Source organism: Triticum urartu, chromosome 7A, assembly GCF_056163025.1.
Source record: "Triticum urartu cultivar PI428250 chromosome 7A, HENAU_Tu73, whole genome shotgun sequence".
NCBI lineage: Eukaryota > Viridiplantae > Streptophyta > Magnoliopsida > Poales > Poaceae > Triticum > Triticum urartu.
The window spans coordinates 24,987,768-25,115,126 of record NC_141879.1 but is presented as its reverse complement, the minus strand read 5'-3'; the positions used below and the strand labels follow the sequence as shown (position 1 = coordinate 25,115,126).

General features: G+C 45.4%; 5 protein-coding genes and 1 pseudogene across 7 annotated transcripts; 2 read left to right on the top strand and 4 right to left on the bottom strand.

The window, feature by feature from the left end:
- Positions 1–6,389: 6,389 nt before the first annotated feature.
- On the top strand, positions 6,390–9,084 carry LOC147957184 (uncharacterized). Its single transcript, XM_087536137.1, has one exon. It carries the CDS (start codon positions 6,512–6,514, stop codon positions 8,945–8,947), a length of 2,436 nt encoding a protein of 811 aa, XP_087392263.1. The 5' UTR covers positions 6,390–6,511; the 3' UTR covers positions 8,948–9,084.
- Positions 9,085–31,706: 22,622 nt separating this feature from the next.
- On the bottom strand, positions 31,707–55,687 carry LOC147957183 (uncharacterized). The gene is made up of 3 exons (XM_087531605.1): positions 55,576–55,687; positions 55,469–55,475; positions 31,707–32,316 (listed from the first exon to the last, which is right to left on the bottom strand). The coding sequence occupies exons 1-3, from the start codon at positions 55,685–55,687 to the stop codon at positions 31,707–31,709; spliced, it is 729 nt and encodes a 242-aa protein (XP_087387731.1).
- Positions 55,688–70,402: 14,715 nt separating this feature from the next.
- On the top strand, positions 70,403–71,846 carry LOC147957182 (uncharacterized; annotated as a pseudogene).
- Positions 71,847–83,468: 11,622 nt separating this feature from the next.
- Positions 83,469–91,525, bottom strand: LOC147957181 (putative F-box protein At5g55150). 3 transcript variants are annotated; one of them, XM_087537431.1, is made up of 2 exons: positions 91,250–91,525; positions 83,469–84,395 (listed from the first exon to the last, which is right to left on the bottom strand). In XM_087537431.1, the coding sequence occupies exons 1-2, from the start codon at positions 91,523–91,525 to the stop codon at positions 83,469–83,471; spliced, it is 1,203 nt and encodes a 400-aa protein (XP_087393557.1). The 3 variants fall into 3 exon arrangements, with proteins under 3 accessions (XP_087393557.1, XP_087393558.1, XP_087393559.1); XM_087537432.1 differs by having other exon boundaries at positions 83,469–84,379; positions 91,246–91,501; XM_087537433.1 differs by having other exon boundaries at positions 91,262–91,501.
- Positions 91,526–95,732: 4,207 nt separating this feature from the next.
- On the bottom strand, positions 95,733–97,661 carry LOC147957180 (uncharacterized). The gene has a single exon (XM_087537434.1). The coding sequence runs from the start codon at positions 97,178–97,180 to the stop codon at positions 96,068–96,070; it is 1,113 nt and encodes a 370-aa protein (XP_087393560.1). The 5' UTR covers positions 97,181–97,661; the 3' UTR covers positions 95,733–96,067.
- Positions 97,662–102,320: 4,659 nt separating this feature from the next.
- On the bottom strand, positions 102,321–103,430 carry LOC147957179 (uncharacterized). The gene has a single exon (XM_087531604.1). It carries the CDS (start codon positions 103,428–103,430, stop codon positions 102,321–102,323), a length of 1,110 nt encoding a protein of 369 aa, XP_087387730.1.
- Between the last annotated feature and the right edge of the window lie 23,929 nt (positions 103,431–127,359).

The following is a 127,359-nucleotide window of genomic DNA, read 5'->3' as shown; positions in this document are numbered from 1 at the left end:
CTCCTTGAAGACGACATAAAGATGAATGATTGATTGCTAATATGTCTTACAATAGTTGCCAGATGTGCTACACCTATTACAAGTATGACTAACTTGGAGAGAATGGCCGTGATGATGAAGGTGGCGGCGGCTATGAAGGTGAGATGGGAAATGGCATCAATTAGGGTTGGAAGATGGGTTATGGTTCTCCGTTTTCGCAAATGGTGCTCTCCCCATTGAGATTATGGTGTCGGCCTCTTTGTAGAAGATGGTCAGGTGGACGCCTTGGTGCTGACGGCGTGCGATTTGCTCGTACCGTGCACTATCTTACACTATGGATTGCTCTGTGCGCCTCCTATTGACTTGCCTCTTCCACCAAACTTTGAATTTCCATGCATAAGATGATATTCTTCCATATTTATGCCCTTTCGGTAGAAGACTCCCGCCGACAGGTTTGATCAATATTTATGCCCTTTTTCTTGTGGAAACACATTAAACAAAGGAGCGTGTGACTTCTCGCATTCTTTAGTCATTAGTAACAACGTCGGACTGGTTCTCTCAGAAATTCTGAAATTATTCGGTTTAAACAACGGTATGATGAACGTAAAAACATCGGTAATCCCCAGGCAGCCTCATTGTCTTTCTTGGCGACGATCCGTGACCTTCTCTCAGTGCGAGCCTTATGCGGCGATGACGCGGACAAACGGGTATCCTCTGAGGCTCTCCCTGATGTGGTGACGACACAGATAGGCGACACAAGTTTACGTCGGATGCATCGCCACCACTGCATGCCAGCCGGAGTGGCAGAGAAGGCACCTGACTATTGGATCCATGACGAGCCAGCTCCAACAAGGGAGCTCGTGTATCCTCCCGAGACCGGCGAAGCGCAAGCCAGATGCAATCTCCTCCTCATCAAAGTGTTGGAAATATACCCTAGAGTCATAATATTGTATTATTATATTTCCATATTCATAATTAAGAGTTTATAGTCTATGCTATAACTGTTATGATCCTTGAGCGTGTGATTCAATGGAAAACTCATATGCACATGTGAAACGGTAAACGGTAAATAAGATTCCTAGTTTCGCCTCTAAGACTGGCTCAATTGTTGTTGGTGATCATGTTTTCAAGATCTTAGGATATCGTTAAGTGTGATGATAGTCCTAAAACAACATTTAGAGTATGATGTTAGAAGAACAATCATATTGAATTGACCCAAACTTTTTTGTATACTTTGAGATAATATCGTCAGAAGTCAATTGTGTTGGGGAACGTAGTAATTTCAAAAAAATTCCTATGCACACGCAAGATCATGGTGATTCATAGCAACGAGAGGGGAGAGTGTTGTCTACGTACCATCGTAGACCGTAAACGGAAGCGTTATATCAACGCGGTTGATGTAGTTAACGAGCGCTCCTTCGGGAGCCTCTCAACGATCAGGGCCACTTGGCGCGCTCTCAGCCATTCGCCACGTGTCGCGCTCTGGACGCTCCCTCCGGATTTTTTTTTCGCACGCGTTTTTGGTTTTTTAAATGGTTTTTTTCTGGTTTTTTCGACGTTTTGGTTTTTCCCCGGTCTTCCTTAGCATTTCGATGAAAAACAAAATTTACGCGAAAAAAACGCGTTTTCTTTTTCTTTTCTTTTGCGAGAGTCACGGTTTTTTTCGCGAGAGGCGCGGTTGTGCTTTAGTGAGAGTCACGGCCGTGCCTTTCAGAAACGAAAAAAAAACACGTTTTCTGTTTTTTTTCTTTCGTGAGAGTCACGGTTTTGCTTCCGCGAGAGGCACAGTTGTGCTTTTGCGAGAGTCACGGCCGTGCCTCTCGGAAAGGGAAAAACAAAACGCGTTTTCTATTTTTTTTGTGAGAGTCACGGTTTTGCTTCCGCGAGAGGCACGGTTGTGCTTTCGCGAGAGTCACGGCCGTGCCTCTCAGAAAGGAAAAAAAAACGCGTTTTCTGTTTTTTTTCTTTTGCGAGAGCCATGGTTTTGCTTTCGCGAGAGGCACGGTTGTGCTTTCGCGAGAGTCATGGCCGTGCCTCTCGGAAAGGGAAAAACAAAACGCGTTTTCTGTTTTTTTTCCCTTCCACGAGAGTCATGGTTTTGATTCCACGAGAGGCACGAGTGTGATTTCGCGAGAGGCACAGGCGTGCCCCTTTCGGAAAGGAAAAAAACCGTGCTTCCGGTTTCGGTTTTTTCGCCCGGCTTTTTTCGTCCGGTTTTTTCGTGAAAAAAAAAGTTCGTCAAAACCTATCAACATGGGATCTAGTTTTGAAGATCTCGACGCCGGGAATCCAATGGTGAAAACGGTTCAAGATTTAGACGCATGGTTTAAAAGATAAAACGTTTTGAAAAAATGGATCTACGAAAAAAGGGAAAACTCTTAGGTTGCGACAAGTGACGCGCTGCATGTGCACCACTTGTCGCGACCTGAGAAAGTAGAGTGTTCTTTGCAACGTGTACTTCTTAATTAGTAATTTTGGAGTGTCGTGTATCTTCACATCATGGCAGCAGAGCAGCCTAGTATGCCCGAAATTGCCAAACTCGCAAACAAACTCCGATCCTCCATCGCGCACCTGCACCTCGTACACCACATGACACTATTTGTCATGCTTCTCTGGATGGTACCGCTTTCACAAGTTATTTTACGCCTTCAATCTTGTATCGCCCTGCCTAACAATTCTCCAAACTTCTCAAACATGGCACGCATGTAAATCTCGCTCACATGCTCCTCCAGTGGTGTGGTCATCCTTACTACCGGTGTGGTCTGCAAAAAAAATTAAAAAATTACGCAAGACAAAATAATTAGGACACAATACTTGTGGTTAGCACGGTGCTTACTATTTTGCTCCTTCGTTCTTCATTTTTTTTGTTTGCATCCTTGTCGTGCAGTAGCTTCATGTACCCACGGACAAATTAGTGCATCACACAGCTTGCTGGGACGTACATTTTACTTGACCTTGAAATATGGTTTTGCCCTTTTTTTCCGAACCTCTAAAATCTATGTCAGGTATGGATGCTTCCGTCCAGCGTATCTGTCAGGTCGTTCCAAGCCCTCTCGAATTCGTCTATTATCAACATGTGTTTCACAATCTTGTGAAAGTCTGCCCTGAAGTACTCCTTTTTCGTCTACAATGGCCTCAGATTCTTCTTCGTTTCCTACCGAATGTGCCATTTGCACCAGCTGTGAGTGTTGTCCAGCATCACGCTCTTGATAGCTAACTGCATTGCACGACATTGATCTATACATCGAGTAACATGGTCCATCAGTTACGCACCAAACAGGTCCTACAGAAACAGAAAACACAACACAAGAAATCCAATCCTCTCCCAACACGAACTGTGCATCAAAACACCGAAAAATCATGCCCCTTTTATTTACTACCATGTCATATCTGCAACATCCTTGCACATACACAGATCAACATATGCACTACGTACGGAGAACTGACCTCTGAGTCCGCCCTGGTGCCTGTACGGTGGAGCACAACCCCATGTTCTCGGATTCCCCTGGTTGCCGACGGCATGGGGAACCTGCGAAGGAAACCCACATGACCAGGGGTTCACGACATGCGCGGGGGACATGAAAAATCAGTGAAGTAAGCTCAAAGCGGAGTCACTCACATGTCCATCGGATCTGATAAGAACTCGAAACAATTAGCCATTCCCAGCGCCGCCTCCATGCCTGCGTCATGGTAGCAACTCTCATGTCTGGTTGGACGCATCCATGGTTCTTTTCTTTTTCTAGGACGGTAGGCGGCACGGCGTGCAGGCCCCATCATGTACCACTGGTACACTTTGCGACCGTTAGAGCATCTCCAGACGCGCCCCCAACAGCCCCCCCCCTCCCCCGCCTTTTTTCGGCGCCGGCGTTCAAAAAAGGCCTAGTCGTGCCCCCAGGAGACCATTTTTCGCCGGTTAGGCCCAAAACTGGCGTCGGCGGACCCAGGCCGAACCTGGCGCGCTAGGGGAGCACGCGGCGACGGGGCAATCGTTTTTGGCGCGAAAAAATGGCGGGCCCGCCGAGTCAGCGACCCCCGTGCCTCGTCGTCCTCACATCGCCTCGGTTTCCCGCGGGAAACCAATGGAAAGGCTGCCGCCGGTCAGCCTTTCATTGATTCCTCATGGGCGGCGCGTTGAGGCGACGCGCACCCTCCTGCCACGCGTACACACGACGCTGCCCCCCCCCCCCCCCCGACCGCTATATAAAGCAGCACCTCCCTCGCCGGTGGACACACCCGCCCGCAGCCCCTCTCTCTCCCCATGCACAGCCGCCGCCGCCGAGCTCTCTTTCCTCTCCCTCCCCGTTCACAGCCGCCGCAGACGACGGGTGGAAGGTTCCCCGGCGATGGGGCGGCGGCCAATGGCTTCGGTCGCCGCTCTCTGCACGAGTGGGAAGCCCATCTCATGCATGAAGCCAACTACCCGGCACCTCCCGACATGCGCGCGCCGGGGCGGTGGAGACTCAGAGCCGGCGGCGTCCTCGTCTCCCCGCTGGCTGACGTCACGCGCCACGGCTACTACCGCAACGAGATCGAGCGCGTGCGCGGGCGTCTCTGTCAGAGGAGCAGTGGGCCGTCCCGGAGTACGCCGCCGGCAACAACGAGGCGTCGGTGGCGTACTTCGAACGCCGACAGGCGGGGCGGCTGGCCTCCACCAACAACGCGCCGGTGGTGCCGGGGAGCAAAAAACAACGACGACCACCGCCTGTGGTGGGGCGTCCCCCGGCCGCACGCTCTACGCTGTCCTCGAGTACCTCGAGGGCGGCAACGATCCGCCGTTGACTTACCCGGCCGCCCCAGTCCCCCGCTGGAGTGGCGGTCAATGGATGCCGAGGAGGACCGGCTCCTATTCCTCCTCCTCCCGATCCTCCGGGTCGCCGGCGGTCTTCAGCGTCAAGGCCGAGCCCGTGGAAACGCCGCTTGGCCAGCGCACCCGCAGCACCGGCATTGCCATCAACGAGGGCGGGCGTGCCGCCTCCTCGGCTCCTCCCCGCCTCGTTAAGCCGAAGACGGAGCCGGGGCTCGACACGACGCGGCCATGAAGTGGGCGAGGGAAGATTGGGCGTAGCTGGAGATGGAGCGCCAGTGTCGCACCCTGGCGGAGATTGCCGCGCACCGCTGTAGGCGCGACGAAGGGGGTGTCATCGTGCTTAAAGACAACGACGAGGACGCGCCGCCACCGGCCAACCCTGTCCGCCTGGGCGACCCCGGGCAGGGGTCCAGCAGCGTGAAGAAGGAGAAGGACGACGGCGGCGGCGGCGCCGACGGCGACTACGCCGCGTTCAGCGAGTTCTTCGGCCTGTAGTCGCGGCAGTGTGTTTTTTTAGTAAATTTTATGTTTTCTATGTAAAAAAACTGTGGAATGCTCGAAGTTTATGTCCTGTTTGTCAAATTTTAGCCGATTTTTTTTCAAAAAGTTTAAAAAAGGGTGTCTGGGGCGACCCTAGGGGCAGCGGCTGGGAACTCGATCGTCCCCAAGCCGATTTTTTGCGCCTGGTCGCCCCTAGGCGGCAATTTTTGAGCCCCCTGGGGGGCAACGGCTGGCGATGCTCTTACACTTGCGGTGACGGAGACGTCGTTCTCACATCTGGCCCCACTTGATTTGTGTCATCGCTCCCGCATACAGCCCTGGCCGGCGCCACACCGCTCCGCCTGTGCCTACGTGCCACATAGCTTGAGCACATGCGCCCGTCCACCAAATTGCTGTTCTCGATGCGAGTTAGGGTAAATTTAGATGACCAAACAAAGTGCAGAATGTAAACTAAAGACTGCATACTCTTGAACAGACTTTATTTTGACAGGCTCTCTAAAAACACAAAAAGCATGTAGTTTAAGGGCCTGTTCGGTTATCCACCGGCTCCACGAAATTTCAGGGATCTGCGGAGCATCTATTTTGCAGCTCCGCTAATTTTAGCCTACAGCTCCGTCGGCTCCGCGAGTGGAGTCTGGAGTGGGGGAACTCCGAGCACTTCCTAATTAAGGTTTGTGGATCCGCCCAAGGCCGAACATATATAAAGAGAAAATAGGTCCGGGTGGAGACGCTCTCAGATTACCACCCAAGGCCTGAGACAAGAGCCGTGGCAAAAGACCACCGACCAGATTTCTCTAAAAAAAAAGACCACCGACCAGAGACCGACTGGCACATGCAACGGAAAAAGAAACAGCGCGAGGCGGAGGACCCCGGCCCTGGGAATGCTCACTTTTTCCCTCGAAAGTAAAGAAAAAAGGAGAATGCTCACTTTTGACCTGAAACATCATTAACAAGCCACCACCTGCACCACAGACCCCACCCGTACGTCGTGGGTCGCATCTCGGTCGGAGTAAAGCAAAACGCGCTTGACGAGCTCAAACAGATGAGGCAAATGCACCCTCCAATCGACTGTCGACGATCGAGAACGGACCTGCTGCCCGAGAGGCCCGGCAAATTAAAGGCCTCCCTCCCTATAGCTAGTCCCTATCCACCAGGATTGGAGGACTCCATTCCAATCCTCACACCAAGGGCGTTCACTGAGTGAGTGAGAGTGAGAGAGAGAGGATGAGCTCCTGGAAGGCTCTGGCCAGAGCAATCCTGCACACCTTGTCGAGGTTGTTTATGCCGGACGATGTTACTCGCATGGCCAGTGTGCAGCTGTGGGTGCTGCTGACGACGGTGCTACTGCTGTTGAGGTTCATCGCCGACTTCTTCGGGCCATGGTTTGGGAAGCCGGACAGGATGTTTATCGTCCTGACATTGGAGGTGCTGAGCCAGAACTTGGTGATGTACACCATGGGACAGATGCAGCTATCGGGTGCGAGGGTGAACGACTACTTCCAGGTGTGGGCGGTTTTGCTGGTCACCTTGCAGTACAGCGTCAAGATCGGGCGCCCCTACACCCGGTCCAAGCAGGTCCCATTGCTGGACCTCATGTCCTCCTTCTGGTCAGCCAATCTTCTCCGGGTGCAGACCTTTGAGCTCCTCAGGATCCCCCTCTGGTTGATCTGGTCGCTTAATGCAGTTCGCATCATCGTGCTCTTCGTCACCACAAGTAAAGGGGAGACTGAAAACCAAGAGAGCATGAGGCTGGTGAGCGACTACATGAGCTATGAGGACGATCTCCCTGGTGCAGCTGGTGATGAGCCGGAGGAATCAGAAATGACAGGGTGCAAGTACCTGGTGCATGGGGAACACCGGGTGCTCAAGGAAGTACAAGAGGGCCGGCGGGAGGGGAAAGGAAGACTATCTTCTTGCTTCAGAAGGGAAAGAATAATAATCGAGTCTGACAGGAGCTACAAGATTCAGTTGGATCCAGATGGTGTCCACAGGGATCAGCTGGTCACCGTGGAGAAGATATGGCGTGACACCAGCAAGAGCAGGTTATTGGGAGGCGCACGAACAGCAGACCCTGGCAACCAGTGCAAGGACCTGTGCCTCTCGTTCGCGCTGTACAAGCTGCTCCGCCGCCGGTTCTATGATCTCCCGGTGCATGAACTCACCAGGCCACATGGGAAAAGGAAGATCCGCAAGCTCGTCTTCGACTACATCCTCAAGGACGTCGAGAGGGCGTTCCGCATCACAGGGGTGGAGCTGTCCTTCCTCCGGGACCTCTTCTACAGCAAGCACGCCACCGTGTTCGCCGGTGGGCTCATGGTTCCATTCCAGAGCCTGCTGCTGTCGCTGTCCTTGGCCGCGGCGACGGGGTACATTTCGTATCCTGCCCGATACATACCCGAGAGGATGGATCCAGCAGACCGCAACAGGATCATACACGGCGTGTTCATCACACGCCTCATGGTCGGCATCATCGTCCTCAAGGAGCTCCTGGAGATTTTTCTCTATGTGCGGTCACGGTGGGCCAAGGTTTTGCTGTTGTGCAAGTACGTCCAGCATCAGTTCTTGCGGCGTCCGGTGATGGAGATGGCCGTGAAGTTCATGCTGTCTTTGGGCAGCAAAGACAAATCAAGTCAGAGGATACATCAGCAGAACCTTCTGGTTACGTTCGGTGTGCTGCCTCTGCTCAGATGGAGGATGCTATTCAAACGAGGGAAAGCTACTGGAAAAACCGCCCTGAAAGATTACACCAAGACTGCAATATTAGATTCGCTCAAGAAGTTGGAAAAGGAAGGACTAGCGCTGGATAACTACTTCTCAAACGCCTTCAAATCAAATGAGAGGGTGGTGAAGTGGCCAAGAAACCTCAAGGTAGACACCCACATCATACTGGTCTGGCATATCGCCACCAGCCTCTGTGAGATCAACTTCTTCAGCACGGTCAAGGAGCTCAAGGCTGTGCAGCAACCGCGGCCTTTTGTGGACGATCCAAATGGAAATAAACGGAAAAACTATGAATCTATGTGGTCTGACCAGTACGCAACTGCAGCCACCTTGTCCAACTATTGTACCTATCTGGTCAGGAAGGCACTGGTGCCGGATAACCCCATGGTTGCCGGAATGGTCCTTGACGAGGTAATCAAAGAAATTAACAAGGTTACTTCTCAATTCAGTAAAACTGGGCTTAGTAAGAAGAGCAGTCCAATGAAACTGGGAGATGTGTACAATAGCCTTATGAGGACAGTCCACAAGCGTTGCAAGAACACTGATCACTCTAGGAGATGGGGCTGGGGCCCAGACGAGGAACCAGTAAAACCAGAGGAAGGCGATCATGTGGAAGAAGAGGAAGGCGATGAAGACCTCCACATTGCGTGTTCCTTAACAAGGATGGGTGCAATGCTTGGGAAGCACTTGATAAAGGTGTATCAAGGCCACGCGGCAGACCTGTGGAGGGACCTGGCCAACTTCTGGACGGGGTTCCTCCTCCACTTGGCCGTGAACACCAGGGCAGCCACGCACCGGACACATCTCGCCGCCGACAATGAGCTCATCACACAACTGTGGGCACTGCTCTCGCACGCCGGCTTTCGTGGGAACGCCATCCACCGCGAGCAGGGCCCAGACCAGGAGGACGTGCCTGATATCAACCAGGTAGTCAACTAACCAATGAAATTTTCTTACTCGACTCATTGCACCACCCGCCAGTAGACTTGTCGTAATTCTTTTCCTTGTGTTTTTGGGTGTTTGTTCGGACTGCCATTATTTATCTTTTAATTTATGTGTGTCTACTTCAGATTGAAAATCCAGCACCGTGTATCAACAAAGTTGTAATCATTATATATTAGTCGAAAAAATCCGCATTCCTCAAATTACCACTGAACCGTTTATTTTTTTTGCGGGGTTTCTCTCTTTCTACCTATATGTACTAGCTAGCTTGCATAACAAGGCCGCGGGGTTTGTGTTCCTCGATGTCACTAGTGGATATCCAAATGAGTCAAATGACAATGCATGGTACTGTGCAGAAAATATGTCTTGTGTTGTGGGACCTCTTTTTGAGTACATTGTCAACTTTTCTCCAACAGTACTGGCACTACCTGCTAGTAAAAAATCCAAAAAATTCATACATATTCGTATCCAAATGTTAGTGTTGGAGGTGTCCAAGATCAGCTAGCTTAAGTTAGATCCATAGAGAGGAAATGATTACCACAATTACCTTGATCTAAAGATCTTCCCATCTTCTATCCTTCTTTCTTCCTTCTTTTTCTATTAGCTTCTGAGCTCTGTACATCGAAAAAGCGTTTGCCCGCTTTAAGTTTCGAGCACCGCTTGGATCCTTGAGCCATCATCCACAGTCAGGAAACCGGAGCAGATAACGGAGCCAACTTGAGAGAGAGAATAGTAGACAGAGGAGCCATGTCATCACCAACACCTGGAAGCCAAGCACCACTCTGTGAACCAGCTCCATCGCCAAGACCCCTGCCCCCTCGCCTTGAATCATAGGGCGCCGCATCGTCAAACGATGAAGAAACTCACCTAGAGCCTAGAAGGAAACAAATGACAAAAACGCAAGGAAAAGGCCTCCAAACACAACTTCTCGCAGAGGTAGCTCGCCAAAAGAGTACCATCACAGCAACGGGACCATCAGTGCAAAGAAAAGAAGCTACTGCCAGCAACCACACCCTAACCAACGGCAAGTAGGGACCATGCTCACACGATAGAGCCTCCAAGGAAGGAACGACGCCATAGTGCTCACATCGTCCTGTCTAACATGTCGGACTAAGGGTTTTTACCCCGAGCCCAAGGTGAAGGAGACAACCCGAAGGTGCCGCCTCCAAGGAGGGGAACGACGCTCACGAGCATCTACGTCACTGGCACCGACAACGTCGTGCAAAGCTTTCTCTTTGGAACGAACCTCCTACCACTTACAGTCCACTACTGGGAAGAAGGTTAGCGATGAAGACGAAATCCCCAAGATGTGCAAGGAGTTGCCTACATGTCAGCTCCTACTCAAGGATGCCTCCCATGTGGGTTATTTCGCCGCCCACATGGCAAAGATAGACCATCAACACCTGCATGGCCGCACCTTCCACAAAGGCACCACCATGCCCACCTTAGAAATTCACCGTGTCGAAGCCCGACAAGCCAACCTAGCCTGCCATCCATAGAGAACTGGACCACGGATGCACAGCCCGCCAGCCCCACAGTGTTGTTGTGTGTTTGTTTTTCTACAATGAATTGTCAATTTATGATGATATCTATATATGGATTTCTTTTGGATTCTTTTAAGTTCTTTGGTGGATGATTTATAGACATATATGCACTCCAATGTATTAGTCTTACACTGACTATGTATGATGAATGATCTCCAAGAGGGAGTTATGTATGTTAGTTGGGTTTCACCTTGCAAGTAATCTATCTCAATGAAAGAAAGAGAAAAAAAATATTGTATTGTGTTACTGTCACTAAGAATAGAAAGATAGTTTGTCGAGTGTGTTTTTCCTACACTTGGTTTAAGAGGGTCTCCGATGAGAGGCTGGCGAAAAACACTCAGCAAAGAACTGGGCAGTCGCATGTTTAAATTTTTGGATAAAAACTCATACACATTTTTTTCTAGCCTCCCCTCTCATCATCTCTGCCACCTCCCCCTTCCTATTTGCAAGGTAGACCCCAATACTAGGCATCGCGAGCTTAACTACCATTATATTGTACCTATCTAGTAATGCACACTATGGAGGTGTATGACACAAGATGTGTCAATGGTTTGAGTAGCTATCTAGCTGTGGACACGCGAGAGCAACAGGAAAGTCACCGAGAGTAGTCACAGAGGAGAGAACCATAGGATCAACAAGACAAAAGCTGCGGGCCATCGAGGAACCATGCCCGGCAACCGCAAATGAGAAAATGACTGGGTGCCCATGGCAGCCTTCGCGCCACTACTGCTAGGAAGGGACCACAATCCCCAACCGCCGGATCATAGATGTCGCACCACAAAAAAGATAGTTGCACATGCCATCGCCAAGGAATACCATCCAACAAGAATGCGGAGGAACCAAGCACTTCCCACCACGCCAACACCGTGGTCCCTCAGAACCTGACACTGTCCAAAGCTCCCGACTTTATCAACCATACTCGAATCCGAAAACATCCCCAAATAACACCTCGAAGGACGTCACAACGCGCAACGTGATGTTGCCGCCCAATCCGAGACTGATTTTAGGCTTTAGCCCGGGAGAGTGGAAGGTTTTGGAGATAAAGGGACCATGACCGTGCCTCCGAGGAGAGAGATAATGCATGAGAGCGATGCATCTTCCCCGCTGGACCAGCTGGCCTAGATCGAGTTTCCCCCGATCCCGGTCTACACCACCATCCACCCGACAGGCCAAGATTCGGTGGCAAATGGCTGCTATCAACAAGACCAATGGGGGCACTGAATGAAGAGGAGGGAGCACACACCTAAAGATCTAGCGAAGAAGGGAAACTCAAGGCCAATTCGGGCGACCCGCCACACAAGTCGGGGCTGCCACCTTAGGTCTCGATTCCACCGCAGGGGTGAAACGATGAGAGCCTTGCCGCCACCGTCACTAGCGCCCACGTGGGGCTTCCTCAATTCTATGGTTATATTTACCTTCAATAAGTAGTCATGTGAAGTTGGTTTTCGTTCAATATTTTGAGTATATGTTATGTTGTTCTGCCTCTAGTGGTGTAGTTTGAACGTTGACTGCATGACAGTTCACCATGTTCGGACCTAGGGGAAAGCATTGTGGGATTAGTTCGTAGATGTTGGGTTGAGGTAGTGACGGAAACCTAAACCTCAGTTTATAAGTTGTTTCGTAAGGGGGTACTTTGGATCCTTTGGTTTAATGCTATGGTTAGATTCATCATAATTCTTCTCTTGTATTTGCGGATGCTTGCATGGAGAGGATAATCATAAGTAGGATGTATGTTCAAGTAAAAAACAACACCTTAGGTCCGGTCCACCCACAGAACAACTTATCAAAGCAATGCATGCAAGTCAATGAATCATGGTGAAAGTAACTAGAGGAAATTCACGCGTGTCCTCGAGAATGCTTTAATCACTATAAGAAGAAGTACTTCCGGCTTGTCCTTGACAATATTAAGGACTGGGTCACCTTGCTACTTTGGTTACTCGTTACTGGCTACAGATTATTTTTACTATCAAACTATCTGCCACAACTATCTTACAACACTTGCAAAGAATACATTGCTGAAAACCGCTTATTAATTCCTTCTGCTTCTCGTTGGGTTCGACACTCTCTCTTACAACAAGGACAACAATTGATCCCATATACTTGTGGGCATTAGCCGATTTCTTCTTGAAGACGTCGTCATGGTGCTCCTCTCTGTGTCTAGGTTCTGGGTGAAAACCTTTGTCCATTCTGAACTCGACAAGGGGGGCCAATGGATGATATAAAATATTGGAGGGGGGCAAACAGCAGTATTAGTAGCATTTTGTGCTAATAATATATCTAATATAGGAGTGATTTGAGACAAATAAATTTCATCACGTGGGGAGCCATCGCCCTAGCCCCCCCCCCTTCCTCCGTCACCGACGTAGATCTTAGTAACATGTACTCCTCCGTTCCCAAATATAAGTCTTTCTAGAGATTCCAACAAGTGACTATATATGGAGCAAAAGGAGTGAATCAACACTCTAAAATATGTCTACATACATCTGTATGTTGTAATCCATTTGGAATGTCTAAAAAGACTTATATTTAGGAACGGAGGGAGTAATCTAAATGCATGTCTAGCTATATTAGCTTCCCTATTACAATATTCAAGCATAGCTTTGTTAAAGTCTATCATAAGCGTGTTGCAGGCCGCCGATTAAGATGCCGAGAAGCCGCCATCATTCATAATTTCTACAACCCAATTGGTTTCGATGATGAATTTGTTACAGCCGATTTACTTGGCAAGTTCAAACCCCTCCCTGAGAGCATCAGCTTCGGCCATTGTTGCATTCACCACATGAGCCAGATACCTTTGTGCCCCTCCTAACAATTTCCCATTTTAATCATGGATCACCACCCCGGCCCGTTGCGCGTGTTCCTCAGTCTTCATGGAATGAACCATCCGCGTTGATCTTTAGGACACCCTCTGTGGGTCTAACCCAGCCTTCCGGAAGCTTTGCATTCGGTTTGTGACTAGCGACTTGGATTTTTTTAGCTAACACTCTGATCGACAAACCTTTGGACATGAGTTTGGATAGTCTCACCATGCACAGCCTGGCTCCTTTCCCACCAAGCATATACTCTGTCAGAATTAATCCGGCTAAGTCCAGCTCTCCAAGCTCCGGTACAGTGCCGCCACTCCTGATTATATCTTCTAGCACTACCGTGTTATTAGTTAGAGATAAGGAGAGATACAGAAAGATTTGGTTTAAATCAATAATTACTTTTCTTGTACTTCAATCTCTTCCCACATTGTACTTTATCTATATACAAATATCTTCTACAACATGTTTTAACGTGTCTGAATATATTCGTATATAGATAAATTTATGACAACCATTTTGGGACGCAGGGAGTAGTAGTATATGCTTGATATCTTCGCATCCGTTATAACAAAGGGGGCAGCTCCCATCATTACCAACATGGCGATTCGCCAAAACTGCATGACCTGGGTGTTCACCAGGAAGACCCCTCCATTTAAAGATTTTAATTTTGGTTGATACCTGCAGCTTTAACAAACATGATCGACAAGCCATCAGCTTTAACAAGCACCAAGCATCACTAAAAAAGTGTCTCGAAAACTAAAGTGCAGCAGAGGAGAACCTGTTGCATCGGGCATATCCATGCATGCCAGGATGCAGAAAATGTCTAAAGCAAAGCAAATAAACATGAATAAATATGCTGGGGCCACCCAGCTTTATGTACATGTTTGGACCAAGGAAAGAAAAAAGAAGAGCAATCGTCCTGCTCTGGGTTAGTACCAAGCAACATGCTGAGCCTTTAATGATGCAAAGAGGAAACATGCATGCATACATGCCATGGAAATGGCATCTCTTCTATTGCTGAGAAAGCTTATTCTTCAATATGACAAGGTATCAACTTAAACATACGCCAAGAATCACTCAAGAAGCGTATCACACACTAAAGTACAGTAGCGCGAACCTTTTTCATCCTCCAGTCTTGCAGAATAGGGCTAGGAAGATACATCTACCGCACACCCTTGAACCAAACTATGTGCGATGCATGCATAAGAAGTGGTAGAAAAATAAACTCATGTCCCCGAGCCCACCGCCGCCAAGGTGGAAGAAGGCTGTAGCAAAGGCCGTGAACACTGCCGGCATTGGCAACAAAGCATAGAATTTCATTGGATTAGTGATATGTAGTACTTCCATTATGTTTAAATTCAGCATCATCTATCTATTATATATAAAAAAAGTGGTTGACAGGTTAACGAAACAAAAGATAAATAAGCTAGAAATTACCACAATAATTAGAAACATCTGGTCGTTGATTTGGTGGACCCATAACTTAACAGACGTAATTAATGGATTAGATCTAAGAGTGCTTTATCTCAAAGAGAGAGAGAAAACTGCAGCTATCCATAGGAAAGCATGTACATGCGGCTCTATCCTAAAATAAGAATTACGTGCAGTTCTGAGATTTAAAAAATATTAGCATTACCTTACGTGCATTCATAGGAGGACTTTCTTCAGGAAAAAAATAAAACCTACATGGTGACGTGCATGGAAAGGACTTCTCTTAAAAAGAACAAATCTACATGCATCCATGACGTGGGCATATTGCTTTCTATATGTGTACATGCATACATGCTTATATGGATGCATAAAGAAAAAATATAGTACATGCACTGCCGCTAGACAGGAACATGGACTTTTTTTTGTATTCATAAGTTTACAATCGGCCAGTACAAGATTAGAAATAAAATCCGGACCACATTGCAACCAACAAGCGGTGCTACGGGTCGTACGAGCATAAATGGCGAGACAGTGTGCTACCCTATTTTGGACTAATGCCCCTCTATATGCTACATGCATTTTTACTTAGATATATGGACACATGAAAAAAAATTGCAGTAACTTGATCAAGTCCGATGGTCATGTTGTTACGCTATAGTTCCTCCGAATATATTTCCTATTGAGCGCTCCAGCGTCTATTCCACCAATGTGGAGCGAAGCGGCCAAACGAATATCTAATTGGTAAATTTATCCACCATTGCAACATAATGGGAATATTCCGCCTTTGACTCTTACCCATTATGTATTCTAGCTTCTAGGCCACACATGTCATGTTACATCCATGGACGGATAGATCAATCATCCATGCATATATTTATGTTAGTATCATCTATGCGCCAAGCAAGTTTGAGAAATAATTCTTACATACTTTCTCCGATCAGAAGTAGTGATGATTCATACCCCGGGTATTTTGTGGATCGTCTAAATCTGCAAACCTGCATCCAACATATGTATGCTCCCATTAAACCTCAAGCATAATCAACTTAATCTTTTGTATGTGTGAATACGATATATATATTAAGAGAACATTAAGGACCCAAAAAAAGAAAAATACTTTAAAAAATCCGAACATCTAACCATTAATTTCTGAAGATAATTTCCATTAATAAATCTTGAACAACCAATGTAAAAAATCCTATCCACCGTCACATTCAAACTTCATAATATGCCCAAGACGAAAGATAAATAAGCTAGAAATTATCACAATAATTAGAAACATCTGGTCGTTGATTTGGTAGACCCATAACTTAAAAGACATAATTAAGGGATTAGATCTATAAGAGTGCTTTATCTCAAAGAGAAAAAAAACTGCAGCTATCCGTGGGCATACTGCTTTCTATATGCGTACATGCATACAGGCTTATATGGATGCATAAAGAAATAATATAGCACATGCACTGCCGCTAGACAGGAACGTGGACTATTTTATTGGTAAATAGGGAGATTTATTTAATGTCCACAAGTTTACAATCGTCCAGTACAAGATTAGAAATAGAATCCGGACCACGTTGCAACCAGCAAGTGGTTCTACAGGCCGTACGAGCATAAATGGCCAGACAGTGTGCTGCCCTATTTTGGACTAATGCCCCTCTATATGCTACATGCATTCTTACTTAGATATGTGGACACATGAAAAAAAATTGCAGTAACTTGATAAAGTCCGATGGTCATGTTGTTACGCTATAGTTCCTCCGAATATATTTCCTATCGAGCGCTCGAGTGTCTCTTCCACCAATGTGCAGCGAAGCGGCCAAACGAAGATCTAATTGGTAAATTTATACACCATTGAAATATAATGGGAATATTCTGTCTTTGACTCTATCCCATTATATATTCTAGGACACATATGTCATGTTACATGCATGGTCGGATGGATCAATCATCCATGCATATATTTATGTTAGTATCATCTATGCGCCAAGCAAGTTTGAGAAATAATTCTTACATACTTTCTCCGATCAGAAGTAGTGATGATCCATACCCCGGGTATGTTGTGGATCGTCTAAATTAATCCGCAAACCTTTTAGTGCATCCACCATATGTATGCTCCCATTAAACCTCAAGCAATAATCTACTTAATCTTTTGTATGTGTGAATATGATATATATTAAGAGAACATTAAGGGCCCAAAAGAAAGAAAAATACTTAAAAAAATCCCAACATGTAACCTTTAATTTCTACATATAATGTCTAATATTAAATCTTGAACAACCAATGTCAAAAATCCTATCCACCGCCACCTTCAGACTGCGTAATATGCCCAATCAAGAAAAATGCCCAAAACAAGTCGTAGCACCAAGTATAAAAACAACACACCAATGTCTCTTCCATATCCCCTGCGCCAGCCAGCCATCCTCCCTATGGTTTTGCGGCAGCTTGCCCGGGCGGTGGGGCCACAAGTGAGATCAATCGAGCCTCTCCTCTAGCCGATCATGTGTCTTCACCGTAATACCATAGTTCTCTCCCCTGTGCCATTCCTTTGCTGTTGCCATCCTTTGTACATATACACCGGAATCTAGCCGACCTAACATTGCTTCTGCTTACCGCCCATCAAATAAAAAATCTAAGACGACAATTTTAATGGATATGTATAATACTTAAATACACTCTAACTTTATATACGAAACTGAAAAACACTTACAGTAAATAATCATTAAATTACAATTAATATGACAATTAGGCACATCGATAGCAAACATACATATGCTTACACAAAAACAACGAGAAATATTTAATAAAGGAAAATAACAAATCAACATGACAAAATGCATGAATAATAACACAAATATAATGTATGTGATAATAAAGAATGTTAGTACGGCATGAATAATTAGCATGTAAATGATAAATGAATAACACATATATCTATATATCAATAAAAAAACATGCCTAAGAGAAAACTATGTTCGCAAAAATATTAAATTTGAAATGTTATCACATTTTGTTTCAGTTTTTTAAGACAAATCAAATAATATGCTCTCATCATTGAACTTTCTAAAACTCTAGCCCGCGCATTGAGCGGGCCACTTTGCTAGTTACAATGAAAACCACTTTATATCTCCAAAAACCACCCAAGGGGCACATTTATTCCAGTTTGTATAAGTTCAGTGTTAAAATAATCTGATTTTAGCATTTAGGGGATAAGGATCCATTAGGATGATTTTAGGGGCCGACGCGCACATGGTGCCCCGACTGGGCTAGCCCATCAGCAGGCCATGCACGCAGTACTGTACGGGTGTCAACTATCCATGTTTTGTACTGCAGCACGGTTTTCTGTATTGTGGTTGTCCGGTTACTATAGAGGTCCAGTCTACTGTAACATTCCGTCTACTATACCGAACCGGACACAAAAAATCACCGTTTTTTTTGTTTTTTCTTGTTTTGAACATGTTTGAAATCCCATAATATTTTTTGAACAAGCAAGCATTCTTTTGAATTTGCGAACAAAATTTTAAAACTGGAACATTTTTCGAAAATTTGAACTTTTTTTAAATTCCTGAATATTTTTCAATTCAACAAACTTTTGAATTTTCAGACAAGTTTCGAAAAGGGAAATATTTTCTGAAAACACTGAATATTTTTTGCATTTATTAACAAAATTTAACACAGGAACAATTTGTGATAGTTCTGACCAAAAAGCACGAACATCTTTTGAAATTAGCGAACATTTTCGAAATTTATGAAAAACTATTGGAAATATGGAAGAATTTTCTTAAAATTCTGAACTTTTTATGAAATTTCGAAACATTTTTTTGCCATTATGAACAAAATATTTTAATTCTGGAACATTTTTTGAATAACTGAACATAAACACGAAAAATGCAAACATTTTTTGAAAACAAGAAGAATTTTGAATGTTCGTGCCAATTTGAAGTTATTGAAGAATTTATACAACTAAAAACAAAAAGAAAAAACAGAAAAAAGAACATAAAAGGAGTGAAAATCCGGTTCAGAAACCTTCTTCTCAAAAACAGGTTAACGGTCCTGTAGCCTGATCAGAAGGGCGCTAATATGTCTCGCCTACAGAGAGACGAGAGGAAGTATAGCACAAGGCGAGCCCCATCACACCGCTGACCACAGGCCACGGGCCTTATTTTCTTCTCTTTTTGTATTATTTTATTTTACTTATATTTCCAGATATTCTATATTACAAAAAATAATTTACATAAAGATTTGACAAAATGTTAATGAAACATTTAGAAATGTTAAATTTGTATAATAAAATGTTTATCATGTATACAAAAATAGACAACATGAAATGTGTATAGAAAAAATATTGACCATGTATTTAAAAAATATTATTCCAAGCATTTTAAAAAATTGAACAAGTGTTTGAAAAATGTGAAACTTGTATTTGAAAAATGTTAAATGTGTTTATAAAAAATGGACCATGTATCTAAAAAATGTTAAACTTGTATTTGTAAAATGTTAAATGTGTATAGAGAAAATCTTGACCATAAACAAATACTGTTAAACTTGTGTTTAAAATATTTTATATGTGTATAGAGAAAATGTTGACCATGTATTAAAAGAATGGTAAATTTGTCTTCGAAAACTGCTAAATGTGTATAGCAAAAATGTTGATCTTGTATTAAAAATTAATTTTGTCTTCAAAAATGTTAAATGTGTATAAAGAAAATGTTGATCATGTATTCAAAGAATGTTACACCTGTCTTTGAAAAATGTCAAATGTGTATGAAAAAAAGTTGAGCATGTAGTCACAAAGTATTAAACTTCTCTTTGAAAAATGTTAAATGTCTATAGAGAAAATATTGACAATTTATTAAAAAAATAAACTTATATTTGTAAATTGTTAAATGTATATAGGAAAAATGTTGACCATTTATTAAGACAATGTTAAACTTGTCTTTGAAAAATGTTCAACCCCTATAGAAAATATGTTGACCATGTATTTAAAAAATGTTAAACTTGTATCTAAAAATGTTAATCAAGCATGTGAAGAAAAATGTTACATGTGTATAGGAAAATACTTGACCATTAATTCTAAAAAATGTTAATTTGCTATTGAAATGACAATCAAGCATATGAAAAATTGCATGAATGTGTATACTAAAATGCTGAACATGTATTCAATAAATATTAATCTTGTGTTAGAAAAATGTATTAACTACATACCCAACATGTGTATAGAATAACAATTACACAGAGAGAAATTAAAAGAAAACCAATGAAAAATGACAAAAAGACGTGAAAAAAACCGAGGAAAGATAAAGAAAAGAAAAAAAATCTAGTGAATGGTCTTGCACACGCTCGCTGTATGGTGAATGGGCGGGCCCAATTCATATCGCTAGTGTGTGATTCAACAACAATAATTGCAGAATGCGACCAAAGGATGGTGTGAGCCAAACAAACTTGGGCCTACAACATCAGCGTAGTAGTCGCGCTTTGGAGTAGCACCGCCGCTCGCCGATGACTAGTAGGCGGCGCGGATCCGAAGCCACTGGTAAAGACGAGGCCCGGCCCTCTATGTTGTGGTACATCACGGTAGCGTGTACGGACTACACAATGTGTAGAGCAACATTGGCTAGCCCAAACTGAAATGTCTCCACACGGCTCAGGCGTCGCTCCTCCATGCCAAGAGAGAGACGACTAGCATCGCTACTCGCCGACGACTAGTAGGCGGCATGGATCCAGAGCCACCGGTAGAGACAAGGAACGACCCTCTGTCCTGTGGTACATCACCACAGCGCGTACAGGCTATACAATGTGTAGAGCATCATTGAATGAATGAATAATTCAATCAACAAAGTTGAGCAAGAAGATGCAAAACTTATGATCTCCTCCATTGTCGCCCGCAATGGCCACCTTGCCTCCAGCCAAGCAACCGTCTCACAAAACTTGATGACGATAGTTTGGATGGTGTATCATCTATACGATAACAACCCCATATTGCGTCGTTGGATGATGTGCATGTCGTATGGTGCAATGTGCTTTTGCGCGTGAAACAAATCATGCTATGACGGAGGACTCCGGTGGGCAAGGAATGGCGGCCGCCATACCTTGATTTGGTGGAATGAAAATTTTATACGTACGCATCTACTTCCATCGCTGGATATCCTCGTTTTTTTAGAAGCCGTTGGATATCCTGACTGCCATGCAACACTGGGAAATGTCGCTACGAGAGCGAGAGGCCGTTCGTTGATAACTGGGCCCCGCAGACGTAGCCCACGAACAAACCGATCATCCCAGACCCCCACGAAGCCAGGACATGATGCACGAACCAGCCATATCGTTGACACAAAAACTACACTCGCACGCAGCAACAATCCTAGAAAGCACGACGGTGAGGCGGATGACGGGACGAACGGATGGCCGACAACGGCCGTGGGCTAGGCGTTGTCGTCGAGTAAGCTTGTGCAAAAACAATAACTTAAGAGTTCATCACACCTTATTTTATTTTTCGTCCTCCGCCTCTGGAATCATGCATGTGCTGCCAGAAGAGCCTCTTTTATGCATGTCTATCCGCAGACACGGCCACGCGTCGCACAACAACTCATCTTCCATACTCGAGCACCCCGCCATCCTTTGTACTTTAAAAAACGGCATGCCGTTCGAAGATCTCAATGGCATTTGATCAAACACCTGCCGATCGTGGTGTCTATCATGGACGTCCTCGACAGTGGAGGAGGAGTGTACTTGGCTACGAATGGGTCCTGGGTGGGCGACGCCGTCATAAAAGGCGAGTGGGCGTGTCAGTGCTGGTTGCAGAGGTCCGGGAATGCCTATGTGACAGCCGGGAGGTACATCGGAGGCGGCGGAGGAGGAGAGGATGCAAAGCAAGAGAAGAAGAGGCGGATTGGAAAAAATGAGACCGGAAGGGAGGATTCAGTGCGTCAGGGGTGTCGGAGTACTACGTGGCTCCTGTCTGGACTCCCGCAAAGCCGCGGCCACTTTGCTTCGAATTTGCGGGAAAAGTGCATTCAGACCGCTCACAGACCGATACAGGACCGTGATGGATGACAGAACATGTCTGAACCGGGCTATCAGACATAAGCAGGGCTGGTTTACGGGTCAGCGTTGAAGATTGTACAAAATGGTATGCCGTAGGTGATTCTGACGTAGCCGGTTCCAGTTGAAGCTTGAAGCTTATATTATTTTGAAGGGCTGTTTCAATCCTTATTTACAAATCAAAAGGGTAACTAAAGTCTCCTTTTGTTCTAGGGTAACTTGCAAGCTCGTGGGCAGCTCCATTGCTATCTCTTGCGACCTTATGGCAACTCCAACGCACAACCTCTACTGGTCCGGCTGTGTTCGTCTGGGGGTAAACGCACACAAAAGGCGGCCCAATGGGCGGGTGCAAACAGACGAACGTTCGTTTTCGTCCATTTTTGACCCATTCCCGACCCAACTTTGGGTCATGTTTGCGTTCCTACTCCCACTTATTCTTAAAAAATGATGTGAGTGGCTTATACTAATCAAATGTACAAGTAACTGACCCTTATCAAGCTTCCCACACATAGTGTTTTGATCTAAGATTGCAATTCTTCCATGTTTCCGCAGTAGCATATTGTTCCATGGAGCTAGGGTCCAAAATAGGAATCAACAAGTGTTTCCACGACTCTACCGCCCGGCCAATCCTGTTCCACTGAATCCCCTCCCTTTTTCATGGCCACATATCTTTATGGCTAAGGAGTGGATTCATAGTTCGGGGTTTCCTAGTCCCAGGTTTATTCGTAACCGGCTCCCTATCCAGGTCTTCCTCCTCAACAGCTATCTTTGTTTGATGGTGTTCGCTGCCAATGCAATAGTAAGAGAGTCCAATCTCTGAAATATAGCATTTGATCTCCTAAGTAGTAGTAGTAGAAGGCCGCCAACTCGACATCGTCATAACCAATTTCAACTAAACCTGCATGCTCACTGGTACTTTGAGCCAACCAACTCTTTTTCGATATTGTGAATTCCTTAACTTTTTACTGGCTTGCTTGTTTGTAAGCTCCACAGGCGTGCCAAAGAATGGAATCGAGTAAACTTAGGCCAACCGATAAGTCATCTTTGTGTAACTTCCCATATGCCTACTTCTAAGCTAAAGTAAGGAAATAGGGCGAGATAAGCAAGAATGAGCCGACCGAAGATGTAAGGTTTGTTTAGATGTAGTCTTTGCGCTTTTCAAGTTGCTTCTTGCGAAATCAACTAAGTTCGAAAAAGCCATGCCCAGGTTTCCGGGAGTTTAGATAAGATATGTCAGCTGTTGGAGGATCAAACTTATCCGGGGGATCCATATATTATGAGGGAGTATAGAGAGGGGGTCTAGAGATAGTATAGTCTGTAGTGAACCTATTCATTAAATGGACTTTTCCCTTACCTCTCATCAGCTTCCCTTTCCCTCGTCGGTGCAGTGCCATCTGGATGCCTCATAAATAAATCAAGCAGGCCGGCTAGTAAGCGATCCCGAGGGGCTATCTTCTCTCGCATGCTGGTGCCTTGCTTAACTCAAGTATAAAGTGAAATTAAAGCCAAAATCAAACAGACATGCATGGACGGGCGGGACGCACGACCTTTTTCCCCTGGCCCGCCCATCGGGGACACAACCCACTTTTCTCGTCCTCTGCCCTCCCTCTGCCCTCTGCCCCCCCATTGCTATCGCCACCCCGTTTGTACCCATGTTTTCCCCGGTCGCGTTGCCTTTTTGCAAGGTCGTCCGAACCACGACCACAACATGCCATAGCCGGCCCACGCCCACGTTACAGAGGAGCTTTTTGCCGGTGTTCATGGTTCTTTGTTGCCGGTGGGAGAGAAGGTACGCCCAACGACGCCGCCCATTGACCCCAACAACTTCCGGCAGGCACTGCATAGCCGCCGGGTGCCCACCCGCCAACAGCAACCTTTATTTGCTGCCGCGAGGGGAGCTCGACATGCTGTTTCCGTCCATGTCTCCACCACGACCGCAAGGTGTTTGACGCTTTGCTTACACGGTACCATGGATAGCGGGGATGAGTATTTCTTTCACAACTTCATCTGTTGATCGGATGATTCGTCCTCGGATGACGAAGAGCTTGTGGTGGTCGCATTGTTCATAGATGACCACATTGCTAGGCAGCAACCTCGGTTCAGGGGATCAATCCCAAGTCATGCTCCGGCCTTGAACTGCAATAGGGAGAGCGACCATGCCCTGCTCTATGCCAATTACTTTGAGAATGGTCCGCTCTACAAACCACATCAATTCTGTTGCCGATTCCGTATGGCAAGACATGTGTTCAATCGTATTCAGGAGGGAGTGGTAGCATATGACCCATACTTTGAGTGCACAGAGGATGCGCTTCTTGGCTTCTCTTCTAGAAATGCACTGCGACTATTCGCATGCTTGCATATGGAATTCCTGATGATCTTGTAGATGAGTACGTGCATATGAGTGAGTCCACATATCTCCTCTCAATGTATAGTTTCTGCAAGACCGTGGTGGCAGTGTTCGGCCCTGAGTAACCGAGAGAGCCAACTGTCGCTGATACAGAGAGGTTGTTGGCGATCAATGTTGAGATAGGCTTCCCGAGCATGCTTGGTAGTATAGATGGTATGCACTGGAAGTGGAAGAACTGTCCATTTGCTTGGCAGGGGCATGTGAAAGGTGCCACTGTCATACTAGAAGCGGTGGCTTCACAAGATCTATGGATATGGCATTCTTTCTTCAGCATGGCTGGTTCACACAATGATATCCACGTGCTTCAACGTTCTCCGGTGTTTGCAAGGCATGCAGAATGCCACTCCCCAAAAGTCAACTTTGTGACCAATGGCCACCATTACAACAAGGGATATTACCTAGCTGATGGTATCTATCCTCAGTGGTCAACTCTTGTGAAGACCATACCCAATCCGCAAGGAGAGAAAAGACAAATATTTGCCCAAATGCAGGAGAGTGCTAGGAAGGATGTGGAGCGTGCTTTTGATGTGCTTCAATCTCGATAGTTATCGTTCGAAACCCTACATTAACATGGAGCACTCGGAAGCTTTGGGAGGTGATGACTGCTTGTGTGATTATGCACAACATGATCGTGGAGGATGAGCATAGTGATAGCATCTACGACTAAGGGTTTGATTTTCAGGGTGAAAATGTTGAGCTTGAGCACCAACAATCTGCAACGTTTGAATAGTTTGTCCAATTTCATCGTGAAATGCGTGATTTACATACTCATATGCAGCTCCAAGATGATTTGGTTGAGCACATGTGAACCCACATGGCAACCAATAGATCTATCAGTTCAAGTTCTTTCCATGCAAAACAATTTCGATTGGGCTGTAAGACTATTTGATATTGTTTTTATTTAGATTGGGTTGTAAGACTATTTTAGATGTGGAACTATTTGATTATGAATTATTTGCTATGCTTGATTTTAGTTCAAGGAATGCATAGACCTCCTCCGAACGAGATGCGGCCGAAATTCGGCCGCGCGTTGAGCGTACGGCCGGTGCATCCAAAAATCCGGGCGGATGCCGCCCTATTGCCATCCCCAAACAGACAAAATTCGAATAAAACGAACATCCATTTGAAGTCGTGCGTTGGAGTTGCCCTTACATACACAGTCTGCACTCCGCAATTTATTTTGCATCGGTCTCTTCGTCTCGCTGCCACATAAGCCCCAGCCAGGTCTCTTATCTGAATTCTTTGACAGCACCTCCAACGCAGCCGTGTATACTCCGTTTCAACCACAATCTGCCTTAGAACACGGCCTTATCTTTCTGCACGTAGAAGAAAAATAGATCACACCATTATTGTCCCTTTCTGAAGCATCAGCACTTCGCTTCCAAGTAGCCTCAGCAAAAGAACATAAAGGAGGTCACCGCTAGCCCCGTGTCCCCCCCCCCTCCCGCGGGCGACCCAGGCGCCCAACCCTAGCCGCCGCCGAACCCAACCCCCACCTCCTTCCTCTCCTCCCGCCGCCGCCGGGCAAAGCCCGCGCGGTGCCGGCGACGGTGGGATCTCGTTGGACCTCGCCTAGAACAAGGGCCGCGGGGGGCTGCTTCTTCGGGCGCGGAGGCGGAGCTCGGCGGCCGGCGCGTCGGGTGGCGCGCGCTGGTGGTCGGTGCGGGGCGGCTCGGCCTGCTGTCCGGTGGCGGCACGTCACGGTGGAGCGCGCGGGCCGGTTGCGGCGCTGTGTTCTTCACGGAGGTGCTTGTTCTGGTCAGATTCGCGCCGGCTGATCTGAGGAGGCGGCCTCGCTGGGGCGGATGGCGCTCCTCCGGCGGCGGGGAGTGCTCGTCGGTGAGGTAGACCGGATCTCCTCGGCTGCGCGGGCAGCGAGGTCCCGGTGGGCGCTGGTCATGGCGCGGGGAGGCCCCGGGCTCCCCTCGTCAGATCGGAGGCGATCTGGTCTGCTCGTGTTGCATGACCTCCGGCCAGCCTGGATCTCCGGCGTGCACGCGCATGCTGATGTTGTGTCTGGTTCAGAGGTGGCGGCAGGGTGCTTGGCCGGGGGAAACCCTTGGCCGCCGGTGGCGGTCACGGCGTCGATGGCGTCTCGGACGCCATTCCCTCCTTGGTGGCGGCGCCGAGGCTAAACCTCTCCTGCCTCTCCCCTTCCCCTGCGCCCGGGTGAAAACCCTAGCCTCAGTGGCTAAGCGGCGGCGGCACCACAGTGTCGTCACCTTCTTGAAGGCGCCGACATGGGCATGGGGATGATGGATGTGCATGGCGAGCTTATTTGGTTCCTGGTGGCGGCCTGTCTGATCTACTGCGTCGCTGCTCCGGGCATGTCTCGTGACTGCGATGCTTATCTTCCAACCGTGTTTCTGATGGCGACCTTGCCCTTCCTCACTTTGTAATTGCTGTGGTGAAGGGTGCTGGTGACAGTGGCAGGAGCGCCCTCCTCTCGTCGCCCATGGGAGGCACGATCAAAGGTGTACAATTTCAATTTCTTATGTCATGTGTGTAGAATGGAATTCTATTGTTTTTGGCAACCTAGAAAATTCTTTGAAACTATAATGTCTGCACCACAAAGAATAAATCTTTTTACATTCAAATTAATATAAATCATGTGAGCACAAAATATAGTACAACATTTCAACGGAGAAAACAAATACTCCTTTTGAGGTAACTGCCCCCGCGTCGTTCCTTTGCGGGCGACTCGGGCGGCGAAACGCACCGCCGCCGCCTCCTCCCCTCGCCGTCGCCTGAGTACGCCGGCCGGAAATCCCGTCGTACCTCCGAGGATGGTGACGGCGAGGCGTCTCCACTGTTCGCTGGATCAGGATGGAGCGGGTTGCCAGTGCATGCGTGCACTTGGCGGCTCGTTTGCGGAGCGCGGGTGGATCTGGCTCGCTAGAGCCATGGATATGGCATGCAGCGGCGGATCTCGCTGCTTGACACGAGGTCCGGAAATATGGATCGGCAACCGCTTGTGCCCGTCCACACCAAGCCATCCACAGATTGTCGACTGCTCCTTGCGACTAGTGAAGGCAAGTGGCGAGTGCGGCATCTGGCTGGGATGGGGCATGCGTCGGGCTCTCTGCTAGGAGGTGGACCATGGCGGCGAGGTGCTGGACTTCCGCGTGGCGGTCACCGGCCGATGGCGCTATGGTCCATGGCGGTGGTGGTGTGATTTAGATCCGGTCGGCCAAGCGGGGTGATTGCAGATTGTGCTAAAGTGACCTCCTACGGCTCCACGACAGCATTGGTCATCGAAAGATCTTCAGGTGGAAGATCTAATGGTTGACTTCAGCAGTGAGGTGCAAATTATGGACGGTAACTTGACACAGAGGGTTGGATGTGTAGCGGCAACGGTCGCATCACATGTAGCTGCTGGGGTTGGGAAAAAGTGGTGGCGACAACACTTGAGTGGCTTCGATGGTGGTGCAAGTTGAGCATCTGGTCACGAGCTCGGGGGTGAAAGCTTTGGTCTGGCCCGAGTTGGTTAAACCTGGCAATGGCGATGTTTTTACGTCGTTACCTTGTTGAAGGCATTGCTCGGATAAGCTCGGATTATTCTTCAGGGTGAAAACCTAGATTCTGGCCTTGGTGGTTGGATCCGGTGGCGACGGCGCATGAGTGTCGCTCCCTTCTTGAAGGTGTTGCTGTTGAAGAACCTCGCCGTCAGTGTGGTGTTATGAGATGGTTGGTGCGGATATGATCATTGTTGTAATTTGTCGATCACAGATCTGATTGCCTTAGGTTTTCTTTTTTCCTCGTCTATGATTAGTTTTGGTCTTGAATGACTTTGCTAGTTGTCAGCGTGTTTTTTTATGCGTGTGATGGTGTTGGCTGTGTGCATCCTAACTATGCAGAGGCTGGGTGTGTGCTCTTTAGTTTTGTATCCTCTTGATGCTGTTTTTTGAGCCAATAAAATCAACCCTTTATCGAAAAATCGGTGCTAGAAAGAAAATTAGACCTTTTAACAACATCAGCTTAACAACAGCTAGCACATAAGCCAATCAACACAAGCAGAGAACAACTAATTGACGAGCGCTCCTTCGGAAGCCTCTTAACGATCACTTGTGATCGGCTGAGAGCGCGCACGCTCTCAGCCGCCGCCACGTGTAGCGCCCTGGGCGCTTCCTCCAGATTTTGTTTTTTTTTAATTACCCACACGCGTTATCGGCTTTTTAGATTGTTTTCTCCGGGGTTTTTTTTGAACTTTTTACAAAAAAATTAGAAATTTTTTTCTCGAGAAAAAACAGGTTCTTTTCTTCCTTGAGAGGTACGGTTTTGCTTTCATGAGAGGCATGGTTTTGCTTCTGTGGGTGCGCCTCTTAGAAACGGAAAAAAAGAACGCATTTCTCTTTTTTTTCATGAGAGGCATGGTTTTGCTTCTGCGAGAGGCACGGCTATGCCTCTCGAAACAAAAAAAACGTGTTTTCTCTTTTTTTTCGCGAGAGATACGGTTTTGCTTCTGCGAGAGGCATGATTTTGCTTCTCGAAAAAGAAAAAAACACATTTTATTTTCTTTCTTGAGAGGCACGGTTTTTCTTCTGCGAGAGAAATGTTTTGCTTTTGCGAGAGGCACGACCTGTGCCGCCCGTGCCTCTCGAAAATGAAAAAAAACATGCTTTAGCTTCCGGAAAGGGGAAAAAGTGCTCCCGATTCGGTTTTTCATCCAGTTTTTTTCCTGAAAAAAAAGTTAGTCAAAACCTACCAACATGGAATCTAATTTTGAAGATCTCGGCGCGAGAAATGCAACCGTGAAAATGGTTCGAGATCTAGACGCATGGTTTAAGAGATAAAACGTTTTGAATAAACAGATCTACAAAAAAGGGGAAAACTCTCAGGTTGCGACAAGTGACGCACATGCAACGCGCCACTTGTCACAACCTGGGAAGATGGGAGTGACTTTTGGAAGAAGTACTTCTCAATTAGTAATTTCGACACAAGCATACATTTCATTGTTATTACATATTTACATGCAATCATTATTTATTTTCTGCTGCTTTGGATGATTGGATTTGGATCAAACCATACATACACAGCAAAGCAATCTTCAATTCCCCTTATCGAAAGGACATGGCATGTTCTTAAGAGGCAAAATTCATCATAAAAGTTTGGTCGATCATCTTGTATTTATCCATTGAAAAGGGTTAACATGTACTCCCTCCCTATCTTAATAGTGTCAAAAAATGTCTTATATTATGTTACAGAGGTAGTGCTACATAAAAACACAAGCACATGGGGAAGATGCTTAACTTGTCAATTCTGGGCGCAGATTAGCAGCAAGTGGTCACATAATCTAATTGTGAGGATTAAGTAGCATACTGGGGCTTATTAGAACAAGCACCAATCCCTACTATTCCCTTCGTTCACTTTTGTAAGACCTTTTAAACATTTAAGACAACACCTAAAACAGTTCAGTTACAGCTGTCCTAAACGACTTACAAAAGTGAACTGAGGGAGTATTAGATTTTGTTTCTCAAACAAAATTTACACATTCCCCTATAAAAAAAATAGGCTTGGATTTTGATTCTAAAATAAAGTAGACTTGTGCTCGGCAGCCAAAAGTAATTCCATAGGAGATTCGCTTCATATAAGGGAGAGAACAAACACCATAGGTTCAGGTAGTGTGTTCTTTTGACCATGAAAAATGATCAAGACCAGTCATGGAGCTGACGATACAGAGGATGGTTCTTCTGATCCAAGTGTGTGATACAGCCAGCAAACATGTCGAAGATGAAGTGCCTACACAGGGAGCAACATATGCAATTATGCATGCATAACCGTGAATCCGATGCTGCCAGGCAGGGGGTATATTTTTGGTGCTCTTTACCTTTCTATTGCAGCCATGATGAAAGACACTGCAGTCTAACTTGTCAGCTCAAGCAGAGACAAGCACACCCCGCAGAGCTAAGCCTTTCAAACTCGAGCAAGTATTCCTCAACTGAAGAGCAAGTACATACAGAGATAAAAATCAACATATGCTTCAGTGGTACGTATACATGTATAGTTCTGGGGAGCAACCATTCAACCAACCACATTTGTTCCGTTATATCGGTTTGATAGTGGAACCAGGAACCCGGTTTTGAGTCATGAGAAAAATACATACAACAAACCAGGTGTTGTTTTCTGTACATGTATTCAGTTGAAAGTTCACCTGACGAAGGATCCCTTGCTCAAGCACTTTGCACTAGACTAAAGCAAGACTGCACTTGAAACTTGTGACTTCCAGGTTCCAGGCCAACAAGAAGGACCAGTGAGCAGTTAAACAGCAGAGCAGACACTGACCGATTTCGACCCCTACCTTACGTCTGCTTATAATTCTTACGGCAATGCTACACGTATAAACGATTTACAGGCTTTTATAGGATGGTTAATCTTGATTGGTCAATAGGTGAGCGGAGCGGCCCACCTCTTTGAAAATCAGGGAGGAGAGATTTGTGATTGGTTGTTAGATGGAAGGAGCGTGTAAAATCGTTTAAGTCTTTGTATGTCTAGCATTTTTGCCGCTCACCTATTGACCAATCAAGGTTAACCATCCTGTTAAAACCTGTAAATCGTTTGTACGTGTAGCATTGCCGGCTAGCAAAAATGCTAGACATACAAAGACTTACACGCTCCTTCCATCTAGCAACCAATCACAAACCTCTCCCCCCTGATTTTTAGGGGGGTGGGCCGCCCCGCTCACCTATTGACCAATCAAGGTTAACCATCCTGTAAAAGCCTGTAAATCGTTTGTACGTGTAGCATTGCCGGCTAGCAAAAATGCTAAACATACAAAGACTTACACGCTCCTTCCATCTAGCAACCAATCACAAACCTCTCCCCCCTGATTTTCAGGGGGATGGGCCGCCCCGCTCACCTATTGACCAATCAAGATTAACCATCCTATAAAAGCCTGTAAATCGTTTGTACGTGTAGCATTGCCGGCTAGCAAAAATGCTAGACATACAAAGACTTACACGCTCCTTCCATCTAGCAACCAATCACAACCCTCTTCCCCCCTGATTTTCAGGAGGGTGGGCCGCCCCGCTCACCTATTGACCAATCAAGGTTAACCATCCTGTAAAAGCCTGTAAATCGTTTATACGTGTAGCATTGCCGGCTAGCAAAAATGCTAGACATACAAAGACTTACACGCTTTTACACGCTCTCTGACGTGGATAAGTGCCTTACCGCCCGACCACCTAGCGGTACGCTGTCTAACCCTACCGCCAGTGGCTCTGGTGGTAAGGTGTGACAGGGTTTTGCCGTGCATGCCTTCTGTAACGAAATATGCAAGTTCCCTGGCGGTAGGTTGTCTGACCCTACCGCCAGGGTGCTTGGCGGTAGGGTCCTCTGTTTTGTTTTTCATGTTGGTTTGGTTGCTTGTTTTCAATTTAAATGTAACAACAATATCACAGCAAGTTTTACAAAAATGACAGCAATATATGAGCTCACATATTAATAAAGTTTCACATAGCAAATATCAAACAGTTTACACATAGATTCATAAGTAGGAAATAGCAAATAGCAAACTTGTCCACATAGTTTGACAACCCCAACTAAAACATAGATGCATATCCAATAGACATGTTTATAGGTTGGACCATCCTCCCCCCCTCAGATACTAGGCCTGGCCGTGGAGACAGATACGGCAGCGGATCCACCGGTTCAGGCGGAGGCGGAACGCTGGTCGGCATCCGCCCGTTCAAGCACTCCCACCTTGCCTTGCCAGCTAGAGTTTTCGCCTCCGCCCTTCCCCAGCTGATGATATCGAACGCCAATGCACTTGGGGGCGGCATCCTGGCTCTCTCCTCCGCATTGCTCTCGAAGTAGATCCTCCGGCCCAAATTGCGCAGCTCCCAGTTGGAGTGCTGCTTGGCAACTTCAATGGTCCGTTCCCGGCGTTCACGGCAGATAGTTGGATCTCCCTCCATCTCTGCAGTCACTCTCTTCAACTCCTTCACACTCTGCGCCCAACAATTCACATCGTCGACGATCCGTTCTGCCCTCTCGTACCACCGCACTGCCCTCGTCTCCTGTAGGAACTCGTCTGAAAAATCGGTCACCGGCAGCAGAAGCTCGGGGAAGGACTCGTACACGTACGGAAGTGGCAAGGCAGAAGGGTCGTGTTGGAGATGAATGGGCGATGGTTGCGCCACTGTTGCAGTCCTGAACATATGGATCAAATAAATAAAATACATATATCAAGATGTGTCAAATGCAAAACCATACCATATCAGACCAACCAAATCCACTACTTGCATCATATATTTTTTGTTTACTACAATATGCATCATATCAACATGCAGCATATCATAAAAAACAACATCATAAAACAACATATTCATATCATATCAACATGCATCATAAAACTACTATCAAGTGCTCCCACATGCTCCCACATGCATTACATCATAAATTTTTAAACAAAAAAAAGTATGAACTAGGGTTCATCTTCACACTAACATATGAACTATTGATTAGAGTTCATATTCAATACCACTACTTACTAAAGAACCAAGAACTACAACTATAATCAAGCTAAAACAATCTTAGGTGAAAAAATCCAATCTAAATTCAAAAACATGAGGGATTTCAAGCAAATAATGCGTCGAAACGGAAGCAAGTTTGCAAAAAACTAATTGGAGGGATTGGAGGAGCTTACGTTTCTCTTTTCGGGGCCATCTCGATCCGCAAAAATGGTCAACAAATGGCGAAGATCTGAGGGGGGAGTGGAGGAGATGAGAGAGAGAGAGGGGCGACTTGGGAAGAAGAACTGCTGACTGGGGGAGGGGGAAGGGCGGGGAGAAGGGAAGGGGCGCAGGGGTCTCGGGCGAAATAACTGCCCCGCACCCTACCGCCAGGGGCTCCAGCGGTAAGTTTACACAGCCTACCGCCAGGGTCCCCGGCGGTAGGGTGCGACGGAGGGGGACGGTGCCGTCTCCGCGCGCTGACGTGGATAAGTTTCCTACCGCCAGGGACCCTGGCGGTAGGCTGTGCAGCCCAACCGCCGGAGCCCCCGGCGGTAGGAAAAAGGGTCAAATCCCGAAATTTTATCAAACCGGGGTCAGATCCTGAAATTGTATGTCAAAAGGGTCAAAACACGAAATTTTGCCGCCTAAGTCAGAGAAACAAGGCTAGACAAGTCATGGTTCCCTCTCCCTCCTCCCAATTCAACAGTACTAGTACTACCCAATCACCCAAGGACACTTCAACATACCGATGTCCATGATAATCTTATTACAGATACATTTTCGGATTTATTTTTATAATCTTACAAATAGCATCAGAAAGTACCAAGAACATCTTTTTCAATACTGTACCAAGAAGCTTCAGTATTTCCTTTCTTACTACTTCTTTCATCTTAGGATTCAGCCGTCGTTGGTGATCACGAACTGGTTTGGCATCTTTCTCCAAATTTATTTTATGTTCACATAGAGTGGGACTAATGCCCTTAAGATCATCAAGAGTATAACCAATAGCAGCACGGTGCTTCTTCAGAGTTTTCAATAATCTCTCTTCTTCATGCTCTGAAAGGATAGCACTAATAATAACATGATATATCTTTTTCTCATCAAGATAAGCATATTTAAGAGTATCAGGTAACAGTTTAAGCTCAAACACGGGATCACCCTTGGGTGGAGGAGGATCCCCTAGGATTTCAACAGGCAAATTGTGTTTCAGGATATGTTCCTGTTTAAAGAATACTTCATCTATTTCCCTTCTTTCATTCATAAACATATCGTTTTCATGGTCTAGCAAATATTGTTCTAAAGGATCACTAGGAGGTACGGCAATAGAAGCAAGACCAATAATTTCAGCCTTACTAGGCAATTTCTCTTCACGGTGTTGTCTATGAAATTTAGAGAAATTAAACTCATGGGACATATTACCCAAACCAATAGTAACAACATCCTTTTCGCAGTCTATCTTAGCATTAACAGTGTTCAAGAAGGGTCTACCAGATATAATGGGGCAAAAGCTATCTTGGGGAGCCAAGAACAAGAAAATCAGCAGGATATTTAGTTTTCCCACACAAGACTTCAACATCTCTAATAATTCCAATGGACGATATGGTATCTCTATTGGCAAGCTTAATGGTGACATAAATTTCTTCTATCTCAGCAGGTGCAATATCATGCATAATTTCTTTGTATAAGTCATGAGGTATAGCACTAGCACTGGCACCCATATCACATAAGCCATGATAACAATGATCTCCTATTTTAACAGAAATAACAGGCATGCCTACCATGGGTCTATGTTTATCTTTAGCACAAGGTTTAGCAATTTTAGTAGTCTCTTCATGGAAATAAATAACATGCCCATAAATATTATCAGCCAAGAGATCTTTAACAATAGCAATATTAGGTTCAACTTTAACTTGCCCAGGAGGTGTATAGGTTCTAATATTGCTTTTACGAAACACAGTTGAAGCTTTAGCATGATCCTTTGTTCTAACAGGGAAATGTGGTTTCTCAACATAAGTAGTAGGAACAATAGGATCATTATAAGTGATAGTCTTTTCTTCAACTTTAATAGGTGCAGCTACTTTTACTTCTATGGGAGGATGATATTTAAACCACTTCTCCTTAGGGAGATCAACATGAGTAGCAAAAGATTCACAGAAAGAAGCTACTATCTCAGAATCAAGTCCATATTTCGTGCTAAATTTACGGAAAACATCGGTATCCATAAAAGATTTAACACGATCAAACATAGGTGTCATACCTGACTCCTTACCTTCGTCGAGATCCCAATCTTCAGAGTTGCGTTTAATTCTTTCCAATAAATCCCATTTGAATTCAATAGTCTTCATCATAAAAGAGCCAGCACAAGAAGTATTGAGCATGGTGCGATTGTTATCAGAAAGCCGAGCATAAATTTTTTGAATAATTATCTCTCTTGGGAGCTCATGATTGGGGCATGAATATAACATTGTTTTAACCCTCCCCCAAGATTGAGCGATGCTTTCTCCTTCACGAGGCCAGAAATTATATTTATAATTGCGATCACGATTAACAAGATGCATAGGATAAAACTTCTGATGAAATTCCAATTTCAATCGTTTGTAGTTCCATGATCCCATATCATCACATAGCCTATACCATGTCAAAGCATCTCCCTTCAAAGATAAAGGGAATACCTTCTTCTTAATAACATCATCGGGCACACCTACAAGCTTAAATAATCCACAAACTTCATCCACATAGATTAGGTGCTCATCAGGATGCATTGTTCCGTCTCCTACAAAAGGATTAGCCCGCAGTTTTTCCAACATACCCGAAGGAATTTCAAAGTAGACATTTTCATTTTCAGTAGGTTCAGTAGGTTGAGGAGCAACTATTTTCTCTACTGGTCGGGGTAAAGATACCCCGAACAAGCCCCTCAGAGGATTACTCTCCATAGTAACAAGTGACAGTAAATTTCAGCACACTATATAAATTTTTTTCCTTACCAAATTCCAACTACCAAAGGCGCTTCACTCCCCGGCAACGGCGCCAGAAAAGTGTCTTGATGACCCACAAGTATAGGGGATCTATCATAGTCCTTTCGATAAGTAAGAGTGTTGAACCCAACGAGGAGCAGAAGGAAATGATAAGCGGTTTTCAACAAGGTATTCTATGCACGCACTGAAATTATAGGTAACAGATAGTTTTGTGATAGGATAATTTGTAACGAGCAACAAGTAACAATAGTAAATAAAGTGCAGCAAGGTGGCCCAATCCTTTTTGTAGCAAAGGACAAGCCTGGACAAACTCTTATATAGAGAAAAGCGCTCCCGAGGACACATGGGAATTATCGTCAAGCTAGTTTTCATCACGTTCATATGATTCGCGTTCGGTACTTTTATAATTTGATATGTGGGTGGACCGGTGCTTGGGTGCTGTCCTTAGTTGAACAAGCACCCCACTTATGATTAGCCCCTATTGCAAGCATCCGCAACTACAAAAGAAGTATTAAGGTAAACCTAACCATAGCATGAAACATGTGGATCCAAATCAGCCCCTTACGAAGCAACGCATAAACTAGGGTTTAAGCTTCTGTTACTCTAGCAACCCATCACCTACTTATTACTTCCCAATGCCTTCCTCTAGGCCCAAATAATGGTGAAGTGTCATGTAGTCGACGTTAACATAACACCACTAGAGGATAGACAACATACATCTCATCAAAATATCGAACGAATACCAAATTCACATGACTACTAATAGCAAGACTTCTCCCCTGTCTTCAGAAACAAACGTAACCACTAGTAGAAAACAGGGCTATGGTCCAGGCCGGCTCAGCCCATTAGTCCCGGTTCAGTGTAGAACCGGGACTAATGTGGGCATTGGTCCCGGTTCGTGAGCCCAGGGGGCCGGACGTACCACGTGGGCCATTGGTCCCGGTTCGTCTGGACCTTTTGGTCCCGGTTGGTGGGACGAACCGGGACCAATGGGCCTCGCTCCTGGCCCACCACCATTGGTCCCGGTTGGTGGCCTGAACCGGGACCAAAGGCTCCCCTTTAGTCCCGGTTCTTGCCACAAACCGGGACCAATGAGGTGCCTATATATACCCTCGCCCGCGAGCAGAGCACTCCAGTGCTCTGTTTTTCTCTGGCCGGCGAGGGGAGGGGTTTGTGGTGCTCTAGCTCACCTCCTATGCACATGAGGTGTTCGATGGAATGCCCGAGCCACACTACTTAAACTTTCTCCTCTCGAAGCTCGACCTCCAAGCTCCATTTTCCTCGAGATTTGTCTAGATTTAGCGGTCCGTCACGCCCCGTCCCCGTCTTCACCGCCGTCGATCACCCGCGCTGATCTCATCACCGACACCACCGTGGTGAGCCTCTTGTTCTTATCTTCTTTCTGAAAGGAAAAATATTCTTACTTGTATGTTTAGATAGATACTTGTATCATTTTCTTACTTTTATTATTGCATCTTATATAGTGCGATGGTTTTGGTATCCGCCCCCGTCGGCCCTCGTCCTGTCTATGATTCGGATGTGGTATATATATTAATCTTTATAACTATTGGTTTATTTATTGTTTATGAAAATTATGCGGACCAACGTGACATATATTTTATTTATCTAGGATGTATGTGAACCGGAAATTCCAACCGACCCTATTGTCGAGAAGTTAAATTTAGTTGAAGAAGAAAACAATTTCTTGAAGGAAAAAATAAAAAAAATTGAGGAGGAGAAGATGATATTGGAGTTGCATGTTGCGGATGTCGTCGATGATCACAAGATCAAGATGGATGCAATGCGCTTGAAGATTAGAAAGATTAGAAAATATGCCATTCATACCGAGGCTTGGTATCATTATGTCGTTGGATCAATTGTTACCTTGGTTGCGATTATGATTGCCTTTGTTTTCGCATTAAAATGTTTTACATAGTTTCAATGTATGGTTTAATTAATTAGATGCTCTGGAGAGCTATATGTTGTTAGACGAGAACTATGTATGTACTTTGCTTTTAATGTGATGATGAACTTCTATTAATTTGGACACTTAATTATATATAATGCACGCAGATGAACCGGCAATGGATGTACGGTGACAGACACACCTCCGAGTACATTAAGGGCATGCATGAGTTTCTCGATGCGGCTGAGGCAAACAAGCAGAATGGTTTTATGTGTTGTCCATGCCCTGATTGTGGGAATACGAAGTCTTACTCTGACCGGAAAATCCTTCACACCCACCTGCTTTACAAGGGTTTCATGCCACACTATAATGTTTGGACGAGGCACGGAGAAATAGGGGTTATGATGGAAGACGACGAAGAAGAAGAGTACGATGACAACTACGTCCCCCCTGAATACCGTGATGCTGCAACGGGGGGAGCTGGTGAAGATCAAGAGGAACAAAACGATGTGCCCAATAATGCTGCAATGGGTGAAGTTGCTGAAGATCAAGAGGAACCAGACGATGTGCCCGATGATGATGATCTCCGCCGGGTCATTGTCGATGCAAGGACGCAATGCGAAAGTCAAAAGGAGAAGCTAAAGTTTGATCGCATGTTAGAGGATCACAAAAAAGGGTTGTACCCCAATTGCGAAGATGGCAACACAAAGCTCGGTACCGTACTGGAATTGCTGCAGTGGAAGGCAGAGAATGCTGTGCCTGACAAAGGATTTGAGAAGCTACTGAAAATATTGAAGAAGAAGCTTCCAAAGGATAATGAATTGCCCGACAGTACATACGCAGCAAAGAAGGTCGTATGCCCTCTAGGATTGGAGGTGGAGAAGATACATGCATGCCCTAATGACTGCATCCTATACCGTGGTGCATACAAGGATCTGAACGCATGCCCGGTATGCGGTGCATTGCGGTATAAGATCAGACGAGATGACCCTGGTGATGTTCACGGCGAGCCCCACAGGAAGAGGGTTCCTGCGAAGGTGATGTGGTATGCTCCTATAATACCATGGTTGAAACGTCTGTTCAGAAACGGGAAGCATGCCAAGTCGATGCGATGGCACAGTGAGGACCGTAAGAAAGACGGGAAGTTGAGAGCACCCGCTGACGGGTCGCAGTGGAGAAAAATCGTGAGAAAGTATTGGGATGAGTTTGCAAAGGACCCAAGGAACGTATGGTTTGCTTTAAGCGCGGATGGCATTAATCCTTTCGAGGAGCAGAGCAGCAATCACAGCACCTGGCCCGTGACTCTATGTATGTATAACCTTCCTCCTTGGATGTGCATGAAGAGGAAGTTCATTATGATGCCAGTTCTCATCCAAGGCCCTAAGCAACCCGGCAACGACATTGATGTGTACCTAAGGCCATTAGTTGAAGAAATTTTACAGCTGTGGAATGGAAACGGTGTACGTACGTGGGATGAGCACAGACAAGAGGAATTTAACCTAAAGGCGTTGCTGTTCGTGACCATCAACGATTGGCCCGCTCTCAGTAACCTTTCAGGACAGACAAACAAAGGATATCACGCATGCACACATTGTTTAGATGACACTGAAAGTATATACCTGGACAAATGCAGGAAGAATGTGTACCTGGGCCATCTTTCTGAAAGGAAAAATATTCTTACTTGTCTGTTTAGATAGATACTTGTATCATTTTCTTACATTTATTATTGCATCTTATATAGTGCGATGGTTTTGGTATCCGCCCCCGTCGGCCCTCGTCCTGTCTATGATTCGGATTTGGTATGTATATTATCTTCATAACTATTGGTTCATTTATTGTTTATGAAAATTAAGCCGACCAACGTGACATAGATTTTATTTATCTAGGATGTATGTGAATCGGAAATGCCAACTGACCCTATTGTCGAGAGGTTAAATTTAGTTGAAGAAGAAAACAATTTGTTGAAGGAAAAAATAAAAAAAATTGAGGAGGAGAAGATGATATTGGAGTTGCATGTTGCGGATGTCGTCGATGATCACAAGATCAAGATGGATGCAATGCGCTTGAAGATTAGAAAGATAAGAAAATATGCCATTCATACCGAGGCTTGGTATCATTATGCCGTTGGATCAATTGTTACCTTGGTTGCGATTATGATCGCATTTGTTTTCGCATTGAAATGTTTTACATAGTTTCAATGTATGGTTTAATTAATTAGATGCTCTGGAGAGCTATATGTTGTTAGATGAGAACTATGTATGCACTTTGGTTTTAATGTGATGATGAACTTCTATTAATTTGGACACTTAATTATATATAATGCACGCAGATGAACCGGCAATGGATGTACGGTGACAGACACACCCGCGAGTACATTAAGGGCGTGCATGAGTTTCTCGATGCGGCTGAGGCAAACAAGCAGAATGGTTTTATGTGTTGTCCATGCACTGAATGTGGGAATACGAGGTCTTACTCTAACCGGAAAATCCTTCACTCCCACCTGCTTTACAAGGGTTTCATGCCACACTATAATGTTTGGACGAGGCACGGAGAAATAGGGGTTATGATGGAAGACGGCGAAGAAGAAGAGTACGATGACAACTATGTGCCCCTGAATACGGTGATGCTGCAACGGGGGGAGCTGGTGAAGATCAAGAGGAACCAGATGATGTGCCCAATGATGCTGCCACGGGTGAAGCTGCTGAAGATAAAGAGGAACCAGACGATGTGCCCGATGATGATGATCTCCGCCGGGTCATTGTCGATGTAAGGACGCAATGCATTAGTCAAAAGGAGAAGCTGAAGTTCGATCGCATGTTAGAGGATCACAAAAAAGGGTTATACCCCAATTGCGAAGATGGCAACACAAAGCTCGGTACCGTACTGGAATTGCTGCAGTGGAAGACAGAGAATGCTATGGCTGACAAAGGATTTGAGAAGCTACTGAAAATATTGAAGAAGAAGCTTCCAAACGATAACGAATTGCCCGACAGTACATACGCAGCAAAGAAGGTCGTATGCCCTCTAGGATTGGAGGTGGAGAAGATACATGCATGCCCTAATGACTGCATCCTCTACCGCGGTGCCTACAAGGATCTGAATGAATGCCCGGTATGCGGTGCGTTGCGGTATAAGATCAAACGAGATGACCCTGGTGATGTTGACGGCGAGCCCCTCAGGAAGAGGGTTCCTGCGAAGGTGATGTGGTATGCTCCTATAATACCACGGTTGAAACGTCTGTTCAGAAACGAAGAGCATGCCAAGTTGATGCGATGGCACAATGAGAACCGAAAGAAAGATGGGAAGTTGAGAGCACCCGCTGACGGGTCGCAGTGGAGAAAAATCAAGACAAAGTACTGGGATGAGTTTGCAAAGGACCCAAGGAATGTATGGTTTGCTTTAAGCGCGGATGGCATTAATCCTTTCGGGGAGCAGAGCAGCAATCACAGCACCTGGCCCGTGACTCTATGTATGTATAACCTTCCTCCTTGGATGTGCATGAAGCGGAAGTTCATTATGATGCCAGTTCTCATCCAAGGCCCTAAGCAACCCGGCAACGAAATTGATGTGTACCTAAGGCCATTAGTTGAAGAAATTTTACAGCTGTGGAATGGAAACGGTGTACGTACGTGGGATGAGCACAGACAGGAGGAATTTAACCTTAAGGCGTTGCTGTTCGTGACCATCAACGATTGGCCCGCTCTCAGTAACCTTTCAGGACAGACAAACAAAGGATACCACGCATGCACGCACTGTTTAGATGACACTGAAAGTATATACCTGGACAAATGCAGGAAAAATGTGTACCTGGGCCATCGTCGATTTCTTCCGACCAACCATCAATGTCGAAAGAAAGGCAAGCATTTCAAAGGCGAGGCAGATCACCGGAAGAAGCCCGCCATGCGCACCGGTGATCACGTGCTTGCTATGGTCAATGATTTACACTACGTAATCTTTGGAAAGGGTCCCGGTGGACTAGCTGTTCCGAATGACGCTGAGGGACACGCACCCATGTGGAAGAAGAAATCTATATTTTGGGACCTACCCTACTGGAAAGACCTAGAGGTCCGCTCCTCAATCGACGTGATGCACGTGACGAAGAACCTTTGCCTGAACCTGCTAGGCTTCTTGGGCGTGTATGGGAAGACAAAAGATACACCTGAGGCACGAGAGGACCTGCAACGTTTGCACGAAAGAGACGGCATGCCTCCGAAGCAGTATAAAGGTCCTGCCAGCTACGCTCTTACGAAAGAAGAGAAAGAAATCTTCTTTGAATGCCTGCTCAGTATGAAGGTCACGACTGGCTTCTCGTCGAATATAAAGGGAATAATAAATATGCTAGAGAAAAAGTTTCAGAACCTAAAGTCTCATGACTGCCACGTGATTATGACGCAACTGCTTCCGGTTGCATTGAGGGGGCTTCTACCGGAAAACGTCCGATTAGCCATTGTGAAGCTATGTGCATTCCTCAATGCAATCTCTCAGAAGGTGATCGATCCAGAAATCGTACCAAGGCTAAGGAGTGATGTGGCGCAATGTCTTGTCAGTTTCGAGCTGGTGTTCCCACCATCCTTCTTCAATATCATGACGCACGTCCTAGTTCATCTAGTCGACGAGATTGTCATCCTGGGGCCCGTATTTCTACACAATATGTTCCCCTTTGAGAGGTTCATGGGAGTCCTAAAGAAATATGTCCGTAACCGCGCTAGGCCATAAGGAAGCATCTCCATGGGCCATCAAACAGAGGATGTTATCGGGTTTTGTGTTGACTTCATTCCTGGCCTTAACAAGATAGGTCTCCCTAAATCGCGGTATGAGGGGACACTGACTGGAAAAGGCACTCTTGGAAGAGACTCAATAATATGCAGGGACGGATATTCTTGGTCTCAAGCACACTACACAGTTCTACAGAACTCTACCTTGGTGACCCCGTATGTCGATGAACACAAGAACAGTCTGCGCTCCAAACACCCAGAGCAGTGCGACGACTGGATTACATGTGAACACATCACGACTTTCAGCAGTTGGTTGGAAACACGTCTCAGAGGTGACAACACTGTTTGTGATGAGTTGTACTTGTTGTCCAGGGGACCATCTTTGACTGTATTGACTTACAAAGGATACGAGATAAATGGGAATACATTTTACACGATCGCCCAAGATCAAAAGAGCACCAACCAAAACAGCGGTGTCCGCTTTGATGCAGCAACCGAGAGCGGAAAGGACACATATTATGGTTACATAGTGGACATATGGGAACTTGACTACGGACCTGATTTTAAGGTCCCTTTGTTTAAGTGCAAATGGGTCAATCTGTTAGGCGGCGGGATACAGGTAGACCCACAGTACGGAATGACAACAGTGGATCTGAAAAATCTTGGGTACACTGACGAACCGTTCGTCCTAGCCAATGATGTGGCACAGGTTATCTATGTGAAGGACATGTCTACCAAACCGAGAAAAAGAAAAGATAAGGAAGCGAATACATCATACGATGAGCCAAAGCGCCACATAGTTCTTTCAGGAAAAAGGGACATCCTGGGAGTGGACGGCAAGACAGACATGTCTGAAGATTATGAAAAGTTTCATGAAATTCCTCCCTTCAATGTCAAGGCTGACCCAACATCCTGATAAACAATGAAGATTATCCATGGTTACGGCGCAATAAGCAAATGACACAAGCAAAGAAAAAGTGAAGACTTTCTCCCGCAATAAGCAAATGCTATGTGGGTGAAATTATGATACCATCCCAACTTTCAACTTTTTCAGAGTTCATTTGAAATGCTTTCATGTCTTATGGTTCGAAACTTTGATACTTCGAAAGTGATTGTCCATTTTGTACACAAAGTGCATCAAGTTTTTGTCGTAACCCTCTCTACTTTTTGGAACATGCTATGTGGGTGAAATGATGATACCATGCCAACTTTCAACCTTTTCAGAGTTCATTTTGAAATGCTTTCCAATTTCAGAGTCATTTAGCTCAAAGAATGAATTAATAGCAAACAGAATGAACTACAAAACTTTTATGAAAATAAAAACAATCAATTAAAATATTATGTTATGATCAACTAAATAAAACTATAATATTCTTCAATAGCAAAAAGAATATAATTTGTGTGACCTAAAATCAAACTATAAGTATTTAATTGTAAGTATAAATAAAAAATAAATAGCAAAGAAGAAAAAAAATTCTAATTTTATAGTAATGTTATTCATAAACTAGTGATTCACACAAAATTTTAAAAATTCAAATTTAAACTATTTAAAATTTAAAACTAATGGCACTAACAGAAAGTTTATAATTTTTGTGACCTAAAAGCAAAAAGAAATCACTAAAAAACTGTAAGTATTTAGTTGTAAGTAGAAATAAAAAATAAATAGAAAAAAAATTCTAATTTTATAGTAAAGTTATTCATAAACTAGTGATTCACACAAATTTTTAAAAATTCAAATTTAAACTATTTAAAATTTAAAACTAATGGCACTAACAGAAAATTTATAATTTTTGTGACCTAAAAGCAAAAAGAAATCACTAAAAAACTGTAAGTATTTAGTTTTAAGTAGAAATAAAAAAATAAAAAACCAAAAAATATAGAAATAAAAAAGAAAAAACCAAAAAAATGCCACCTACTGGCCTGAATACGACTAGAAACCCTACATGGGCCAGGATTCAGGCCCGCAGAAGGCCCAATAGGCCCACAGGCAAAGCAATGTCAAATTAGGCCCATAGGCCTGCTATTCAGAGGAGTTCGAGAGGGAGGAGGCAGCAGAGCTTATAAACCAGTGCCGGGCGCTCTCAACTAGCGATGTGGGACTAAACTTATGGGCGCGGGCAGCACAAGGGCATTGGTCCCGGTTGGTGGCACCAACCGGGACTAAAGGGGTGAATTGGTCACGGTTCGTGGCACCAACCGCGACCAATGCCCCCCTTTAGTCCCGGTTGGTGCCACCAACCGGGACCAATGGGCTTCGCTTCCCGCCCTTTGGGCTGCCGAAAAGAGGCCATTGGTCCCGGTTCGTGGCAGAAACCGGGACTAATGCCCACCTTTAGTCCCGGTTGCTGCCACGAACCGGGACTAAAGCCTCTGCTATATAAGGCCACACTTTGCAATTTTTCATTCTCATCTTGCAGTTGCAGTTGCCGACGCCGCCAGGCTGCCCCGACGCCGCCCGCCCCCATCGTCGCCGTCGCCCGCGCCCATCGTCGCCGTCGCCCGCGACGCGCGCCGCCCCGGCCCGCCCCCGTCGCCGTCGCCCTCGTCCCTGCCCCCGTCGCCGCGCCCCCGTCGCCCCCGTCGCCGTCGCCCTCGTCCCTGCCCCCGTCGCCGCGCCGGCCGGCCCCTTGCCCGACGCCCGCCGCCCCGGCCTGCCGTTGCCGTCGCCCGCATCTCCTACCCCAAGCGCGCGCCCACTGCCCCGTCGCCATCCTCGCCGCCGACTCCGCGGTCCTCCTCTGGTCCGGCCGGCGCCCTAGATTTTTTTCATATATATATGCTTGTTTTTCATATATATATATATATGCTTGTTTTTTATATATATGTATACATATGTTCTCTGTGTATATATCTATGTTCATGTATATATGCAAAAGATTAGGATTAGAAGAGGGAGAAGAATATTAGGATTTTTTATATATATGTATACATATGTTCTCTGTGTGTATATATATATATCTAGCTATGTTATATATGCAAAAGATTAGGATTCGAAAAATTAGGATTTTTTCTGTTCATAGATTTTTTTGGGTGATATTAATTATTGTAAATATGAAAATGTTTGTATATTCATATGAACAAATGAATTAGAAGAGGGAGAAAAAGAGGGGGTCGAGGGTCGTCGAACATGAGAGGAGGAAGAGGATAAAAAATGAAGAGGAATAAGAAAAGAAAAAAGAGGAGAAGAAAGAATAGAGGAGAAGATCTTCTCCTCTATTCTTTCTTCTCCTCTTTTTTTCTTCTTCTTCCTCTTTTTTTTATCGGGAACGAGGGTCGTCGAGGGTCGCCGAGCGGTAGAGGAAGAAGAGGATAAAATAGAAGAGAAAGAAAAAAAAGAGAGGGGTCGACGGTCGCCTAGGGGTTGAGGGTCGAGAGGGGGTCTAGGGTCGCCGAGAGGGGAGAGGAAGACGAGGAGAAATAAATAAGAAGAAGAAAAAAGAAGAAAAAGAAGAGGAGAGGAAGAAAGGAATAGTGGAGAAGAAGAGAAAATAGAATATATTCTATTTTCTCTTCTTCTCCACTATTCCTTTCTTCTTCTCCTCTTTTTTTCTTCTTTTTTTTCTTCGACAAGTGGGGGGGGGGGTCGAGAACGTCGGACATTCATGAGAGAGGCGAGGAAGAAGGGGAAGAAGAGGGAGAAGAAGAGGAGAGAGGAAGAAGAGGAAGTCTTCTCCTCTATTCTTTCTTTTCTTCTTTTTTCTTCTTCTTCTTCTTCCTCTTTATTTTATCGGGAACGAGGGTCGTCGAGAGGTCGAGGAGCGGTAGAGGAGAAACCCTAAATAGAAAGTATCATCGGTGTGAGATACATGTACCGTCGGTGTCGGACACTACACCCACATCCCACAAGTGGCGCGGGCTTCGACGCCCACGTCACTTGTGGGACGTGGATGTAGTGTCCGACACCGAAGGCCACATGTATCTCACACCCACGAAACTTGCTAGCTATTTAGGGTTTCCTCTACCGAAAAGAAGAGGAGAAATAAATAAGAAGAAAACAGAAGAAAAAGAAGAGGAGAAGAAGAAAGGAATAGTGGAGAAGAAGAGAAAATAGATCTATTTTCTCTTTTCTCCACTATTCCTTTCCTCTTCTCCTCTTTTTTTCTTCTTTTCTTCTTCTTCTTCTTCTTCTTCTTATTAGCCGGAAGTAGAGAGAGGTTTCCTAGTGTCAAAGTATTGAAGAAATCCATGCCTTCATCGTTAGCCGGAAGTAACCAGGGCATGTTGGTACGAAGTTCTGCAAAGTTATTCTGGAATGGAGTCCCAGATAGAATAATCCGCTTTTTGGTACAAATTCAGCAAAGGCCTTCCAAATAGCGATATTCAGAAGGCTCTTGCTGAACTTTGTACCAAAAAGCGAATTATCCTATCTGGGACTCCGTTCCAGAACAACTTTGAAGAGCTTCGTACCATCATGCACATGTTACTTTCGCCTAATGATGAAGACATGGTTTTGTTGAATCCTTTGACACTAGGCAACCTCCCGACCCCTCGGCGATCCTCTCGAACATGAGAGGAAGAAGAGGGTCGTCTAGGGGTCGAGGGTTCCAGGGTCGTCGAGGGTTCGAGGGGTCGAGGATCGCCGAGGGGTCGAGAGAGGTTTCCTAGTGTCAAAGTATTGAAGAAATCCATGCCTTCATCATTAGCCGGAAGTAACCAGGGCATGTTGGTACGAAGTTCTGCAAAGTTGTTTTGGAATGGAGTCCCGGATAGAATAATCCGCCTTTTGGTACCAATTCAGCAAAGGCCTTCCAAATAGCGATATTCGGAAGGCTCTTGCTGAACTTTGTACCAAAAGGCGGATTATCCTATCTGGGAGTCCGTTCCAGAACAACTTTGAAGAGCTTCGTACCATCATGCACATGTTACTTTCGCCTAATGATGAAGACATGGTTTTGTTGAATCCTGAGACACTACGCAACCTCCCGACCCCTCGGCGATCCTATCGAACATGAGAGGAAGAAGAGGATAGAAAAAGAAGAGGAAGAAGAAAAAAAGAGGAGAAGAAAGAATAGAGGAGATCTTCTCCTCTATTCTTTCTTCTCCTCTTATTTTTCTTCTTCTTCCTCTTTTTTTATCGGGAACGAGGGTCGTCGAGGGACATAGATGTAGTGTCGTCATTGTCGATATATACCCCCTCCCGATAGCTTACTATGATTAGGTAGCTAGTTCTACGTTTGGCACTAATATATCCATCTATCATGTTTGAATAATAATTGCCATGTTGTAAATATTTGTAGAAACTATGGACACCGCCCTAGACGAAGCAACAAAAGAAGCGTTGTTGAGGGACATAATCGTAGAAGGAAGTGATGCCATCTCGTTGTTTCTCAACGAAACCGATGGTCTGGAAGGACAGGGTGAACAAGCTGGCTACGGTGACCTAATGCCGGTGCAAGAAGAAGAACATGAGGACGGCTCCGGTGACCCAATGCCGGTGCTAGAAGGAGACCGTGATGACGGCTCCGGTGACCGAACCGAGTCCGGCCAGGTATATATATTAGTTAAGCCTATGCTGACTAGCTGATTGATGCATTCATTGTTTTGGTATGTACACATATTAATTAAGTCTTTGTTCTTTTTTCTAGCCCTCCGAATCGAGCACAACTTCGGTAACGAGACGAGGCCCGAAGAAAAAGTTGAGCTCGGATGAAAAGTTTGAGATGATAGCAATCGCGCCCGACGGCCAACCTATTGAACCCCTCCGGACAAAGAGCGCATTTGTTGCTCAGTGCGGGGTTCTGGTTAGGGACAAGATCCCGATAAGCATCCAGCAATGGTTTAAGCCAGCTACAGAAGACCCTGAGGTGTCTTATGTCAATGATATGCAGAAAAATGATCTTTGGACTGAGCTGAAGTCAAATTTCACCCTACCGCCTGAGGATAATCCAGAGAACCCAGTTAAAGAGAAATTAATCAAGTCTTTTTCTCTGAAGAGGATGGCAGAACTATTCAGGAGGTGGAAGAAAGAGCTGAATAAGTTTGTCGAAAAAAATGAGACACCAGAATTCAAGGGCAGATATGAGAAGATCAGAGATCACTGGCCCGCATTTGTGGCCCACAAGACATCAGAAAAGAGTAACAAGATGTCGGCGACAAACAAGCAAAATGCTGCGAAGAAGAAGCTTCACCATCGCACGGGGTCAGGTGGCTACCTCGTAGCCCGGCCTAAGTGGTCCAAGAGTGAGAATGATCTGGTTCATAAAGGGATCGAACCAGAGACAAATAACTGGCCAGACCGTTGCCGGACTTGGTTCTTCGGGGCTGGCGGAACCCTGGACCCTGAAACAGGGAAGTGCATTTGGACGAACGATCAAATGGACATACCAGTTAGTAAGCTTAAGCAGTATATCGAAGCAGCACAGGAAGGGACGTTCTTTCCAGACAGAGAGAACGACGAGCTCACAATGGCCCTCGGGAATCCTGAGCACCCTGGACGGACACGAGGCACGCCAGGCTCCGTTCCGTGGAAGGTTGGGTTTCCGGACGCAGGCGGTTACAAATCCCATGAGAGGAGGAAAAAAGTGCAGCAGACCCAAATGCAGGCGCTGCAAGCAAGGGTGGACGCGATAGAGGAACGAGAAGCAAATCGCAGCAAACGTACTGCCGAAGCCTCCCCCGAAGCTACCCCGCCATCTCAGCGTAGAAGCAGTGTGGCTTTCACCGAGCTGCTTCAGCTAGAGCATGCCTTGATGGCTCCTGCCAGCTATCCCGTGGATGCTATCACGGAGTCTCAAAATTGCCACCTTATGACGCAATGGATGAATTTGAAGGTCAAGGCGGCTGTTGGCTCTGTTTATCCTACTGAACCCGGCGCAACTTTTCACTGCCGGCCGATTCCAGAAGGATATGCTAGGGTGATGGTGGATGAGATAACGGAGGGATTTGAGGACCTCCAGCTTGACCACCCTACCGGTGAAGGGGAGACTCGGCTGGGGTCTGCTCTGAAGACTCCATGCCTATGGCGGAAGGACCTCATCAACCTTCCGAACTGGACGCCACCGCCTCCTCCTCCTCGTCCTCCGGCGAGTCAGGGCACTCCGCCTCCACCGCCTCCTCCTCCTCCGGCGAGTGACGATCAGGGCCCTCGGCCGGCTCCTTCTCCGGCGCGCGGCGGCACTCCGCCTCCTTCTCCGCCTGCGCCGACGCGCCCGAGCAGCCCGCCTCCTCCTTCTCCGCCTCGTCAGCAAGGACGGAAGAGACCTGCCGCCGCTCCAGCTGCTCCGGCGCGTCGTAGTCCTTCTCCTCCGCCGCTTAAGCAAGTAAAGAAGACAACCGCTACGTCTGCTCGGTCGGCGTCTAGCAGTACAACCAGAGGCGGGAGGACATACAGATTCGGTCCTTCTCTGAAGACTCCAGAGAAGTTACCATACGAGAGGACCCAGGAGGAGAACGCCGAGATCGCGCGAGAAGAAGTGAAGAAATTCTTTGAAGGGGTGAAAGAAAAGAAACATCCACCTCCGGAGGAGAAGGTAGATCGGGTGAAAGTGAAGCGCACTCTGGCTGCCCTGACAAAACCACCGAAGTCTGATTCGCCGAAAGGAAACTATGACCGCATTATTGGAAAGGAATTTGCCGAAGCGGAGCGGTCGGGAAGTACTGTCAGTGATCAAAGGCTGAAACAACGACGAGCTGGGAAACAAATTGCCCAGCTCGGCGAACAAGCGAAGCAATCGTGCCCCCCGCTCAAGGTGCCTAGCCACAACGTCGATAATGATCCGAGGATGGTGCCCGGTTATAGCAATCCTGCAGATTACCTGCCCGACGAAGTACATTATGACCCCATGGACGTGCAGATACAAAGATACGAGTACGGGAAGCCTCTCGTCAAAGATTAAAGATCTCTATCAATGATGATGCGAAGATTGCATGATTGGTACTTGAAAATCTGCAGACTCTGGGGGGAGGAGTACTTTGTATGCGAGAGTTAAACCGGAGCATGACCTCGTTGGAATTGATCTGTTGCCTGTTCCATTTGAGGAGTTCTATCAGTTCTTCAATCAATTGGCCCTCGATAAAGCAACTGTCACCTGCTACTGTCTGTAAGTAGTACTACTTCTGTCATTAAGTTTCTCTATATAGCTTAGCTCTTTCATTGCATGTATTTATAATCATCCTCACTATATTATGCAGATTGAAGATCATCGAATTGAAGAAAAGACAAGTCGGTGATATTGGGTTCATTAACACAAATCTCATAGATGCAACTCAGGTTAAATTTCATGCCGCAGAAACCGAGGCCAGCATGCTAGAATCGTTGATAATAAATCAAAACAAAGATATAGTACTCTTTCCTTACAACTTCAAGTGAGTGTTACTGTCTTGTGCGTATTCGGTTTCCCTTATATATTAGTCAAGGTTATAGTAATGTAATTGATGAGTTATGCATGCGTGTGCAGTTTCCACTATATTCTCCTACATATTAAGCTTGAGCAGGGACTAGTAACCGTCTTAGACTCAAGACGAAAAGATCCCAAGGACTATGCAGACATGACTCAAATACTCGAGAAGTAAGTTAAATCAATCATTATCCACCATATCAGCAACTTTGTTCATTTCCTGATATATCAAGTAATTGTTTTCTTTGTCCGGCAGGGTTTGGAGAAAATTCACCAGAAAAGCTCCGGGACTGCCGAAGGAGCTGCAATTTAGACACCCGAAAGTAAGTACTAGCTATAGTAGCATTTTAAGCGCATCTACTAGTCATTCAAGCGCTAGTTTCATCAATACCATTCGGCATTCTTGCTTATCAGTTTGATTAACCTCTATTTCTTGTAAAGTGGTTGTGGCAGCAACAAGGGAATGATTTCTGTGGTTACTATGTTTGCGAGTCCATCCGCCACACGACCTGTGAGCGGGGCTACACTGACGAACAATATGAAGTACGTAAATAACGACATTCACAATTTTATTTTATTACCATCATTTGTGTTGAGTTTCATTCATTCATATATATATGTATTGACCCCCTTCTTTAAATTAGATGTTTCGGAAGCGGGATGAACTCCTAGCACCAGCTCGCATGCGAGGAATTCAAGAGGAATTGGCGGCATTCTTTCTTGACCACGTGATCCCTGAAGACGGAGAATTCTATGTTAACCCTGAGTCCGTATGATTATATTTGTAAGAGATAATTACTGTATATATGTAGCCGGTAGTGTCAGATAGATATACGAGAACTTGTTGTTCGACCAATCTCTCGGAGAAGGAGAGGTGGTCGATATCACTTCTCTCTGTATATATGCATATATGTTCATGACGATCTTCTGTTTCCTTCGTTTGCTTACTAGCTAGCTAGCGTGTCTAGTCCTCTCTATATACGTATGTATAGTACGTAGCGTCGACCAAGCACAGACATAATAGAGGACACTTCTCTCTATTAATTATAACTAGCTAACACAATATATGAAACACCTAAATTAACCCCCTAAAACCCCCAACCCCCCCCCCCCTTCAAAAAAAACAAAAACCCCAGCCACAGAAGTGCTGACGCGTGGATGCCTATTGGTCCCGGTTGGTGCCACCAACCGGGACCAAAGGCCCTCCACGTGGGCAGTGCGCAGAGCCCAGTCAGGAGACCCTTTGGTCCCGGTTGGTGGCACCAACCGGGACCAAAGGGTCTCCTGACTGGGCTCTGCGCACTGCCCACGTGGAGGGCCTTTAGTCCCGGTTCTGGATTGAACCGGGACTAAAGGGTGGAGGTATTAGTACCGACACTTTAGTCCCGGTTCCTGAACCGGGACTAAAGGCCCTTACGAACCGGGACTATAGGCCCTTTTTCTACAAGTGAACTACTCACAAAGCATATTCATGTTCATAATCATAGGAATATTAATATGCATAAAGGATCTGAACATATGACCTTCCACCAAATAAACCAACTAGCATCAACTACAAGGAGTAATCAACACTACTAGCAACCTACAGGTACCAATCCCAGACTTAGAGACAAGAATTGGATACAAGAGATGAACTAGGGTTTGAGAGGAGATGGTGCTGGTAAAGATGTTGATGGAGATTGCCCTCTCCCGATGAGAGGAGCGTTGGCAATGACGATGGCGATGATTTCCCCCTCCCGGAGGGAAGTGTCCCCAGCAGAACAGCTCTGCCGGAGCTCTAGATTGGTTCTGCCAAGGTTCCGCCTTGTGGCGGCGGAGTCTCGTCCCGAAAGCTTGCTTATGATTTTTCTTCGGACGAAAGACTTCATATAGCAGAAGATGGGCACCGGAGGGCCAACAGGGGGCCCATGAGGCAGGGGGGCGCGCCCCCCACCCTCGTGGCCAGGGTGTGGGCCCCCTTAGGCATTTCTTTCGCTCGGTATTTTTTATTATTTCCAAAAATAACTTTCTGGAGTTTCAGGACTTTTGGAGTTGTGCAGAATAGGTCTCTAATATTTGCTCCTTTTCCAGCCCAGAATTCCAGCTGCCGACATTCTCCCTCCTTATGTAAACCTTGTAAAATAAGAGAGAATAGGCACAAGTATTGTAACATAATGTGTAATAACAGCCCATAATGCAATAAATATCGATATAAAAGCATGATGCAAAATGGACGTATCATGTAACTTCAGTGTCCAAACTAATCTATTAATATGGAAAAATTATAGAAAAGCTCGAAATTTCAGACGGATGTAAATGAATAAATGGATCTTCAATAGCTATGCTAGTTGGTGTGATTCAAACTGATCATAATTGCATGTAAAATTGGATTAGGCATTCATTTCAAATCAGTTACAATTCATAAGAACCATGGATGATTGCCAAAGTGATGAATGCCAATCCATGAATGGGCAGACACTAACAACCCAGATCAGAGACTGGTGCAGCCTTCCTTACTAATTATATGGTACGGAATTACAACTTGCTTCAACCAATTCGCGTAGTACAGCTTTGTAAGACATAACCGAAGAACGAAGAATCAGTTTAGGTACGGAAGGTGGATGATTTGCTTCTCCTAGTTAGCGTAATACAGATTTCCAAATCTTACCCGAAGAAGGAAGAATAGGCTATTTAATCAGGTTCGACCGCGTTGAGAATGAAAGGGAAACTTCGAACAGATTCAGAAACCACTTTACTAACTCAAATGAAAGGGAAAAATGCATGATGGGGATGAGGTTCTTGAGCAGAATGGCACATAACAAATACACCACATTGTTTTTATGCATCAAACCTGACACTCACAAGTCACAAAATACCACTGCAATCATAATTCTAAAATGTAATAAAACTATGCTTAAAATATATTTTATGGTAAATCTAACTATGGTGTTCCAGTTGTATCAGTACAATTATATAGCTGGTGGAGCAAATACTATATCTTAAATTTGAAGCTGGAAAATAGAGGGGATGTTCGGACTCTCTCCACTCTCCAACTCCACGCCGGAGCGGAGCAAGATCTAGTTCTAATTTGAGGAGTGGCTGGAAGGCCGCTCCGCTGGCTCCGCTCCGTGGTGATTTGCCGAACAAGGCCAGAATATCATGATTGCCATGAGATCCGATAATGAAAGGTCAATTATCATAATCTTTTCATATATATGTACTAAGTGGTACTCAAGGTATGGTGTCACTGTGATAGCTCACATAAAATAATTTGATTAAATAGTTGCAAGCTAAAGAAGTTTAGACCATATTAAATAATTCAGTTAAACATTTACATGCAAAAGAGTTTCAACCCTTACCACTTAATCTTGTTTTATCGGCAGAGTTGGAACTCCATTCCTAAGTAAACAGAGACAACCGAGTTAAACATCCCAAAAATATATCACATCTTATCAATCTTGTGGATCTGAACTTTTGAAGCCAACTTTTGGACAATGAAACTTGCGTGCTGTAAAATCTACAGAAGAAAATTGAAACAAAGCAACAATAAATGATAGAAGAAAGAGAGGCATATACCAGAATCGAAGTAGATGGCACGTATTCTGTTTTTGGTAGTCCCTGACCAGAAATATTTTGTCCTCGCTTTATAGGCTATCTTCCCTTCGTTTCTGAAAGTCTTCGTAATAAGGAGAAGATGTGGCTGCCCTGCTCCTGCTAGAACCGTCGCCACTCCATGCTCTTCTTTGTAACAAGATGATACGAAAGATATATCACTTAGATTATTTTTGCTCAAAGCAGTTCCCATAATATATCAATGGCATCAACACTGCTACAGACATGAAGGTCTTAAACAACTACTTTCAGATCTACTGGAGCAAGGAAATTTTGAATAAGATACTTTATTCAGCTTCAGCGGATTTGAGGAGCAAAAATGGTCAATGAACAAAAGCTACAACAGGTGTTTCCCTCCTTTTAAGGGTTACCAGATAACAACAGGCAAATGTCACTGTCCTTTACAAAGCAAGCATGCCTATTTTTTCTAATGAAACTGATATGTATATATCTCTTAAGAAACTGCAGCAGCAGGTACAGATATGAAACATTGCATACCTCAAGAAAAGATGATGTTTCATGGAAGCCATCCGGTGAATCCCAAAACTATAAAGCTTTTAGTGGTAGAAGTTTTTCATCTTCGCAATAATGTTGACATCTTGCACAACTCCTTCTGAAGCAAAAATAAAAAAAAATGTGTGCCAAGCACCATAGCTAAGTCTTTATACAAGATAATTTTTTTACAATTCTATGCAGATTCTGCTACCAACAAGCCTTAAACATGTTGATGACTATTGCATCTCTCACGTCAATGTTTAGATTAACAGTTGGAACTGGATTAGTCCATAAAAACTCCCCCAAAGAATAACGAATGTTAAAATAGAACCTGACAAAGAGAAGAGTAACAACTAAGGTAAGGGATTAACATAGCAATGTAATATGGACAACCATCACCTCAAAATCAGATACCGGGATTCAGAAGTAAGCAAGAAAACGATCACCTCAAATTCAGATACCTGGTTTCAAAAGTAAGCAAGTATTAACAAAGGCACGAATATTGTCAGAGGAGAAATTGTGATCATATGACAATTGCGATCATATGACAATTGTGATAAATCATCACATTTATGGTTCAGATCAACAAAAATTCCAAATCACTTGATATTGGCTACCAACTCTCAGTTAACATGGCAGCAGCAGCAAACTATGGCACAGGAGAAATAATGGCCTCCAACATGTTCAGATCATGAAGAGAAAAGACTTTTTTTGCGGGAAGAGAAGAGAAAAGACTGCCTGAGCATGGGTCGAACAGAGAGAGGGAAGGGAAGGGCCTTCCATAGCGAGACATGGCTTGCACGCCCGCCATGGTGCTCCTCCGTCACACCCGCAGCCTGCAGAAACCAACCGCACAGATCAAATCAAAAAATCCAGAAGAAGAAGTTGAGGTGAGGGGAGGGGAGGCGAGGGGAGGAGGATGGAGGGCGTCAGTACCTTTGATGTCTACGTGTTGCAACCCGTCACCGACGTCGACGTCCACCACATCAGCAAGCACCGAGATAAGGTCGCCGCCGCCGCCGTCGTTGCCCCATCCGCAGCCATCCATGGGTGGGTGTTAGGCTAGGGTTTCATCCCATCCATCCATTGGTTGGGCCGGACCTCCATGGCTGACCTCGAGGTCCAGGTGGACGAGAGCGCGGTGGTGCCGCTGCCGATCTGGGCGCCCCCTCACCTTGTCGCGCAATATGGAGCCTTCTCTCTCATAGCCCCACACCTTGTCGCGCGGATCCAGGCTGAGAAGGTGAGGGGTTGGAGCAGCGGCGCTAGAGGAGGAGGAGGCCGGCGGCGGTGGGATTGAGGTGGCGGCGGGGTTAGGGTTGGGCAGAGGAAAGCGGCGGTGGGCCAGTCACAAGTGCATCGAGGGCACGAGGGTGCGAGCGTCTGGCTAATTTTCTTAGGTTTATTTTCGTAGATTTTTTTCAGAGCGAGTTTTTTTCGATCAATCGGAGGGTTTAGCACTGGACATAGTGGGAGCATACCGATTTTTATTTCCTGGTTCGAGGGCGGAGTGGGAAATCGAGGGGAAGCGGGAGGTGGGATCGAGGACGAAAAAAACCCGTCTCTGGTGGGACGAAAATTGACCGGCGGAGACTACCAACTGCTCCATTAGGAGTAGAGACTACTCCCTCCGTTCCTAAATATAAGTCTTTTTAGACATTTCAATATAAACTACATACAGATGTATATAGACATACTTTAGACTGTAGATTCACTCATTTCCCTGCTGTATGTAGTTCATATTGGAATCTTTAGAAAGACTTATAGTTAGGAACGGGGTACTACATGTTATCTGCCTCTTACCTCGGGCATCACGTCCGACGAATGAACGAGTCGATGCGACCAGCACCGTCGACCAGATTTTTTTTCCAATGCAAGGTAGGAGCTCTGTTCATTTCTTTAAGAAAGAAAAAGAAGGAAAACCTTATGTGTTAAACCCCACTTTCCTCGAAAGTCTTCCTTTGCTCCCGAGCTGAAATAAGCTCGGAATGAACAGTAAAATCCAAAAAAATAAAAAAAAAATCTGAAGGAAAACTTCGACAATTTTTTTGAGTGCTTGCAAAATTTCATCATGAAATGACATTCTTGGAAGAGATGGCAACAAACACAAAATCAACAACACTTCCACTTCGGTAAAAACCTTCTAAATACATCAACGGAGGAGATCTCTTCATACCCTTGCATGATAAGGGCATGTACAATGGTGCTATCTTAGTAGTGCCACGTAGGATCAATGATGAGGTGGAGGAGAGAGAACTCATAAGAAAAGGCTTGTCTTCTCTTATTTAAGAGAAGACAAGAGATGATCTCTTAGCACAATATGTCTCACCACGTTTTTAGGAATTGCTAGTTATTGAAGATAAAACTAAAAGATGACCCATTGTAGACTCTCTTTTTTGTTATCTCTAAATTACATACAAAACTTAAGATAAGACTATCTTATCAACCATTGTACATGCCCTAAAGGGTGGGATGGTCTTTCTTACAAATACGCCGCGCGCTCCAAAAATAAACACCGTCCAGGGGGAGTCCGCCATTGGCCGGCCCAGTAGTGATTGTGTACTGTAGCATGGGGTCGAAATCCAAAATACTCTTCCGCCTAGTACGCATCGAATCTAGGAGCTCCAGTGGTCGTGAGCACGTTGATAGCCACTGGAACAAAACAGTTTTAGTGACTGTTTTGCCTGACCCTACAAAAGCATGTTGTAGCGCGGTTTCACAACAGAAAGAATTGGCGTACGGTAGCAGATCAAACCAGAACAGTTTGACCGGGCCATACACTGTAGCAAGCGGATAGAGGGGGGTATTGTACCTAATGCATTTTTTCATTTTTTTAAATATTTTTTGAAACCAAGAACATTTTTAATAAAACAAAATGTTTTTCAAAATTTGAACTTTTTGGAAACGCGAACATTTTTCAAACATGTGAATCATTTTATTAAATTAAAACATTTTTCATTTAGTGAATATTTTTTTAGCATTGTGATTATTTTTCCGAAAGTGTGACATTTTTTTCGAAAAGACAGACAATTCACCAAAATTGTGAAACTTTTCTTGTAAATGTGAACAATTTCTTAAATTTACATACATTTTCTGAAAATGGCGAACATTTTTTGAAAATGGTGACATTTTTCATATTTGCGAGCATTATTTCAAAACACAAACAATTTTTTTTGTAATTTAAGAACATTTGTTGAAAACATTTCTTATTTTCTAGGGCCTAAGCATTTTTCGTTCTATATTTTTTTTATGCCCTTTTTCCCTTAATCATTTCCGTCCTTTTTGACACTTATTATTCTTTTTCAAACCTGTTAAAAAGTTGCAATTTTTTTTAGAGTATCAGCAAATTTTCTTCTTTCCAAATATTGTTGACAATTTTTAAAAATGCTCTGGAATTTTATAAAATGCTCCTGTTTTGAATTTTCTTTCACAAATTTAAGAAATGTTTGCATTTCATAAAAAGATGATAAATATTAAGTAAGTACGTGGTTTACAAGTTTTGTTCAAATTTTCGTCAATTTTTGGGAAATTGTTATCAATTTGGAAAACGTGTTTTAGTTTGTAAAATTTTCATACACAATCTCAAATTGTAAAATTGTTAAAAAATTGAGAAATGACAAAGACATAAGAAAGTGTTCATGTTGATTGATAATGACGGAAATTGCAATTAACAAATGCATTCAAATTAGGAAAAATAACTACATGCTCACACATGCACCCGTCTGGCCTAACGTGGCATACTCCTCTCAACTGATGTTATTTGGACCATGGATAAATGCTCTCAACTTCTTGAAGTAGCATATCACAGACATATGAGGTATACATGTCAGGTTTGAATGACTTCGAACACCGTTTGCACGTTGCAAGATGTCCGGCCATTTATCGGCCCCTTTTCACCGATAAAACTCTAGAAAATGCAAAATTTGTCTAAAATCTAAAAAACTTTGCATGATGCCTTGAATTGGTCAAGAAAGTTGGTGGAAAAAAATTGTGGCCATTTGACGGATGTCAAAAAATGACATGCTTTCAAACGGACCCTTTTAGCCTTTACCCGAACACTCTCAGTTGAATATGGTCTATTTTTGGAGATCCTTGAAATGATCTAAAATTTTCTAGAAGGTGGGAATGCCCATGGTAGGCATCCATGCCTGGTTTGAATAACTTTTGACACCTTAGACAAGTTGCGACACGTCCGGCCATTTATCGGCCACTTTTAAAAGAGAAAACTTCAAAAAATGCTAAATTAGTTAAAAATCAAAATAATTTGGCATGGTTTTCGATGCTAAAACTATCGGATCTCGTGTAGGGGGTTATAGACCAAAACCCGCCCGTCCGAAATCCCAATGTTCTGGATTCCATCTAGCATCTCGTTTAAAACTGAGAGATCTGTCGGGCGCATCTCTTGATAGTAGGTGAGCCTAATGTAACACCCCCAGTGTCATGCTATGGTGATCACTTGTTAATGTGCCATGACATCATGATCATCATAATTAAATTTGCATTAAGAAATAATTCAACAATTCAAATTTAAAGTGCTAAATTATATTCACAAACATGGTGGGAAAATAGTTCACCATTTAGTAAATATTCCAAAAAATATGGTAGGGGGAAAACAGCCTCACTTGTTTTCGAAAATGAGCCCTAGCATTGAAAACAGTGCCAAAACAATATTTTTAAGTGCTTTTCCTTTTTTATTGAAAGTCCAAATTAGTTTAAATGCCTCCCAAACTTTTTTGGCAGTGCCTAATTTTGCAAAGTGAATTATGGGATAGGTTCCATATTCTACAAAACCTATTTGCTATTTTATTAAATGCAAAACCGAATAAACAAAAGAAAACATTTTTTTAAAAGTATAAGAAAAAGATAATACGCCATGGGCTTTTGGCCCATCTGGCAAATGGGGCACCAGCCGGCCCATCTGACCATCTCCTGCTACCTCTGTTCATCAGGGGGGAGGGTTCGAATCCCTCTCTTTCCGCTCCCTTGGATCATTTGGGACTTTGCTAGTTCGGTAAATAAATAAAGAGTGTCCGACCGACGGAAAGGTGAGAAGAGCTGATCGAATTCGCAAAACTCCGTGGGCTCGGTTAGCGTGTACACGACACGGATCCACCGTGTGGCGGCCATTCGCCGTGCCCTCAAAGCTCCATAAAGCCGCCCCCGCGTCCTCGGTCGAACCCTAGCCACTCACTTCACCTCGCCCCTCTCTTGCTCGATCTCTTCCACCTCGAGCTCGAACCCAAGACTCTATGGCCGCGTCCTCGCAGCCTTCGGAGCCACCGGCCTCCCCTGAGCAAGCCGACGTGCCCCGAAGCCGCGCATCGACGCCCTCTTCCTCTCAACCAACGCACGTGAGCCCGGGAGTACCGGAACACCGCCTACACCATCGTCTTCAACCTTGGCACCGCCGGACGCCGTCACCGATTTCCCCCTGTTTTCCCTCCTTCCCGAAGCCGTAGGCCGCCACCCTCGTTGCGCCCGGAGTTCTTTATTCGTTGCACCGCGCCCGCTCGCTCCGTGCCCGCAGTTCGCCTCTGCCCGCTCTTGCCTCGCTCCGCACGCGTGTCCCACCGCTGCCGCCGCCCGTGTTGCTGCTGCTCACCCACGCGCTTCCCTCGCATGTCGCCGCTGCTCCCTGCTCTGTCTCTGCTGCTACTGCAGCCCCGCATCGCCACTGTCGCCCGCTGCCACCTGTTGTGGTGTGGCTTGCTACTGCTACCGCTAGCTGCCGCGGCTCCCCCACCCGCGCGCCCACACGCCCGCCGCCCGCACCACTTGCTCGCCCGGCCGCCCGTGGGAGCCCTTTGTGGCCGCGCGTAGGCCCTCTCAGTCTCGGCCGCACCCACGCCCCCCACCTCCGGCGTCGCCCGCCTGCATGCCGCCGTCGGCGGCCGCTACCGCGCTGTGGCTCCCCTTCGTCGTGGCCTCTCTGGCCACTGGCAACGCCCCGCCGGCTTAACCACTGACACGTGGGCCGGTGTGCCAGGTGTTTAGATTAGGGGCTAATTGTGATTAAAATAACATGAATAGTCCCAGGAAAGCGGGCCCCACATCACTAATTAACCGTTTGATTAAATTGTACTCTGTTAACTAACTGGCTCACTGGCAGTTGGCCCCACTCGACTAATTAACTTAATTCTTTTAATCAAACCCTGTTAAAACATGTCTCACTGACCATTGGACCATACTGGCCCATTTCACCAGTCGAACTGCTGACTGGATTTGACCCAGTCAATGATAGGTTGCCCCGCCGGTCGTGTGGACTGGTCAACATCGACCTTTGACCTGCTGACTCAGCACACACTGGGAACCCACTGTCAGTCTCACCCAGCACACTGCTGGTACACTTTTGGGTGTATCTAGGAATTTATATTTAATATTTTTTTTGAATTAATTAAATTCCAGAAATTTTAGAAATTCATAAACTTTGAAAAATCATAGAAAATAAACCGTAACTCGGATAAAAATAATTTATATATGAAAGTTGCTAAAAAATATATGACTATTCTGAATACGCAGTCCGGTCATCAGTCACATGCCCCTAGCATAGCGAATATGGATCCGTCCCCTCTGTTTCATCTGATCGAAAAATGCCAAACTCCGGCAAAACATTTCCGGTTGTTTCCCCCCATCACCTATATCACGTTGTAATGCGTTAGGTCACACCTAGCTTCGCATATTGCCATGGCATGCATCGTGATGCATCTGTTTGCATTGTATTTATTATTTCTTCCCCCTCTTCTCTCCGTTAGACCCGTCCTTCTCCACGGAGCTTCCAGGTAAGCAAAAACCCCTTGATCATTCCGATACCGCCTACTCCTTCTCCCTACTGCTTGCATTAGAGTAGTGTAGTTGTTACTTGTCGGTTTGATCCTATACTGCTGCATAGCCTGTCTTTGCTACTACAGTTGATACCTTTACCTGCAATCTTAATGCTTAGTATAGGTTGCTAGTATTCCATCAGTGGCCCTGCATTCTTGTCCGTATGCCATGCTATACTATCGGGCCGTGATCACTTCGGGTATATATATACTATACATATTATACATGATACATGTGGTGACTAAAGTTGGGTCAGCTCGTAGAGTACCCGCGAGTGATTCACGGACCGGGGGCTGAAAGGACATGTTTCACGATGGCCCTCTGAGTGGATCTTTGTGGCCGAGCAACAGGCGGTTTGAGACACCCAGCTGAGAGGTGGGCCTGGTCCTTGGTCGTTGTCCGTGGTTATTTCAAAATAACACGCTTAATGAGATTGGATATTTGATCTGAGTTGGTCGTTAGCCTATACGCACTAACCACCACACGGGAACAATTATGGGCACTCGGCGTCGTATGTATCAGCCGAAGCTCTTCAGACATCAGCGACTGAGTGACGCGTCTCGGGTTGGACTGGTTAAGCATGCTCTTGTATAAGGGAGCTAGGTCTACTCACCGGCCGCGTTCGCAACGTGTAGGAGTGCAAAGGGTGATGGGCCCAAGACCCCTGCGCGCTTAGGATGTAGACTGACATGCTGGCCTCTCTGTTGAGCCTAGGTAGGGCTACGACGTGTTGATCTTCCGAGGCCGAGCATGACCTAGGAAAGTGTGTCTGGCCAGAGTGACCGAGTGTGTTGAGCAAGGTAGTGCACCCCTGCAGGGAAGTTGATCTGTTCGAATAGCCGTGTCCACGGTAACAGGACGACTTGGAGTTGTTTTTGACCTCTTACAACTAGAACCGGAAAATTAATAAAACACACCCAGATGAGTTCCAGATACAACCTGGTGATCGCTCTCTCACAGGGTGACGAGGAGAGGATCGCCGAGTAGGGTTATGCTATACGTTGACACTTGTTACTATACCAGCTACTCTCTTCTACTGCTTCAAGGTGGAGGCCACCAGAAGCGTAGTCTTCGATAGGACTAGCTTCTCCCCTCTTATTCTGGCATTTTGCAGTTCAGTCCACAGATACTACCCCTTTATTGATATGGATGCATATGTAGTGTAGATCTGATCTCAATCTCGTGAGTAATTTGGATGAGTACTCGCGGTTGCTTTGCTTCCTCTTTTCCTGCTATACTCGGTTGCTATGATCAGATGTCGGAGCCCCGGAGCCTGCTTCCACCGCCGCCAATGACTACTACTACCCCGCGCCTACTACTACGTGGAGGCCGCTGACGACCAGGAGTAGTTAGGAGGCTCCTGTTGGGAACGTTGCATGAAACAAAAAATTTCCTACGCTCACCAAATCTAGGAATTGCATATCTTGCAAGTCAAATCATGTGACTGGTTTTCTCGCGAAGTCCCTACCAACTTCTATGTTCCAGAAATATGTTCATAGAATTGGTATGTGACAGCTTCTAATTTTGCAAGAATTAGGGGGTATCTTCCTGAATTGTTCCTGTTCAGTGCATCATATTACTCTTTTTCACTTCATGAGTTTACTATACATGTTCTCATAAAGATTTTTAATGAGGTAATATCAACTCAAGATTATATGTCATACTTTTCGTTTTCCTTACCGTGTTTTTTAGGAAAGTATATACGACATATTTATTGTCCTCTAAACTCTATAGTTCTCACATATTGAGTTAAGAGAGACAACAACTATTATATGTTGTAGCATTTTCTCCTTATTTTCGCACTGGGTTTGAAAGAGTTTTGAGAACATATCAAATACATATCTCCTCACATTTTTCCCACAGGAGTTTTGAAGGAGACTTAATCAATATGATGAATTATTATACTCCCTCCGTTCCTAAATATATGTCTTTTAAAGTTTTCAATATAGACTACATACGGATGCATATAGACATATTTTAGAGTGTGGATTTGCTCATTTTGGTCCGTATGTAGTTCATATTGAAATCTCTAAAAATACTTATATTTAGGAATGGAGGGAGTATCATGCGGTGATTAGAGGGAGTGTTAAAAATAAATAACCCTGGCGGTTATTACGGGATAATCCCCGCTCCCTACACATCACATGCGGTTCCAGGACTTCTGCAAACCGTCACGGCAGTTCCTGGAACAGCGCCTCTACGAGCGGTCGCGTCCCTCCGAGGCTTCTGTTCCCTATGTATATAAGTTTACAATCATCATCAATAAATATCGGTTCGATTCATTATGTCTCTCTCGTTTGTCTCTCGATTTTACTTCTCAACGGTGAGGAAGGCAAGAGGAAGCATCGATACATACCTCAAGGCAAGTGGAAGAAGCGATGTTGATGAGGGAGATAGCGGCAAGGGCGGCAGTATGATCCGATGCCACCCCGTCGTCTGATACTCCGTGCCACTTCTGTCCGCCAGCGCTTGACATAATTTACTGACCCAACAGCTTATGCTGCGCTGGGCCGGTCCACGGTTAGTAAGATAAGGCCTTCATTTTACCCGAAAAAGAGGCCTCTCTGTATTAACCTCCGTATCATATGCTCCATCTTTTTAGCCTAAAAAAAAGAGAGTGCAGTATGAAACGCTGTTTATTTTAAAATAACAAATTATTTTAAAATTGTTACAGATTTGTGCATAACTATAAGAAGACATTTGGATGTTCTTGGGAACACAAGTTGGCATTTCGGTGGAGGAAAAAGAGACAGAAACTTTATCTATTTAGACTGAAAAAGGGTACCATCACCAGTGACAGTACGAGTGGTTTTTTTGATGTACAATCAACCCAGGTTGCAGCCACATTTGTGCTAGAAAAAAAAACTCCATTTGGCTCAGTTCAAGAGCAATCAACCAATTAACGAAAAGGGACCACAACCATAGATACATATCAGTGTTATTACACAGAACCATGCAAGTAAGTTCACCTTTCAGTCAAGAAATTCTTCCGTTTCTTTGTGCTTGATTTGGATGATTGGATTTGGATCAAACCATAAATAAACTCCCACTACAAAAATAGAAATGTATTTTGTCAAACATTTAGTGTTGGATTATTATCTGAAAAAAATGGACTTTGAATTACTCTCCCGCTACAAAAATAGACTTCTGATCCTGCATTACTTCAGGAGGTCCTCCATTTCCATTTTGTAGCAGATATGTTTCCATGTAGCAATTCTTCAGTTCCTTTCTACACACTAAACGCTGGAAAAAAATTATATGAGACCAGGTCTCATATTTAGCATGTGAGACCCGCCTTGATGGATGACACGTGGCATTCACAAATCACAAAGCATATAATCTCTCCCCCCTGATTTCAGGTGGGGGATGGGGTAAATGCTTTGTGATTTGTGAATGCCACGTGTCATCCATCAGGATGGTTCTCACCTGCTAACTCGTGAGACCTGCTAACCACGTGTCATCCATCAGGATGGCTTGGGTTGAGAGGCAGGGATCTCAAAAGCTCGGGGCCAAAATCAATTTCTGTTGGACTTCCACCTAAGCTGCGTGGGACCGAGAGACCAGATAGCAGTGTGTCCTCTAAACATGAGAGAAGAACAGGCCATTGAACTGAATGTACACAACACAGGAGGAGAGCTAGCTCTTGTGCAAGTAATATCATTCAGCAACACAATTTAACCATGAACTACACACAGAACAACATATACATCCGTATGTAGTCCGTATTGAAATCTCTAAAAGGCTTATATTTAGAAACAAAGGGAGCATTGTTCAATCTACAATACCTAACGGAACAAGCAGTCCAGTAAATTTCGTGATTAAACACTTGTTACTTATACGATGAAAGAACAATGATCCTTCACAAAGTACACAGTACAATGTTACAGATGAGCCCAGATGATTTCTACCATGGGCTGTTCCTGATTGAGCAAAAATGCATCGAGAAACTACAATGATTAGCTCAAAAACATGGCCGTGGATGTGGGTGATAACGGCCATGGCATCATCACGTCGTCGCTGCACCTTCGGATCATCTCAGGTGAGAAGGCTGGACAAGAAGGCAAGCCGTAGATGGCTTCAGGCTCTTGCTGTGCTCCCTCCTCCACGCCCGAGCTGTGATTTGATTTTCGGCCGAAAAAAACTAATTTCGGCCGAATTTCGGCCATCTTGCTATGGCCCGGTACATGGCCCTTTCGGCCGAAAATTTTGGCCCAATTTGAATTTTGTGGCCCGGCCCAGCTTCTAGAGCGTTTCTGTTAGGCTTCGACCGAGAGAAAACCACGAGCCCACACGCCCTAACCCTAGAATATCCCTTTCCTCTCGATCCTCCTGTGTGTGGCGCCGCGCTGCACACAGGGCACATCTCACGCAATGGCGGCTTCTTCGGCCAAGGCGGTCCTACCCTCCTGCCCTCCTCCACGTCTCCTCGCCTCCACCCCATCCACTACATGTGCGTTGCTTCTCCAAGATTGAGGCATGGTGCTCGACGGCTGCGGCAAAGGAGCTGGTGGAGCGCGAGCTGACCAGTTCAACGGAGGCAGGAGCATGGAGCAGCGGCAGCAGCATGGTGGGCGGCCGCTTGATTGAATCTTAATTCTGGATGCTTTTATGTCTTCCTACTTGAAGTATGTATGCAGTTTTGGTTCTTCAGCAATTTGGCCATGCGGCTCTGCTTTTCTTGTGCTATTTTAGATTAAGGACTGTTGTGCTGCTATAATTATGCCCTATTTGATCCAGATTTTGCTCAAATTTCCGCCGAAATTCAGCTGAATTTCGGACAAATTTTATCCAAAAATTCAAATTTTGTTTCTGCAATTTCGTCCGAGATTTTACCGAAATATTTGAAATGGCCGAAATTCGGCCATCTCGGTCAGGGGCGAAAAAAAATACAAAACGAAAATCAAAACACAGCGCCCGAGCTCGCATCCATCTGTTGGTCTGAGGTTATGGTCTGCACGAGCCCTGCGGTGTGCTCCTCTGGCTGAGCTGCTGGTGCGCACGGCTCGCTCACCACGTCGTTGTGATACAAGCTCAAGAACTCTTGCTCGGTGTCGCATAAGAAGTTGCTAGGTGGTGGAGCAGCGTCGTCTATCTCCGGCTGCGGATCGACGGATTTGACGCCGGCAAGCAATGCAAACCACTCTGTCTCTTGGTCGAGATCGACGACGTCCAACTCCGCTGCGTCCAACAGGTCTGCCTCGGGTATAATTTCATCCCCAGCGTCAGTGTGCCCATGGTGGTCGTCGTCATCGAACATGATCAAGTCGGGCAGATCGGGACTCTCCACAGGCTGTGGGTGTTCGTCGTTTTCAACCATGTGCCGAGGCCGGGCGCTCGCCCTAGTATCCTCGAGGTGGCCGCCGGCCGCCTTCCTCTTCTTGCAGGTATCGGTGACGTCGCACAACGACGCGGTTGGCGGCGTCGACGGCTTTCGAGGCGTTCGGTACACCTTGCAGATCACGAAGTCGCCGTCGCCGTGCTCCGTCGAGACGCCGTACTCCTTCATGCGCCACCCGAGCCTCTCAACGTGGCCGTCCTTCTTGATCGCATAGACGAAGTCCTGGACGTAGCCGCCGACGGCGCTGCCCTCCACGGGTTTCTTGCCGGACTCGGAGTGCCAGTAGCTCTTGCCGGGGTCGTCCTTGATGGTGCGCAGCTTCGTCTTCTTCTTCTTGCTGGCGTAGCACACGGGGCTGATGAGGTAGCAGGCGCTGTTGCCGTCGCGGTCGCGCACGTGCTCGCGGCCGGCGACCAGCTCGGCGGGCGCCGCGGAGCAGACGTCGGCATGGTGGATAAAGGTGGAGAACACGGGATGGCCGGCGAGCTGGCCGCCGAGGTAGAGGTCCGTGAGCTCGTGATCCGCCGGAGAAAACACAAAGCCCGTCTCCATCCTCTTCTTTCGTTCTCCCGCGAAAGGAACTTCAAGTCTAGGGTTAGGCTTTGCTGTGTGTGGTCACGCCCGCACTTCCACCTATATATAGTGTATGCAATGGATCGATGCGTCTACGAGAGAAGGTTGGTCTCTAATTCGATTTGCTTATGTATATATGTCGTGCGTCATACGCTACTTATAAACGCGCGCCTAATTAAGTAGCCTGTTGTACTTAATCCGACTCGGCTAAGAGCTCACTAGTAGTACGTACAGTACGCACCACGGCTGGTCAGTCATGTATATTGGTAGCATGGCTTTTAATATGATGGAAACAAAAACTGAAATCTACAAAAGGGAACAATCTTGTAACTATTCAAGAGAAATGGGAATTCGGCAAATATCACTTGCAATAGAGGAATTTGGAACCATAACGAAAACAAGAAGGCAAATAATTCCTTTCGGCCCACCGGCAATAGCTCACGAGGACTAAATAGCATAAAACTACTACTTTAGCCAGGGTTCTAAAAAACTACCGGTTTTTAATTTTTTCCAGATAACTACCAAACGGGTCCTTTTCGAAAAAAAAAATACCAAACGGGTGGTCGGCTGTTTCAAAAAACCCAAAACACTCGTTGCTAGCTATTTAACCCATTTTATGACCGGTTGGACCCACCCCTAAACAATCCGTTTGTTTGACTGCTTTGTTTGACCGTTACCTTACATGTGGGACCCATGAGTAAGGGCATCTCCAGCCGTTGGCCCCCCAGGAGGGGCAAAAAATCGCCCTCTGGGGACGCGCCGGCGCTAAACCGCGCACTGGGGGCGTGATGCCCCCCAGTCGCGGCGCCCACGGTTAGGCAAAAAAGTCAAAAACGGCGCAAAAATGACTCAAATTTAACGCAAACATCGGCGAGTTTGTTCAAACTTAAACATATTTTACAAAAAAAGAAAAAAAACTTCCGCGGGCTACCCCCGCCGTCTCCCTCGCCGCCCGCCCACACGGTTTACATGCCGAGGAGGCTGTAGAACCGCGTGTAGTCACCGCCGTCGTCGTCGTCGTCGTCCGGCCTTCACTGCGCCGCCCGTGAGGCATCAATGGCGCAGGCTGACCGGCGCGGCAGCGCGTCAGCTTTGGCATTGATTCGCCGCGGGAAACGAGGCGATGAGGACGACGAAGGGCCGAGAAGAGAGCCGTGTCGCTGACGCAGTGGGCCCGCGGCTTTTTCGCGCCAAAAAAGTTCGCCCGGCGCCCCCAGGCGCCCCCCAGTGCGCCGGGTTCGGCCTGGATCCGCCGGCGCTGTTTTCGGCCCAGGCCGGCGAAAATCGGGCTCCTGGGGGCGCGACTGGGCCGATTTTTCGGCGCCGGCGCAAAAAAAACGCCTGGGGAGGCCTTCCTGGGGGCGCGGCTGGAGATGCCCTAAGTGGTCTCTTCTTCCTCTATCTTCTCTTCTCTCCTCTGGCTCTTTCTTCTTCCTCTCCCCTGCCCGACTACCCCCACCCACCGACGGCCACCCCCACCATCTGCCGCGCGCCAAGACAAGGTCGACAACAGGAATGAAGGCCGCGCGGAGGAGCAGCAGCATCACAGGAGCATGGCCGCTGCCACCCGTGTGCCATGGCGAGGAGCGCACCTGCAACGCCCAGGAGCAAGGGTCGCTGCCAGCCGCGCCAAGAAAACCAGGCCGCCACCAGCCACGCCAAGGAGCACGGGCCGCCACCAGCCGCGCCATGGCCAGGGGCTCGGGCCGCTTCGCATAGGAACACGGGCCACCACCAGCCGCGCCATGGCCAGGAGCTCGGGCCGCCGTGCACAGGAGCACGGGCCACCATGCGCGGTCAGCAGGGAACTCTGCCACCTAGTGTGTGGCCCGCTCGCGCCGAGGAACGCAGAGGCCGAGCCGTCTTCTTTCGCCTGGATGGCGACCTGGCAGCCGGCGAGCTGCCGCCGCCGCTTCTATGGGCTCACGCGAGTTATCCTCAAGGGCTCGATTGCTTTTTCTGAAAACATTTAGGGACCCAATTGCTTTTTTTAGAAAAGTTACAGGGGTTATCTGTAAATGTATAAAAGAACAAATTTTTTATTAGAACATGACAAAGGGACACTAACATGTGGGTCCCATATGTAAGGTAACAGTCAAACAGATGGTCAAACAAACGGTTTTCTTACATGCGGGTCCCAATTGTCATAATCACGATCAATCTTAAAGCACTCTATGATTAGGGTTTTTTGAAACAGACGACCACCTGTTTGGTAGTTATCTGAGAAAAAAATAAAATTTGATAATTTTTTGGAACCTTAGCCTGTAAAGTAGTAGTTTTATGCTATTTACTCGCTCACGAGCAACATGATGGAGATAGATCCTACGGAATGCCACACATCCTCATTCCCGCAGGACCACACAAATACCAATCCCACCAACGCTCTTATCCATTTCAACCAGCGACCAAAACCATATCCAGCCATTGAGAACAATCCATCTCGCTCTCATCTTCTCCCTCGCAAGCCCCGCTGCTAGCGCTAGCCACCGTTGTCCCTGGCCACTGCTGCAACTGCTCACCGGCGGAGCTGCAACCGCACGCCGGCCGAAATATGAGTCGTTGTTGTGCTGGCGAGGGAGCGGTAAACTACGGTTGGGGATCTCCAACAAGCATAGGCCTGCGCTGGAAACATGATGACCTCTGCTACTAGCCGTCGACGCCTAATGTGCAGCGAACCATGCTTCGTGGCATGGGGTTGCTGCAACCGTGTGGCGGGGTGCTACAACTGGCCATGGAGATGGGAGGAGACTTACTGTTGACGTATAATGTGCTGTCCAGTCTCTTTCATCAGATCAGTCTTTTGGTTGCATTGGCTAGAGCATGCACTTCTACATGGTATCAGAGCCAAGAGGTCTCGAGCTCAAGACCCGGATGGTGCAATTAAATTGCAGCCCACTTTCGATCCACGTTTAGGCCTGAGGGAGCCACACGTGAGGGGCAGTGTTGACGTATAATGTGCTGCCTAGTCTCTTCCATCAGATCGGTTTTTTGGTTGCATTGGCTAGAGCATGCACTTCTACACTTACTACGATGGCGAGGTATTTGCTGCAACTGGCTAGCATAGTGTTGGAACTGGCCAAACAAGTACTACAACCGGCAACAATGACTGCTACCACCGTTGATGGTCGTGTTGCGACGGCGGCGGCCGTTTTTGCTACAATCGCGGTTGTGCATACTGGGACCAACAAAAGTGGGTGTTGCTACCAGCATTTCTGTATGAATTCTTTCTTCTGCTCTACTAACCTTAAATTTTTCACAGTGAAGGAAAAGTCGCTGTTGCTACCGACAGGCCGTCCGTCTCAGGCTCTCCCTCGCCTCCTTTTTATGAACATAGTGACTGGACAGACCTCCTCGATGTCATGCTTCACCAAGTCATTGCTCCCCTGAGTTCATTCCAAGACTTTCTCGCCTTCGCTGGCACCTCCATATCTTGGCGCTCCGCGGCCTCTTCATTTTCATCTATATATACATCCACCTTTCCCCCACTCCACCTCAAACCTGATGCCCGTTATGCTCGTCGACAACGGGGCAGTGCCACGCGCATCATTTTGTCGAAATGCAAATGGCAGCTTGTTGTTCCTTCCAGGACAGCTTTGCCCCCTCGATGTTTGGCCCCGCGAAATGCTCCAAGTTCAGCGCGCTATTTAGGTTCCTCTCATACGGGTATCTTATATTCTTTGATCAGACGCATTGCCTACTTGTCAATGCATACACTGGCACTAAAACGAAATCTCCCAAACTCCGACCTGGCAACAATGTGAACTAGTACTATGGGATTCTTACGGCTCCGCTCAATTCGTCCAACTCGTGCCTTCTCCTTTGTTCAAACACCTCTATGATCCAGTGGAAGTCTGGAACACACTCATGGGTTGAGCAGCCATTTGCTTCTGGTGGTGCTCGCATCCTTCAGATCGTGTTCTTCAAAGGTCAGATGTTTGCCATCGGCTTTCTTCAGAGGATCCACATTATACAATTTTTGCCTCAACTTGCCATGCATGAAGTAGCAGTTGTGAGGGGAGGGGACATGATTACTGGCCACCATTTCAAGCCATGGTTGGTGGTATGTGGCGAGAGGTTTCTCCTGGTTGACCTATCGGTAGTCTCTGACGAACCATATGGTATCCATGCGAAGTTTCGAGGCTTTCACCTTGACTTGTCAACGGAACCAGCGAAGTGGGTGGAGATAGAGAAGTTGGAGAATTGGACACTCTTTATTACCTTTGATAGGAGGAACCCTACATTTTCTTGCATGAGCCCCGAGAGGTGGGGAGGAAAGAGCAACTGCATTTATGTTGCGAGACCTATTGAAGGTTTGGATGAACCTTGGACTGCGATCGAGCTTGGTCAACCAGTGCCGAGCACAACCAGCACTGTTTCATCAAGTCTAATGAGACCGCCGGGGGATGATGGCCATTACAGTCAACTGGAGAACCTATGGGTGCTCCTGGGCTCTGTTTATGATTTCGGACAATGAGCCATTATGGTTGAGAAATGATATTACACGCACTTGATATAACTTGCATGCACCCGTCGTCCATCATTGCTTTGAGATTCCTGCTATATTTTGTTGTTTGCGCAAAGTTTGTCTTATTTCAGAGTACTACGTACGTAGTGTTTTATCAGCACTGCTATACACATGATGTCCTCTGGCCGATTTATGCACCATGTTGTTAATCAAGCCGTTGGTGTTATGAATGAAGGAAATATGCCCTAGAGGCAATAATAAAGTTATTATTTATTTTCTTATTTCATGATAAATGTTTATTATTCATGCTAGAATTGTATTAACCGGAAACATAATACATGTGTGAATACATAGACAAACATAGTGTCACTAGTATGCCTCTACTTGACTAGCTCGTTAATCAAAGATGGTTATGTTTCCTAACCATGGACAAAGAGTTGTTATTTGATTAACGAGATCACATCATTAGGTGAATGATCTGATTGACATGACCCATTCCATTAGCTTAGCACCCGATCGTTTAGTATGTTGCTATTGCTTTCTTCATGACTTATACATGTTCCTATGACTATGAGATTATGCAACTCCCGTTTGCCGGAGGAACACTTTGTGTGCTACCAAACGTCACAACGTAACTGGGTGATTATAAAGGTGCTCTACAGGTGTCTCCAAAGGTACATGTTGGGTTGGCGTATTTCGAGATTAGAATTTGTCACTCCGATTATCGGAGAGGTATCTCTGGGCCCTCTCGGTAATGCACATCACTTAAGCCTTGCAAGCATTGCAACTAATGAGTTAGTTGCGGGATGATGTATTACGGAACGAGTAAAGAGACTTGCCGGTAACGAGATTGAACTAGGTATTGAGATACCGACGATCGAATCTCGGGCAAGTAACATACCGATGACAAAGGGAACAACGTATGTTGTTATGCGGTCTGACCGATAAAGATCTTCGTAGAATATGTAGGAGCCAATATGGGCATCCAGGTCCCGCTATTGGTTATTGACCGGAGACGTGTCTCGGTCATGTCTACATTGTTCTCGAACCCGTAGGGTCCGCACGCTTAAGGTTTCGATGACAGTTATATTATGAGTTTATGAGTTTTCATGTACCGAAGGAGTTCGGAGTCCCAGATGAGATCGGGGACATGACGAGGAGTCTCGAAATGGTCGAGACGTAAAAATCGATATATTGGACGACTATATTCGGACATCGGAAAGGTTCCGAGTGATTCGGGTATTTTTCGGAGTACCGGGTAGTTACGGGAGAAGCAATGGGCCTTGATGGGCTTTAGTGGGAAGAGGAAAAGGGCCAAGGGGCTGCTGCGCCCCCCCTCCCCTCTAGTCCGAATTGGACTAGGGAAAAGGGGGCCGGCCACCTTTCCTTCTCCTCTACTTCCTTCTCCCTTCCTCCCCTCTTGGTGGACTCCTACTACGACTTGGAGTCCTAGTAGGACTCCACATCCTGGCCGCACCAAGCCTTGGCCGGCCTCCTCCTCCTCCATCCTTTATATACTGAGGCAAGGGGCACCCCATGGACACACAAGTTGATCTTCGTGATCGTTCCTTAGCCGTGTGCGGTGCCCCCCTCCACCATATTCCACCTCGGTCATATTGTAGCAGTGCTTAGGCGAAGCCCTGCGACGGTAGAACATCAAGATCGTCACCACGCCGTCGTGCTGACGGAACTCCTCCCCGACGCTTTGCTGGATCGGAGCCCGGGGATCGTCATCGAGATGAACGTGTGCGAAGAACTCGGAGGTGCCGGAGTGACGGTGCTTGGATCGGTCGGATCGTGAAGATGTACGACTACATCAACCGCGTTGTCACAACGCTTCCGCTGTCGGTCTACAAGGGTACGTAGATCACACTCTCCCCTCTCGTTACTATGCATCACCATGATCTTGCGTGTGCGTAAGAATTTTTTTGAAATTACTACGTTCCCCAACAGTGGTATCAGAGCCTAGGTTTTATATGTTGATGTTATATGCACGAGTAGAACACACATGAGTTGTGGGCGATATAAGTCATACTGCTTACCAGCATGTCATACTTTGGTTCGGCGGTATTGTTGGATGAAGCGGCCCGGACCGACATTACGCGTACGCTTACGCGAGACCGGTTCTCCCGACGTGCTTTGCACATAGGTGGCTTGCGGGTGACAGTTTCTCCAACTTTAGTTGAACCAAGTGTGGCTACGCCCGGTCCTTGCGAAGGTTAAAACAGCACCAACTTGACAAACTATCGTTGTGGTTTTGATGCGTAGGTAAGATTGGTTCTTGCTTAAGCCCGTAGCTGCCACGTAAAACATGCAACAACAAAGTAGAGGACGTCTAACTTGTTTTTGCAGGGCATGTTGTGATGTGATATGGTCAAGACGTGATGAGATATAAGTTGTTGTATGAGATGATCATGTTTTGTTGAAGTTATCGGCAACTGGCAAAAGCCTTATGGTTGTCTCTCTATTGCATAAGATGCAAGCGTCCAATGATTGCTTTAATTTATCGCTATGCGATAGCAATAGTTGCAAGAGCAATTGTTGGCGAGATGACCACGTGATGACACATTGATATAGATCAAGATGATGGAGATCATGGTGTCATGCCGGTGACGATAGAGATCATGACAGTTCTTTGGAGATGGAAATTAAAGGCGCAAGATGATGATGGCCATATCATGTCACATATTTTAATTGCATATGATGTTTATCTTTTATGCATCTTATCTTGCTTTGATTGACGGTAGCATTATAAGATGATCTCTCACTAAATTATCAAGAAGTGTTCTCCCTGAGTATGCACCGTTGCGAAAGTTCTTCGTGCTGAGACACCACGTGATGATCGGGTGTGATAGGCTCTACGTTCAAATACAACGGGTGCAAAACAGTTGCACACGCGGAATACTCAGGTTATACTTGACGAGCCAAGCATATACAGATATGGCCTCGGAACACGGAGACCGAAAGGTCGAGCGTGAATCATATAGTAGATATGATCAACATAGTGATGTTCACCATTGAAACTACTCCATCTCACGTGATGATCGGACATGGTTTAGTTGATTTGGATCACGTGATCACTTAGAGGATTAGAGGGATGTCTGTCTAAGTGGGAGTTCTTAAGTAATATGATTAATTGAACTTAAATTTATCATGAACTTAGTCCTGGTAGTATTTTGCAAATCATGTTGTAGATCAATAGCTCGCGTTGTTGCTTCCCTGTGTTTATTTTGATATGTTCCTAGAGAAAATTGTGTTGAAATATGTTAGTAGCAAAGATGCGATTGGATCCGTGATCTGAGGTTTATCCTCATTGCTGCACAGAAGAATTATGTCCTTGATGCACCGCTAGGTGACAGACCTATTGCAGGAGCAGATGCAGACGTTATGAACGTTTGGCTAGCTCAATATGATGACTACTTGATAGTTTAGTGCACCATGCTTAACGGCTTAGAATCGGGACTTCAAAGACGTTTTGAACGTCATGGACCATATGAGATGTTCCTGGAGTTGAAGTTAATATTTCAAGCAAATACCCGAGTTGAGAGATATGAAGTCTCCAACAAGTTCTATAGCTAAAAGATGGAGGAGAATCGCTCAACTAGTGAGCATGTGCCCAGATTGTCTGAGTACTACAATCGCTTGAATCAAGTGGGAGTTAATCTTCCAGATAAGATAGTGATTGACAGAATTCTCTAGTCACCATCACCAAGTTAGTAGAACTTCGTGATGAACTATGATATGCAAGGGATAACGGAAACGATTCCCAAGCTCTTCGTAATGCGTAAATTGACGAAGGTAGAAATCAAGAAAAACATCAAGTATTGATGATAGACAAGACCACTAGTTTCAAGAAAAGGGCAGAGGGAAGAAGGGGAACTTCAAGAAGAACAGCAAGCAAGTTGCTGCTCAAGTGAAGAAGCCCAAGTCTAGTCCTAAGCCTGAGACTAAGTGTTTCTACTGCAAAGGGACTGGTCACTGGAAGCGGAACTACCCCAAGTGATTGGCAGATAAGAAGGATGGCAAAGTGAACATAAGTATATTTGATATACATGTTATTGATGTGTACTTTACTAGTGTTTATAGCAACCCCTCAATATTTGATACTAGTTCAGTTGCTAAGATTAGTAACTCGAAACGGGAGTTGCAGAATAAACAGAGACTAGTTAAGGGTGAAGTGACGATGTGTGTTGGAAGTGGTTCCAAGATTGATATGATCATCATCGCATACTCCCTATACTTTTGGGATTAGTGTTGAACCTGAATAAGTGTTATTTGGTGTTTGCGTTAAGCATGAATATGATTTGATCATGTTTATTGTAATACGGTTATTCATTTAAGTAAGAGAATAAATTGTTGTTCTATTTACATGAATAAAACCTTATATGGTTACACACCCAATGAAAATAGTTCGTTGGATCTCGATCGTAGTGATACACATAATCATAATATTGAAACCAAAAGATGCAAAGTTAATAGTGATAAGTGCAACTTATTTGTAGCACTGCCGTTTAGGTCATATTGGTGTAAAGCGCATGAAGAAACTCCATACTGATGGGATTTTGGAATCACTTGAGTATGAATCACTTGATGCTTGCGAACCATGCCTTATGGGCAAGATGACTAAAACGCCGTTCTCCGGAACAATGAAGTAAGAAACAGATTTGTTGGAAATCATACATACTGATGTATGTGGTCCGATGAATATTAAGGCTTGCAGCAGGTATCATTATTTTCTGATCTTCACAGATGATTTGAGCAGATATGGGGATATCTACTTGATGAAACATAAGTCTGAAACATCTGAACAGTTCAAAGAATTTCAGAGTGAAGTGGAAAATCATCGTGACAAGAAAATAAAAGTTTCTACGATATGATCGCAGAGGTAAAATATTTGAGTTACGAGTTTAGCCTTCAATTAAAACAATGTGAAATAGTTTCACTACTCACGCCACCTGGAACACCATAGTGTAATGGTGTGTCCGAACGCCATAACCGTACTTTATTAGATATAGTGCGATCTATGATGTCTCTTACCGATCTACCACTATCGTTTTGGGGTTATGCATTAGAGACAGCTGCATTCACGTTCAATAGGGCACCATCTAAATCCGTTGAGATGACACCATGTGAACTATGGTTTGGCAAGAAACCTAAGCTGTCGTTTCTTAAAGTTTGGAGTTGCGATGCTTATGTGAAACAGTTTCATCTGGATAAGCTCAAACTCAAATCGAAGAAATATGTCTTCATAGGATACCCAAAGGAGACAGTTGGGTACACCTTCTATCACAGATCCGAAGGCAAGACATTCGTTGCTAAGAATGGATCCTTTCTAGAGAAGGAGTTTCTCTCGAAAGAAGTGAGTGGGAAGAAAGTAGAAAACTTGATAAGGTAATTGTACCTTCTCCCTTATTGGAAAATAGTTCATCACAGAAATTTGTTCCTGTGACTACTACTCCAATTAGTGAGGAAGCTAATGATGATGATCATGTAACTTCAGATCAAGTTACTACCGAATCTCATAGGTAAACCAGAGTGAGATCCGCACCAGAGTGGTACGGTAATCCTGTTCTGGAAGTGATGTTACTAGACCATGACGAACTTGCGAACTATGAAGAAGCGATGGTGAGCCCAGATTCCGCAAAATGGCTTGAGGCCATGAAATCTGAGATGGGATCCATGTATGAGAACAAAGTATGGACTTTGGTTGACTTGCCCGATGATTGGCAAGCCATAGAAAATAAATGGATCTTCAAGAGGAAGACGGACGCTGATAGTAGTGTTACTATCTACAAAGCTAGAATTGTCGCAAAAGGTTTTTGACAAGTTCAAAGTGTTGACTACGATGAGAGTTTCTCACTCGTATCTATGCTTAAATCTGTCCGAATCATGTTAGCAATTGCCGCATTTTATGAAATCTGGCAAATGGATAACAAAACTGCAATCCTTAATGGATTTCTTAAAGAAGAGTTGTATATGATGCAACCAGAAGTTTTTGTCAATCCTAAAGGTGTTAACAAAATGTGCAAACTCCAGCGATCCATCTATGGACTGGTGTAAGCATCTCAGAGTTGGAATATACGCTTTGATAAGTTGATCAAAGCATATAGTTTTATACAGACTTGCAGTGAAGCCTGTATTTACAAGAAAGTGAGTGGGAGCACTACAACATTTCTGATAAGTATATGTGAATGACATATTGTTGATCGGAAATAATGTAGAATTATTCTGCAAAGCATAAAGGAGTGTTTGAAAGGAGTTTTTTCAAAGAAAGACCTCGGTGAAGTTGCTTACATATTGAGCATCAAGATCTATAGAGATAGATCAAGACGCTTGATAAGTTTTTTCAATAAATACATACCTTGACAAGATTTTGAAGTAGTTCAAAATGGAACAGTCAAAGAAAGAGTTTCTTGCCTATGTTACAAGGTGTGAAATTGAGTAAGACTCAAAGCCCGACCACGGCAGAAGATAGAAAGAGAATGAATGTCATTCCCTATGCCTTGGTCATAGGTTCTATAAAGTATGCCATGCTGTATACCAGATCTATTGTATGCCCTACCACTGAGTTTGGCAAGGGAGTATGATAGTGATCTAGGAGTAGATCACTGGACATCGGTCAAAATTATCCTTATTGGAATAAGGATATGTTTCTCGATTATGGAAGTGAAAAAAGGTTCGTCGTAAAGGGTTACGCCGATGCAAGTTTTGACACTAATCTAGATGACTCTAAGTCTCGGTCTAGATACATATTGAAAGTGGGAGCAATTAGCTAGAGCAGCTCCATGCAGAGCATTGTTGACATAGAAATTTGCAAAATACATGCGGATCTGAATGTGGCAGACCCGTTGACTAAGATTCTCTCACAAGCAAAACATGATCACACCTTAGTACTCTTTGGGTGTTAATCACATAGCGATGTGAACTAGATTACTGAATCTAGTAAACCCTTTGGGTGTTGGTCACATGGCGATGTGAACTATGGGTGTTAATCACATGATGATGTGAACTATCGATGTTAATCACATGGTGATGTGATCTAGATTATTGACTCTAGTGCAAGTGGGAGACTGAAGGAAATATGCCCTAGAGGCAATAATAAAGTTATTATTTATTTCCTTATTTCATGATAAATGTTTATTATTCATGCTAGAATTGTATTAACCGGAAACATAATACATGTGTGAATACATAGACAAACATAGTGTCACTAGTATGCCTCTACTTGACTAGCTCATTAATCAAAAATGGTTATGTTTCCTAACCATGGACAAAGAGTTGTTATTTGATTAACGGGATCACATCATTAGGTGAATGATCTGATTGACATGACCCATTCCATTAGCTTAGCACCCGATCGTTTAGTATGTTGCTATTGCTTTCTTCATGACTTATACATGTTCCTATGACTATGAGATTATGCAACTCCCGTTTGCCGGAGGAACACTTTGTGTGCTACCAAACGTCACAACGTAACTGGGTGATTATAAAGGTGCTCTACAGGTGTCTCCAAAGGTACATGTTGGGTTGGCGTATTTCAAGATTAGGATTTGTCACTCCAATTATCGGAGAGGTATCTCTGGGCCCTCTCGGTAATGCACATCACTTAAGCCTTGCAAGCATTGCAACTAATGAGTTAGTTGCGGGATGATGTATTACGGAACGAATAAAGAGACTTGCCGGTAACGAGATTGAACTAGGTATTGAGATACCGACGATCGAATCTCGGGCAAGTAACATACCGATGACAAAGGGAACAACGTATGTTGTTATGCGGTCTGACCGATAAAGATCTTCGTAGAATATGTAGGAGCCAATATGGGCATCCAGGTCCCGCTATTGGTTATTGACCGGAGACGTGTCTCGGTCATGTCTACATTGTTCTCGAACCCGTAGGGTCCGCACGCTTAAGGTTTCGATGATAGTTATATTATGAGTTTATGAGTTTTGATGTACCGAAGGAGTTCGGAGTCCCGGATGAGATCGGGGACATGACGAGGAGTCTCGAAATGGTCGAGACGTAAAAATCGATATATTGGACGACTATATTCGGACATCGGAAAGGTTCCGAGTGATTCGGGTATTTTTCGGAGTACCGGGTAATTACGGGAGAAGCAATGGGTCTTGATGGGCTTTAGTGGGAAGAGGAAAAGGGCCAAGGGGCTGCTGCGCCCCACCTCCCCTCTAGTCCGAATTGGACTAGGGAAAAGGGGGCCGGCCACCTTTCCTTCTCCTCTACTTCCTTCTCCCTTCCTCCCCTCTTGGTGGACTCCTACTACGACTTGGAGTCCTAGTAGGACTCCACATCCTGGCCGCACCAAGCCTTGGCCGGCCTCCTCCTCCTCCATCCTTTATATACTGAGGCAAGGGGCACCCTATGGACACACAAGTTGATCTTCGTGATCATTCCTTAGCCGTGTGCGGTGCCCCCCTCCACCATATTCTACCTCGATCATATTGTAGCGGTGCTTAGGCGAAGCCCTGCGACGGTAGAATATCAAGATCGTCACCACGCTGTCGTGCTGACGGAACTCCTCCCCGACAATTTGCTGGATCGGAGCCCGGGGATCGTCATCGAGATGAACGTGTGCCAAGAACTCGGAGGTGCCGGAGTGACGGTGTTTGGATCGGTCGGATCGTGAAGACGTACGACTACATCAACCGCGTTGTCACAACGCTTCCGCTGTCGGTCTACAAGGGTACGTAGATCACACTCTCCCCTCTCGTTGCTATGCATCACCATGATCTTGCGTGTGCGTAAGAAATTTTTTGAAATTACTACGTTCCCCAACAATGAAGCAGCATCCATCCTTTGTCGAAAAAATGAAGCAGCATCCACAACATCATCCGATTATGCATCATGCACAATCGGCCATGCACGTCGTGCACAAAGTAGTTTCGATGTTTTTATTAGTTTCTTTCTTGTTTCAAAATGTATCATAGCACTTTGTTGTGTGCCGGCAAATCCACTTCGAGAAAAAGGTAGCACTTCCCATTACTGTTGCCAATCTTGGTGTTTCATGACCTGGCACCAATGGATTTGATACAATATTGTAGTCTATGGTTTAAACAACTCATCCTCGAATTTATGATACATCTTAAAGTTGAGCCAGTTTCTGCAATTGGACATGTACAAATTTCAGTTGTAAGCAATGTGCACATTTGCGTTGCCTAGGGCAGGCGACTCGGGCGGCAGCCCCCAACCGCGCCGCTGTCGGGCCCCCCTTCTCCAGCTAATCCCCTCGCCGCCGCCGAAGGCCACAACCGGGCGAAGCCCGCGTCGTGGCGGCGGCGGCGGGGTCTTCCCCCCGTGGCGCGGCTCTCCTCTCCCGCGGGGCCCCGCGGCTGGCGGCCCGCCTACGGCTCGGATCCATGGCGGCAGCCATGGCTGGTGGCACGCGGCGCTGCTTGGCGGCGGGCGGCGCCGGCGTGGTCAGGTGGGCCACTTCCCTGGCTATGTGGATGGCGGGGAGGTGGTGGGCTTCGGATGCGGCGGCGGTTCCTCGCTGGATGTTGGTGGCCATGGTGATGTTCGTCCTCGACCCCAATCTACTCCGATCTGCAGCGGATCCGGCCTTTGGTGGCTTCGGTCACCGTTCTTGGGTGCTGGCCTTGCAGATCCGGTGGCTGGAAGGGTTCTGGGGGAATCTCTTGGCCGGCGTAGCGGCCACTCCGATGGCAGTGCCTTTGGGTGTTGCTTCCCTCGTTGGAGGCTTCGGAGAGGGTCTCCTTCCTTCCACCCCTCCCAGGAGCTCAGGTGAAAACCTCAGACCCCCGTGTTCCAAGCGACGACGGCACCACGGTGGCGTGCTCCTTCCTGAAGGCGTTGCTCGGGGGCTGCTCAAGCGGCGGTGGAGGTGGCGGCGGTTCGGTGTCGACACATGCATTCTGGTCAGCTTTATCTTGGAGGCTGCGGCGACGTAGGCGACGCTCGTCTGGTGGAGCGATTGCCGATGGTCAAGGCACCGTTGGCAGTCTGCGCCATCAGGTTCGGGGTGCTCAGGGGGAAACCCCAGATCTGGGTCTTCCGGATCGGATGATGATGGCATTCTATCGCTTTCCCTTCTGGGGACATCGTCTTGGAGCAAGTGCTGGCTGGAGGGATGGTGGAGCGGTGTTTCATCCCACACTTTGATGGCGGTGGAGATCGATGGCATGGCGCTGTGGAGACTCGGCGTCCGACGTGCGGAGATGGGCTCGCGCAGGAGGAGGTTGCTGTCTGGCGTCATGGTGACGTCGATGGCAGAGTGGCCAGACAAGGTAGAAGCCTCAATATGACCTGAAGACCTGTGGAAGATGGCGGCGACGACACACGAGTGCGTCTGACCGGATTGTGCCCCAGACCCGGTATGTGGCTCGGCTGGGGCTTCCGAATGAGTTTCGGCTTCCGGCTTTTGATGTTAGGCTTATGTGAGTGGTTTGGGTAGTGGCCCAGCTAGCACCCCTTCATCATTTTGGATAGGAGTAGCGGCATATGTTGCCAAGATGGTGGATTCAGGCACATTGTTGTAATATTTTGTAAGGTCCTCAAGAATAATTGATAAAGTGGCCGTATGCATCTCCCAGATGCAGAGGCCGGGGGTCATCCTCCTTTTCTAAAAAAAAAAAGCAATGTGCACACATTTACAGATTACCGGGAGACATTGAATGGGAGACTTGGAAGTGAAACCACGGGACCGGTGAACACATCAGCAGTAAGAAAATATGTTCAAAGGCAGTTGGACAAATAAGGAATTTGATTCAATAGATTTCGGCAGAGTTGTATCAGGACAAGATAATAACACACATGCATAGAAAATGGACTTCTTTTAGCTAATTTCTCTTTGCAATTACCACTTCGTCATGGCAGTCAGATAGTACAGTACTAATTAAAATGGTGATGCATGCTACTACTAATACCTTTTAGCAACTTCAGTCTTAGCTGTGTGGAGACAATAATGCAGGTGTAGGATTCAGGAGAGGGAGCGAGGGAAAGGATGCGAGCGCAGGCCTTGTAAAGGATGCCCAAATTTCTTAGATAAAAAAATCAAGTGGGGATCTAATCTAGCCGTAACAAAGTACTATCTCTATCCCAGTTGTTTTAGATTTGTCTAGATATGGATGCATCTAGTGTACTAAGCAGGAGGCAGTTACGTGCAAGATGAACCAAGAGAACAGGTGAAACCTTACCAGGGTGGAGGGAGAGAGAGCCTGCCTTGGAGATTGACGGCGATGCGGCGGGCGGTGCTTCTCATGAGTCCTTCTCCGGCGGTGTCGCCGCGGCGGCTTCCTCTTCCGTGCTGCAAAATTAGACTGACTCTGAAGAGTCCGAGCATGTTCTGGACCCAACTGTGATTCAGCAAAACTGCAATATGTCAAAGAAGAATTACCACAACAACAGATGTATGCAGGCGAATCTGATGCTTTCTGGTAACAAAGTAAATTGGTGTGCAAGCAAAGCTGATTATTAAGTACATCTTTCTGTGCTTTACACTTCTCTTACAACAAAGTAAAATTTGGCAAGTGCTAATGCTACATGGCATCTCCTGTGTCTTATCCAACTTGCAAAAATCCATGCTCTGTGCTGCAAGGGGAATTTTTTTTCAGAGCTTGTAGTCTTGTAGAGCAGCAAGCCATAGTTGCACGCGATGATCACTGGCCATCTGAGTAGAATATGCTCGGATACACCCAGAGGGGTTGCAGATTGGGGCACCAGCTTCTATTGTATTCCATCATAGGACTGGCAGTTGGATCTTCCTCATCGCCCACCCCATGCACAATAAAAGAGCGAAGGCCCGCATAGTACAGCGACTTGCTTCTTCCTCCCCAACGTTCTGGGCTCAAGCAAGAAAATGGCCGGCTCCTCACATCACCCCCAACAAATAGTGACCAATTGTCCAGCTGCTTTACCTCCACCCATTTTGCAGGTTTGGTTGACATGTCAAGGTGGTGTATTACAAATACTGTCCGGCCTGAAACATATGTGCTAAAACAGAAAACCATCATAAGCATGTCACCACAGACCACCATCCAAGGTTTCTCATACGAGCTTGGGGTCAGGTCGCTGACAAACTCAGTTGTTATCTTCTGCAGACCAAGTTGGGGCGACAGCTGCAAAGTGTATATCTCATAGCAATCATCCATTGCGATGAACTGACCATTGAATTCCACAATCTGTTCTATCCATGCATGAGAAAGTTGGAGTTCAGACCAAAAGTCACTTCTGACCGGCCAGTCAAACAAAGATGTTGTAGTGCTGACAAGGAGGTGTGAGTTGGATGATGCAAGGGGAGCTGTCAGGGTGCCACTGAAGTAGATCTCCCTCTCAAATTCGCCGTTGAATGGGAGACGTGGAGGTGAAACCTTCGCACCGCTGAATACATCAACAACAAGACAATGTCCACCACGACAAAAAATTAGTTGACCATAGGAAGTGCCAGCAAAATGCATCTCCTGATAAATTTCTCGAGGAATCTGGCAGCGAAGGGGGACGTTCTTGTTGGTCGGATCAATGACTTTGCATGTGTGCAGGTCTTGACGACCATTGTTAGAAGAGAGGTCGGCAGCTTCACTACCGGACTCGCGGTCTATGCCTACGGCCACGGGCTGTCGGCATAGGCCCCTAAGCCGTCGGCATAGATCTATGCCTACGGTTGCCGTCGGCATAGGCCCGTCGGCGTAGATATCGTCAGCGTAGTCTTGTCAGACCGTCGGCATAGTATAGCCGTCGGCATAGGGGCCTATGCCGACGGCCTGACGTCAGCCGTCGGCATAGTATAGCCGTCGGCAGTGTTTTTCGTCTGACGGCAACGGACGGCGCCGTCAAAAGCGCTGACGAATCACGCAATGCCACGTCGCAGAGATATGCCGACGGCAATGCCGTCGGCATACCTCTGCCACGTGGCAACCCCTGGTACTCCTGGTGGCAGGGCTATGCCTACAGCAAAGCCGTAGGCATAGATGAATCTATGCCGACGGCTTTGCCGTAGGCATATCTATGCCATGTGTCATCTCCTGGTTCCTCCTGGCAGCAGGGCTATGCCTACGGCAAAGCCGTCGGCATAGATTTTCAGCTATGCCTACGGCTTTGCTGTAGGCATAAAAAGTCTATATTTATAATAAATAAGACAAGTGATATTGCAAAAACTGAATAAAAGAAACTATATTCATAATAAATGAAGCATTGCAATTATTTGGCCTGAATAATAAACAATAGACTTTATTAATATGAATGTCAACTACAAGCATTCAGGAATTACACTTAGAGGAAAAGGAAATAAAAGAAGAAAGGAAAAGTCCTAAACTAAACCTATACTAAACTATCTACTTCATCTTCTGCTTCTTTCTTCTAGTTCATCAACCTGCAAAACAAGAAACAACAAATAGGAAAAACTTGATTCAGGTTAAAATGTAGCATTCCCCTTATGGAAATGCCTTTGCTCTAGGAGCTAGCACTTAGGAGTTTGGAAACATTAGTCAAACCCCAATCAGATTAAGTTGATAAAAGAAACATTAGAAGAGAGCCAACACTGCATAAATGGAGCCAATGGAACAGTAACCAGCAAGGCCAAAAGGAATAGGTTCAATTGGTAGTAAAGAATAACCCAATAGAGAAGTAAAGCCAGCAAAGTATAGATCAAAGCTAAACCCAAAGATCAACTCAAATTAGCACTAACTCCATGATTAGGGGATCCCTCGATTAAGCTTGGGTTAGTTTTCAGATGAAATCCAACTAACCCACTACTAACCAACTAACCCAGAGGTAGGGTTTGAAGTAGGGATTGTCCTCAGGCAACCTAGTAGTGCTAGGACTATTGCATCATTGGATCAAGTAGTGCAGCATCTGCTGTTAAGTAATGGTGAGAGCCTCAGGACACCATCATTGGCATGGCAAGATTAAGGAGCACCTGTTCTTATCAGTGAGAGTATGAGAGAGAGAAAGAAAGTGAAGAGACCAGTGTAGCATCTGTTCAAATCAGATTTAAGAGAGGGAATTGGCAAGGAAAGATACAGTCCATAACCTGCAAGAATAAATAGGCCATTGATAGCACATTTACTAAACATCTGCCGTAAGCAGAAGTGCAGAACACATACACCCACTTACACATGGGTACTATTCTGTATATAGGTACACAAGCACAACACATGGACCTGGTATAGATAGGAGTATAAGCATGCATCAAAATCATCTGAAACATCTGAAATAGCTAAAGCAAAGAAAGAGTTAACACTACATGCAACCATGAGGACTATATCCTGTACAATATACAACTAAACCACCAGTAGATGATGTACTAAACCATACAAGAAATACCAATACATGGTATTTAGATAAAGACTAGTATATATCAAACACACATACCAGCTTGAAAGAGAAACTATAATTTTATACCACTACAGGAGCAAATCATGAACAACACAGAGTAATTGCAGTAAAGAGATGAATCAGTATATGTTGATCAATAAGAAAGTTACAGCTATATACAAATGAAGGACTATATCCTTTATAAGATAACAAAGAAACAGTAGCACTTGTACATATGAATAAATAGAACCAGCAGCCAACTAATAAAGAAACTAGCATGTGCTATAGGACAGGAACAATAACATCTATAAGACCAAGATAATTGCAGTGATAGACCAACAGTAGCATAGAATTTCTTGTAATCTGTCCATAGACATGAACTAGAACTAGAATATGAACATGTAAAGCAGCAGGAGCATAAGTAGACCAAAGTCCACATTGCCAAATCCATAAAGATAGCACAGTAATCAATTGAGCTAATAATAGGTGAGCCAACCTTCACCAAGCACTAACAGGACACGTGGAGCAGCATCAAATCGACCATGACATGCCCGAAGAGAGTAGTACGAGCAGGGGAGCAGAGGGATTGAGGAGCTTACCATAAGCAACGCCACCACCATGGTTGCGGTGTGGCCAAATCACCGCCGTCGCACGGTGGCAGGCGATAAGGTAGTCGACGCTGACGGATCTGGGGCAGTAGCACCACAGGCAAAACCCAGGAGGCGCTGGTGCACAAGGAGGCATGGGAGGTGGCGCAGGCGACTAGATCCACGAGCAAGAGCACGCCGACGACAAACCTCTCCCCACCACCGAAACCCTAAAGAGGGAGAACCGATGGGGGCGACCACGGGCGGCAGGGAGAAGCGAATCGAATGAGTGGAGGAGGTAGAGCGGCTCAACGGGGAGCCCTGGGTAGCTAGCTCAGCGACAGAGCTCGCCGGAGTAGGCTGGAATCGGCCGGCGACCGAGGCGGCGATGTGAGGCGACAAAAGAGAGAAGGGGATCGAGAGATAGGGGCTCGGGATCGAGAGATAGGGGCTCGGGATCGAGAGAGAGGGGCTTGGATCGAGAGAGAGAGAGGGGCTCGGGAGCTCGCCGGTGCCTGACCCGCCGCCCGCTGGCCTCGCCGTCGCCGGAGGTGAGGTGGCGGCCGAAACCCTAGCTAGCACGGGGGACGATGGAGGGCGGGAGCGCTGATTCTGGACGGAGGGGAAGGAGGCGTGGAGCTTGGGGAGCTCGGGGGAGTGCTTCCCGTCGCCGGAGCTCACCGGAATAGGCCGGCGTGGGTGGTGGCGGCGGCGAGGGAGAGGGGTTCGTGGGAGAGAGAGGAGCGAGGAGCGAGGTCGCGAGACAGAGAGGGGGAGGAGGCGTTCGGTGGAGTTGGGTGGGCTCTATCTCGTGGGCTTTTTTTTGTCCTTTTCTCTAGATGGATGGATGGCTGGATGGATGTGGGGTGGAGAGCTAGATGGATGGATATGCGCCACGTCATCGATCCGTGGCACAATCGTTTCCACCAATAGGAATCAAGCTCATGCAATTGTGTTCTCCCTTTTGTTTTTCTTCTAAATTTTTTTACTCTCTTGGACCGCTGAAGGAGGGCAAGTGCTAACCGCGTCCACGCCGGTGAAGGGTCTGGCGTCCTCTGGCCTCGCCGCCATCGGAGCAGCGCTAGAGGTGGAGGCCATCGAAATCCTAGCCACGAGGTAGGGTTGTGGGTGGACGGAAGGAGCGGATCCTGACGCATGGATGGACGCGGCAGGACGAGGTCCGGCGGACCCGGCTGCCGGCGATCTGTGAGGGGAGAGGAGGATCACAGCGGCATGCCGGATCCAGCCACTTGTAAACTGCACCATCTTCGAGTTAGTATCTGGCTATCGAGAGGGAACGTGTCCGGTTTATGAAGGAAGTGTGTTGCCCATTGCTCCGTTGACCTCGAAACTTCTCGTGCTCTCAAAGGGGGGCATTTCATGACACGTTCCCGGGCATGGCATTTTTTGGGACCGCCTGGAATATTTGAGACATTTACTGCATCTGTAGGGCTTCAATGTGGAAAAATGCAGATCTGCACGGCGGCCACCTGAAATGATGTCAATAAGTGGTTTGTAAATCATATATGATGTCTTTGCAGTATGCGTAGGCCTAGTGCAACGAAAGGAGGAGGAGCCATACCATTGGGGGGCGAATGTACCTCGGCGGCATGTCGGATCTAGCCGTAAAAATCCACGGAAAATCATACGATGCCGGAAATCCTCGGGACCTGGCACGGTGTCGTCATATGGCCCTTGTAAGGTGTGGTAAAAATTTGAGCGTGTTTCGCAGAAGTCTGACCGGCGGCCACTTGTAAACCGCACCATCTTTGGGTTAGTATCTTGCTATAGAGAGATAATGTTTCGGTTTGTGAAGGAACTGCGCTGCCCGTTGCTCCGTTGACCTCAAAAATTTTCATGCTCTCAAAGGGGGCCATTTCATGAAACGTGCCAGGACATGGCATTTTTCGGGCACGCCTGGAATATTTGAGACATTTTTCGGGCACGCCTGGAATATTAGATCTAGCCGTAAAAATCCACGAAAAATCATACGATGTCGGAAATCCTAGGGACCTGGCACGGTGTCGTCATATGGCCCTTGTAAGGTGTGGTAAAATTTGAGCGCGTTTCGCAGAAGTCTGACCGGCGGCCACTTGTAAACTACACCATCTTCGAGTTAGTATCTTGCTATAGAGAGAGAATGTTTCGGTTTGTGAAGGAACTGCGCTGCCTGTTGCTCCGTTGACCTCAAAAATTCTCATGCTCTCAAAGGGGCCATTTTATGACACGTGCCAGGACATGGCATTTTTCGGGCCCGCCTGGATTATTTGAGAAATTTACTGCATCCGTAGGGTTTCAATGCGGGGAATTGCAGATCTGCACGACGGCCACCTGAAATGATGTCCAGAAGTGGTTTGTAAAATCATATATGATGTCTTTGCAGCATGCATAGGCCTAGTGCAACCAAAGAAGGAGGAGCCCCACAACTGGGGGCGAATGTACCTTGGTGGCATGCCAGATCAAGCCGTAAAAATCTGTGGAAAATCATACGATGCCGGAAATCCCCGGGACCGGGCACAGTGTCTTCATATGCCCCTTGTAGGGTGTGGTAAAAGTTTGAGCGCGTTTCGCAAAAGCCTGACCGGAGGCCGCTTGTAAACTGCAGCATCTTCGAGTTAGTATCTATCTATCGAGAGAGAACGTGTCTGGTTTGTGAATGAAATGCGTTGCCCGTTCCTCCATTGGCTATTTCAACCCTCCATCGCACTTGTATACATATATTAAGACACAATGCAAGTTTGGGTACCATTGATACCCCCAAGGCCCCCGACCGACCTAATCCTAGCCCGGTTGACCCGAAGATCTAGGCCTTTGACTTTCACCGAACCGCCTTTGACCAACGTACTTTTCCACCTGGTTGTGATAGGTCAGCCCATAGGAACATTTCAAAACAAGGTCTGGGCCCAACACACCAGCGGACCCCCCTCGTGTCGACTCGATGCGGCCATTCCCCCCCTGCAAGTGTCGGCGGCAGCGCCTTCCGTGAAGGGGGTCACATTCCGGAGCCGCGTGTCGTTTGTTTGCACCTGACAGCACACTTCCAGACATGTAAGAGGACCTGGCGCAAGATTTGATGGCATAGCTAGCCCCCAAAGGCCCCCGACCACACTCGTAGACATGCGAAGAACAATCCATGGTGGGGGATTTTTTCACATACTCCTGCATCTTACAAAAATATAAGAAATTGCCACACATATTATATCATATGTGTCTGCACTGTGTAAAGATCTCATGAATTGATTTCGCTTCAAGTGTTCAGGAATATTCATGCAACGCCAAAACCGCAGAAGGATTACTTCGATTGCATCGCCGTTCATGAGGGCAAACCTCACACCGGAGCCGCGTATTGCCTCTTTAGACATGGCACCACATCTTTCGACATGTATGAGGACTCGGCGCGATGCTCTGGTGGCATTGTCCCCCCCCCCAAGGCCCCCGGTCAGTCGAACCCTGGACAAGTTGACCCGGAAATCTACGCCTTTGACTTTCACCGGACGATCTTTGACCAATGGACGTTTTCACCTGGTTGTGATAGGTCGGCCCATAGGAACACTTAAGAACAAGGTGTGGGACAAACCCACCATAAGATTCCCTTCGTGTCAACCCGACATGGCCGTTTCCTCCCTCCAAGTGACAACGGCATTGGCGTCCATGAAAGGTCACACTCCTGAGCCAGTTGCCTTTGCACCCGCCACCACAATCCTTGAAACAGTCTGATGAAGCAAACATGATTTAAGTTTGTTCAAATTTGAAACATAGTATAGCACATAATCCTTTCAAGATTCTGATAAAAAACCATATGAATTTCGTCAAAATCAATCCAAGTATCAATTACTTATGATTTTAATAAAGCAGAAGGACCTATATGCAAAAGTACAGGAGGCCACATTTCTAACATACTCAAAAACAAAAACAAACTGGATATTCATAATCTATGGAAAATTCTACCCTAAATCGGTGTATAATTTGTGTATGTTTAAGTTTAGATAAGTTAGATTTAAATTAAACAAAATTTAACTTAAAAAATAAAAATAATTTAAAATAAAAACAAATAATATCTATGCCTACGGCAATGCCGTAGGCATAGTTCTCGGCCAGGGGCTGCCAGGAGGTGCCACGTGGCGGGGCTATGCCTACGGCATAGATGGAAAACTATGCCTACGGCTTTGCCGTCGGCATAGATCTGCCACGTGGCAGCTCCTAGTAAAAAAATATAGATAATATCTATGCTGACGGCCGCCGTCAGGGCCGTCGGCATAGATTTGACGGCGTCAGCCCGCCGTTTGTCCCTGGGCCACCAGGGCCACATCTATGTCGACAGCCTAACTATGCCTACGGCCACCGTAGGCATAGATCAATATATGCCGACTGCCTAACTATGCCTACGGCTGCCGTAGGCATAGATGGAGGTATGCCGACGGCTTCTCTATGCCGACAGCTTTTCCCAGGCCGTCTGCGTAGCTCGAGTTATGCCGACGGCCCCGACAAAAAGCCGTCGGCATAGATAAGGCCGTAGGCATATAGGGTTATTCCGGTAGTGCTTGAACACTGGCATTCAGTTGGACGAGGAGAGGCGGGAATTTGGAGCAGAAGGTATATTTGGATGGGTATGAGCAGAATGCAGCACGCCAAGAGCGGCATGTTGCAGCAAAGGCAAGAATGTCACGGAAGGATCGTGACAAAGCAAGAATGGTGTGAAGCGGGTCATCTGGGAGGTCTGCCCAACAACGGAGCATGGACGAAGCAGGTTGTGTGGACACAGAGGCGGCACGCAGTTTGCTCGGGCTTTGCATTATGGCAAACTCTCTGCAAAACATAACAAGTTGAAGGGCAACAAATTAGAAAGACAAGACAATGACGAAATGAAAAGTGAAAACGTAGATAGCCTGTTAGAAGTTAAAACCATGGATAAACATATGTTGTTCTTTGGGTCTAATGTATGCCCTGTATCAAGACTTGTTATGCACATGTAAAAATATATGTAATTTTAATGGTTGGTTTTGGGTGGATTCTTCCTTATATTATGGGATTCATTAGGAAAGCCCTCGATTCATTAGGGAAAACTGTTGAAACTACAAAAGAGAAGCAAAAATAAAAGGTTCCAAAAAAAGTGTAAAACACCAAGGGACCATGACTGACCATGTGGTAACGGTCCTTGCTCACAGAGAAAACATGTCAGCATCCAACTCATCGGTAGGATTTCATGTTCAAAAATTAATACAATAACAAGAAAAAAACATAAATTTCCCCTGAAAAAACATCAGGAAACCATCACCTGAAAGGCTAAAACTTGGTTGCAATACACCTATGCAGCTTCAGACCATGAGATTATAAATGTGTGATAGCAATGCAAATATGCAGCTGCCCGGTACACCAACATATTAATGTATTCTATCTTCCCACTCCATCTAAAGATCGTTCTGTGGTACGTGAAACACACTAATTTTTCCTCAAAACACCGGCCCAAATCAAATTCCAGTCTTCTATAGGTATTAATTAGAGTTTTTTTTCTTGATTGGGTATGCGAGATACACAAATTTCTTCTTCTCTGAAAACCACTATTAATAATCAGAGTTTTGGTACTAAACTGTACACACCTACTGTATATTTTGCCCCAAAATCTTGTGACCCTGGTAACGATAATCAGAGTTCTGTGCTAAGCGGTAGGGCTGGATTTACAGGCAGAAACCAAGATGAACTCAGAATTCAGGGGAAATGAAACTAGGGCTTAGGCCAGAGAGGGAGGCGGGAGGAGGGAGGGGAGGGGAGGGGAGAGAGCGCAGGCCTTGCAGGGGGGCAGGAGGTAGAGGACGGCAAAGACGGCGCTACTGCTGGCTGACGGACGCCGGCGTCTTCTCCGGCGGCAGGTGGTGGCTCCGGCAGACCTCGCGTTCCCTTACGCTTTCACACTGGTCTCTGCTTCTGCTGCTGCTGCTTCCAGAAGCTCTCGTGTCGTCTCCTCTAGCTTATCTGGGTGTGGGCTAACCCTGGGTCGTGCTTGGGCAGCCCATGCTAACGAGTTGAAGTCCTAGACGTTGGCCCACACTTAAAGTCTCCTTCATGTCTCAAAAAAAAACTTAAAAAACGAAGACTTAATGGTCTCCCTACATTCAAATTAATTGTAATTTATGTTTTTCCTAAATCCAACTTTTGAAGTTTGACCAAGTTTTATTTATCCGGGTTACTTTGATTCTAGTTTTCTTTTAGTGCTTATCTCTTTTTCTCTTTTTTTTCTTTTTGTCCTTTTTTCTATTTTCTTTCTTTAAAAAAAATCTTTGTAACACACGAATATTTTTTATGAGGCACATGAACACTTGTAGTTTTTGATATTCTTTTGCATAAACTTTATCAAAATTTCCATTGTTTGACTTGAAACCAAATTTATTTGCTTTTTTTTTCAAGCACGGAGAGACTACAACACTGCTCTTAAAAAACAGAGCTTACACAAGTACTCCCTCCGTTTCAAAATAAGTGACTCAACTTTGTATTAATTTTGGTACAAAGTTCAGTCGCTTATTTTTGAGACGGAGGGAGTTGTATACTTGGAATTGGATTTTTTTTCTTTGCACTTTATATTTGGTCTCCATGTAGCAATTATGGGACAGGCTATACATCAGTCGATTGAAAACCAATTTATGGTCAGTAAAAAATAATTCCCGTTGCTCTATTGCATGTGAATTAATCTCACTAGTTTCACAAAAAAAATATTTAATCTCGCTCGAGGTGATTGACATGGGGAATATATCCGGTGCACCCGCACTTGTGGTGCTACCGGTGCAGCTCCGGTGCACCAGATATTTTACCGATTGACGTGCCGATGGCTGCACTGTTTGCCGCCCCGGATTGAGGAGTCCAGGGCTCCACTGTTGCATGTGATTGATGTGTATCTCATGCAAGCATGGTCCATCACAAATTATGCATGTGATTGGTACCCCAGCGGCCCAGCCTACTCATCGTTGTTTATCCTACAACAGCCCGTTGATGAATAAAACAAAAATAAAGGAAAACAACAAATGAAAATTTTCAAGTGGAGAAAGAATTAGTTAAGACACAAAATGATGAAAAACCATAGCACACAATTTACACAAAAACCGTGCTTTTGTACAATATGCAAGAATAAGCATATAGGAGTTGAATTTACGCAAAAAAAAGTTCCCTAAGAAGAAATTGTTATTACCCTTTTAAGAAAAAATAAAATAAAATAAAACAAGTATTGAAAAATTTTGCACACAAGTTTTGAAAAAAACAAACATATAATAGTGAAAGTTTCAGAAAACAAACTTTTCTAAGAAGTAAAGGGTTAGTGCCACTCGTACTACCATTAGAAAAGAAAATGAAATGAAATGAAAACTAAAAGTAAAACAAAATCAAAAATAAAGTTTTTCTAAGGAAGAATGAATTAGTGGCGTTTGTATTACCCTATCAAAGGAAAAAATATATAAATAAAAAACAAGATAATGAAGTTTTCTAAGAAGGAATGAACCTTTAAGAAGAACAAAAAAACTTTCAAAACTTGCACACAACTTTACACTAAAATTGCACATTTTGGAATATGCAAGAATAAGCATATAATAGTGCAGTTTTCACATTCTACGATAATATACGCACATATTATTAGTACTTGCATGTATACTTAAACACACAAAAATTAAAAAATATCTTCTAAGAAGGAATGAATTAGTGATATTAGTATTACCCACTATGAAGAAATAAAGTGAAAACAATAAAAATAACAAAATGTGCACATAATTTAAACAAAAATTATGTTTTTTTATATATGAAAGCATAGACACGTAATAGTGAAATTTTGCAAAAGAAGATGTTACTAAGAAGTAATGAATTAGTGGTATTGGTGTTACCCTTACAGAAGAAATAAATTATATAAAAAACTAAAAAAAATAATTAAATACTTATTGACATTCCATAAATGTAAAATAAAAATAAAGAAATAATAAAGAAAGCAAAAACAAAAGCATAAAAAGCATAAAAACAGAACAAAAACAGAAACAACAAAGAGGAAGAGAGGAAGGCTATGTCGCACAGTAATGGGCTTTGGCCCATTAACAAACTGACTGACCGAAATATGAGGTCAGTCAAAAAAACAGCCCAAAACAACACACAGACCATCCCAGAAAAAATAGATACACAAATCTTAAAGCAGAAATGAACAGCTCAAAAATAGACTGACCCAAAATTAATTTTCAGGCGACTTGCATATAACTAAACTGAGCAATTTTTGGGATTCCTAAAGCTGTAGGCGACTAGGAACAAAGCTTGAGGGATGAAAACTGCAGCTTTAATACTGCAACATAATTCTCGTTGGACTAATTTTTTTTGTACAAAAAACAAATTCTATCGTCCCAAGATCATTCGTGAGGAAAAACATTTTTTCTCCATCGGGAGCTCTGCCGACGCCATATGTTCATGTAGGCTATTCTCTGAACATAAGATGAAACTGAAGATACAGGACACAGGAGGAAGAGCTGTCAATCAACAACACAAGAGCGTACGCATCTGATGTTCTCAGGAGTATATTTGGTGCTCTTCACCTTCCTATATTACGACCAAGCAAAATCTGGTGCGAACTTGAATTTCATCCATTTAGCAATCAGAGAAAATATTCCCGATGAATATACTCCGCCCAAGCATCTGATTAGATACATATGTGCTCTCAGGAGTGCATTTTTCTACTACAAGTACGCGGCCATTTCGATGCACACAATCTGAAACCAAAGCATGCACCTGAAGAAGAATCCCTTTTCAATACACTGCCTAATGGGATCCCTTGATTAATTCACAAGGCCCCACTATCCCTCTTGAGGCAAAGCTACACTTGAAACTTGTCAGTTCCAGCAAATAGTTAAACAGCACACCTAATAACTGATAAAAGGAACACACACCTCTTTCTAAGGTCTAAGCACTTGCGTGCATGATGAACTAAGCGGCTAGAAACCTACCTATTCCAGCACAAATAAGCAAAACGTGGTACTTTTCTTAATGCAAAACGTATTACATATTCGTCTATTGTAAAGATTAAACAGAAAACGGAATGGCGAACTAACTGAAAAATCTTGAGTAAAAGTCTCCTACAGTGTTCTGAAAACAGAAGGATGGAACTAACAGCAAAGATCTTTGGCCCTCCTTCCACCATGAAAATCACCCATCCAAAGCTGCAGACGTCCTTGATGTTTTTTCAGAAGAAGCTTGTCGAGCAGCAAGACATATAGTTGCACACTGAAAATTACTCCCTCCGTCCGGAAATACTTGTCGGAGAAATGAATGTATCTAGACGTATTTTAGTTCTAGATACATCCATTTTTATGCATTTCTCCGACAAGTATTTCCGGACGGAGGGAGTACTAGCCATCGGAACTGAACATGCTTGGGTACACCCAGAAGGCCTCTGCATCGTCACCCAACCCATGTATGGTCAAAGGCTGAAAGTTATGGGCGTAGTATAGCCGGTTACTCCACCCTCCCCATTGTTCCGGGCTCGAGCAAGAAAACGACGGGCTCCTGAAATCACGCCCTACAAAGAGTGCCCAGTTGTCCAGCTTCTTCACCTCCACCAATTTTGCAGGTCTGGTCGACATATCAAGACGGTATGGTTTATATAGGACTGGTGCTTTAGATGACAACAAGCTCTCGTAATCACTAACAATGAGAAGCATGTCACCACATACTACTAGCCATCGGCTTTGTGGGCATTTGGCCATGCCGTCGAAAAACCTGCTGGTTGTTATCTGCTCCAGGCCAAGCTGGGGAGCCAACATCAGAATGTGGATCCTCCAATGGCAATCCAGTGCGATGAACTGACCGGTGAATTCCACAATCTGATCTATGCGTGAATAGGGAAGGTTGAGTTGAGACCAAGAGTCACTTCCAATGGGCCAATCAAACAGGGAGTGATGGGTGCTGACAAGTAGATGGCAGTTTGGTGATGCAGGGCGCGCTGTCAGAGTGCCGTAGTAGTAGAAGTCAAAGTCGCAACTCAATGGAAGAGATGGAGGTGAAAATTCGGCACCAGTGAACACATCAACAATAAAAAAATTCCCTTTGAGGCAGCAGATGAGATGCCCATAGAAAGAGCCAACAAACCACATGTTCTCAAAAGTCTTTCGAGGAATCTGGCAGCAATGGGATATGTTCTGCTTGGCTAGATCGATGAGCTTACAATTGCGTAGCTCATGGCGACCATTGCTAGAAGGGAGATGGCGAGATAGGTCAAGGAGATTGGGTTGGACAAGGAGAGGCGGGAGTACCGTGCATAAGGTTGATTTGGATGGGTATGACGAGAAAGCAACACGCCAAGAACGACATGTGCTAACAAACACAGATAGTTCGACATATGATCCCAATAGAGGAATGATGGAATGCAACAGGTCAACTGGAAGGTCAGTCCAACCTTGGAGCCCCGACACACCAGAGGGAGTAGAGACAAAGGGGCCAGACAATTTGCTCGAGCTTTGCATCGTGGTAAACTCTCTACAAAACAGAATATATGAAAGGTTAGAGATAATATGAGTTGATAAATAAATTACAGGCTAGAAACAAAACGAGTTGACTAAATGGGAATTGTAGGTAGCATGCTAGTAGAATGGATAAGCACATTTAGATATCCTTCATATCTTGTATATGACTCACACAGTAACATGTAAGAAAATTTTGTTAAACACTTGCACGGACAAAGAATTTGATTCGGTTGATTCTGCAGTGTTATATGAGGACAACATGAACTGATTTCTACATGATAATGAGACTCATCAATATATAGAAGATGTTAATAACAGTGCCGCAAGTTACTACCTTTTCTTCTGCCTGCTGCATACACCGAATAGAACAACTGCCATTCTAGCCCTGTCGATAACCGACACGGGGATATGCTGAAATTCTTCTAGTGTAGTTGAACGACTTAGGCAGTTCTGAACTTCTAACCCCCCTGTCCACTTGCAAACTCAAGATAATTTCTGCACGGACGACTCAGACTATATCATGTATATGATTTGTTAAATGTAAAAACATTGTTACACTTGGCATCTTACTAGCTAGTTACATGTAAAAACATTGTTAAAACACTTGGACAGATGAAGAATTTGATTCTCGGCAGAGTTATATCAGGCAACAGAAAATGAACTTCTATTGCAAATGCTCCACTGAAGTTAAAACCTGTTCATGACAGTTGACATCATCTATCTGTATCTTAAGAAGATGATACTAAAATGGTGCCACGAATATAGAACAAATGCAGTCCTAGCTCTGTTGATGCCCAATACAGGTGGCGGTATGGATACACGGGCTAAAATTCTTACAGGGACTTAGGCAGTTGTAATCCTCTCCTCAGAACCACCAAATCTAGCTATTTATATAGGGTTCTGACACTTGGGAGGAACCACAACGCACGTACAGTACAGCGGTAGGCACAGGAGAGATTGAAGGAAACTAGGGTTCCACTCATGAGGTGAGGGAGAGAGGGAGAAGGGAGAGGGCGGGGGGTGGAACAAACCAGACCTTGTAGAGCAGGATGGGATGCAGGCGGTCGGAGATGACAAGGCGTTGGAAGTCTGGTGCCGGCTAGTGTCTTCTCCGGCGGTGTCGCCGCGCGCGGCTCGCTTCCCCAGCGGCGCTATATCTCTCTCCGACCTGGCCCGATATGGGATTTTTTTTCTTTTCTTGTCCTTTTTAATATCAGCCCGATATGGGCTTCTGCTCGCCACTGAACATTTTGTGCTCGGCCCGGTCCCTGCTGACTCATTTTTTCCTATATAAAACGTGGTAACACCCCTAAAAAAAATATATGCTGACTCCTTTCCACAAAAAGGAACAGAGCCTAGTACCCAGTTTATATTAGGCTAGGCTAGTACTCAGTTTATATTTACAGCTAGCATTAAAAAAAGTTTATATTTACGGCTCCCTTGATTCATGGGATTTTAGCTCCCTTAGACTTGGATTTTTCTTTTTATTTTTTGCCAGCTGATATTTAGACTTGATTTTGGAGGAAATCAGTTTCCATGTAGCAATTATTTGGTCCCTGTACACAGCTGGGAACACAAGTTCAGAGGTGGAAATTTGCATTCTCTCTTCACATATCCCAAGAGAGGATTGGGACGATCATCGTCCCAGTTGTTTGAATTTTGCCGCCGAGAAAAAAGTCATGAGAGATGCTATAGAAAGTAAGGTCCCATCAAAGCTTGAGACTTTGCATGGAGACTCGCGCAAATGTCACAACCAACTACTTCCTCCGTTCCGATTTACTCGTCGTGGTTTTAGTTCAAATTTGAACTAAAACTACGACGAGTAAATCAGAACGGAGGGAGTACTAGTTTGGTCTGGCATGAGAGAAACCAGCCGCTCGTGTGGTATCAAATAGTTGGTCTTACACTCAGAATAAAAAATCAGATTGGTTGTCAGTTTCTCAAAACAGCCTTTCATCCCCCTTTATAAAAAGAATGTACAAACAACCGAACCGATACATAGTGATGATGAAATCCTCAAACAAGCAGGATGATATTTACACTCAACATAGTCACTGGGTTATCTAGAGAGGGGCCGTCGGAGTAGTAGGCTACACCATTATGGACCATTCCAGCCCGCTTCTGCTTCCACCCCCAACCCTAGATCTACAACACCGGCCACTGGGTACCTGTGTTGGAGTTGTGCCGAATATAGTGTGCAAGGTAGGTTGCAGTTGGACTCTGAGTAGTATTGTGTTTAGATAGGATATGGAGTCGTGTCCTAATAGGACACTTGTATCCTGGGCCTCTCATATATAGCGAGGGTAGACACACGATGTAACCTGTGCCAACATAATAGCACAGGAACGCGGGGGAAGTCTGCGGCGTGTGCCGGCATCCAGAGCGACCAGGTGCGGTAAAGGAGCGGTGTCATGGGGAGGAGCGTCCATAGTCAGGCCCCGAGGATGTAGCCATATCGGTGAATCTCGCTAACAAATCTCCGTGCCGTATTCGTGTGATTGCTTGGTCCTTGGATGATCAACAATATACATCGGATTTATTCTACAACCCCCACGCCATGATGCACGCATCGCCGGCCAAACCATGCCCAACGAACACCCGCCCCACGCCGACAGGAAAATCGCCTCGCGTCACCCGCTACATCGAAGCACCGAACATGAGCACGATGGGGCTCGCTGCCGTGACACCACCATGAGCCAAGCCCGCAGTCCAACGCCGCCAAACTAGCCCAACCCCACCACCACATGCAAGAGATTGATGGCAACCGACCAGGAGAAGCTTATCACCACACGCGCACAAGGCAGGGGTAAGAGCATGGTTAATAGCAGAGCCCGCTGCCGGCTCTATACAGAAGCCATGTCACTTATAGCCCTCACAAAAAAGTCTCATATAATAAACTTGCTGTAGTGATTACTGTTGCATGCATGGGAGAGAGAAAACTGCACCTGATTGGAGGGGAGGAAGCAGCGCCCCTTGCATGCAGTACTTTGGGTATGGCGTTATAGCCGGGCTGTAACAGAAGCCCCGCTGTCCTCTCTCTTCTTTATTTCTCTCATCCACGTGAGATTTTGCTGACATGGAGCGGCTTACAGCCTGCTGAGTAGGACCTATTATACTTGCTCTAAGACTAGCTACAATGGGTAGTAACATAGAGTAGTAACATGTCTATGTTACTACCTCTATAGTGGGGAGTAACATATGTGTGGTAACAGATGCAACACTTTATTTATTAGGCTATAGACACATCTTGTCTTGATATGTGTGATGTTACTCATACTACTAGTAACTAGCTATGTTACCACCCTCCTTTTTTTCTTCATTTATTGTTTGCCACATCATCTATTTTATCTAGATATATGTGATGTTACTATCTATGTTACCCCCACCGTGGGTAGTCTAACATATGTGTGGTAACATGCAACACTTTATTTATTAGGCTATAGACTCATCTTGCCTTGATATGTGTGATGTTACTCATCACATGACTCTCTTTCTCATTTATTGCTTGCCACATTATCTATTTATCTAGATATATGTGATGTTACTATCTATGTTACTGGTCGTGCTTGCCTCCTAGTCAACTGATGTTTTCTTTATGCGAATCTGGGGTACCAAGTGCATGATAAAGAGCCTGATCATAATCAATGCCGAAGACCACTACTTTCTTGAGTACTCCAATAGTCCAATGTGAGCAGAATAACTCAACCCAAAATGGCTACCAACACGCCAAAAGAAATTCTGGCATGCAGAGGTGACAAAGGAGATGTGAGTTGGGAGATGCTAGGGGAGCAGTGAGAGCAGTGAAGAGAGAAATGAAAGCTAGCTTTCATCATTCCTATAGCAGAAAGCAACAAGCATCACGAATAACTGTAACAGATGCCATATCATCAACCCAAGCCAGATTTTTAGATCCAATTATAGCGAATAATCGAATTTTGACATCAAACTCTACTAATATACTCAGATTCATCTTCAGAAAAATAATCGTTATTTCAGGATCTTGGTGCCTACATGCAACCATGAGACTGAAACTGTATAAGATTTGTTCAGTTGAAGCCATTCCAAAGTTCAGTCAGGATGACAGTAACAGGTTCCAGTCAGTTATCATGTAATTTTTTCAAAAAATGAGGTCGCCCTAAACCTCTGTGTCAAGTGATGCATGCATCTTTTTTATGTCAGATTTCAGTCTTGCAAAATGTTTTAAAAGGCACACACAGAAGGGCATAAGCTACCACAGTTATTATTTGAAACTAGCTCTGTTTAATAGTACTCTCTGGGTGTTACCATGCAGGTTTGGCAAAGGGTACTCACTACATATGCTTGATATGGTTGTGCTCTGTCTTCCACATATGCAACATCATATGAAGATGCTATTAACTTTAGTACCATTTTTCACAGAACAAGAATAGATCCAAGAATCAACTGGTTCATAAGAATCTAGCGACACAGAGCATGAAATCTGGCTATCCTTTTGAGCCAATATCATTCATGTATCTGTGAGAATACCTTGTCCATATTGGTGTTGCACCAAAATGCATTTCTTGTGTTACAAACTGTTTTGAATATGCACAATTTAAAAATGCTCCAGGCCAATGTAAGGACGCCAGCAAAGAAACTGAAAAGCCTGACGAATATACAACAAGCATAGCAGAAGTACTCTAATGCCACTTCCAGAGTAGCAACTCTGATTGCAGCCAAGCCATTGTTTTCCCAGAATAAGACAGACCACAGCACTCAGTTTTGTTCCGAACACAACACTGGAAATATAACTATTCCCCCCCCCCCCCCCCCCCCCCCCCCAAAAAAATATCCTTGTTATCATGCACATTAGATAAAAAACTTCCATTTCCATGCATAGGATTTTGTATTATGAATATTGTGCAGCTCCACTGAAATAATAGTTCCTGTAGTACTAGGTGGGAGGCACACAAGCACATGGAGCAAACATAAAGGTCACTTAAAGATAAGCGACGGTTTCATTCATGCTGAAAAAAGAGGCAAGAACTAACATTTTTCAAAGTTCCAAAACCTACTGGTCCACACCTACCAAAAGTCATAATATCTTACAAACTCTTACAGAAAGAAGCTGCTACAGCAAGCGCTAACAGACATGCATCAAGACAATCAACCATCATAGACACTAAGAGAACATACTGGGCACAACCCACATAGGTTGCATCAGACCAAAACCGTATATTATGCAGGGATCTCGCTTCACCGGCTCACCGAACTCCAATGTGATACAACCATTAGAACCATTGTAACAGCAGTATATGCAGTTGCTCCTCCCTCCCCATCTCTCCGGGTTAATGCAACACAATGGCTGGCTTTTCTCCTCGACGCTGACGAAGATTGCACAATTTTCAAGCTTCTCCAACTTCACCCACTTTGCAGGCTCACTCGACAAGTCAAGGCGAAAGGCTTTTACGTCTTTCCCTGATGATGGAAAAGCTACCGTGAAACCGACCATGAGAAGCATATCACCACACACCACAAGCCACTGCTTGAAGCATTCATTGGTCCTGGTTCCCTCCCAAGCAACTCTTATTTCTTGTATGCGTATCTGGGGTGCCAAGTGCATGATAAAGAGCTTATGATCTTCAGCCATGCCAAATACCTGATCTTTGAAGGTCAATAGCTGCTTGATTTTTCTGTTGTGAGCAGGATGTCCCGACCAAGAGTGGCTACCAACACGCCAAAAGAAATGGTGGGATCTAGTGGTGAGCATGAGATGTGAGTTGGGTGACGCTAGAGGAGAAGTGAGGGCACCATAGCAGAGCTGAGGGTATTCATAGACGGGCAGTTGTGGAGGCGAGACACTAACACCTGTGAAGACATCAACAACAACGCATGATTGTTTGTTGGACAAGATGAAATTGCCATAGGAAGCACCCCTCAAATAGAAGTTCTCCAGAGGAGTCCGTTGGTCAATCCTGAAAATAAAATTAGCAAGTAGGGGAATCTCACAGCACATGTGCCTGTCTTGGTTGGCTAAGTCGGTGATGTAGCATGGGCGTTTAGGTACCAGGGTGGTGCTAAATGGGAGGGGGCGAGGAGAGCACACGGGGATATTAGGCTGGAGGAAGAGAGGTGGCAAGAGCGTCGATTTGCATGGATAGGAGGAGAAGGCAGCACGCCAAGAGGGGCAGGTGGCAGCGAAGGCAAGGAGGTCAGCAAATGATCCCAAAAGAGCAACAATAGACTGAAGCAGGCCATCTGGGAGGTCAGCCCAACCTTGAGGTCCGGACATTGCGGAGAACATGAGCAGGTTGCAGCTTCTCTGCACAAAATCATGAATATAAAAATTAGAAGAGTGAACTGGATATTAAAATTTGAACGGAGTGGCTGAGATAAGTTGCTGATGTGTCTAGTGCAAATATGGTTCCAGAGATACCAGCTGCAAGCACAAGAGAACACACGAAATTGTATTGTTGAAAAATACTAGTGATTCAATGAACCAGTGACATTGATTTACAGACTGCGCTGGTGCTGGTGCGGCATAAATAAACATACATTCACATCATACATCAAAAAATGCATCGAGCCTCCCCTTGCATGTTAAACTACTCTCTCCTCCTGAACACTTTAATGCGACTCATCAGATGAAATAAAAAAAATCCAATACAACAGCAATTGTCAACATCTAGTTGCTCTATTGTTACGTGAGAACAAAAACCAAAACATTGCCAAAGTATACAGATTAATCTCTTGTGTTTCAGATCAACAACAGTCGCCTAGTGCATGAATGGTTCGTGAGATACTGGCTGTAAGCGCAAAATCACACTAAACTAAGAAACTGGCGAGATCGGGTTTTTACATCCTCCGCTAGTCTGAATCTGATACAGCATATCCAAAAATGCCTCCATCCTTCGACTGGAGCAGTCTAAACTACTCTCCCGTACTGAACACATTATTAATTAATTCGAAGAGATGGGCAATCTCATCAGATGAATTGAGGAAAAAAATATATATACAGCTATGATTTCCATCGTGAAATGTGTACACTAGCATAGTTTCTTTTCCTAAAAAACAGATTATTCCAGAATTATACGGGTTAATCCATTGGGTTTCAGATCAGCAACATTCGCCTGGTTAATGAGATATTGGATTTTCCCATCCACAACCACTTGCATGAGCGAGTACTCAGATGAATCCAGAAAATAAAACCATATGCAGCTATGATTTCCATCACTCTGAAATGTGTAACACTAGCATACTTTTTACCAAAATAAAACTGAAAAAAAAGATTATTGCAAAATTATACGGATTGATCCATTGGATTAAGGAGATGTTGGATTTCCCATCCATATCCACTTGGATGAGCAATGGCGTCAGTTGGTTGGGTCATGGATCTAGGGTTCTCGACTGAGAGCAATCCAACCAGGGTACAATGAGGGGTGGGGCAAAAAGTTGGTAGTACCATCCTAGGGAGCGTAGATACCTCAAGGGAAGAAGAAGAAGAAGAAGAAGAAGAAGAAGAAGAGACAGTGTCGACGCGGCGGCGGCGGAGGCGATCTTCTCCGGCTTCGGTGCCGCCTCGGCTCCCCATGACTCCTTCGAGCGACTGACCAAAAGGTAGATACAGAGATACGCGTTATATGGGCTGGCTGTACAGCTTCCTGGGCCAGGCCGTGGTGGTCTGTTTTTTTTTTTACTTTTCACTGTCTGCTCAAAAGAAAAGAAAACCCCCAAAAAAGACCACTACAAAATTGAATCAATTTCTGATAGAAATATGCAGTCGTGAACGGTCAAGCATTTCGCGGTGAGGAAATCTTGAGAAGAATTTTAGCTTCAATTAATTCACTTGCAAAAATGCTAGTGCATTGCAACAAAAAAATAGTCTTTATCACAATAATTAATTGTTAGAAATGAAAAAAAAAACGGTAGCACAATGTCCATGCTTCGCCACGGAGCAAAGCCAGAATCTGAACCCTTCTCGTCCATTGGTTGAGTATGCCGAATGTGGAAATTGCCAGCTCCTCCTCGTCTCCTGAAATGCCTCCTCGGTTTACCGAATGTATAGTCTTTGGGCGTGGGCTAGCCCAGCCATTGTCATGTACTCAGTCGCGTCCTTTCCATTGTGTTTGGCAAAGTTAGAACCATCTTATACCTAAACGATGTCATAAATATTGTTTTCGTTAGCCCACCACTTGTGCATGACTAATTTTTTTTTTTGCGGGAGAAAGCATATCATTTAATCAACCGGGGCCTTACAATCGTTTGAAATGATAATACTAATCTCCTTTGGGGAGTTTGCTAACCAACAAGTAGTGCGTTGGTGACTACGACCTAGAGCTGCCATAGCATGAGCAACATTATTTTGTGATCTACAATTTTTTCGGAAATGTACTGGTCGTTCCTTCACCATCTCAGCGATCTCGGTCACCTGATACATGTTACTAGAGCGATTTGTAGGACTAGAGTTAAGCAACTTGATGATTCCGGAGCAATCCGTTTCCACCTGAAGCGGTAGTTGAGTCCAGTGTAACGCCAGTCGTAGGCCCTCATCACACGCTGCAAGCTCAGACTCAAGTGCACCCGAGCAGTTCAAGAGCGACCTGCAGGCCGTATAAATTACTGTACCTTTGTGGTCTCCGAGTATCATTCCAGCGACCGCCATTCCGTCCGCTGAAGGATCCGTCGATGTTTAGCTTGGCAACACCACATGGTGGGGGAATCCAGTTTACAATATCCACCTACGCCATCCTAGCTCCCTTATGACTTGCCTGGCCTGGAAAAATAATAGCTTGTTTACCCTTCAACACATCCACCCCTGGTGTTGTTTAATCAGTAGCAACGATTCCACATGGCTGCATAGGAATTTTTTCGAGGCCTCAACCGGGATGATTGACTTGTCATGGGTAAGTTCATTACTGATGTGCCATATACGCCATAATAACATGAGGAACAACATCCTTTGTGTCTCATTGAGCTACTGAATACACAACAGCAACCACTCCGGTTCTGTACCTTTAATCCAACTTCAAATCTTGTTTAAATCCTCCTTTAGTTATGCAACATACCTCATGAATATTGTTTTTGTTAGCCACCACCAGTGCATGACAGATTTAATCCAACTTCAATGTTGTTTGTGATTAATCTGGTGAACATGTTATTCGAGTGTACTATTCCCTTTGCTTCACGATATTTTACAAAACTCGAGGTGAGATTTATCAGCACCCCTATGAATAAATACTTGATCACTATGTCAGTTACCCTCGTTACCAGATTTGTTTTCATTTTGTTTCCTTCATTCCGGCATCCCTGTGAACAAGTCACATTGTGTTTGACCAGAAGATGATCGATATAGTCATACCTAGAGGATTCTAAGAATATCTCTCAGTCGCTGTAGGGGTAAATCCCGGTCTCGAGTTATCTAGTCCCTTATCATACTTTTTCCATGCATCTGAAAGTTGTCGTTATGATCACCCTATTAGAGTTGATGCTTGACAAACCCCAGAGTACATCATCCGGTTTGAAGGTATGTGATACTCTCATGGTCTACGAAATTATGCGTATATTAACATCAATGTCATTATACTAATAACTAAATGACGATATGATCACGTAGTATATCAATCGATTGGGTTTGTTCAACACATGTGTTCTTTGAACAATGTGTCCTCAAAGTTGCCGACATTCTTGTTACTTTAACTATGCCCATGATTAGGAAAATAGTACCATTATGCGACACTTGAGTTAGTCTTGGAGACGAGATTAGGAAATATATTTACTGTTTATTATTTCACACATGCCCATGTGTTTCCGTCTGAGCCTCGTAGTTATTACAAACTCGAGAACCATTGTAATTATAGTATAAAAAATAAACTTTAATGAAAAACATGAAAAGAAATAATAATATTTATTATTTCCTCTAGGGCATATTTCCTCACGAGCCAAATGAAAATTTTGCATCAAAGATGTGCACATGTTTTTTTTATATAGAACTTTAGCCCACTCGTAGACATCACTAGCTCAAAGCAGGCTTTAGTGTCGATTCTGATGAGGAGCTACCACAGATTCCTAGAGTCTCAGTCCAAACATCATCCTTATCCGGGTCAAGTTGCACCTCAAAATGATATCCCAAATATTTGAGGATCTGGATAAACTTACCAATTGAGATCTAGGTCTTGGAATCTTTTACCTAAAATAAAAAGGCTTTCGTCCCGCTTTGTATACAAAGCATCGATCAACAACATCCGGTACAAATGCACACCCCCACAACACACGCAAACGTTGTAATATTTGTATAGAGTTGTATAGAGAGAGAACTCCTTCTGTTTAAACGTGTATCTCTTCTTCTATGCCAACTCCTTACCGACCTTCTGTAATCTCGATCTACCGACCATTTCTTCATTGTAAGCCACGGCATTGCCCATATAAATATAAGTGCCGCCCGAGCAAAGGGTTTAACGCTTCCCAATAATCTTACATGGTATCAGAGCGACGTCTTCCTAACATCAAAAGAGATCGCATCTAGCCAAGCCGTTCTTCAACCTATCGCCTTGACTACCGCTTCCACCACCTCCAGCACCATGAGTGCTCTCGCAACGTCCCTTGCATCCAACTCCACCTTCACCCCTTCCTCCTCTTCCACCCCATCCTTTGCCACGTCCCTCGGATCACCCCCCCAGGAGAAGCTGATGAGGAACAACTACCTCACGTGGAAGGCCATCATGCTGCCCCAAATTAAGGGCGCACAGATGGGCCACCACCTTGATCCGGCGAGCCAGGTGCCACCGGAAACCCTCACTATCGCCAACTTCGCCCATGTTCTCTGGTATGCACAGCAACAGCAGGTTCAGGGCTTTCTGATGGGTTCTCTATCTCGCGAGATTCTTGCACAGGTGGTTACCCTGCAGACATCGGCAGAGGTGTGGGCGGCGATCGAAGCCATGTTTGCTGCTCAAACCGAAGCAAGCGATCAACACACTGATGGAGCTCACAAACCTCAAGAAGGGAAACATGTCTATGGCAGAATACTTAGCCAAGATCAAGATGCTCACAGATGAGATCGCCTGCCCCGGAGCCCCCATGTCCAGAGGCGAGATCTTCTCTCAAGTTCTGGCCGGCCTCGACCTCGACTACAACCCGGTCGTGCCGGCTCTTGCTGCGCGGGTTGAACCTGTGTCTGTACAGGAGCTGCACACCCAACTTCTCAGTTTTGACGCACGGCTCAATCTTCTCCATGGGATGAATGTGCGCTAGTCTTCAGCTAATGCCGCCTCGCGTGGCCGCGGTACTGGCGTGGGCGCGATCACCAGGGGAGGAACCGCAGCGGCGGTGGGCGCGGCCGCGACAGCGGCTCAGGTGCACGACTAGGCGGGAGCGGCTACACCAACACCAACGCTCCTGCCCGTTCTGGAGGGGGCGGTGATATGTCTCCAACGTATATATAATTTTTGATTTGCTCCATGCTATATTATCTACCGTTTTGGACAATATTGGGCTTTATTTTCCACTTTTATATTATTTTTGGGACTAACCTATTAACCGGAGGCCCAGCCCAGAATTGCTGTTCTTTGCCTATTTCAGAGTTTCGAAGAAACGGAATATCAAACGGAGTCCAAACGGAATGAAACCTTCGGGAAATTGGTTTTCTCACCGAATATGATCCAGGAGACTTGGACCCCACGTCAAGAAAGAAAGGAGGTGGGCACGAGGTAGGGGGGCGCGCCCTCCACCCTCGTCGGCCCCACCTTGCTCCATCGACGTACTTCTTCCTCCTATATATACCATAGCCCCTCCGATGAAGTGTGAGTAGTTTACCTTAGACCTTCGGGTCCATAGTTAGTAGCTAGATGGCTTCTTCTCTCTTTTTCGATCTCAATACAATGTTCTCCCCCTCTCTCGTGGAGATCTATTCGATGTAATCTTCTTTTTGCGGTGTATTTGTTGAGACCGATGAATTGTGGGTTTATGATCAAGATTATCTATGAACAATATTTGAATCTTCTCTAAATTATTTTATGTATGATTGGTTATCTTTGCAAGTCTCTTCGAATTATCAGTTTGGTTTGGCCTACTAGATTGGTTTTTCTTGCAATGGGAGAAGTGCTTAGCTTTGGGTTCAATCTTGCGGTGTCCTTTCCCAGTGACAGTAGGGGCAGCAAGGCACGTATAGTATTGTTGCCATCGAGGATAACAAGATGGGGTTTTATCATATTTGCATGAATTTATCCCTCTACATCATGTCATCTTGCTTAAGGCGTTACTCTGTTTTCTTGAACTTAATACTCTAGATGCATGCTGGATAGCAGTCGATGAGTGGAGTAATAGTAGTAGATGCAGGCATGAGTCAGTCTACTTGTCTCGGACGTGATGCCTATATACATGATCATACCTAGATAATCTCATAACTATGCTCAATTCTGTCAATTGCTCAACAGTAATTCGTTCACCCACCGTAAAACACGTATGCTCTTGAGAGAAGCCGCTAGTGAAATCTATGGTCCCCGGGTCTATCTCCATCATATTAATCTTCCATCACTTTATTATTGCGTTTGCTTTTTTACTTTGCTATTTATTTTACTTTGCATCTTTATACCAAAAATACCAAAAATATTATCTATCATATCTATCAGATCTCACTCTCGTAAGTGACCGTGAAGGGACCGACAACCCCTTATCGCGTTGGTTGCGAGGAGTTATTTGTTTTGTGTAGGTACGAGGGACTCGCGCGTAGCCTCCTACTGGATTGATACCTTGGTTCTCAAAAACTGAGGGAAATACTTACGCTACTTTGCTGCATCATCCTTTCCTCTTCAAGGAAATCCAACGCAGTGCTCAAGAGGCAGCAGGCGGCTTCAACAACAATCACGCCTCCTCTGGTCCTTCCTCCAACAATCGTGTTCAATGCCAATTATGCAAGAAACCGGGCCATGAGGTCATGGACTGTTGGCATCGTTACGATGAAGACTTTGTTCCTGATGCTCGTCATGTCTCTGCTGCAATCAGAGAGCAAGAGGGAGATGTCACGGTCTGGTACGACGACTCGGGGGGCCACTGATCATGTCACCAACGAGCTTGAAAAACTCTCCATGAGGGAGAGATACTTCAGCAACGATCAAATTCACACCGCAAGCAGTAGAGGTATGGTTATTTGTCACATTGATCAAGCAACTGTTAATTCCCGTACTCTTAAACGTGATCTTGTTCTAAAAGATGTTCTTCATGTTCCACAAGCTGACAAAAACCTTGCATCAATGTCCCGTTTATCTACCGATACTAATGTCTTTTTTGAAACTCATCCAACATATTTTTCATCAAGGATCGGGCAACGAGGGAGCTCATTCATCATGGTAGATGCATTGGAGGCTTGTATCCCATCACATCCGGAGCACTTAGTCGAAAGCGTTGTCGTCAAGTCTACTCCATCGTCAAGCCCTACTTGGCAAGATGGCATGAAAGATTAGGACATCCTTCTTCGGTCATAGTCAAGCAAGTAGTGAATAAAGGCAATCTTCCATTGTCATCTAGTCAAAATATTGAGTCTGTTTGTGATGCTTGTCAGTGTGCAAAGAGTCACCAACTCCCTTATCCTAAGTCAAATAGTGTGTCTCGTGCTCCTTTGGAACTTATTTTTAGTGATGTATGGGGTCATGCAAGAGATTCTTTTGGAAGAAAAAAATATTATGTTACTTTCATTGATGACTTTAGCAAGTTCCACTACTAGGGAAAACCCGAGCAATAGCGCGGGAATAATGCCTATCAGTAGCGCTGGGTACGGCGCTACTAGTAAGGCGCTACAGCTAAAGGTTAGCAGTAGCGTTTATTAACCCACGCTACTACTATATCGACTTAGTAGTAGCGCTTTCACTAAAGAGCGCTACTGGTAATTACTAGTAGCGCTTCTCTCAGCCCGCGCTACTACTATTATTCCATATTTCAATTTTATTTCATGTTGTATTCATACACCTTTATACAAGTTTTCATACAGCAGCAATTTAGAGATTGTTTTTACATCATAATGAGTTATTACATCACAGGGTGAAAGAACCGTGGACTAGTTTAAAGTGGATGGACATACACTTGAAACTAATCCGCGGTTCTTTCACCCAATAATATAATAAAAATCATCATCATCATATCATTAACAAATTATCATCATAATACATCATTTTCATATGAAACCTGCTCATGATCATCGTTTTCATCAATGAGACATCACATAGCAAGTTGGTCACTAGTCATAATCACAACTACTTCTCATCATCAACTCTAACACATTGTACCACATAATAAACATATTGTACCTCATAGGACCTACTACATTATCTTAGGACCTACTATATTCTCTAAGGTAAAATAGAAAAAAATAAGATAGCCCCTGACTCTCCATTATGGAGAATGGAGATTATCCTGTCTCCAATTCTTGCCTTGCGCTTAATGTTGCTTCCAAGAACCTCCTTACGACTGTCCAAACATTTTTCCATTCTTTGATTAGCATGTGCTCACCGGTTTTAGAAATCCGATATGCACAGGTGAGATACATAGGATGACCTGGCTGTATGTTCAGAACATCAAGGCGACCATTCTGATACATCAGATGAGGCACACAATCCATCGGGATTTTCTGTTGAAAAACATAGTAATAACTTTGTAGTTAGCAATGATGTACTAGTTTTAGAAGTATGCAAAAGATGCACGGATGTCGTAATAGTAAAAAATCTTACCAGGGTATCTCCATAGAAGTTACGGTGGTTCAACACGTGCACTAGTGGCACGTATTCACCATAATTTGGAGGAGTTCGATAATAGGTATTGTAATTCTCAAGATCAGTACAAAATGCGATCAGATGATTTTTCTCCTTATAAGTTAATTCGGAGCCATCGGTGTAGTGGGTTTTCTCTACCATCTTCCGCACATTCTTTGAAGAATGAAAATAAGCTGTCAATGGAAATAAGCTATCAACTATTTTGAAATAAACAATATAAATTAGTTAATAACTATGTTTGAGAAACTCACATAGCGGTAGAATCGGAAGCGTATCAACAGGGACCCAAATGTCCATATTGTCTTGCTCGATGTCAGGATCACCAAGATCCATGGTGACAATCATATCCTCATAAAAACCATACATTTTGCAAAGTGCTTCCCAATTATGGCAACCAAAATGGGTTACGCTCTGAGAATTGTACAGATTTACTTCAAAATCCATATCATGATGGGTCCTTTGGTGTATTTTCTTTGTTTCAAAATTTTCATGGTCTTCAAAACCCATCCTCTCCAATACATAGCGACTTGCATGGCATGGGATAAGCTAGTAGAATTGTAAAAGATGAAAATTAGACGTTGAAATAGTTGAAGTCGTGCTTAATTATGAAAAAAACACTTGTCGTCGTTGCGTACCATTTCAACATCGAAGGTCTCCTCGAGCTTAATGTTGAAGCGCCGATCTTCGTCCAGGTGAGGCTTGTCGCACAGACCTCGATCGTCGTGGCACCAGCTGCACTCCCCCGGGAGACTTTCGTCGTCCGAGTACGACATTTCCTATGTTCATAATTCAAAGGTTAAACTTGTACAATTAAATATATGTACTAAAAAACCTAAATTAGATCATTATTATTCATCACGGGTTGACTATCGGTCTGTCGAAATGTCGTTTAATTATTTTTCGAGAAAATCCAGGCCACTCGATATTTCCTACATATTCTAGCACAAGTCATGCCAGAATTCACGGAAAAATCTGGCATGACCTTTGCTAAAAAAGGACATATCGAGTACCTGAAATTTGCCGGAACGGAAATTAATCAACACTCCGGCAAAACATAGGCCAGTCGGAGGTGTAACCTGAACAAGACCGGCCACTTGGGCAACCACATATCCTATTTGAGCAACACAAGATATACATGTTTTTATCTACATCATATCTTACAGGACTCATATTGACATGGAGATTTGGCTGGTCTCACCTCGATGTCAGAGGGGGTCGGTGACGGGGACGACGGCGGGGATGATGGAGGGGCTCCTTGATTTCTGCAAAAACAAAAACCCTGTAACTTATCAATAATACATCCCGAATAATTGCTTAAACTAAAAAAATAACAACAAATATGACATGTTCAACTAGTTCTATTAATTCAACAAGTTGTTACTAAATATAAACTTACTATAAATAGAAAAAAAAACTAGTTCTTTCTAAAAATAACTTAGTTCTCTCTAAATATAAACTTAATTCAACTGGTCGAGTGGAACCTGAACCAGTGGGGGCACGCTAAGTGCAACCACTGGGTGTAGTCCTCGAGACCGTAGTCGACTGCGGGCAGTCGACTGTGGTATGAGAAAAACTTTTCTCTCATTTTTTACACTCAACCTGGATGGACCATGTCGAGTGGAAACTGACCAGTGGGGGCACGCTAGTGCACCCATTGGGTGTAGTCCCCGAGACTACTGTTGAATGTTTGATTCGGCAGTAGTCTTAGAACTTGTTGAATTTGTCACTTTATTATTCTCAAGTAACCAATCATCGCATCTGTTGACAAACCATCCTCTGATCACAGAAATCTTGTGAACTTGGAGCTCGTTTTGCTGACCTGGAGCAGAAGCAGATTCAGCTCAATCTCGACTTGGAGTTGGCCAAGACGAACTTGCAGAAGGCCAAGGATGAAGCCGCTGGTATGAAACATTTGTCGAATGATTTGTTTTGGAACCGAGTGTTATTTCCTTTCTCTGAACTAAGTGTTATTTCTTTCAGAAACAATGAACCAGGCTCTGGCGAAGAAGGATCTGGACCTTGTAGCTGCGCAGAAGGCAGCAGAAGAGAAAACCGCACTCGCCGACTAGAAGCTTGCTTTAGTCGGTAAACTGGAGGAAGAGCACGCCAAGCTGAAGACTGCCCTGGATGAAGCCAACAAGGAGGCGACTCGTCTGAAGAAGGACAAGATGACCTTGACCAACAAAGTAGAAGACATTTCCCGCAAAAGAGATGAGCTGGAGAATTATCTGGGAGGACTTGCCAAGAAGTTATTCGTTATGCTTGAAGGTGCTTTCTTTTGTCCAACTGACTTGTTGCTGTCGAATCGGCATATAGCTATTGACTCATCGTTGTATTGCGTGTGTAGAATTTTGCCAGAACTTCGAGGAAGAGACTGGGCGAATTGAAACAGGCTTGGACCCCATACTCTCTCCTGTTAAGGACAAAGCTGCTATGAACGTGCTCCGACTAGAATCTTGTGTCGCTGGTGTTGTCGACTACCTTGCTCAGTTGAAAGTTGCGGTGTCGCGAATCGACACAGCACTCTGGCCAGGGGCAACACTCCAAAATGACTTCGAGTCTTTGATGGCTCGACTCAATGAGGTCCCTGGTCGAGTGCGGGAATGGAAGAAGTCTTTTGCTCGATGCAGTGCTGACGTGGCTCTGTCTCTGGTTCGTGTCCACTTCAAGGAAACCAGAGAAGAGAAGCTGGCGGCGATCAAGGTTGCCAATACCAAAAGGCACGACTTCCAATCTTTCATGGAAACCTTCATCGCTGTTGCCACTCGGATTGCTGATGGAATCGACCTGGACGAGTTCGTCGATCCTGCTAGCCCTCCTCCTGCGGAGTGAACAAAATTTATGCCTCGCCTTAAATTTGCCTCGGAATGCCGAGTGATTTTGTAACCGTTAAACTCCTTCGGGCCTGATGCCTGAGTACTTTAATCTGTGGTCCGGAACTTCGCGAGATTTATCTGACCTTGGTCTTTCTCTGAATATGCTTGTGTTTGCCTCCGAGTGGAACTTGTTTCTTCACTCGGAATAGTCTTTGTATTTGTGATGCAGCTCTGAGGGGAAGGTAGCAGTCGACGTCGTCGTCTTTGCGGATCGGGATGGAGCACACATTGTATTTATGGCACAGCCCTGAGGAGAGGGTCGCAGTCGACCTGCACCTCATCGTCCTTGCAGATCAGGATAGAGCGTGTGGCCAAGTCCCCGAGCGAGAAGATCGGCCCTCACTCGGAACGTGTTTAATACTTAGGCGAGTACTGGACTACAGCTAAGCCCCCGAGTGAGAGGCTTGCTCTTCACTTGGTAGGATTTTTCAAACTTAGGCGAGTGCGGGATTGCAGCTCAGCCCCCGAGTGAGAGGGTTTCTCTTCACTCGGTGGTATTTTTCAAACTTAGGTGAGTACTGGACTGCAACTAAGCCCCCGAGTGAGAGGGTTCCTCTTCACTCGGTGGGATTTTTCAAACTTGGGCGAGTACTGGACTGCAGCTAAGCCCCGAGTGAGAGGGTTGCTCTTTACTCGGTGGGATTTTTCAAACTTAGGCGAGTGCGGGACTGCAGCTAAGCCCCCGAGTGAGAGGGTTTCTCTTCAGTCGGTGGGATTTTAAAACTTAGGCGAGTACTGGACTACAGCTAAGCCCCCGAGTGAGAGGGTTGCTCCTCACTTGGTGGTATTTTTCAAACTTAGGTGAGTACTGGACTGCAGCTAAGCCCCCGAGTGAGAGGGTTGCTCTTCACTTGGTGGGATTTTTAGAAGCAGATTCAGCTCAATCTCGACTTGTAGTTGGCCAAGATGAACTTGCAGAAGGCCAAGGATGAAGCCGCTGGTATGAAACATTTGTCGACTGATTTGTTTCTGAACTGAGTGTTATTTCATTTCTCTGAACCAAGTGTTATTTCTTTCAGAAACAATGAGCCAGGCTCTGGCGAAGAAGGATCTGGACCTTGCAGCTGCGCAAAAGGCAGCAGAAGAGAAAACCGCACTCGCCGACCAGAAGCTTGCTTCAGTCGGTAAACTGGAGGAAGAGAACGCCAAGCTGAAGACTGCCCTGGATGAAGCCAACAAGGAGGCGACTCGTCTGAAGAAGGACAAGGTGACCTTGACCGACAAAGTAGAAGACATTGCCTGTAAAAGAGATGAGATGGAGAATTATCTGGGAGGACTTACCAAGAAGTTATTCGTTATGCTTGAAGGTGCTTTCTTTTGTCCAACTGACTTGTTGCTGTCGACTCGGCATATAGTTATTGACTCATCGTTGTATTGCGTGTGCAGAATTTTGCTAGAACTTCGAGGAAGAGACTGGGCGAATTGAGATAGGCTTGGATCCCATACTCTTTCCTGTTAAGGACAAAGCTGCTATGAACGTGCTCCGACTAGAATCTTGTGTCGCTGGTGTTGTCGACTACCTTGCTCGGTTGAAAGTTGCGGTGTCGCAAATCGACACAGCTTTCTGGCCAGGGGCGACACTCCAAAATGACCTCGAGTCTCTGATGGATCGACTCAATGAGGTCACTGGTCGAGTGCAGGAATGGAAGAAGTCTTCTGCTCGATGCGGTGCTGACGTGGCTCTGTCTCTGGTTCGTGTCCACTGCAAGGAAGCCAGAGAAGAGAAGCTGGCGGCGATCAAGGTTGCCAATACCAAAAGGCACGACTTCAAATCTTTCATGGAAACCTTCATCGCTGTTGCCACTCGGATTGCTGATGGAATCAACCTGGACGAGTTCGTCGATCCTGCTAGCTCTCCTCCTGCGGAGTGAACAAACTTTATGCCTCACCTTAAATTTGCCTCGAAATGCCGAGTGATTTTGTAACTGTTAAACTCCTTTGGGCCTGATGCCTGAGTACTTTAATCCGTGGTCCTGAACTTCGCGAGATTTATCTGACCTTAGTCTTTCTCTGAATATGCTTGTGTTTGCCATCGAGTGGAACTTGTTTCTTCACTCGGAGTAGTCTTTGTATTTGTGATGCAGCTCTGAGGGGAAGGTAGCAGTCGACGTCATCGTCCTTGCGGATCGGGATGGAGCGCACATTGTATTTATGGCATAGCCCTGAGGAGAGGGTCGCAGTCGACCTGCACCTCGTCGTCCTTGCGGATCGGGATAGAGCGTGTGGCCAAGTCCCCGAGCGAGAAGATCGGTCCTCACTCGGAACGTGTTTTATACTTAGGCGAGTACTGGACTGCTGCTAAGCCCCCGAGTGAGAGGCTTGCTCTTCACTTGGTAGGATTTTTCAAACTTAGGCGAGTGCGGGACTGCAGCTCAGCTCCCGAGTGAGAGGGTTGCTCTTCACTCGGTGGTATTTGTCAAACTTAGGCGAGTACTGGACTGCAACTAAGCCCCCGAGTGAGAGGGTTGCTCTTCACTCGGTGTGATTTTTCAAACTTAGGCGAGTACTGGACTACAGCTAAGCCCCCGAGTGAGAGGGTTGCTCTTCAGTCGGTGGGATTTTTCAAACATAGGCGAGTGCGGGACTGCAGCTAAGCCCCCGAGTGAGAGGGTTGCTCTTCACTCGGTGGGATTTTCAAACTTAGGCGAGTACTGGACTGCAGCTAAGCCCCCGAGTGAGAGGGTTGCTCTTCAATTGGTGGGATTTTTCAAACTTAGGCGAGTACTGGACTGCAACTAAGCCCCCGAGTGAGAGGGTTGCTCTTCACTCGGTGGGATTTTTCAAACTTAGGCGACGCGGGACTGCCGCTAAGCCCCCGAGTGAGAGGGTTGCTCTTCACTTGGTGTGATTTTTTAAACTTAGGCAAGTACTAGACTGCAGCTAAGCCCATGAGTGAGAGGCTTGCTCTTCACTCAGCAGGATTATTTTTAAACTTAGGCGAAACGGATTCGCAGCTAAGCCCTCGAGTGAGGGGCTTGCTCTTCACTCGGCAGGATTTTCTTTTTTGGAACTTAGGCGAAGCGGATTCGCAGCTAAGGCACCCACGGGGCGATTTAGAACACATAAAAGGGAACAACAATCATTTAGGAGACTGTAAAACTGTGTCTTTGATAATCAAACTAGGAGGTATTTCTTATTACATCTCAACAGTATGAATGCTTAAGTATAAAAGGGGCGGAGCAGCTCCGCATTCCAAGCGCGTGGCTTGTCTTTATTGTGCTCCACATTGTAGAGGCGATATGCTCTGTTGTGGAGAACTTTGGTGATGATGAAGGGGCCTTCCCAAGCAGGAGCGAGCTTGTGTGGTTCCTGCTGATCCACTCGAAGAACCAAGTCCCCCTCTTGAAATGCTCGACCTCTCACGTTTCTGGCGTGGAATCGACGCAGGTATTGCTGATAAATGGTCGACCGGTTTAGAGCCATTTCTCTTTCCTCTTCCAGAAGATCAACAGCATCTTGCCGAGCTTGTTTTTCTTCGGCCTCTGAGAAAAGTTCCACTCGGGGTGCATTGTGAAGCAAATCACTCGGAAGTACAGCTTCAGCTCCATAGACCAAGAAGAACGGAGTTCGGCCAGTCAACAGATTTGGAGTTGTCCTCAATCCCCAAAGTACTGACGGTAGCTCGTCGACTCAAGCACCGAAACTACGGCACCTCCGAGTTCTTGCACACGTTCAGCTCGATGACGATCCCCGGACTCCGATCCAGCAAAGTGTCGGGGAAGAGTTCCGTCAGCACGACGGTGTGGTGACGATCTTGATGTTCTACCGTCGCAGGGCTTCGCCTAAGCACCGCTACAATATTGTCGAGGATTATGGTGGAGGGGGGGGCACCGCACACGGCTAAGAGATCAATGATCAATTGTTGTGTCTCTGGGGTGCCTCCCTGGCCCCGTATATAAAGGAGCAAGGGGGAGGAGGTGCATCCAGGCAAGGGGCGCGCCAGGAGGAGTCCTACTCCTACCGGGAGTAGGACTCCCCCCTTTTCCATGTTGGACTAGGACTTGGGGGGAAGGAGAGAGAGGGGAAAGGAAAGGGGGGCACCGCTCCCCCTCCTTATCCAATTCGGACATTGGGGGAAGGGGCGCGCGGCTGCCCCTTGGCCTCCTCTCCTCTTCCTCCACTAGGCCCATTAAGGCCCATTAGGTTACCGGGGGGTTCCGGTAACCTCCCGGTACTCCGGAAAAATGCCGATTTCACCCGGAACACTTCCGATGTCCAAACATAGGCTTCCAATATATCAATCTTCATGTCTCGACCATTTTGAGACTCCTCGTCATGTCCGTGATCACATCCGGGACTCCGAACAACCTTCGGTACATCAAAACATATAAACTCATATTGAAACTGTCATCGTAACGTTAAGCGTGCGGACCCTACGGGTTCGAGAACAATGTAGACATGAACGAGACACATCTCCGGTCAATAACCAATAGCGGAACCTGGATGCTCATATTGGCTCCCACATATTCTACGAAGATCTTTTATCGGTCAGACCGCATAACAACATATGTTGTTCCCTTTGTCATCGGTATGTTATCGGTCAGACCGCCCGGCAAGTCTCTTTACCCGTTACGTAATACATCATCTCACAATTAACTCATTAGTTGCATTGCTTGCAAGGCTTAAGTGATGTGCATTACCGAGAGGGCCCAGAGATACCTCTCCGACAATCGGAGTGACAAATCCTAATCTCGAAATACGCCAACACAACATGTACCTTTGGAGACACCTGTATAGCTCCTTTATAATCACCCAGTTACGTTTGGTAGCACACAAAGTGTTCCTCCGGTAAACAGGAGTTGCATAATCTCATAGTTATAGGAACATGTATAAGTCATGAAGAAAGCAACATACTAAACGATCGGGTGCTATGCTAATGGAATGGGTCATGTCAATCACATCATTCTCCTAATGATGTGATCCCGTTAATCAAATTAAAACTCATGTCTATGGTTAGGAAACATAACCATCTTCGATTAATGAGCTAGTCTTGTAGAGGCATACTAGTGACATATTGTTTGTCTATGTATTCACACATGTATTATGTTTCCGGTTAATACAATTCTAGCATGAATAATAAACATTTATCATGATATAAGGAAATAAATAATAACTTTATTATTGCCTCTAGGGCATATTTCCTTTAGTCTCCCACTTGCACTAGAGTCAATAATCTAGATTACACAGTAATGATTCTAACACCCATGGAGCCTTGGTGCTGATCATGTTTTGCTCGTGGAAGAGGCTTAGTCAATGGGTCTGCTACATTCAGATCTGTATGTATCTTGCAAATCCCTATGTCTCCCATCTGGACTAGATCCCAGATGGAATTGAAGCGTCTCTTGATGTGCTTGGTTCTCTTGTGAAATCTGGATTCCTTTGCCAAGGCAATTCCACCAGTATTGTCACAAAAGATTTTCATTGGACCCGATGCACTAGGTATGACACCTAGATCGGATATGAACTCCTTCATCCAGACTCCTTCGTTTGCTGCTTCCGAAGCAGCTATGTACTCCGCTCCACATGTAGATCCCACCACGACGCTTTGTTTAGAACTGCACCAACTGACAACTCCACCGTTCAATGTAAACACGTATCCGGTTTGCGATTTAGAATCGTCCGTATCAGTGTCAAAGCTTGCATCAATGTAACCATTTACGATGAGCTCTTTGTCACCCCCATATACGAGAAACATATCCTTAGTCCTTTTCAGGTACTTCAGAATGTTCTTGACCGCTGTCCAGTGATCCACTCCTGGATTACTCTGGTACCTCCCTGCTAGACTTATAGCAAGGCACACATCAGGTATGGTACACAGCATCGCATGCATGATAGAGCCTATGGCTGAAGCATAGGGAACATCTTTCATTTTTTCTCTATCTTCTACAGTGGTCGGACATTGAGTCTTACTCAACTTCACATCTTGTAACACAGGCAAGAACCCTTTCTTTGCTTGATCCATTTTGAACTTCTTCAAAACTTTGTCAAGGTATGTGCTGTGTGAAAGTCCAATTAAGCGTCTTGATATATCTCTATAGATCTTAATGCCCAATATGTAAGCAGCTTCACCGAGGTCTTTCATTGAAAAACTCTTATTCAAGTATCCCTTTATGCTATCCAGAAATTCTATATCATTTCCGATTAGTAATATGTCATCTACATATAATATCAGAAATGCTACAGAGCTCCCACTCACTTTCTTGTAAATACATGCTTCTCCAAAAGTCTGTACAAAACCAAATGCTTTGATCACACTATCAAAGCGTTTATTCCAACTTCGAGAGGCTTGCACCAGTCCATAAATGGATCGCTGGAGCTTGCACACTTTGTTAGCTCCCTTTGGATCGACAAAACCTTCTGGTTGTATCATATACAACTCTTCTTCCAGAAATCCATTCAGGAATGCAGTTTTGACATCCATCTGCCAAATTTCATAATCATAAAATGCGGCAATTGCTAACATGATTCGGACAGACTTAAGCATCGCTACGGGTGAGAAGGTCTCATCGTAGTCAATCCCTTGAACTTGTTGAAAACCTTTTGCAACAAGTCGAGTTTTGTAGACAGTAATATTACCGTCAGCGTTAGTCTTCTTCTTGAAGATCCATTTATTCTCAATTGCTTACCGATCATCAGGCAAGTCAACCAAAGACCACACTTTGTTCTCATACATGGATCCCATCTCAGATTTCATGGCTTCAAGCCATTTTGCGGAATCTGGGCTCACCATCGCTTCTTCATAGTTCATAGGTTCATCATGATCTAGTAGCATGATTTCCAGAACAGGATTACCGTACCACTCTGGTGCGGATCTTACTCTGGTTGATCTACGAGGTTCAGTAGTAACTTGATCTGAAGTTTCATGATCATCATCATTAGCTTCCTCACTAATTGGTGTAGGTGTCACAAAAACCGGTTTCTATGATGTACTACTTTCCAATAAGGGAGCAGGTACAGTTACCTCATCAAGTTCTACTTTCCTCCCACTCACTTCTTTCGAGAGAAACTCCTTCTCTAGAAAGGATCCATTTTTAGCAACGAATGTCTTGCCTTCGGATCTGTGATAGAAGGTGTACCAACAGTCTCCTTTGGGTATCCTATGAAGACACATTTCTCCGATTTGGGTTCGAGCTTATCAGGTTGAAGCTTTTTCACATAAGCATCGCAGCCCCAAACTTTCAGAAACGACAACTTTGGTTTCTTTCCAAACCATAGTTCATAAGGCATCGTCTCAACGGATTTTGATGGTGCCCTATTTAACGTGAATGCGACCGTCTCTAAAGCATAACCCCAAAACGATAGCGGTAAATCTGTAAGAGACATCATAGATCGCACCATATCAAGTAAAGTATGATTACGACATTCGGACACACCATTACGCAGTGGTGTTCCGGGTGGTGTGAGTTGCGAAACTATTCCGCATTGTTTCAAATGTAGACCAAACTCGTAACTCAAATATTCTCCTCCACGATCAGATCGTAGAAACTTCATTTTCTTGTTACGATGATTTTCAACTTCACTCTGAAATTCTTTGAACTTTTCAAATGTTTCAGACTTATGTTTCATTAAGTAAATATACCCATATCTGCTTAAATCATCTGTGAAGGTGAGAAAATAACGATATCCGCCACGAGCTTCAACATTCATCGGACCACATACATCTGTATGTATGATTTCCAACAAATTTGTTGCTCTCTCCATAGTGCCGGAGAACGGCGTTTTAGTCATCTTGCCCATGAGGCACGGTTCGCAAGTACCAAGTGATTCATAATCAAGTGGTTCCAAAAGTCCATCAGTATGGAGTTTTTTCATGCGCTTTACACCGATATGACCTAAACGGCAGTGCCACAAATAAGTTGCACTATCATTATCAACTCTGCATCTTTTGGCTTCAACATTATGAATATGTGTATCACTACTATCGAGATTCATCAAAAATAGACCACTCTTCAAGGGTGCATGACCATAAAAGATATTACTCATATAAATAGAACAACCATTATTCTCTGATTTAAATGAATAACCGTCTCACATCAAACAAGATCCAGATATAATGTTCATGCTCAACGCTGGCACCAAATAACAATTATTTAGGTCTAATACTAATCCCGATGGTAGATGTAGAGGTAGCGTGCCGACCGCGATTACATCGACTTTGGAACCATTTCCTACGCGCATCGTCACCTCGTCCTTCGCCAGTGTTCGCTTAATCCGTAGTCCCTGTTTCGAGTTGCAAATATTAGCAACAGAACCATTATCAAATACCCAGGTGCTACTGCTAGCTCTAGTAAGGTACACATCAATAACATGTATATCACATATACCTTTGTTCACCTTGCCATCCTTCTTATCCGCCAAATACTTGGGGCAGTTCCGCTTCCAGTGACCAGTCTGCTTGCAGTAGAAGCACTCAGTTTCAGGCTTAGGTCCAGACTTGGGTTTCTTCTCTTGAGCAGCAACTTGCTTGTTGTTCTTCTTGAAGTTCTCCTTCTTCTTCCCTTTGCCCTTTTTCTTGAAACTAGTGGACTTGTTGACCATCAACACTTGATGCTCCTTCTTGATTTCTACCTCCGTAGCTTTTAGCATCGCGAAGAGCTCGGGAATAGTCTTCTCTATCCTTTGCATATTATAGTTCATCACAAAGCTCTTGTAGCTTGGTGGCAGTGATTGGAGAATTCTGTCAATGACGCTATCATCCGGAAGATTAACTCCCAGTTGAATCAAGTGATTATTATACCCAGACATTTTGAGTATATGCTCACTGACAGAACTGTTCTCCTCCATCTTGCAGCTATAGAACTTATTGGAGACTTCATATCTCTCAATCCGGGCATTTGCTTGAAATATTAACTTCAACTCCTAGAACATCTCATATGCCCCATGACGTTCAAAACGTCGTTGAAGACCCGGTTCTAAGCCGTAAAGCATGGCACACTGAACTATAGAGTAGTCATCAGCTTTGCTCTGCCAGACGTTCATAACATCTAGCGTTGCTCCAGCAGCAGGCCTGGCACCTAGCGGTGCTTCCAGGACGTAATTCTTCTGTGCGGCAATGAGGATAATCCTCAAGTTACGGACCCAGTCTGTGTAATTGCTACCATCATCTTTCAAATTTGCTTTCCCAAGGAACGCATTAAAATTCAACGGAACAACAGCACGGGCCATCTATCTACAATCAAACATAAACAAGCAAGATACTATCAGGTACTAAGTTCATGATAAATTTAAGTTCAATTAATCATATTACTTAAGAACTCCTACTTAGAAAGACATCCCTCTAATCATCTAAGTGATCATGTGATCCAAATCAACTAAACCATAACCGATCATCACGTGAAATGGAGTAGCTTTCAATGGTGAACATCACTATGTTGATCATATCTACTATATCATTCACGCTCGACCTTTCGGTCTCAGTGTTCCGAGGCCATATCTGCATATGCTAGGCTCGTCAAGTTTAACCTGAGTATTCTGCGTGTGCAAAACTGGCTTGCACCCGTTGTAGATGGACGTAGAGCTTATCACACCCGATCATCACGTGGTGTCTAGGCACGACGAACTTTGGCAACGGTGCATACTCAGGGAGAACACTTTTATCTTGAAATTTAGTGAGGAATCATCTTATAATGCTACCGTCAATCAAAGCAAGATAAGATGCATAAAAGATAAACATCACATGCAATCAATATAAGTGATATGATATGGCCATCATCATCTTGTGCTTGCGATCTCCATCTTCGAAGCACCATCATGATCACCATCGTCACCGGCGCGACACCTTGATCTCCATCGTAGCATCGTTGTCGTCTCGCCAATCTTATGCTTCTACGACTATCGCTACCGCTTAGTGATAAAGTAAAGCATTACAGGGCGATTGCATTGCATACAATAAAGCGACAACCATATGGCTCCTGCCAGTTGCCGATAACTCAGTTACAAAACATGATACAATAAAATTTAGCATCATGTCTTGACCATATCACATCACAACATGCCCTGCAAAAACAAGTTAGACGTCCTCTACTTTGTTGTTGCAAGTTTTACGTGGCTGCTACGGGCTTAGCAAGAACCGTTCTTACCTACGCATCAAAAACCACAACGATAGTTTCTCAAGTTGGTGTTGTTTTAACCTTCGCAAGGACCGGGCGTAGCCACACTCGGTTCAACTAAAGTTGAAGAAACTGACTCCCGCCAGCCACCTGTGTGCATAGGACGTCGGTAGAACCAGCCTCGCGTAAGCGTACGCGTAATGTCGGTCCGGGCCGCTTCATCCAACAATACCGCCGAACCAAAGTATGACATGCTGGTAAGCAGTATGACTTATATCGCCCACAACTCACTTGTGTTCTACTCGTGCATATAACATCTACACATAAAACCAGGCTCGGATGCCACTGTTGGGGAACGTAGTAATTTCAAAAAATTTCCTATGCACACGCAAGATCATGGTGATGCATAGCAACGAGAGGGGAGAGTGTTGTCCACGTACCCTCGTAGACCGATAGCGGAAGCGGTTGATGTAGTCGTACATCTTCACGGCCCGACCGATCAAGCACCGAAACTACAGAACCTCCGAGTCCTTGCACACGTTCAGCTCGATGACTATCCCCAGACTCCGATCCAGCAAAGTGTAGGGGAAGAGTTCCGTCAGCACGACGGCGTGGTGATGATCTTGATGTTCTACCGTCGCAGGGCTTCGCCTAAGCACCGCTACAATATTATCGAGGATTATGGTGGAGGGGGGCACCGCACACGGCTAAGAGATCAATGATCAATTGTTGTGTCTCTGCGGTGCCCCCCTGCCCCCGTATATAAAGGAGCAAGGGGGAGGAGGTGCGGCCAGGCAAGGGGCGCGCCAGGAGGAGTCCTACTCCTACCGGGAGTAGGACTCCCCCCTTTTCCATGTTGGACTAGGACTTGGGGGGGAAGGAGAGAGAGAGGGGAAAGGAAAGGGGGGGGGGGCGCCGCCCCCCCTCCTTGTCCAATTCGGACTTGGGGGGGGGGGGAGGGGCGCGCAGCTGCCCCTTGGCCTCCTCTCCTCTTCTTCCACTAGGCCCATTAAGGCCCATTAGGTTACCAGGGGGTTCCGGTAACCTCCCTGTACTCCGGGAAAATGTCGATTTCACCCGGAATACTTCTGATGTCCAAACATAGGCTTCCAATATATCAATCTTCATGTCTCGACCATTTCGAGACTCCTCGTCATGTCCGTGATCACATCCAGGACTCCGAACAACCTTCGGTACATCAAAACATATAAACTCATAATGAAACTGTCATCGTAACGTTAGCGTGCGGACCCTACGGGTTCGAAAACAATGTAGACATGACCGAGACACGTCTCCGGTCAATAACCAATAGCGGAACCTGGATGCTCATATTGGCTCCCACATATTCTACGAAGATCTTTTATCGGTCAGACCGCATAACAACATACGTTGTTCCATTTGTCATCGGTATGTTACTTGCCCGAGATTCGATCGTCGGTATCTCAATACCTAGTTCAATCTCGTTACCGGCAAGTCTCTTTACTCGTTACGTAATACATCATCTCACAACTAACTCATTAGTTGCATTGCTTGCAAGGCTTAAGTGATGTGCATTACCGAGAGGGCCCAGAGATACCTCTCCGACAATCGGAGTGACAAATCCTAATCTCGAAATACGCCAACCCAACATGTACCTTTGGAGACACCTGTAGAGCTCCTTTATAATCACCCAGTTACGTTGTGACGTTTGGTAGCACACAAAGTGTTCCTCCGGTAAACGGGAGTTGCATAATCTCATAGTTATAGGAACATGTATAAGTCATGAAGAAAGCAACATACTAAACGATCGGGTGCTAAGCTAATGGGATGGGTCATGTCAATCACATCATTCTCCTAATGATGTGATTCCATTAATCAAATGACAACTCATGTCTATGGCTAGGAAACATAACCATCTTTGATCAACAAGCTAGTCAAGTAGAGGCATACTAGTGACACTCTGTTTGTTTATGTATTCACACAAGTATTATGTTTCCGGTTAATACAATTCTAGCATGAATAATAAAAATTTATCATGATATAAGGAAATAAATAATAACTTTATTATTGCCTCTAGGGCATATTTCCTTCATGTATGGCACTGTCCAATCGGGAATGACAACTAAAACCTCCATGACCAAGTCAACGACGGCTGGGATTTAAACTTCAGTCGAATCAGTGGCACTCTTAGGCTGTGGGGGCTCTTCAGTGAAAGGATCCTCTTGAACTGAAGGTGTGTGAATATGTTCCAAAAACACATTGCTGGGAATGGGCTCCCTCTTGGAACCTATCTTTGCCAAGTCATCGACTGCTTGATTTTTCAGTCGGGGTATATGGTGAAGCTCTAACCCCTCAAACTTCTTTTCCAATTTTCTCCTTGCATGTAGTCGTACGTCTTCACGATCCGACTGATCAAGTACCGAACGCACGGCACCTCCGAGTTCAGCACACGTTCAGCCCGATGATGTCCCTCGAACTCCGATCTAGCCGATTGTTGAGGGAGACTTTCGTCAGCATGACGGCGTGGTGACAATGATGATGTTCTACCAACGCAGGGC

Excerpts from the sequence above, each read along its gene's own strand:
- LOC147957181 (XM_087537431.1), bottom strand. The coding sequence starts at position 91,525 with ATGTTTTGCAGAGAGTTTGCCATAATGCAAAGCCCGAGCAAACTGCGT. Across the intron at positions 84,396-91,249 it reads AACTGAATGCCAGTGTTCAA|TCCGGTAGTGAAGCTGCCGA; the intron begins GCACTACCGGAA and ends ATAGACCGCGAG.
- LOC147957179 (XM_087531604.1), bottom strand. The coding sequence starts at position 103,430 with ATGTCCGGACCTCAAGGTTGGGCTGACCTCCCAGATGGCCTGCTTCAG.
- LOC147957180 (XM_087537434.1), bottom strand. The coding sequence starts at position 97,180 with ATGCAAAGCTCGAGCAAATTGTCTGGCCCCTTTGTCTCTACTCCCTCT.
- LOC147957183 (XM_087531605.1), bottom strand. The coding sequence starts at position 55,687 with ATGGATGGCTGCGGATGGGGCAACGACGGCGGCGGCGGCGACCTTATC.
- LOC147957184 (XM_087536137.1), top strand. The coding sequence starts at position 6,512 with ATGAGCTCCTGGAAGGCTCTGGCCAGAGCAATCCTGCACACCTTGTCG.